This window comes from Paramormyrops kingsleyae, chromosome 19 (assembly GCF_048594095.1).
Source record: "Paramormyrops kingsleyae isolate MSU_618 chromosome 19, PKINGS_0.4, whole genome shotgun sequence".
In the NCBI taxonomy this organism is placed as follows: Eukaryota; Metazoa; Chordata; class Actinopteri; order Osteoglossiformes; family Mormyridae; genus Paramormyrops; species Paramormyrops kingsleyae.
Genome location: NC_132815.1, coordinates 22,974,140 through 23,096,035, shown reverse-complemented (window position 1 = coordinate 23,096,035; position 121,896 = coordinate 22,974,140). Strand labels below are relative to the sequence as shown.

Sequence of the window (121,896 nt, the reverse complement as noted above, 5' to 3'; positions counted from 1 at the left end):
TGTAACACTAGATTGAGCTAAGGGGAAATTAAGCTGACTGTAATTATTATTGATTTTAGCATTGCTGGCATTGTTCATCCTTGCAACCCTGAGCAGGATGAGTGGTTGGGTGATGGGTGATGGATGGTACAGGCAGTGTGTGCTTCATATTGTGAGTTTGAATCCCACTATGTGTATGGTCCAGGTATACCTTACCTTGTGGGGACCAAATGTCCCCACAACATGATGAATACCTGTTTTTTTTACCTTATGAGGACCAGTTTCCTGGTCCCCATATGGGAAAATTCTATTTTATAAAAATCTGTGACTGCAATGAAAAAACTAAAAATGCAAAAACTCTTGTATTTTGCTTGGTTACTTATGGTTAGGGCTGGGTAGGGGTTAAGGTTGTCATAGTTAGCATTAGCATTTTTCCCATAGAAATGAACGAGTGGTCCTCAAAAAGATATGATTACATGACTGTGTGTGTATAGTTTTCATGTTCTCCCGGTGGTCTGTGGGTTTTCTCTGGTTACTACAATATCTCTGACAGTTTGAAGACTATTGCTAAGGTTATTCTAATTGACACTATAGCAGTATAGGCTCACAACATAGTGTATGCCTTGCCATGGACTGGAAATCTGTCCAAGGTGTATCCTAGAATTGTGCCTTGTGTTGCCTGCGGTAGGCTCCAGACCCCGCCTCGATCCTGACCAGATTTAGCGGGTGGACCTTCGAACGCAAGGTGGCGGTATGGAACCGAGAAAGCGTGAATCTATACTTACCTTGAATTCCAGCTAGGTTGAAAGTAACAATTGTGGCGATTGGTGAATCACTAACGTATCATTGTTTGAGATCGATATTTTGTGGAATGTACAGAAAACTGTAGACGGAATTGGGGGTTTCAGTTATTTTGAAATATTATTTTTGGGGAGCTTTTTGTCTCAACGGGGACATCGTGGAGGTCCTAATAAAAAGTCGCCTGTTTTTGCTTTGTGTAGGCTACATAGTTCACTGAGGTAGCTGCAGGATAATCAGAGTTGTTCATTTTTGGTACAAATGAAATGAAATAGTTTTAAAACTACCTTTGGTACCAACGATTTGATTTTTATTGGCTAGATAGACATTGATACCAACCCATTATTCGGTTTAGATCGTTCCTCTATTGGCTGCAGGGGCAATCCACATACAATCAGATGGTGACATTTTCGGGTTTCTGGCGAAGGACTTGCACAGCCATCCTTCAAGTGGCGATGCTGAGAAGCTCCTCAGCTCCACCGGGTTCTCAGGACCGCCTATCTGACACCGTCTCATTCGCGCAGCCACAGACCGTGCTGCCAGGCGCATTATGGATTTTAAAAGTCAGCGGACGGATAGTGAAAACCTGGATATAATTTGGGGTTAAAAGTTGAACAAACGGAACCATTTCCCTCGGGGTTACGAATTGGATACTAATTTTACGTTGGTTTTCCGCCGTAAGCAATACACGGAGGATCGCAGGATCGATTAAAAGAGCCCTAATACTTAAGAAGCGACAAGAATATAATCTTTATTCCGCTCTCCTTACCAACCTCATCATGACTTCTTTCACAGGCAATAAAGATAGGTGTTCTGCGACGACAAGGAGCCGGAAACATGCGGTATGTTTCAATAATAATAATAATAATAATAATACAACTAATTATTATTGATTATTAAACATATTTTGAATAAAACTGTTTAGTTAGGCATGTTTTCACAATGTTAAACAATAGCATGCATTTATGCACAATATAACCCATCACATATATTCATGAGAAGTTTTATGTAGCCTACTGCCCATAAAATGGCCCATCAAACTGACAAATAATTACAATACAATTATCTTATATGGAAAGTGCTGTACTCTCGAATTTTCAACAGATTATCGATGCCTCTCCGACCAAATCAGCCTCTTACTCCCCAGAGACATGGTACAGAAAAACTTACGAGGAATCGCGCTCCGGTAATCGCCCTGCCCCGGAAGGCGCGGGATCTATACCCAGCTCGTCTGGAACCCCTTCTCCGGGATCAGGGATCTCCTCCCCAGGATCCTTTTCTGGATCTCCCGGCACCACATCTCCCGGTGTTTGCACAGGTTCGCCTGGATCTCTTGGCGGATCTCCGGGATTTGGCACTGGGTCCCCTGGTTCGGGCAGTGGGAGCTCGCCTGGATCTGACCGAGGAGTATGGTGCGAGAACTGTAATGCCCGGCTGATAGAGCTGAAAAGGCAGGCACTGAAACTGCTTATCCCCGGACCCCTGTCCAGCAAGGTAGGCGCCACTTGGCAAAACGAAGAGCTACTTACGAATAGACTATGTACAGTATCAAAGTCAGAACACAGTCAGCTTAAATCACCACACAGCAAACACCTTTTAGAGTTCAAAATTCATTAAGCCCAAAGAAAATGAGCCTGTCTGTATCACCTGAGCTTGAAATGTGTTTCTTTATTAACACTACAGTCACAGGACAGCAGTATTTCATTTTGTACATTTTATAGGCTACAATTCAGATTCAACATTAATCTTCATTCAAAGTGCCCCGTACAATTCACCATGAAATATACATAGGCTATCCCCATTTTAGTCTATCCGGACGATAAAAGGTTTTGATAAATTATGATTTATCACTAAAGTTAATTGTTTTATTGTCTATATGACTATCACATGGCTGTTTTTCAGACAATATTACATCATTGAACCACTTGTGTTGTTTGTGATTTTAAATGACATGATTTCAGAAAATGATTATAATACGGAATGTTGCCCTGATGCTTGTATATATAAAGGCTTCTAAATCGTTTGGGCTTCAATAAAAATGACTGTGGGCTACATCCGCGATTAATTAAATTCCAAGCGGGTACTCCCAGAGAGTTCTGTCCTAATCAAATTATTGTTAATTTATAAATCACTTCCTTCTGTGGTACATGGGTATCCAGTTGTAGATACACCGACAAGTCTCCTTATGTTGGCAAAAATTAGGTATACCTGTACGGTTAGACAAATGCATTCAAAATTACCAAACTAAATTATGTTTAGGTAAGCCTATTCATCGTTGATATTGTGGCTGAACCGTATATGCAACTCATCATGTAAATCTCGTAAAGTTTTGCATTCTTTGAATAATAGCTTTTATTTGGCAATGAATGTGTTGTCAGTTTTATCTATCTATCTATCTATCTATCTATCTATCTATCTATCTATCCATCCATCCATCCATCCATCCATCCATCCATCCATCCATCCATCTATCTATCTATCTATCTATCTATCTATCTATCTATCTATCTATCTATCTATCTATCTATCTATCCTTTTAGTTCATAATGTTAGAATCTCACTTAGATAACACTGTGCTTGGATGAGAAGGGGGTAATCTATTTCATCCTCCAGTAGATACAAGCCTTATGTAGTTTTAGGTTACAGATTCACAGATGGAAAATGACAGAAAGAACGGAATAATTTCCGAAGTTTTCTGGTGTGTTATACTGATAGGGGGCGCTGCTGCGCTGCAATTCTGTTCTTCCCCAGCTTCAACATTGACTAAGTCTATATCTCATTAAGAGATTGTAATATGTAGAGGTGTTTAGCTCATTAACTGTTAATATTGCTACATTAACCTTGGTGCCACAACGGAGTAGTAACCAGTTTTTCAGAAATGACTCCAAAATTTCAGAAATTCATGCTGACCTGCAGTTGTCCCTTTGTATAGCCCAGACATGTTATTGTGGTTCTGGAAAACATGTCATGGTCACCAAAGTTCTTTGCTTTTAGGCATTTCAAGGCATTTCATTTTGCAATTTCGGTGATTCCTGTGAAATTCAAAAATGTCATTTGTTGTTTTTGCCAAGCCTAATAATTTAATGTGTAGTCAGGGAGCTAAAGAAAAGAGTTATTGTAGCAAACAGAATAAGTGCAAAGTGTTTTAGCAGAGAAAGGAAACATAGAAAAGCATAGAAAAATCTTTAATTTGCTCATTTCCCAACGCAATACACATTTAATTCTGCAGTTAGCAATATGCTTTCCCATTATATCCAGTTACTAAAAATGAGATAGATTTGTTTATTATTAGCACTAACATGATTATTTTTCATAATAAATAAATGAGGAAGGGGGATTTCTAGATCATTCCATACACCAGGTGAACGTTTTCCATAGTTGCTAGCAACCATACCAACTTACACAGTTGGAACCATGCAACTGAACTATTCCAACTATGCTAGTTACTTAGAGGAGTTTTTGGGAAAGGTACCCCCATAGAGTTAGATAAGAAATATGCTCAGGGTTAAAATAGGGATTATTCACTTGAGATTTGAACATCTGACCTTTTGGTCTGTGACTCAGTCCAGTCGCCTACGGGCCTTCTGCCGCAGATGAACATGGTGACGTGAATATTTGCCCAACACTGATGAAAACATCATGATCCAAAGGCAGATAATCTTTTCTATATGGATTCTATATAAATGTGCACATTTTAAAATCTTGAAAGCATTGTAACATATGGAAGGTGTATAGGGAGCTGAACATTAAAATAATAAAATTCATATAAAACATACATTAGACCTTGGGTGTAAATTATGGGGCAATGGGGGGGGTTACAACCACACCCCACCTCAATAATCAAAATCAGCTAATACAATCCCCCCCCCCCCCCATAAATGGCTGGAGACCTCAACCCCCCAACGCTCAACCCAAAGTGATTATCCTGGCATTAGATTCACTTATACTTGTTTGGGAACATAGAAAATACCTAGATTAAAGATTTCTGGAATTCATTTTTTGATTATAGTATATATCCTCTACACAATGCAGATAGGAGCTTTAAAGCAAGTGATGCAGTATGTATTTGAATATGTGATGTTTTGCAGTTCTTGTGTTGTATGGCAGCGTGATGAGCACTAAAGGAACACAGCTGTGCTACAGAGCAGCATAACTCCTCCAGGGGTCTGCACCAGGTCCTGCTGTGCTAACAGTGCAACAATATTTGCATGACGTCAATGCTAGGGCTGCACCACAGCCTCGAGCACTCATACGCTGCTTTTGATCAAAGCCGGCAGAGATGCGGCACGATACTCTAATGCTCGTGGAGCCTCCTGGATCTCTGGCTGCTCCCTCTCTCTACTGGGTCGCGCCCTTGTCTCTGAAGCACCAGGAAATCCAGTCTTCAGAACTGCCGGTCCGGTAACATCTCTGCTATATCTAATGCTAATATGCTTTCACGCACTTGATTCTTTTATGCTGTACAAATGACGGCATTCAACTTATTACACACTGGAGTAAATTTACATTACACATAAAATAACCTATTTGAAAATAGTTGTAGGTATACTCTGAATTTTTTATTTAAAACTTTAGTCCTAAAACATTCAGGAAACCACTCAGAAGAAAGCACAGAAGACAGGGCTTTAAAACTCATACATCCATCCTGGAAGAAGCTGGTGTTGCAGCTGGTGTGTCTTGCCCGCCTTTGATGGGAAGTCTTGAGCCGGCCGGTTCACGTTACACATGTTACGTGTCCCTACACCTTTTACTGCAGGTCGCCGCGGAGACGGTGATAAAAATCAAAGAGGAAGGACAGAATCGCAAGTGGGAGAGAGGGGTCTCTGAGGGCACTGCGGCTTCCTGTGGGGGGGATTTATAGCTACAGGAAGGATGGAAAAACTGCCACCTGCAACCTCGGCTGCTAATTTCTTTTAGCCCCCACCTCCTTAAAGGAACACCACTGACCTGGATTCAGTGAGCATGCTGACCTGCTCAAGCGAAAATCCATTTTGGAGGCATGAAGACATTGAGAATGGACACAGTAGGACGCCGCTATGTGTCTGAACAAAAGTCAAGGTGGGGTAATTGTAGTCTGTGGCACCATGGCTCAGTGGGCAGCACTATTGCCTCTCACCTCTAAGGATCAGGGTTTGAGTCCCATCATCCTTTGCGTCTAGAATTTGCATGTCTTCCCCATGTCATTCAGGTTTGCTCTAGGTCAGGGGTGTGAAACTCCAGTCCTGGGGGGCCGGAGCCCTGTGTAGCTTAGTTCTTTCCCTGTTCCACCACAAACGATTCAGCACAAGAGCTGTGTGGTAATTAGCACAAGGAGTTGAGGCAGGCGTACTAAATGAGGGGAAACCCAGAAATGTGTCGGGCTCCAACCCACCAGGACTGCAGTTCGACACCCCTACTCTAGGTAGTGTGATTTCCTCCTGCAGTCCAAAGCTGTGCAGGTGCTGGAGTCTCTAAGCTGCCTGTAGTGTATGATTGTATGAGTGATTGACCGATGTTCCATCCAGCGCCCTGTGTCATCCTTGACCCCCCCCCCCCCCCAACCCAGACCAGGATGGGCAGTTAGGACACAGATGGACAGTAATTTTAGCTGAACGACTCTGGGTGACATCTGCCTGTAAAGTCTTATAATGGACATGATGATTCTGAAGCCAAATGTCCTCTGTTTAATCCTTAACCTTTTTCCCTTTCATAAAGTGTATTCTACACACTCAGAGCAAATACACTAACAGAACAAAGCCAGTCAAGGTAAGATTCATGAGCTGGACAACAGATTCTGTCTGAGAGGTCATGCAATATGTGTGATTTTATGTGGTTCAGCCTGTTACTAATTGCTTGAATACTGGCAGTAAAATGGAGGGAAAATGTAACCTGCCAACAGACATGTCACATGACACATGTAGCCTGCATACTGATGTCACATTTATGAGCCCTGTGTGTCTCTGAAGTGGAATGTAATAGGATGCATTGCAGGTAGTGGGTGGCCAATGGGCAGCTGATGGCTCACACACTTGAAAGCTCTTCTGGAGTGGGCCTTACTTACTGTTACTGTGGTACTCTTTCACTGGAAGTGATTGGGAGCCATTGCAGAAAAACGAATTACCATGATGAATATATCAGTTCTTTAGACATTCATTTGGGTTCTTAACACTGAGCATAATTCTATCTCCTTGCATGTAGCTGCCACCAATATTAGTACTACAGACAAACGCAATAATTTTTTCATAAGAAATGAATTCAGGAGGGTGATTTCTAGATCATTTCATACACCATTAAACCTGGCATTACCTCAGCTCATGTTCCAAACTTGACATCATATGCACATGCATCCGAGTTTGTAGCAACAGACTGTTCTAGATAGTATCTTATCCAAGCTAAGTCTCTAGCCACTGATGCAGAGTCTTTAGATATCACCTTGTGTTACTGCTTTTCCGTTAAGCTACTATTGCTTTCACTGCATGTCAATACAGTAGGGACTGACTCATACCTCAATCTTAGAATGTGCTTGAGACATCAGTCCTTTAAACTGAAACCATCAGTTACTTGATTTTTATTCACATTATAGATTAGACTGAACATGTGTTTGTTTACACTTGAAACTTGTATGGGGGATTTATGTTTTCCAGTTTCTAATTAGCCTTACTATCATACTATTGCAAAAAAGTGAAGAGCATGACCTCATTGCAAAACCAGGTACGTCTGGTCTTGTCGATCTGAAACGCAGACACGTGTGGTAATGGTCGGAGGACAAATGCTTGGCTCTGTTTCTGTCAGCCGCTTGACAGGCTGAATAGCCCGTATTACCATGGCCTCTCCAGTGGGGGTCTTAGCTCCGTCCTAATTCCTCTGACTTAAGACGGCCCTCAGATGGCCTTGCTGGATTCAAGGAGAGCTGAAGAAACACAGACTCCATTCTTTGTGGTGCTCATCTAACAGCAAGATCCTCTAACAAATGGGTGTCTGGGCTCCTGTGAAGGCAAGATAAATCCAGCCATAGCTGAAGCCACAAACATTTGATGCTCAAATTCTTTGCTAAAAGGAGTCTAATTAAAGTCAGTGAAAGACCCCGATAAGTAACGCTAAAGTAACCATGTAACCAAACCAACACCTCCCTACCCAGCATCCACTGAAGGTCCTGGCTGCAGGAACGTCGGGCCTCATGATGCTCTTTTCTTTGGTTACACTGCAGCTTCCCTGTGTCTCACATAGTGATTAGATCAAGCAGAACCAGAGGACTGTATGTGTGCTTAATGTAACAGTATTTCTGTCCTCATGGCCAGCCAATCATTGGTTTGGTATGAAATGTCTTTAGCTTAAATCATAGGCTTCAATGCTATCATTCACTGATATGTATGTTGACAACGATTATGTAGCTCTTCTCAGCAGCCACTGCTGAGCCTGACATTTGGTATCTCTCACCGGTACCGGAACCAGTGTTTCAGTACTGCATCGATCCCTCCTTTGTCTCTGTAGCTAGTATCCGGGTTGCCAAGCGCTCCTTCTCTGCGGGAAGCTCGGCTCAAAGCCCGTTTCCGCATGCTTAATAGATTTATTCACATGAAAATTCATAATCCCTTTTTAAGATGAACATCATTTTGGATTTGTGTGGTATGAATGTGCTTTCTGAGCGCTTGATTCCTTTTAGTACTGCATTCTTACTTGATATACACACTTCAGAAAAGATATTATACCTGAATGCTTTTCAGTAGCACTGTACTAAATTAATTTCTAATGTGACTGCAGATTCTTTTACATATACCATTTAGGGTGCTTGCACAAATACCCTTGTTTGGTGTTATATCCATCCATCCATCCATCCATCTATTTGTCATGGTTAGGGTCACAGAGGGACCTGGAGACTATCCCAAGCAGTATATGGCACAAGGTTGGGGACACCCTAGAGGAGATGCCAATGGTCTGGGTTCTTTATACAGTATATTGCAAAATGGAACTGCCTTGTCCTAATTAAACTCATCATTTTAAGGGTCTCCGATTCAGGACTGATGCTACAGCTTATTCATTTAGACCTTCCTCACTATCTAAGCTAACAGTCAGCATCTTGGCATTGTAACCAGGGGCCTGTATCACAAAGTTTAGCCAAATAACTTTGAGGCTAAGTACAGGTAACTCTAGCTATGCAATATCACAGTGCTGGTTTACCATTTTTCAGGTCCCCACAAAGATCTGTGAATGCAATCAAAAAACTAAAAAAAACAAAAGTCTGGCATTTTGTTTGTTCGTTGGGATTAGAGTTTTCTCCATAGAAATTAATGAAGAGTCCCCACAAAGATATAATTACAAACCTCTGTGTTTGTGTTTGTGTGTGCGGGCGTGTATGCATGCGTTCTTGTGGTCATGTTTATATTACATTGTGGGGCCCAAAATGTGGTAAAAACCTGTTATACTGACATTGTGGGGACAGTTCTTTTAGGTCTCTACTAGGGGAAACTCAAATTTACAAAAAATCTGTGACTACAATCAAAAACCTAAAAATGTCAATACTGTACTATTGTATTTTAAGGTTAAGGTTGTCATTGCTTGGATTAGGGTTTTTCCCATAAAAAAGAATGGACAATCCCCACAAAAATTGAAACAATGAATACAAACGTGTGTGTGTCTGTGATAAAGGAATATTGAATGGGTTTTGAAGGGTGACAAGTTTATTTAATACTGAATAATAAAAAAGGGATTATGCATATGAATAAAACGACTAAGAAGAATTATGAAAACCACAAAGCCCATTTGGAAATTAAAACAATTTACGACAATCACACTATGTAAGCATTTACGTTGTCAGCTATCTGCTGCAGCATGCCTTCTAAGGTTTCATGGCAGCTACAGTATTGCTCTTTGCTGTTACTGTACTTTAGAATTCTTCATAGTCTACCATACTAATTTTCTGTTCCACTGCATTGAAATACGTAGCCCTGTTGCGATCCATGCTTATGTGATTGTCTGATTGCTGCACATGACTCGCTTTTAAGTGTACGTACTCAGGAAGTAATCTTGGTTTCAGTAAGAAACCTGGCTCGACATAGATTGTTCATAGTGTTGAGATACTGTTTATTTCGGATTGTATTTGTTTTTTGTTAAGCTGAAACTTATTTTCTAACCTTGACTTTGTTAAACCAGTATTGTGACGCAGGCCCCTGGTTGAAATTCCAGGCCAGCTATAATACAGCTGCACAAAAAATAGTGTTTGTGTCACCTAGATAATCATCCTCACGCATAACAGATGTAGAATTTTTAACATTTGTTAAGTTATAAAGAGTGTTTAGCCCAGTAGACAGTATTCTGTGTGGGAGTTCCACTCACTCACATCATTTAATCTTGGTTTACCCATACAAACAGTGTTTGTTTTGAAAGTGATAGCCAGTGTACAAACAGCAAGTGGCAAGGATTGCAAAGTTAAGCTAACCAGATGCTGTGAACAGTATGGAGAAACCAGCAGAACTGAATGATCGGTGAAATGTTTCTGTTCTGTGCTGAGGCCCACGGGCCTTCATATAACAGCCAAATGTAGGGATGGACAATCAACATGTAGACAGGTGCATGGGAATAAGTTATGATTTACAGACATGAAAATAAACATTGGAAATTCTTTAGGTGAGATTTGTGCTCTTGGACAAGGATTAAACATCTGCTGGATGTCATTTAGTTTCACATTAAGTATGCCAGGGGAGGCTAACAAGGGCCTTCTGGTGAGTTTCAGCATTATTCTGCAAGTGAAAGGCAGAATTCCCAGCAGTCCTTAATCGTGTGAAAGCCATGATATCGGTGTACCTGCAGAGACAGAAGCAGCATTGAGAAACAGTCAACATGGCGGAGCTTCAAACATATTTGCTCTGCTCAGTTATTTTTTCTGCTTCTGCTGAACATTCTTTCTCTCTGATGCTTCCTGCACTTCCAGAACATTCTACAAGTTTTAGGTCATCACCACATTTCGCTTCTATTTCTTCCTGGCCATTTTTCTCTACAGCTAGAGTAGGCTGCACATGAGAACAATTGCACATCCTTGCTAGCCTAAGGGTAAATTAAATGAGAAAAACCATTTTAGTGTTGCTTTCCAGAGACAAAGAGCAGCAACACATTTTAAAAATTACACTTGCACAGGCTTAGTTATGCTTTTGATAGCTTCTTTGATGGCAGTATCTTCTGTGTTTGTATCCCTTGCATGTGTGACAGATTGTGTCCATTCCATAGTCATCTATGCTCATTTTTATTGACTTGTATCATTGCAAGTCATTACCATAGCATTTACCAGCTAACACTACATGACGAGACATGTGAAACATGGCATCACGTAGCACTGCGGTCCAAATGGCAGCATCCTGAATAGGATTTGAGGAATACCCCCCTGGATGCAGGACTGTGTGAACGATGATGGGAGAGACATGTTGGTTGTTACCCTGCTGAATGAGACAGAGAACATAACACCGTCAGAGAAATTTTGAAACATGACCACTGCCATTCACAACATTTGCACCCTGTTAATTTTTTCGATTATATATGGTCACATTACTTTTACAGTATAAAAAGCATGCTCACATTTAATATAAAAGGTGTCACTATGTTTATTTCTATGTCTGCTAAATCATTTGGACAGAGTTGTGGTCCTTGACATGCTCTTCTGTTCACATATGAATAGACTTGGCCTTGTCATGCACTTGTGTGAATTTTAACTTGGTCTTGACTCAAACTCAAATACATGCAGTTAACTCTCATCCAAGCAAGCAATTATACGTTTTGCATACATAAACCGTAAGCAGTTTCTGTACAAGACATCCAATAAAAACGTGCACACTGTGGAATGCAAATACTGCAAACCATTGATCATTGAGGCGGCTGGCACCACTTCTAGTTTCAACTGACATCTGGAAAGAAAACAAAGTCAAGTACGTAAGGCTGGCAAACTCGGTTTGTCGAGAGGCAATGACCAGCCAAGTGTCCAGCCAAAATGTGTGTTACATAGTAATCTAGAGATAGCTATTTAGCTAGATAGCCAATCTTGTAATTATTGTTGTATTTTATTAATCCCTGTTTGAAATTCTCTCACATAAACCTCCTTGGGCTCCAGAGATACACAGGTGACAGTGAAGTTTAATATCAGATCAGTACCTATGTGTAAAGGTCCTACTCCTTTAGTCCTAATGGTCTGGCGGGAGTGGGCATCAAAATAGTAATCTTTTAGACCCCTACTGAGCACATTTAAGCCATAAAATGCTCACAGAACTTAAAAGCAAAAGCAATATGTTATTGTTGTAGTGTGGAGACTCCCAGTTATCCCAGGTATTAAACAGTGTGTTTCATAGTAGATCTGCTACTGAACATTTTGTGTACACAAATTACAGTGTTTAATAAGATTTTTGTTAAATAAAGCATTTACAATAAACTTTATATTGTTTTATGCATAGTGTTTGGTTCCAGAACCAAATTTAAGTGCTCAGCAGGATAGAGCCATGTTACAATGACGTTAATAATTACTACAGGATGCAGTGAAGACCTGTTTATTACCTTTGTGTTTAACAAATCATTTATTTCTTAGTCGAAAGTAATTATTTCTTAGTTGGTGGTCATCTTAAATTAATTTAAATGTAAAAAACCTAAAATAGTTGTCTTCAGTTTATAGTTTTTGAATTCAGATTCAAGGTCTAGAATGGAAATTGTGCTACCCAGACTCTGGTACCCAGCTCTGGTAAAGAACTGGGCTTTGACTCAGACTCCAGTTGTCAAAGATATGCTTTTGACTCTGACTCGGCTAAGGTGGCCTAAACATTGCATTTATATCGGGGGGAAATGCTCTGAAAGTACAATAACCAGAGCCTTATCCCTGGGTAACTAACAGCACTTATTACCTTGAACTGTTTAAGCAACGGCATATTCTTGGCAATAACATTCAGAGGTTTTCTGGCGTGCCTTCAGAAAGGCTGTTATCTCATTATTAAATACTAAATAATTTGAAATGTTCGCTACACCCTCTGAGGGAGTATATTTTTAAGAGTACTGTTACGTTTACCCGATCAAGATAAATGATGGAAGATTGATGTTATTTTTATGAAGGATTATGATTTTCTACTGTAAGTTGATACTTTGACATCTCAGTTTTCTACATTAGAGATTTTAGACTGCGTGTCAGAACATGTCATAACCATCCACCATTTAACACTCCCCCAGCAGGTAAAAAGCAGCATTAACACCAATTCCAAAGACACAACATTTCATGCCATGACTCAGCAGCAACTGTGAGCAGCTAGATTTCAGGTGGGCCCACATGCTGACTGGCAAAGTGTCATGATTTATTTGCATTACCAGGTGTGTATAGTATCAGTTAAAGGAATGATTGACAGACGAACAAACACATTCACTGACCAATACACTGGCATCAAAAATCAAGTCAAAAAAATCCTTCACATCACCCAAAACAACAACAACAAGCTATTTGTTGGAAAGCACTTGTCCCATACCTGTAGGTGTTTTGTAAAAAATTGTGTTTGCTTTCTGTAGCAAGTTGACAAGTCCACCCGAATCCACGTGCTATAGTGTACTACCACTAATGAGGCATAGATTTTGGCTAGTAGGATTAATACAAAAGTTGAATTTAAAGCTTTCATAAAGTTCAGAAAGATTGAATGGAAGAAATGAAAACCCCTACAAGTGCAAGTTGCTATACATATAGGCGGGGGGGGGGGGGGGGGGGGTCTTCCTCAGATCCAGCTCCTGATTCACCCATGAGACCCTATAAAACTCCATAGAAGGCAATTAGTTGAACCATGGCCTCTTTTCATTAACCAGGTGAGCCAAAGGTATGCTGCTGGCAATGACAAGAACACAACCAAACCTAATCCTGTGCCATTGTTGTACTTCATCCTTCACCCTTAGCTCCAAGCTAACCTGAGCCACAAGCAAACACGAGCTAGAAGGGTGCATGAGAAGCCTCTAACTGCCTGCTAGCTTGTCTGAGGCCTATAGGAAGCACAGCTAGATCAAGTCAGCCTTGGGGCTGGTCTCAGGACCAGAAGAAAAGCAGCTGTTCTTGCTAGCAGTAAAATAATATTGTTTTAGGGCCAAGGGACCAGCAGCATTGACAAGAAGATACCTACTTCAGGCACTCACCAACGTCAGCCCTCAGGCACAGGGGACTTCCACATATAGGACGGGGGTGGGGCGGGGGGGTGCAGGAGTTAGCTTTATTCATTGCTATGCAGTAGCCATGGCAGCCACCCCTGCCATTACAGAAAGCTAGGTTTGTAGGACACCCCCCCGTGAATAAGAGTTAGACATGGCAGAGGGTCTTATGGGGAAGACTTCTTTCAGGCATCCAGCAGGAAACACCATCTGTAATATTTCTACCAAACAAGACAGCTGGATGAGATATCGATTACATTGCTCTGACCAGCAGAGAGTCCTTTAACAGAACTGCTTTTATTACACACCACCTCCTGCAAGGCCTTCTTCCAAGTGCCTTTAACTTCAAGTCCTCCCCAAAATTTGCCCAAGTGACCCTATAAAACCCCTAATAAGGCAATTAGTCCAAGCAGGGACATCTGGGTCCCATTAACTGGGTTACCTGTAGGCATGCAGCTGGTGATCCCTCACCACGGTAATGCTGACCAGCCTAACCCCACCCTGCGCCATTAGCTTACCCCCTGCCAGCTCGCAGAACGTACTTAAGATGTGTTATTTTAACTTTACTGACTGAGAAGAGGGGAAAAAAACACTAATTAAAACTAATTGTGAGAAAGAACAAAGGTGACATAGAGCGCGAGTTTGGATTAGGTTTCTTTAAAAAAAATCTTCTTTTTGTATGTAACAAAGACAGATTCAGATCTTTGGGTTGTTGTACTGTGAAGCAGCGCAATATAAAAGTACTCGTTAGCTGGGTGATTCATTAAGTCTTTCATAATTATTATTTTCAGTGAATGATCCATGGTACTTGAAAAGAAATTTGCTCATACATCCATGCTTCCATGCAGTCATACACACATAACAAATTGGCTCAGTCTCATCAATAATCTCTAATGCAGTTTTACACTTGGTGGAATTTAGGTTTAGGTGGGTGTGCTTTCTGTATAAGTTTGAAGAATTAATAACATGAATTTGCCCCCTGTTTAACCTGTTTAACATTTTGAAATCTTAGTCACCTAGTTCTCTTTTGGAGGTCATTCTTAATATTGTAATAATTTATGAGTGGAGCTGTACCTGTACCGGATTCAGAATTTTGTCAGTTGAATCGGATTTGGCTGTTGAATATGAATATTTGGGGTCCTCAAATAGTATTAGTCAAACACACACCTTCATTTAAATAAAAGGTAATGCTTTACATTAACTGCACCTTCATAATGCTTTTGTATTGCATTCATAAAACGTTCAGTGCACCTTTATAATGCATTCATGATGCATTCATAGAACATTCATAAGCAGCATGCAAGTACACCTTAACATCCTAACATCCCTTAACGATCTTTGCATGCTTGGCATTGAGAAACACCCCAGGTCTCTGAGCCAGTCATGTAACTGAAAACTGTGTATAACATCAGCTGGTTGCACACAATGTTTCTGTAAGTAATTAAAACTTAGTTGGAACGCTGCTTTGTCACTGACCTGAGCTGCTCACACCTGTGATATTTTCTGGTAAGCTGATCCGAACTAGCCTGACCAGTGGGTCGACCCTCTCATCACTACTGCCCAGATCATTGGTTAATGTGGATTTTTTTTAGCAAATGATCTGCTAGAACAAAATATTTTTATGATTCCGCTTATTTATAATTCCTCATTGAAATTTCATCCCTCTTGTAAACTTTTGTCTGTTTTATCTTGTAATGCACACTTCTGGACCAAAACTAAAACACACTCTTGGACTTTAAGAATCACAGTTGACTTACAGGTCTCCGACTGAATATTTGAAACATTAACTTTCAGGCGGCAGCCCTAGTGGAGAACCATATGTAGCTTAACATTCATTCATCCAATTTCCTTATTAGTTCATCCTGTGCAGGGTACGGGCGAGTCTGGAGCCTATAGCAGGAAGCATGGGGTTTGACACAAGCTGTCTGGGTTGCCAGTCCCTCACATGGCATCCACATACACCAAATGCTATTTATAAATACCAGGGCCTCATTTATCAAACTTTGCCTTAATTTCAGTCCATCCATCCATCCATTTTCTGTACCTACTTGTCCTGCATAGGCATGAAAAGAAAACAAAATGCATACACAGACATAAGAATAGGATTTATCAAACCTTGTGTACGCACATTTCCCCTTGTAAATAAAAGCACGTGCACAACTTCGAAATCCTGTGCAGTGGACGCCCCCAGAAAATCATAAATGGTCAATACAAATGAACTGCATGCTCATAAAATATGCAAATCAAGCCTTTCTGGTTGCAAAGTCCGACGGTAGGGACTGTAAACAAAAACCAAGATGAGGAATGTTGAACAGTGTAAGGTAGAGGCATGACAAAATGTTCTATTATATAACATTATATGTTATATAATGTTATATTTGGGGGCCTAAGCACATTTATCACGAACAAGAAAATGTATTGATGTACATTTTCTAACAATATATTTATCATAGATATGTATATTGTCTGCTGTTTCTAGCAAGTTGTATAGAAGGGCTGTAGTATGGTGGGTGTTTAGTGTCAATAAAGTAGAAATTCTTGAAACACGTTAATCAAATGAAATGAACAAACCATTTACAAACACACAGCGAAGTAACAGACACGTTGCAAATTCAGAAAACACATGTAAAACAAAAAACCAACACAATGAAAGTGAGCCGCAAAACAATGGTTTCCGGGAGGACAATGAAATACAATGGACCATTAGGGCTGGCTGGCGTATTTTAAAAAGAAGATAAAGGATAACACAGAACCATTTATATTGATATACTGAAATTAGGGCTCTGTTAAAGATCTTGGATATAGACCAATAATATTCCTTCTTGGTTGTAAGCAATGCAAGACCTCCAGGTGTGATGTTGTACAGAATTCACAGTTAAAATCAAACCATTCAGTTAGCAGCTCAGGAAATTTCATGGAGGGGTAAGCAAGGAATCATTGTTATATCCCATGAGGTGTTGATTTAAAACTGAATATTTAGCACACTTCATATAATTTTGTGTATTGCTAATCTACCTAAAATACCGATATGTTGTTTTTGGTCCATGTCACTTAGCCCTATGGACCATAGAGAGGAAATGAGGGACATGCGGTTTGCCAAGTTACGAAGTAAGTGAGATGTGTTGTCATTGTTAGCTGACTATGAATATGTTTGCATTTCATAACTTTCAGAACTTTCCGTGTGTTTCTAATGATCTGATTACAGAGCTAGTCATGTATTCAGGTTATTATGTAATTGGGATGATTACAAATTCTGAGTCCTGTTTATGATACATATACTCAATGTCCAATCAGTGGCCCCTAAAAAAGGTGGTCAGATCGGAAGATAGAGGGAAAGAAACGACTTGCTGCACCCAGGGCCAGTGTGACTACAACTACTGGGTACAAACCACATTGGTGCCCTCAAATTTTGACATGTATGTGGCATCTATAATAACGGATGCGCTATTATGTGCGAGTTGTGCAAGAACATTCGGGAGATACTGATGTGAGACTCAGAATGAACAAATGATAATGTCAATGTCGACATCACAGATGACTTGCACATCAGTAGAATCAAATGGCGATTGACAAAAGTAGCTTAATTTGCACTCATTTTATTGTCTGTACTTGCTGCCGTATGCTTTACTGTTGTGCATTTGATAAGTAAACTTTGATTTGAGGTGCCCTTATTGCAATGTGAGTGCAGCCGATTGCTTGATTACATTACAGGAAAACTGGACGTCACTGCAAATGTTTTTTTTTCCTTCTCCTGTTTGCACACAGCGTAGGGAAACATACAGTTAATGTGAAACAAAATGCAAAGACAGTACATGTGCATCAATCAGCTGTAACGTTAAAACCACTGACAGGTGAAGTGATTAACATTGATTACCTCATTACAATGGTATCTGTCAAGTTGTCAAATGTACCATTATACATTAGGCAAGTGAACAGTCAGTTCTTGAAGGTGAACCTGTTACCTACATGGGATGCCCCAAATTCGAATGAATAATTTATTAGATTCTTCCAGATACCGAATCCAAAGTTCATGATTCTGCCAAATCCAGTTACTGTGTGTAATGTATTATGAATTATGATCATAGACAGTGTTCATTGTGGTTATTACTTTTATTAGCCTATAGGCCTAATAAGATAAAAGCCAACATAGCTTATAACTTGTTCATTCAAACTCCATATTTTAGCTAAGCAATTGACAGTTACGTAGCCTTCAAAATGGGCAAATACACTGCCCGGCCGAAAAAAAAAAGCCGCCATTTGAATTTATATCAGCAAATACTTAAGAGCCAATGACTGGATCATTATTACAGCTCAGCAACATTATGCAGCAATAATGTGAAGTCAGCTGAGTACCTGAATCTACTGAATGGCCAGGTTACACCTCCATCCGTCATCAATAGATTTTTTTCTTCCCTGTTGGCATGGGCATATTCCAGGACAAGAATGCCAAGATTCATTGGGTTCGAATTGTCAAAGAGTGGTTCAGGGAGCATGAGGAATCATTTTCACGCATGACTTGGTCACCGCAGAGTTGTGACCTCATTGAAGGTCTTTGGGATGTGCTGAAGGAGGCTTTATGGAGTGGTTCAACTCACTTGTCAATACAGGATCTCGGTGAGAAATTAATGCAAATATGGATTAAAATAAAGGGTGAGATGTTGCTCAAGCCTGTGGAACCAATGCCATGACAAATGTGCGCCATAATCAAAGCTAAAGGCGGTCCAATGAAAAATTCAAATGGCGACTTTTTTTTTGGCCGGGCAGTGTATTAACAGAACATATTGGTACAAAAAAGCAAAAATGTAACAAAACAATACAGGCACATCCCTTCTGATCATTAGCAAGAACACCATTATGCAGTGGGCTGGTTTACGGCTGAGTGTGAAGCGGCCGGGATACAGATCAGCACCTCCAAGTTTGGGGTCATGGTTCTTGACTGGAAAAGGGTGGATTGCCCTCTCCTGGTGGTGGATGAGTTAATGCATCAAGCGGAGGAGTTTTAAGTATCTTGTGGTCTTGTTTATTTGTGAGGATAGAAGGGAGCAGGAGATCGACAGGTGGATCGGTTCAGCGCTGGGAGTAATGTGGATGCTGTAGACCAGACGGTCTATGTTCCTACCCTCACCTATGGTCACAAGCTTTGGGTGACCAAAAGAGTAAGATTGCTGATGCAAGTAGCACAAATGAGTTTTCGCATAGTGTCTGGGCTCAGCCTTAGAGATTGGGGCCGGAGCTCAGACATTCAGGAGGCCAGTTGAGGTGGTACAGGCATCTGTCATGTCCAACCAGGAGGAAACTCCAGGGCAGACCCAGGACACGCTGGAGAGATGATATCTTCCAGCCGGCCTGGGAACGCCTTGGTATTGGAGGTGGTGGAGGTGGCTGGTAAGAGGGAGGTCTGGGCATCTCACACTGCTGCCCCTGCGACCCAGTAGCTAGATAAGCGGCAGACAATGGATGGAAAAACTCTTAACTCTAGGCTGTTTTTATATGCCGATTCATGCATGTAGTCTGACGCCTAATTGTCATTTAATGCATCTAGTGACGATCACAGATATTTTAAATTATTGGGAAGCAAATTGAACTATCAAAGGGAAATGCATAGTGTTTGGCTTACACAAATACAGAGTCCCAGTAGAATAAAGCAAATGAAATGAATACAGGAATAATTATTAATAGTTAAAATACATTTTTACAGGGACATTTTTGCATTTACTGTTTGTCAGGTGAAAGTGGGGGTTGCTGGTATGAATTGTTGGCTTGTACGCAGTGAGGCACCAGTTCTAGATTTCTAAAGTCTTTGAGATGTTCGAAAGCCTTCAGGCTGTAATAAATCTATGCAAACACAAGGGAGAAAGTGCAATTTCTACATACACAGGAGTGAAAGAAGAATCAAATCCACAGTCCTAGATGATGGTGAAGAAGTGCCTGATCACAGAGATCAGCTGAATTACTATCTTATAGACATGATATAATAAAGCAGTAGTCAAGGTGACATCTTAAATAATGATGTGTGTCAAAGATTTTATGTTTGCTGTTTGATTTTATATATGAATGTGGTAAGATAACACTTTGTAAAATTAACAAGGAGGCTATTAATCTATAGCAGAACCTCTCAGTCAGCCAATAATAAAGCAGTGATTCTCAACTCCAGTCTGGGGGACCCACTGTTAATGTCCAAATTTCCATCAAACACTGTACCTCTGCTGTAGACCAAAGTGATCCTTTGCTGCCATGTTTGTCAAACGTTTGTTGCTACTCGATTACGTGTAATTTTTTTCACGGCACAGTTTTGCAAAAAAAAAAAAAAAAAAAAAAATCTGTACAGCCGATCCAGTTCATTTCTTCCAAGTTTGGTTCATGTGTAGTGTACATGTGCACATGCGTGTGTCACTTGCACCATTAACGTCATGTCTGTGTTCTATACCCAGGCGTGGTTAGCGATCACGCTAGATGTGCACCGTGCCCGAGTCTGACTAACCATGCTCTGACCTGCCTCTTCAAACAGCCGCGGTATGGAGCAACAACAAGCTGGACTTTGGGGTTCATATGTGCTTGGGCACAATACGGATCGTCTAGTGTGAACACGCCCTAAGATCCAGGAGTAGGATTGGGCAGTCCTGATCTATAGCTTGTGCAGCTGAAATAGTTTATTTTAGTATGACTTAGTTGTGGGTATATTACTTACCCACCAGTGGGTTGTCTCTTCAAATTCTGTATAATTTGCATCAGTAAACCAATGCATTTACCAAAATACTAATCCATCTTCCAACTGCTGATCCAGTGCAGGGTCTGTCTCCTGTAGCTTATCCCACACCATACAAGGCATTGGGCAGATGAGCACTTTGGGTGAGGTGCCCTGGTAATTTAATAGAAAGTTTAAACAACCAGTTCATGCAACTGCAAGTCTTTGGACTGTGGGGGGAAACTGGAGTATCCAGAGGTACCGGCATGACAGGGGGAGGGCATGCAAACTCCACGCACAGAGGGTGGTGGTGGGATTAGAGCCCCCCGTCTAGCAGGTGAGGCAACATTGCTATCCGCTAAATACGAAACTTTAAGAAAATGGTAAATCTACATGTAGGCCACTACAGTCGCTGTTTTAAAAACAATAAAGACATTTTAAATCCTTAATTATACCTCTGTGGGAATAAAAAAATAAAAAATTAACTGAATAACAGCGTGATTAAAATATTGGCGAGCTATGTATCTTTTTATGTTTAAAGGGCACACATATTTAGCTAGATAAGGAAATGCCAAGCTGAGTACAATATCAGATTAGGAGGCCATGACATTTGTGAAAAAAGGAAATGGATCAAAGACAAGGAAAGATTTCATAAAATGGGGAATATTTTCTTTGAGCAGATATTAATCTCCTTGGGTCTCTGACTGTGGTAATGCATACAGAGATTGTTGAATAGATGTGAGGTAGACCTTAATTTATTGAAAAGTGTATTTGTGCTGTGATCGAACAGATATGCCGCAGAAATGATATAAATATCAGTATCTATGTCTAAAAAGGGCAGGTGACATTCATGCTCATGGTTGTATCTGTGATAAAGGGCAAAAGGGTATGACTCATGATTCAGAGGATGAGTAATAACTTACCTTCCCAGGCATAGAGCAGAATTAGAAAGTTTTTTTCAGTAAAACAGCTCAAAGCTCGACCTTGGTAAATGGACACATTCTGAGATATACACACAGAATGACAGGTCTTCTTCCTGTCAGACTTTCTCTTCCTTGACTGGTTGATCTCTCAGTACTCAGTGCTGTCAGGATTCGGCAGCTGATTGCAGTGTATGCAGATGAGCAGCCTGGGTTGGACCCAAATTGAAATGAAACCGGCCAGGATGAGACTGTCGATCGATTCAGGGTCGGACATGCAGGAGAGTGAATCCAGGACACTAAGTGAGACAATAAGTCAGAGAATAATCCACAAGTCAAAACCAATTCAAGTTCCAAAGCCAAATAGAATTAGGAAATGAGAAACCAGAAATGGATCAAAAACCTGATATGAATGCCAAGATGGAGTAGCTGATCCTGACTAAACCCAAGCAAGCATTGAGATTAAGTTTGCTAGTAGATGACTTGATTAACCGCATGTATGAATGATTACTGAGTGAAACCATCTGAAGCTTAATGTCATGAAGGATGATGCCTGAAGCAGGTAAACTGAAAGTAGGATTTAAACCAGATATTACAATTACACAGTGAATGTCTTGATTGAAACACTAAGGGATTCAAGGGTTTTATTTGTCACATGAAAGGTATACCATCAGACTATAGACCTGTAATGAAGTGCAAGGTGGTCCACTGTGCCATAAATCAGTGACTGCAGAAAGACACTTAAAGTAATATGATAATAGACATAAAATAATGAATGTTATACTGAAGAATTAATAGTTACATTGAAAGCAAAAAAAAAAGTCATAGAATCAATAAATAAATAGTCCTGAGAAGGGTGGGGTGCATAGATAGAGGTGGAGATATGAATTAAACTATCTGTCAAATATTAAGCAGCCTGATGGCTTGAGGGTCATCCTTACCCATGTAAGCACCTTTATGAATCATCCTGAATATATTTATATCTTTATAGTATCTTGTTTTTCCAAGCTTGACATGTTCCTGTGATCTGCACCTATTTTATGTATATATTCTGGCAGGGCCGGCTGTACCTTTTCAGAGGCCCTAGGCAAAGCTTTAATTGGGGGGCCCCCTACCCAGAAAACTGATGATCATTTCACTTTTCCACAACACACCTTGAGATACTTAAACTCCTTCTCTTGTGGCAGCAACTTATTCCTGTCAGGAGAGGGGCAATCCACCCTTTTCTGGTCGAGAACCATGGCCTCTGAACTGGAGGTGCTGATTCTCATCTCCGCTGCTTCACACTCAGCTGCAAACTGCCTAAGTACATGCTGCAGGTCATAGCCTAATGATGTCAACAGGACCACAACATCTACAAAAGGCAAAGATGTGATCCTGACCCCTCTGCACCTTGGCTACACTTAGAACATCTGTCCATAAAAGTTCTGAACAGAATTGGTGACAAAGGTCAGGCCTGGCAGAGTCCAACACCCACCGGGAATGAGTCTGAGTTATTGCTGGCGGTGTGAACCAAACTTTCACTCCATTTATGCAGGGATCTGATGGCCTACAGCAATGAAATTGGAACACATCCTTCAGTCCCCTTTCTTAAACATTGGGAACACCACCCCAGTCTGCCAATCCAAAGGCAGTGTCCCCAACATCAATACAAGAGGCATGTGAGTCCAACATCCCATCAACATCAAGAACTCTGGGCAAACTCCATCCACCCCCAGAGCCTTACCACTGAAGAATTTTTTTACTACTCCAGTGACCTCAGCCCTAGAGATAAGTCCCCCTCTGAGTCTTCCAGCTCAATTTCCTCCAAGGAACAAATGTCAGTGGGATACAGGAGGTCCTTGAAATACTCCTTGCACCACCTGACTATATCTCAATCTAAGGTCTACAGTTCTCCATCCCTGCTGTAAACAGCATAGGTATAGCCCTGCTTCCCCCTCCTGAGTCACTTTACAGCTCAGCTCCTCTCTTCATCCAAGTGTCCAAAACGTATGGATGCAGATCTGATGATATGATTACAAAATCGATCATGGAACTGCGGCTTCTGGTGCCAGGTGCACTTATGAGCATCCTTACGTTTGATCATGATGATGATTATGGAGAAACTGCAGTTAGCCCAGCAGCACTGTTTCCAAAGTCTCCAAGAAGGCCGGATACTCTGAGCTGGTGTTCAGCGCATACACACAGACAACAGTCAGAGCCTTTCCCCTGACTCAAAGTCAACAAAGTCATACTGGCACTGAACCGGGGGGCTATAAGTAGACCCACACCTGCCCGGGGCCTCTCACCAAGGGCAACTCCAGAGTGGAATAGAGTCTAGCCCCTCTCCAGGAGTTTGGTTCCAGAGCCCAAGCCATGCGTTGAAGTGAACCTGACTATATCTAGTCGATATTTCTCTACCTTCTGCACCAGCTTAGGCTTTTTTTCCACCTGAGGTGTTACATTCCATGTGTCAAGAACCAGATTTAGTCCGATTGGTCCGTTGAGGCCCCTGTCTTCGAATGCCACCTGACCTCCACAGCCCCTCCTGCAGTTGGTTGGCCCACAGGAGGGCGGACCCATGTTACTCGTTTGGGGTATGCCCAGCTGGGCCCCATGGGTAGAGGCCTGGCCACCAGGCACTAGACTTCAAATTTACACCCAGGCCTGGCTCCAGCGTGAGGCCCCAGTCTCCCCAGTCCGGGCAGGGTAACATGGTCCTTTACATTATTCTTCATGGGTTTTTTTTTTAAATTCCACTTTGTCTGTCCACTCACCTACAATCAATTTACTTCATGAGACCTTACCAGGGGCAATTGCCCCTAACAACATAGCACCTAGGATCACAGAGGCACACAAACCCCTCCACCATGATAAGGTGGCGATTCTCGGAGAAGATCTACACACCCTCACAATGAAAACTATTTAAAAAACTATCGATAGTATTCCCTGGCTCATTTGATAAGTATGCCTACAGATTCTCCAACAGTGCACATAGTGTTAACTCTGTTAGGTGAAAGTGTGCTGTACCTCCTTGGATCTGTCAGAATGTCATTATCACATTCTGTGTTTGTTCCCACGTTGTGGTGTCGCTGTCTGGACCGCAGCTGGAGCCCACGTAAGCTCTCTGCAGCACAGGGGCAGCACGTGGTCAGTCTTTATGGTTTAGAAGTGATGCAGAGGCACATGGCCTCACCTTCCAGGGCCAGTCTGCTGGAACTTATTACGGGGTGATAAAGCGGCTCCCTCAGCATTCTGGGAGGCCAGCTCCATTTCCTGTACTACATCTTTCTTTTGCTCCAAGCTATAATTTCCTATTCACATCCCCTTTGTTGGGGGGGGGGGAGGGACAATGCTGTAGGCCAAGCATGGATTTATGGCATTTCTCTGGCAAGGAGATTCGAGCAGGCTGGAGGAAGGAGCCACTGGAGGTACTGGTATCTGGTTTTGAACATGTTTATTGTAAAGTGACTCAGGCGTGGTGCCCTATGAAATTAATGTGGACTTCAAAATTATTATAATACCTTGTTTCACAGAAAACGATTGTCAGGTCATCTGGTCGAAAGGGATTACATACCAAATGCATAATGCGATAGTTTTCATACATTTCATACATATATACTGTACCATTATAATTTATTTTTAAAAGGCTTGCTAGCACAAAAAAACAAAGTAACAAGCCCATTGGAATGCTTACTGTGACAACTTGAATTAATGCATGTAATTGAATTGTTACATTACATTACATTACATTGTACATCTTCCACTATATTGACGTTATCCTGTTTTGGGCACATTATGAGATGATCCAATACAATGGAAAAGATAATAATGCTTGGAGAAGTTGAAGGTGAGTTCAGCATGCCAGTGGGAAATCTAAGGACCCAAACAGAAACTGGGACATTCTGGGAAAATGCCATCTATATTATATCCAGGTGTCAACACTGACTTGACAATACCTAAACGTAATAATAAATTTCACAGAACAATGACTTGCTGTGGAAACATCCCTTATAGGATGTTTTTATTATTTGTGTGGGTTTTCATTGCTTTTGCTTTCATGAAGTCCAAAAAAGTAGGGCAATGGATCTGAAAAGCTACATGTATTTTGATGGATAGTTGGATGGATAGAATGAATGAAAGAAAGAAAGAAAGAAAGAAAGAAAGAGAGAAAAAAATAATGAGTGAATGAATGAATGAGTGCAATAGAAAGATGTTGACCTAGTGGTTCAAAGCATTGATGTGTGTTTCTTTTCTACCAGTTATGTTTAGCTGGAAGCCATTCTCCATTTGCTATTCTCAGTTTGCTATTCTCAGTCCATCTCCACTCTTTGCTTTCTGAACAAAATCCTGTCTCCTAAATCCATGGGAGTCTGGGAGTGATAATCGATAAGCTGGAATGAGGTGTAGCTTTGCCTGCCATTAAACCAAAGGATGCCAGGCCTGGCCTGTCTTTGGGCGTGTAACGGTGTGAGGGAGCTCCCTAGGCTGGGGCGCAGGGCCAGGAGGAGCTGGGGGGGGGGGGGGCCCTGCCTCAACAATCTCCAGTAGTGGAAAGACTGTATGTGTGTGGTTAGTGTGGAGGTGGAGGGTGAGTTTTATAGAAGCAAAGGCCTATGATGAAGAATGTAATTAAAAGTAATTACTGTTCAATACAGATGGTAATGATACAGTAATACAGGGACAGAGGAGGCATGGTGGTTAAGGTTGTGGTCTCATTTCCTGAAAGTTAATGTATTATGGTACATCGAGGGAGCAGTGGTTGTATACATAATATTAATTACAGTTGTTCATCCATCCATCCACCTATTTGTGATAGTGATATTTTTATGTGTTAAAATGTCGAAAGTGTTATGTCATATATTAGTAGTTATCATACATATCTGATAAAAGTGTTATATAAAGACAAAACAAGTAAAGCTTTATTTTCATTCCAGCCAATTACACAGTGAAACATAGTAACGTACCTCCGGGACCCAGGGTACAGCATTACAGTGCTAATGACAGACTTATGGAATAATATATATATATATATATAGTGCAAAAAACAGTATTAACTGTATCACAGTATTAAACTGCCTAATGGGTGTGTTAATATGAGTCCCATTAAACAACAGTCTGATAGACTTTCTCCCAAATTTACCCTTTTCTTTGAAATATATGATCTAAACGAAACCGGATTAATGTAATTACACGGTGAATCGGTCCTTTGGGGATGTAAACAGAACCATATGATATGGGAGAGGGCGGCGAATTCTGCCTTCACTGCGGATGCCTGCATGATGTCATAAAGGAGTCACTTTGGTTAGATGCACTGTAGCAGGAGGAGATGAGAGGGTTAAATTTTGATTAACTAAGAATGAACCATAACGAGGGTAAAGATTGCTTTAGATTTATACTGCTGACAAGATTCTTTTAGGGTTTAAAATACTGCATCAAATAATGTCATTGTAACTGTGCTTTATTAGAGATTTTTGGGTGCAAATTAATATTAATCAAAGACTTTCACTGACTTACAGTCATTTCACTGATGCCTTTAGCAACACATTTGATAAATACTGTATTTCTCACTGGATTCAGACGTTTTGCCTGTATCTTCAGTTCATTTACATGCAGCATGGGTTTCTGTGCTGGTTATTGCTCATTGTGTGGCTGTACTTAGTGGTATTGTAATTATGCACTGTTGATAAAGTCTTATTTCTATCTGCCAACATAACTTTTTGAATTCCACAAACTTACACATACATTCTGAACTCATGTCATATGATTTTACTACTTTAAAATTAATGCAGTAGGAGGTAAAGAGGTCGTTTTTCAAGAAGTTATTCTAAGAAATATGCTAAGCGTGTATGGAGAAGTATGGAAATGCAAATTTTTCACTGAATAAGTAATATTTCATTCAATATTTGGTAGAAGCCCAATGTACAATCATGCGTGAACTGTAGCCAGATTTAGAACGGTGCTAGCAACATTACACTATTTGCAAAAATAGTTGCCATAAAAAAATCAAATATTTTATTTAAAGGGCTTCTTTTTGTATCAATACTTTTTTCCTTGAGATATGCAGTAGGTGGATAGGGAACAGGAGGGCTGCAGATAATGTAACGTCACACTTGTGTGTCGGAATCCTGTTGAATTCGGAATGGCTTTAAACAAGCAGCGCTTTATAAATGAATTAATCTGATGAGGGCCAGAGTTCCTTTTGTAAATTGCCTCTGCAGCACTGGCAGGATTTCTGAATTAAATGCACCTACAGCTATCAATATGTTTTGACTAAATTTGGATCCACACTGGACGCACTTCACAGCGTGTAATTATTACATGTCTGTGTCTGATGGCTTAAAGCTTACTTCAATCATCCATCCAAGTGGTTATTCCGGACAGAGTCATTTAGCCTAACTGCATGTGTTTGGGCTGGAGGAGGAAACCTTTACAGCACAGAGAGAACATGCTCCCCCGCCCCCCTCCCCATCCCGGAGGTGTGAGTCAACAGTGCCACCCACTGAGCCAGGGAAGAATAAATGAATGCCACATTGTTCCCCCCCCCAAAAAATCTTACAATTGCAATTATTAACAATTCTTCAATGGAGTGTAATGTTTATGACATTTTAAAAACCAGTATCTATCAAATGAAGTTTTTGTCTTTAGTTTATTCTTCTCTCAGTTCTGATTGGATGCTTCATCCATGTAAGCTGAATGTAAACAAGAGCTTGTGCAATTTCCCCTGTTTTACTTTTTCTTTCTACGAGTGGATTCATGTTAGTTTAAATGATGGGTGTTAATCTTCTTAAGAGCCTTGAATGGGACTGTCTCCATGTGGTCTGAATCAGAATATATTTTGTTTTACCCAGATTTATGTTACCACAAAAGAGTGAAATTGTTGTTTTTATCAAATATTCCTATATAATCGTCCAATTGTTTTATGAAATTTGAGAGTGGTAGTCATGGGGAGGACAATAAACCCTTTGTGCAGTTAAGGGCCATAGTTCTTTTCTGGAGAAGGCTGCACGGTACTGGCAGAGGGTGAGGCCCGAGGCTTTGGGTGGCCTGAAGCGGACAGTGGGTCCCTTTCTGTTCTGATGTAGCTGGGCAGAAGGGAAATGACCAGTGCAGGTGTGTAGCTTGATAGGAAAAAGATCAATTGTTAAATGATTTTGAGGCAAGAATAAAGGTTATTGAGGGGACAGGTTTTACAGTATACAGATATCAGGGTGACTAAATATTTCTTCATAGTGCAGTGGTCACCATGACTGGTTTGCATGCAGATCTGAGCCCCAGTGGAGCCACTTGGTTTGGGGAGCAGTGGTGTGCGGCTCAGCAGGTTAAGCTGTAGAAGGTTGTTGGTATGAGCCCACACACACTGGTTGGTGTTTGTGGATAATCTCAATGTTACACTGTGGGAAGCAAATGTCCGCCACAATGTATGAAAAATCTGTTATTTTGACATAGTGGAGGCCATTTTTCAGGTGCCCACAAAGTCTGTGAATGCAATCCAAAAACTAAAACTGCCAAAAGTCTTTTATTTTGTTTGGTTACTTATGGTTAAGGTTAGGGCTGGGTAGGGAATAAGGTTGTCATGTTTAGGATTAGGGTTATGCCCATAGAAATAAATGACGAGTCTCCTCAAAGATATGAGTACATGGATTGTGTGTGTGTGTGTGTGTATGTGTGTCTAAGAGCTAGGTGGGGTATCGGAAAAGAAGCATTCCAATGTATCTGCACTTGTGCAAATGGCAAATAATGGATCATTAAGGTATCCTTATAAAGTTGAAGCAGTTAACACAGTGGAAATTTTGAGAATGCAAATAAGATTATCTCAGATATGAAGTAAAGTAGTGTGCATGTTAGGTTGGTGTAAGCCAGAGTAGCAAAGTGCTGGGATTCTCTTGCATTTCCATGGTAATCATTCACATGCCCCCTGTCCACTGCAATTAATCAAACTTCAATTAATGAAACCCTATTAGGCCTGATTAGCTTCAGTGGAGTTTGTTAGTTGAATTGTTGATTAGATAAGCATTCTGTCTGTATTTCATGATGTTCTTCATATTGTTTTACAGAAAATTACTGTCAAGTCATGTGTTTGGTTCTGTCTAACATATTGTCAAATGTCTCTGGCCTGGTCCTGAGGCAGATTTTTGACCCACAACCTCCCATAGTTTGGTCACGTATGAGCCTGTCGGAGTGGCTAATTACCTTGGAAAGTTAATTAACACTTAACTCCATGGTAGTACTGGAAGTCTGAAGGACATTTGCAGTGTAATATACTGTAAAACTGAAGTGACTACTTCAAAAATCTGTTAGAAATACTCAAAGTATAATCTACTCTAATGACAAAAAGTTTGATTTGGTAGGATGCTGTGTAATCCTTCATCAAGTTTTGACAGCATGCAGGAGGCAGCAGGACGTTCAGGAGATATGGCAGCTGCTCAACTAACTTATGCAGACCTACAGTACACAGTGAGTCAGTTCCCTGAACGCATTCTATTCTTCGTAGTGTATAAACCACCTTCGTCTCCAGCAGGCATAAGACTCTCCTTTCGTGAAATGATCGTGAATTAATCAGGAGGACTGCAAATACTTCAGTCATCCTGTTCCATAAACATGTACAGGCTTCTTTTAAACATTTAGGTGACTTTCTTTTTTAAATTAAATCAAATTCATCTTGAAGAAATGCCAGATGTGAAATTGCTGTCACCTGTGCTGTGAGTTATCCTGCAGGACGGCATGCTGACGTCTTCTTGTACGATAAACCCATATCAGATGTTTGGGTTTGGTACCGTTCTGGGAGCCAGGATGTTTGACTGGCTGCAGGACTGCAGACAGGCTGTTCTTCTGCAGCAGATGAAAAGGCTGCATTTACGGTGGACTGTCCTTTATAAATGTATCATTTAGGGCTTTGCTCAGCGGCCTAACGGTGAAATCACTCGCCTGACCCAGGGATTTTGAACCGATCTTCCAATAACAGGAATGTTCTGTGCACTGTGTACTTCCCAAATCCACTTGCACCATGTTTGGTTGTTTGCACTAGGTTTGTCTTTGCACTTTGTCCGTTTTACTCTTTATGTATGTTCATCTGTGCACTACATTCTTGCTGCTGTATTCGCTACAATTTCCTCCTGGGTCAATAAAATCCATTTTAATTTTAATCTTAACCTACTGAGTTACAGGCTGCCCCGCTGCCATTTCCTTTACCACCTCATATGCTTTTTTATATTAATAGGGTGTTTACAGAGCACGAGGATGGCAGGTATAATAATCGAGATTCTAGTCCTGTATCAGACAAACATTTTATCATATGGATCAGTTATTTTTTTGTTATGTGTTTTGTGAAAACTGTACCCTATGTGACTATTGCATGCATGCCCATTGTGATGTCACTATATACATCGCATCAAAGAAAAATATTATACAATGCCACAGTTACAATAGTATCATTCAGGAAGTATAAAAGGTGATCCAAGATGTTTTGGTTTTAAAAGTACTCATTCCTGTGGCCTGTACTACGAAGCGGGGTTACTGGCTTATCGGGGTAACTTGTTGGATTTAAGGTAGTCTGGGCAAAATGTAAGTGAGCGAATATGAAGTCCATTTTAACTGTGGTACCTTAAATCCGACAAGTTACCCCGATAAGCCAGTAACCCCGCTTCGTAGTACAGGCCACTGTTTGATTAAGGAAACCATTCATATCAGAGCAAATCAAACCATTCCAATCATCTCCTACTCCAAGACCCTGTAATGAAGGTCCAAATGATCTTCGTCTACTTTGATTACTCTATAAACCACTGGCAGAAGTGTCTGTAATGTGTGGTTGTTGAGGTTTTATAAACGCATTGTATGTTAAATACCTCCTGCCAAAGGGTACATCAGAAATTCCTATGCCAGAAAGAGTCTGCAATGGACCCAGGCCTAAGCAAGTTGTGTCTAATATCAGTGTCTATGGCTGTTCCATTGTCCCGTTGGTGCAGTGATGTCACCCATGTGTCCATGCAGACTGGAGAGAGCCGCTTGCTTCTTTTTGCTGCAGTTTGAATGGACTTACTGGGTCACACTGTGAGTTCAGGGAGGATCTAAGAGGAGGATCTCTAACTTGAGCAGTGGGTTTCGTGGAGCATCTTCTCTTGTCAGGAGAAGTGATTGGATGCTGAAATGCCACATGGTTTTATGGGATCTTTCGTGAAGCAGGGGCTGTAGACCAAACTAATGCCCTCCAGGAGGCAGGATCCGCTCATCAGAAAATCGAAAAGCAATACAGCTCCTCTCCCTTTTATCTAGAAGGTTTTCATACCTGATAGGCCATTATTAAAAGTCAGTGAACTCTGTTTGTTGCAGGGAGATTGAAAGAATATTGTAGGAGTTGTGGTCTCTCTGCGTCTATACTTTAATCAAAGAAGTGTTATTTTTCTACAATACAACCAATGTAATGTTTCATTCTCATTATTCTTTTAATTTGCATGTAAATTATAAGGTGTATTTGTTGGGACTGGACCTTGAGTACAAAACATTTCAGAACAAGGTAGACTGGTATTAGTTTTCAACCAAATTTGGTTTTTTGTCCGTGTACATAACAGCACAACAAGATTGACTTAGTGAATCCCCAAGCAGTGGAATCAAAACACAAGGCAGGACAAGACATGTAATATGTAACAATATGTAGGAAATCGTCAATAACTATGTGCAAAATAAAAATGGATAAATAGTATAATGTATATTTTTATTAATTTAATGAATGGAAATGGAAAGTGGTTCTAAAATATATAAGCTAATGCTGTGGTTGTGTTTGGGGTTTGGAAGGTTTTTTTATTATTATTAAAATTACCAAATGCATTGCACTGTGTTTTTTTTTTTCTTGAAATGGCTGAAGTACCCTTTTATCTGGAATTGAATAGCCATATGTATAAATACATCAAAAGGCATCGGAGTGCTTCTCAGATAGGAAGCACTTCTGAGGATGAAGATTCATCACAGGAGCAAACCTTATCCTTAAAAGAAAGCCTTCGCCCAGTGCAGTGTGTGGGCTCCCTGTCTGACACTTAGCCCTACAGCAATATTACAGCAAAGTGAGTCTGATCCTCATGCTTTTATCCGGCTGACGAGCTGGTCAGATTATCATCACGGTAACCTTCAGTACATCCTCAGTCCGTGGCTCCTTTCCAGGCATCTGGAGAATCTCACAGGCAGGGAGGTTAATGTCTGCTGAGTTTATACATAAATCTGCATTTGCGTTTTGGGAAATTCCTGATAAAGATGCTGGTGTTTCTCTTGAAATTATTTCAGTTGCTCAATTTCCTAATGCTGGTTTATTTAAAAACAGAATATCACAGTTTGCACAAGGCTTCTAATCTGATCATTATGAAAAAAACACATTCATGCCTATAATTCATGAGGAGAATCGGGAGTTGCAACTATTGTAGAATTCTATTATTCTTCGGAACACAAGAGGATAGTATGTAAATAAATGCAGCCTACACTGTTTTTGGACACTTCAAAATAGTTAATAAATAGTTAACATAAGTAATGCTGAGAATTTAATGTAATATATTGTCAATTAATACATTACATATTAATAAACTACTGAAGCATAACTAACATTTTAATATGTAATATATTCTAAAACTTTGTCTTTTATTACATTCTTACACTTACATCTATGAATTATAATGCAACCATTATATGTTTTAGATTTCAGTAAAATCCCGTTATAACGGACTTTAAGGAACCTGGCAAAACTGTCCATTATAACCAAAGTCCGTTATATGCAGAGTTGCTGTATGCCCAGAACACAACTACAGGACACCATTTACTCATGCCACACCTCAGCAGACACTATAATGGGATTTTACTGTATTGCATTATTAGTTTGTTTAGCACACAATCAAATCCAAAGTGTCTTTGACTGTAGTTTGAAAAAAATATTTTTTTGTAGTTAGATGCTTTTCTAGAGAAATTAAAGTTAATTATCTCGCTCAAGGACATGAAATAAGTGTAAATTAGTTACTGCTACATGCATATTTTACATAATCAGTAAAAAAAATCTGCAAGAAAGTAGAATGAAAACATTAGTTAGAAGAAGTAGTGGTGCAAACATGATCTAAGCATCCAGGCTTTGTTGTCTCTCCCTTTATGAAGACATCTGCTACTTTTTTTTATTAGCCTGGACTGGATCAACCAATGACTATTGTGCACTTTTTCCCCCTTGAACAAAGACTGAGAGTTGCATGTAGACCGATTGCAAGACATATTCAGAAAGATGCATAAATGACATGAGATTGTAGATTATGCCTAAAATTCTCTGGGACTACTAAGGGTCTGCTCATTATAGGCATCAAATTAAAAAAAGGCCACTGAAAATGAAAGGCCCACTCATTCTGATTTGCAGTAGCCATGGGAACTGGTTTCCCAAAAGTAATGCTCCATTCCTCTTTATGACCAAACCCGTAGGACTCAGCCACTTTGGGTGTTGAGCACTTTATTATTATTATAAGTCCAGCTGATGACTGAGTTATGACTGTGTAGTTTGATACATATTTATAGTGATGTTTCACAGGCATCCCTAAATACATCAAACTCAAATCAGATATATCTCTTTTTCTATGGGTGCCGACCATCTGTGTGCTGTTTAAGCACATCTGTCTCATAAAAGAACATGCTGTTCTTTGTTGTGACTTGACTAGTGCTCGTTGTCTATTGTGGAATTTTGTTTCTGAAAGCACTTGCCACCCATTTAGAAGGACATGTGGTTTGTGCTCTTTAGCCCCCTCGCACTGTAGGGTGAGACAACTGGCACGACTCCTGTAGGAAGAGTGACTTCAGCATGTGAAACCCAACATGTAGCTTTGGCGGGGCATCGCCATACCCGCAACAGTGTCATATTTAGTTAATAAAAATGTTTCAGGAGGAAGGTCTCCTGAAAAAGAAGCATCCAAATGCGCACAAGAAACTCTTTTGTCTTCAAGATGCAAAGCTTGAATAGGAACTTGATCACAGAGAGGAAGGTATTTGTCTGTTGGTGTGTTGAATCTGCTGCTAGGCTGGTCAGGTTGCTGGGACTGGTTGCAGGGTAAAGATATGAGAGCTTGCCGAGGCTGGCCAAGCCACCGGCTGTCACCGAGACGGGAATGTGCGACACCTATAAGACCTGGCTCTCTCTCTCCACCTGAGGTTGGAACCCTGCTTACCTGGATTTGTGCCCCGTGTTACACTCATCCAAAGTAGGTTTGGAATACAGGTTCCAAGTGAGACTGGCATTTACTCCATGCACATGCATTTTCTATGCCAGCTGGGTGCCTCTGTGCCAATCCCAGCTCTGACAGGGCACAGCAGACACTGTAGGCCTCTTGCTGCCTGAACATGAGGAATGCAAATCCAGGCCAGCAGCTTCATGTTTATCTTTTGTCCATATCAGCTTGAGTGGAAGCTTTTGGAAATGGAGATGATCTGATGTTCTGCACTTATTTTATGATTGCACTGGCACAGAATACTTTGTCCTCTCCTGATTATTTAAGGCAGTGTTTTCCAGCCCAGTCCACAGGGGCCCTCAGACAGTCCAGGTTTTTGCTTCCTCCTAGTTTCCAAAACGTTAACTGTCTGGGGTGCCCAGAGGACCGGGCTGGAAAATACTGATTTAAGACACACATGACTATATGTGTGTGTGTGTGTGCTGCTCGTATTGATGTTTCTGCTTTGCTCTCTCACTGGGTCACACAGGCGCTAAGATCTAGACACTGATTCTGATTCTGCCAGGACTTACATCTGCACATATTTTTACAGAAATTCTGTGCCCCAAAGCATTTGCTTCTTCTCCTCAAAACTAAAAACAAACAGATCTTTTTTTGGATTAACTATCCAAAATATCTAGACTGTTTTCTGAAAATTCAAAACCTTCATAGGAAATGGCAATACGGTATTATAAATTTGTCACAAAGGGACAACGGGAAGAAGTGACAATTCCAATGCAGCTTACAGACCACAAGGGATTGTATTTATAAATGAAACTCAACTGGTAACCAGAATCAAAAGGGACAACAACGGGGTCTAAGCATAACAGGTAGACAACCAGACCCTAACTAAATGGGAAGAGAATTATGGCCAGGTGCCTATATGGAAACCGCAAGGGGACAAGCAGGAACCATAGGCAACATCTACATCCACAATCACCTACAAGGAACAGGGCAAGGGCAGACACATATATATACCTGGCTAACAAGGACTAAATAAGGAACAGGCGTAAATCACTAGTAACAAGCCAAACTCTAGTGATCACATGTAACAAGCCACTAATTGGAAACAGGTGTGGGAAATCAAGACAATAGGCAAGGAAACATTTGGAAGAGGTCAGATGGCCAGTGACCTCTGCTGGCCAAATGGGAACATGATGGGACTGGTAAAGACAGATTCTGACAAAATTTATGTTCCTTTATAATATATTAGCTTTTATTTCCATAATATTTGTTATTATTTAGTGTCAATTAAATAAACACAAGAAAAACAATTATGCAAATAACATTCACCATTCTAATGTCTTTATAGGAAACATGATATTAGACACTGAACCATAAAACTGGGACAGCAGCCACAGTAAACTCTTACTGTCCTTTAAGCTGTTGTGTTTACTCCACTAGGGGTGGCACCCAAAAATGAATGTATTATTCATTAAAAACTATTACTGCAAAACATTTCATTGTAGTAGCTACCCCAGGCACATTAGCTAATCCTCAGGAGAATGTTTAGTGATTCTCTATATCTGGGTTAATTGTGCAACAAATTGCTTTAATTGTCTCCCTAAAATTGCTAGGGTAGCTAGGACAGATCCTCTCGCACATCCACTTCAAACGACAAGTGGCCTAGCTGATAAGAGGCAGGGAGCGAAATGCTGCATGCAATATTTTGATAAGGCAACGTTGTTGCAAATCAAGATGTATGCATTGTGGGAAAGTGCCACATAGGTGATTCCTTTGATAAAAGCATCTGTTTGGCAAGTGAAGTAGTACTTAGGCTTGTATTGTATGCTGCTTCAGTAGCCTGGGGACTTTGCGGGATGGATACCACTGGGGAGATTCTGACTGCCCTCAGAAAATGAGATATTAGTGAAAGAAGGTAAAAAAGCAGGCAAATTTCCCGTTTTCTTCAAGTATTCTTTCATGAATTGCTAGCTTTGTTTTTTAAGGGCACGGCAAGATTCAATATGTTGCATAAAAAAGGAGCTTGAAATTCTAAAACTTGATATGAATGAAATATCCAGAGTTTGCTCTTCACACACGCATCCCAGTAGGGAGCTGGGAGAGAGCAAACACAAGGACCGTCTGTGGGTCCCTGAGGACGGGGTTAGGAAAGACTGTTTAGGGTTTAGCTGTGGCATGACGCTCTCCCTTATCCTCTGTCTTGTTCTCTCTTCCTCAGGACCCTTCACTCCCTGCACTGCTCAACGACAAGCTGCAGGTGGCCAACAGCACGCGCAAAGCCTGGAACGAGCGCGACGCCCGCTGCGACGTGTGCTCCACCCACTTGAATCAGCTGAAGCAGGAGGCCGTGTACATGGTGCTCACGCTGGAGCGGGCCGCCTCGCTGGAGCCCCCAGACTGCTCCCCTGGCACCCCCTCACCCCTCGCTAACCTGCCCTCACTGGTTGGCCCACGCAGCATCCTGCAGGGGGCGTCGACCTGCTCAGGAACGTCCGTCTCGCACCCGGCAGTGACTGGCCCCCGTGTGGGTTTCTCCAGACACGGCCTCAAGCCTAGCAGCCTCGGGGTGACCGATGGGGCAGAGCGCAGGGACAGCCCTCCCAGCCATGTGGGGAAGCCAGTGGCCCAGCTGGGAGTCAAACCAGGGGCCAAATCAGGGGCCCAGCCTGGGTCCAAGCCAGGAGCCCAGTCAGGGGCCAAGTCGCGAGATAAGCCTGGAGTCCAGCCAGGGGCTGAGTTGGGGGCCCAGATTGGGGCTCAACAAGGAGTCCAGTCAGGGGCCAAACTAGGAGTCCAGCCAGCGGCCAAGTCGGGGGCCCAGATTGGGGCCCAACAAGGAGTCCAGCCAGGGGCCAAACTAGGAGTCCAGCCAGGGGTCAAGTCGGGGGCCCAGATTGGGGCCCAACAAGGAGTCCACCCAGGGGCCAAACTAGGAGTCCAGCCAGGGGCCAAGCCAGGGTCCCAGACAGGGCCCAAGCCAGTACTGCAGCCAGGGACCAAGCTAGGAATCCAGCCAGGGGCCAAGCTGGGAGCCCAGCCCGGGGTCCAGGCTCCGACCCGCCCATCTGGCAGTCCCTCCAATGGCAGCAACAATGGCAGCAGCAATGGCAGCAGCAATGGCAGTGCCCTCAGCAACGTGGCCCTGCAGGCACACCAGTACCCAGAAAGCACATGGCCTGCATCAAGCGCCAACGGAGTCACCCTCTACCCCTGCCAGGTACACGCTGAGCTTTGCTCAACATCCTTTTTAGAAATGGTTATGCTTCCTCTGGGGCAGCAGGTGGCGCAGTAGTGAAAGACAGGGATTTGTAACCAGATGGCTGTAAGTGAAATTGTCTTTCAAATGCTGCAGATTAGCATTGTTGTGGTACATCTTGACAGCAGCTGTGTTCAGTTTCCTGTCCTTCGTCCCAAGTGCACAGCAAGCTGGGAGGTGCTTAGTCAGCATTAATAAAGTGCAGACAGTGTTTTGCTCTTTCACTGTGGGTTTATTCTATATCATCATCTTTTATCATACAGCAATCATACAGCATGTATAGCTCACAGTCTGTATAGCATGTGTAACTCACAGCCAGTCCGTATTAATTCAGCCAACTGCATGTATGCAAACATTTTGCATAGACAGCTACAGGCATTGACTTGAATTGATTCCTATGAAGTCTTATTTGTGTTTATTAAAGATTTCTCTCTAGAGGAGAAGGAGGGGCAACAGAAAAATACAATTAATGGACTGAACAGTAGACAAAAATGCCAACTCTTTAGAACAGAATTTGCACTTAGCCTGCTAAGTCCCCAAAAAAGGATTTATTTATTAATTTGTTTGTTTATTTGTTTATTTTTTTTATCTTGTGTGCACAATAAATGAATCTTGCGCGCACAAGATTATCTTGTGCATGACCTTTGTTTTAATGCATCTCGTCTCAGGCTTAGGTGGGTGAGTGGGTCTACATTGGTTTAGCTGAACAGCAGATTGTACAGCAGATGTTTTCCACGGAACGTGAGACTGCCGCTGCTTATCGAGATCGCTGTCTGACCACCGCCCTTTCTTGTGTTTGCACTTCTTCGTAATTTAGTTTGATCTACGGCGTTACGATGTTTGATAACGTGATAACGTGACGATCATCATGCGGATGAAAGTCATTCATAACACGTTTACTGCAGTTGTTGCTCCCACAAAAATTCACCGCTGGGGCAGTTATGACAAACAACGCTGCAGCATTGCTCCTCTATCAGTACGGCGGCGTCCTGTTTGAGAGCACTTGCAGTGGATGCCCAGAGAGAGAAAGACATCTGTGTCACATTGTGATGAGCTTCATGGTCTAATGGTCAGATGGGCTCAATTTTCAAGGTATTTCCAGGACCCATAAACTAATGCTATAACAACCAGCAGTCATCAAAAGCACAAGGGAACACTACTTGCTTTTTGGCTTCTCTCTCTTTTTTTAAGTTAATTAAGGGGTTACATTGTGGAAAAATAAACGTTTGTTTATATTATGACGATCTTGCAGCTTCAGTAGGTCAAAAAAGAGGATTTCTGGTGGTGCCACTGTAAAAACTAAGTAAGAAATGTCACAGAATGGGGAACCAGACCTGAAGAATGACAGAGACTTGTTTTCCATTTCAGTTACATTATCATATAAATAAGAATATCATAATGCAGCGGAATAATTAAGAGAGGAATACTTCAGAATGAACTGAGCTGAGCTGTCTAACTTAACTGTCGGCAATGTATTTCATACCATACATTTTTATCCCTCTAACATATAGCATTTCTCTTCAGAAATAAGTAGGAAGACAATAGTAGGTGGTTAATGTGCCCTTTCTTAAAATGAAGCTGGTTCATCAGTCTGAGGAGCAGCAGATGTTGGGCTGGATCGCAGTGGACCAAAGTATGGCCTGGACTCGACGTGATTGCGGATCGTGGGGGAGGCCTGCAGACCTCTGTGGTTATATAACGGACAGAGCCAACTTTGCAACAAAATAAGATTGCTCATCGTTGTTGTTCTCTTGAGACCCGATCTTTCTGCTTCCCTCTCCCTCCCTCCCTCCCTCCCTCTCTCTCTCTCTCTCTCTCTCTCTCTCTCTCTCTTTCTCTGCCTGCAGTACCCTCTTAGCTCATTTGTCTCAATGAGTCTGCCATGCTCTCTGTTACTGTTTACTTTCGACCGGTCCGTTCTCTCTCTTTCTGAACACAAAGGAATGCAGGAAGTTCTAGAAAGTGAAGTGCTGACAGTGGTAATGAACCCCGTCACCAAAGCGGCTTACATAAGCAGCATAACAAACGGCCTGTTCTCTCTGACGAGCCCCCCGGCGCCCCATGGGGGGTTGGCAGTGGGCTGACGAGGCGATGGTCTGAGCTTTACTGCCTTCATATATGTGCACACACACACACACACACACACACCATATAACCATACACACATGCACACACACACACACACACACACACACGCACGCACACACACGCACATCACACACACACATGCACATCACACACACACCACATCACACACACACACAAAATAACCACACACACACACATCACATAACCATACACACACACACCACATAACCATACATACACACACACACACACACACACACACGCACGCACATCACACACACACACGAACAACACATAACCACACACACACACACACCACATAACCATACACACACACACACACACACACTACTCAAAACTTTATTGGGACCATCTATGGAACCATAACTCCTAACCTTAACCATAACTAACCAAGCGAAATACAAGACTTTTTAGGGGTTTTTTTTTGTTTGTTTATTGCAGTCACAGATTTTTATAAAATTGAGCGTGTCCTTGTGGGGACCAAAAAAATGTTCCAACAAGCAGGGCTGAAGCCAGGATTTCTTAAATACCGAGGGCAAAAGTGTCAGCCCTTCCTAGCTGTGCCCTGTAATGGATCGTGGTTATTGGACTTGCAGAAAAAATACTGAGGACTTGACGTTGGTGTCCTCAATGGTAGGTACGAGCATGCCCAAAAGGTAAAAAGTAAAGGAAATCTGGTCCCCACAATGTAATAATTACATAAATGTGTGGCTCACACTGCATTATCACTTAACCATAAAACTCCACGCAGTCTTTGAACCTTCTGTTTTATGAAGTGAACGTGATGCCAAGAAACTTTTGTATTCCTCTGCCCCACTATCAGTAAAATGTCTTTTCTGTCTGTATTTTGTAGAAAATTCATAGTCCACTGAAAGATCAACCAGAATCTTTCATTTATTGCCAAGTACTTTTACATGCAAGGAATTTCCTGTGGGGTGTTGAGCAAAACAATTAAGGACAGACCAGACAATCAATGTAATAAAATTATGTACATTAATAAAATAATGTGCCTAGTGCAATGTAGCGGCAAGTTAGAATTAAGGGAGTAACCTTTGCTGTTTTTGAAGGGGACTACCACTAAACTTCGAAGATTTTCAAAGCAGAGTGCAGCACAAATTCTTTCACCATACTCTGATCGTGTTTACGATGCTGAGATCCTACATTTAAGCGAGTTGATGCCGCTCTCTTTCTCTCTCTCTCGCGCTCTCTCTCTTCTGGGCCTAAAGCACTGCTTCTTCAACCAGAATGTCCAGTCTCTTAAATAAGCGGGACTCTGGAGCAGGAGTTAAAGCGACCAAATGGTATGAAAATGGGTTCATGCTAAATAAACCGGACCTATTTCTGCAGTGCGTGTCTAACGGCATTATGGGGAAATACGGCCCATTTTGCAGCGTAGTGCCACTGTATCGAAGCCAATGTCACGCAGCAGAAAAAAATTAACCCCAAAGACGCCTTGCAGGCTGTTTGAAGGATGGCATTGAAGGAGAGGCCGACACCTCCTGTAGACGCCATAAGCAGCGTTTTTATCTGAAACGTGCCGATGGCCTGTGGCCTCACCTTCAAATCGCTCTTTTCAGCACTGAACCTGCAAGAACAGCACCATGGAGTTTTGTGTGGGGAACCCTAAGAGATGGCTAAAAAGACAGGGCTTGGAGACTAATGTTGTCTGGAGACAGCCTTAATTGTGATGAATGTGAGCCCCCATCTCACCTAGCAGGAGGCAGGAGGGGCTGGGGGAGGCAGGATCAGGGCGGTGCTCTGATTGGACTGGGACAGGGGCCCTTGCTCAGCATTTGTGCTCAACTCTCATTGGCTCTACTGGCTAATTGAGCACCGACTCATCACCCTGTTTCATTTTATCCAATTAAGCAAAAGCTCATTATTCCTTCATGCAAGCCCACTGTGTTTTTAATTGTACTGTACTGTTAAGTTACTTACAATTCTGTTAAGTGATTTATGGATAATTTTAATAAAAAAAAAATTTAAAATTGTAGCTGAGAATGGTGGGAAGACGTGAGAACCAAACTGAAAACATTGCAGTGCTGTGTTCAGTACAAGCAGAACCAAGGCTTGTGCTTGTAAGCTGGGCCTTAGTGCTGAGCCTGGCTTTATCCTTCCCACGCCTTTAATATGGTGTCTGGGCATCAGCCCCGGAGCCTCCCTGGGCCCCAGCAATAGACACCACACTTCTTTCTTCTTTAATGGAATACAAGAGAAATGATTTATCTCTCTGTTAGAGCAAAGAGTGCAAAATGCAGAGTGATCAATAATCTATAAATATTTCATGGTTGGTGCAATATTCATAAACCGCACTGCCAAGCAGTAAATAAAAAAGACAGAAATGCACATGGTTCGAATCTCCTTCAGGGCTGTCACTAGTTCTCTGCCAGGGTGATGGAAATGTTTATAATTCTCCCCTGCGGCTTGGATCGCTGGAGATTCCTGGCAGTATGAGTTAACCTACTGGGAAAATATCACAAAAAAAAATCGTTACGCTCCTTTTCGCTACAAAACCAACATATTATCACCTTAAGCTCAGCACATTGACATAATGGTTTGCAGGTATTTGCGCTTGCTTACAACAATGGCTTCAGGATAAGCCCAAATCATAACCCTAATGTGTTTAATCCAAAGGCATATGTTTAACTGTGGTTATGTTTTCCTTCAAAATGACTCAAGTCAGTGACCTCACTGATTCAGAATCAACTCAGTCAGCAAAAGCAGCACTTCCCCTCAGGATGTAGCACAGAAATGTATAAACAAGCACCCTTGAAAATGATAAAATCACCCAGGCTGGACTGGAGGAATTTTGTGTGATAAGACCAGACAACCAGGGAAAGGCCAAGTTATATAGCTAGGAGCTGCGTATTATTGTATAATTTATCTCATGATCTTTGAGCTAACCGTGATTGCATCCTATTATTGATGATATTAAAGGAATTCAATTAAAGACTTTTTCAGTCTCCTGTCCTAGGGGCATCTGATGATGCTGGGCTGCTTTGAAGGACATAGATAAGATGAATCCATGGTGCCCAAATTGACCACAGCCAGTCGGTCTAATGATAAGAAACAAACTTCTGTCACTGTTGGAGCGTGGATATTTAAGAACACGGGGCAGGGCGGGGGACACAAAGCTGTATCTGAGTCATTATTTAATGATTCTGCCTGTTATCAACATCCTTATACACCATTGAACTTAACAAAAGTAGATCTTTCCATTCTATTCTATGTCAGCATAATTAATCCCACCTCTTGTTTTTGTGTTCCATGCCTCACTCACTAATACCCCTAGAAGCAACCTCTGAATTATTACTAAGTTTGTATAAAATAGTCAAAAAGTCAGAAAAATGAGTACCAATTTGAACCTTTGATTGTCACTGGGGCTGAGCCTTCAGGAGTCTGCCAACTGCACCTTACAGCTGTACAGTTGAGGACAAAATTATTAGCCCCCCTATGAAAGTTGAAGTTTCTTCAAGATTTTCCAAAGTGCATTTTTAACAGAGCAAGGAATTTTCAACATAGCATTTCTGAACATATTAGTTTTCTTTAGAAGGAATAAATTATTTATATTTGCACACAATAGCAGAATTATTTCAGAAAAAAAAACAAAAATGACCAGGGACAATATTATTAGCCCCCTTTAAGAAATGACAATTTATTGAGCCATTGTACAAGCCACTTATGAATAACGATGTGCTTTAACTTCACAGCTGATTTAACTTAACAATTAAGTTAAAACTGAAGGTATAAAATCCTCAGTAAGGGTCATTCAGCTGTCATTTGAGAAAGCACCATGCCAAAAACAAAAGAAATCAGCTAGGACTTGAGAAAAAGAAGTGTTGATGAACACAAAGCAGGAGAAGGATATACAAAGTTATCACAGCGTTTCCAAGTGTCAAGAACTGGAGTGAGAAATATAATGCAGAAATTCAAAGAGAGCCACACAGTACAGAACAAGCCTGGCAGAGGTAGGAAGCGAAAGATTTCAAAGATCCTGCAAAGGAAAAGAGTGAGAGATGCATCTAAAGACCCCAGAACAACTGCCAAGACACTAAAGAATGACTTGGCCAAGTCGGGAATTGTGGTCCCAAAGAAGACAATCACTAGAGCTCTGCCCAGGAATGGACTTTGAGGTTGCAGACCAAGAAGGACTCCACTTTTGCAGAAGAGACACCTTCAAGCCAGACTAAAGTATTCTCAGGACATCCTGGAGAAAGATGATGCATACTGGAAGCACGTCCTATGGTCAGATGGGACTAAACTAGAGCTCTTTGGCCATAGAGACACTGCTTATGTTTGGAGATGGAAGGGAGAGGCGTATAACCCAAAGAACACCGTCCCCACAGTGAAACACGGTAGTGGGAGCATCATGCTGTGGGGATGCTTCAGTGCATCAGGAACTGGAAATCTTGTCAAGGTGGAAGGAATTATGAACAAAGAAATATATGTGGAGATCTTAATATTAAACCTTAAGCAGTCAGCAGCAAAACTGGGTTTCGTGTCTTGCAACACGACAACGATCCCAAACATACGTCTCTCCTGGTGAAGAACTATCTCCAGAAGACCAAAGTGAACGTAATGGAGTGGCCTGCACAAAGCCCTGACTTAAATCCAATTGAAAATCTGTGGGGTGAACTAAAGAAGAAGGTACATGTCAGAAGGCCATTAAATCTGGAGGAGCATGAGAGATTTGCCAAAGAAGAATGGGCTGGGATTCCTCAGATGAGCTGTCAGACTTGTTGAAAACTACAACAAACGACTGCAGGCTGTTATCCAACAAAAAGGATACACAATTGACTATTAATATCCGGAGGGCTAATAATTTTGACCATGGTAGTTTTTGGTTTCTGTGGAATATTTCTGTGTGAAAAGTAAAATAACGTAAGCATCCAAAATAAGTGTCTAAAAAAAGCCATGATAAATATTATTTACTCTATTTAACAGCACTTGGGAAATACTTTTAAAACAATGAGATTTTCATAAGGGGGCTAAAAATTTTGTCCTCAACTGTAGGTAATTGTACTACTTAAGATACAGAAATGGCTGCCATTATGGGCGGAGTGGTGGCTCTGAGGCTAGGGAGCTGTACTGGAAATCGGAAGGTTGCTGGCTCCAATCCCCTGAATGCCAGGAGTGATTCTACTCTGCTGGGCCCTTGACCTGTAGTTGCTTTGTCCTGGGTATGACATTAACCTACATGCAGCCCTACAAGCAGGTCCTCCAATTTCCAGGGAATTTGATGGTTGGTTGTAGGATTGGAACTATAGCCACTGGAAGAAACTTTGCACCATTCCATTTGAACTAGTGTGGTGCTGAGGTACTGCCTGAACATGGGTGTACTTGGGTTCTCATCCCTGAGGTGATTCATTGTGTGATGGCTGTGACAATGCACTGTATCAGTGCATGCTCCTTACCCCTCTCTCAGGGGAATATTAATGTTGTTTGTACTTTGGGGATGTTGCTCAGATTCTATTTCTGTACCTTAAATTAGACTAAAAGGTACATTTACCTACAGCATGGTGTACAACTGGCAAACAGTTCAGGGTACAGCCCCAGTGACAAGCAAAGGTACAAACTTGTATTCTTTTTCTCTCACGGTGTAGATTCCAGCTGTCAATAATTATTTTTGGACTCCACAAATATTCATGATTGTTGCCACTATCATTAGTGTTGGTCTCAAAACCGGTCTTGGGACCACTTTTTTGCGGTCTTGGTCTCATCTGGGAATCTACTTTATTTTGACTTGGTCTTGTCTCAGTCTTGGACATAGAGGACTCGAGATTTTATTTCAAGACCAGTCAAGACCACTCATCAAAACAATATTTATCACAATGGCTTAATAGTCACCTGTTTGTTAACCCTTAGAACCCAAGAAACGCAAAATGTGTTGATTTTCACACTCAATCTCAGGCTCGTAACTTTGGATAGGTATAATGCACAGACATGACTCACATATCTTTGCAAGAGAGATTTACTCAATCTGTCCGTCCAAGTTGCAAAATTCAAGAGTAATTCTGTGTGCAATTAGGCATATATTTTAAAGATTTTCCATGAAAAAGTACCCCTAATAATCCATAGAACATCGATATGTTTCACATTAGACAGGTTAACAAAGTGCATATTCACTTCTGCAATGATCCACACACTATCCTTCCGGGGGAAAAAAAAACATTATAATTTGTTTATAATAAGCCTATAAATAAAGGGATAGAAAAAGACTCAGAAATGGGCTGCAGTTCTGCTACAAATAACAACTAAACGCAGCATTCTATTTATTAGGAAGACAATTATTTTATATTTTCACAATTTCCATCCATCCATTTTCTGAAACTGCTTATCCTATTCGGGGTCATGGGGGTCCGGAGGCTGCAGGCGCAAGGCAGATAGACGCACATACATATACATGTACATATATACATACTTATATATATACATATACACTTGTGCACCCATATGTACATACACATTCATATCCATACACTCACATACATACAAACATTATTACACAATATGTACATGAGTCAGCCACATATACCTATACACAAATATACATACACACACACACACACACACACATATATATATATGGATACGATACAAAGGGTTAACACAGTACTGTGATGTACTGTGATGGGTGTAAAATGTCCTGCTTCAAAGTTCAGATGTTACATTTGTACAGAAGCATTTATATTGAAATTTTAAGAAAAAATGTCCATTGGTTCAAATTATACTGTGGCACAAATTTTAGGCCATACGGCCTAGCCCCAAGATAGTTCCTATGCTCCAGATTTTATAGTGTGTTGTGTTATGTAGACTCAGACATAGTCTGTTTCTGATCTTGACTTGGTCTAGTCCTGCCTTGGTCTTGGTCTTGTTTTGGTCTCGCCTTGGCTTTGTACTTGGTGTTGTCACGGTCTCAATACACTCTGGTCTTGGTAATGACTTGGTCTTGGTTTAGGTGGTCCTAACTACATTACTAGTTATTGTAACCGCAATATAGTGGATGCAATTTATGTCATCAAGAGAGTAACACACAAAACTTTGATGTTATTCAAATAGACAAAAAATATATTTTTTGAAATTTCGCCTATCAGTAGTTACCTTGTTTTTTAAAGCTGCAGCTTACAGTGTGTATTTTGGATTAATTTTTCAATGTGATTGAACAAAAAAGCATTATCTCTGTGAATAATACTGCAAATAATACTTTCATGCTGTGTCAGAAGATGTAAAACTACATTGAAAAGAACCTGATCTACAATGAATATTCCTGATGCCCATGTATTCATGTGTGCATTTCTGCAGTTATTCCCTAGCTTTGATGTGATTTGTATAGCCTTTTATGCATTTATGTAGTGTAATGAGAAGTTACTGCAAACTAAAAGTTGGTTTAGGTGTTTGTTGAGCAGGGCTGTGAGGAGAAAATTGGAGTAGTTCATTCTCAAATGATATCTTGTTTCTTTAAGATTATTATTTGAATATATTACATAATGACATGGGGAAAAAGCAAATTCCAAAACATTCAGAGACACCCTGATTGGCTGCTGGTGGGTTGACCAGGAGTAGGACTGACAAACTGTCCTCGGTTCAAGGCTTACTGGGGATGAAGAGGAAACACACATTTATATCTATAAGCCAGGAAACAAGTAACCAATGGAAGGAAAATGAACCCCTGAACTAACCTTATAGAGCGACCCTCCCCACCCATCCTTGCTGTATTTTTCCTGCTGTTATTTTAAAATGCATTCTCTGAATGATTTTTCTAGATAATTCATTAATTGGTCTGGGCATGTAATAAATGTTTCAGTGGCTAAAGGTCAACTACCATGGCAGCAAAACATCAAACTTCTCTGTAATAATGAGGGCAATAGAAATGGCAGAAGCCTGCAAGAGCAAAGTAATTACAGGAAGGGCCGTCCAGCGGTCTGCTCTTCTCCGTTTTCACTCTGACAAACCTTTCGCAGTCAGGTGCAGAGCTGCGGGGGGGAGCCATGCCTGCCCCAGCCCCCCCACCCACATTACCCTCCTTTCTACCCTGGACCTGTAAGCTGAATGTGGATAATGCAGTCTTTCCCAACCCGGTCCTCGGGAACCCCAAACGGTTCACATTCTTGGTCCCTCACAGCTTCCTGCCAGACAGTCCACACTTTTGTTGGGAGGATGCAAAAACATGGACCGTTTGGGGGTCCCCAAGGACTGGCTTGAGAAACACTGGGATAGATGGTTGTGACTCCGATCACGGGCTGCTGGATTAAGCAAACAGGGGATTTTTTAGATGCCCCCCTTGGCTTGGTTTTGGCCACCTGCTGGCCCTGATCTTGACTCAGCAGCAGGAATCTGACCTCCATCACGACATCTCAGAGCAGCAACATGGAATACAAACACGCTTTTCACAGATCTGTCGTAATGATGGAAAAAAGTAAAGAAAGCTCTGGGAGGCAGATCAAAGTCAGGCCAGAGAAAGTGATTTTCAAATGAAAAAAAAAACTGCCTGTCTGAACCTCAGCCTGAACCTCAAGACTGATTTACACATAACCCAAGAACGACTGAAAGATAAATAAAAGCTCTCTCTCAGTTCTTATGTCATGTTCTTTGTTTAATTTGTTCAGAAAGACCATAGCTTACCCAGACAAACAGGGAGGTTTTTCTGAGCCTGTCTTCCCGACGTTACCGCTGCTGTCACTGACTTCCAGGACGTCCCCCAGGAGACCTGGCAGCTGCAAGTGTCTCCTGGGCTGATCCCTTATTCAGTCTCTGTAAAAAAGACTTACGTAGGGCACTGGGATTCTGACACTTCCCAAAATAGCTACGCCAACAAAACTTAAAAAATTAAACCCAATGAAGTATTTACGTATGTTATATATTTTAGGGTCATGGGGAGGACAAACCAACTGCAGTCAGAGCTTACCAACCCATTAATACACTATGAGTTTTATTCATTTTTCATAACTGTTTTCCCTAAGGCTGTTAGGATGGTTTACACCTAGGTACCCGCTCTGCTCCCCCCCTTCGCTGAGAGTGTGTGCCCACACCACCTCCCTACTGGCACTGCTCACTTTCATTTATTATTATTTATCTATTTATTTATTGTCAGTCATCTGATACTATATTTGTACCAGCCTTCCTGCTGCTGTGTTATTTATGGTTGGTTGCCTTCACATTGAATATATATATATGAACCCTGGTGTCCAGCCCCCTGTGTCGCACCTTCCTGTGTTTTGCACTTTAAGTCCTGTGGAAACCACCCCCCTGCCCCCCCACTGTCACTTGCTGTTTGCATGTCACACTGTGGTTTTGGGTGAGCGTTAACTCATGTCGCTGTATCCATGTATATGGATGATATGACAATAGAGCCTTGACTTGACTTGACTTTTAGCAGTATGGTGATCTGGACTCCCCGTAGACCCTGTGCATTACACAAATTACTTGCTAACTCATTCTTGTAATGGTTAAAGCAGGGGTCTCCAACTCCGGTCCTGGAGAGCTACTATCCAGTAGGTTTTCTATCCTACCTGGCTTCTGATGAGCCACACCTGTTCTCAGGTAAATACCAGGAGCAGGTGTGGCTCATCAGAAGCCAAGTAGGATAGAAAACCTACTGGATAGTAGCTCTCCAGGACCGGAGCTGGAGACCCCTGGGTTAAAGGAATCATCCCTAACCATGGCTGACATGACTGCGGTGCCTCACCTGCAGGTCTCCCAGCTGCTTCCTGATGGTGGCCGCGAGGGGGTGACAGAAGCGATGAACTGCTGCAACGCAGACCGACCATCAGCCTACAGCTACCCGGCCCCACATACCCCCCAGGTCACCACAGCGCCCTCTAGTGGCACCTCTGCAGCTGCCTCCTTTTTTGCCAGGTCAGACAAAGAAATTTCTGTTCAGTTATTGAATAAATGTCCTCTAATTTCTGTTTTAAAGTAAGAATCTGAATTATTCCATCTGGGAGCATTAACTGCCTATGTCAGTTATTGACATGAATAGTTGAATAGCTGTCCTACTTAGAGTAAAACGATCACTTGATGGACGTGTAATTGCCCTGACAAGTCTGCTGAATACCGATAAACCTTGATGTGCCAATATAGTGATTCTATGCAACTGCACAGTATTTACACCACTTTCCTGGGGTAGCATGTGTCAGACATGTCTTAGGTCATACACCGTGATTCCCCCTCTCTAGAAACACTGGCAGTTTACAGAATAGCGTCATTTTCTCATAGGGACTAGTAGGAAAAACAAACCTCACCTTTCCACATCGCACTCATTAGATTATGCATCCAGCTGTTTCATGTTTTAGTGGGGAGTCTAGTCATCTGGTACCTATCACTCCAGAAGCGTCCAGTGTGGTCCAGGGTGTACTGTGAGACAGGCAGCACTAGCACTGCATGCCCCATACCGTGTCACTGCCGAGGCAGTGAGGCAGCCGGCATAAAGGTGGTCGAGGTGCTGAGTTTCCTTCACTTATGAGCACAGTACTGACTTATGAAACAGTGGATACGTCATCACTTTGGACGTACATGCTCCTCAATTAACTAATTAAATATTAATGAAATAAATATTACAGCTTATTGTGAAATTCAGAATAATCAGTAATAATATGGCGTTACCTTTAAGCGATGTTCAAGTTTTCATTATTGAACAGATGTTCATTTTGTTGTCTATAAGATACTTTAAGGTCTTCGTTGTCTTAAAGAAGTTTTATAGTCTTGTTTACAGCTTTAATGGTTTTTGTTTATGGCGGTGTTCCTCTTTGTATGGGGCGCTAGGGTTCTAAGGTCACAGTGTGTCTGGAGCAGGTGTCTGGGCCACACTGAAGGGCCCCTAACGACCTGTCACAGGTCAGAGCTGTTTATTACCCCCTATCCTCACCGTGACCTCGGAAGCTCTCACACTGATCCGGTTACTGCGCCGTAGTGCTATACACAGCCAAAAGGTGAAAAATCAGACAGCCATGAATCACAAGGTTTTACCTGTTATTCATGGAGAAGGAAACGACTGACAAAGCAGCAGATAAAGAAAGACAGCTGACCTAAGAAAGATCTAATGGAAAACTCCAATGCAGCTGGTCAGCAAAAACACTCATAAACACACAGAAAATAACTGATGTCAGCTTATGTACAATTTACCAGAATGATTTCTAGTGTTTAGAGCTCTATATGCATGGTGATATTAATGCATCCTCTATACAGTGGAAAATCGGTGATTATCCCGAGATGAACAACGAAGTTCAAGGATTAACTTAGTTCTGGGTTAGTTTCACATGTATAGCTGGGAACATTAAATTGGAATCGAAGCTGCAGAATGTGCTCTGTTCTTGGGTTTTATTCTGTTCAATTTAAGGCATTCTGGCTTTTGATAAGACATTGAAGAACTCTGTGTATCGCCGATTCAGCACTGATTCACTTTAATCATTTTTAAAATAGTCACTTTCTTTGCTTGTCCCTCAGCAAAATGGAAGATTTCTGAGCAGATTCCTTATGTGATGAAAAAAGCTGCCTTACTTTAAAAAGAGAGAGGATAAATTCTCCTATGACTGTATTTTATTCCCCTGTAAAAAAGAGACAAGAACCGCCTTGACAAAGATGAATGCAGTTGTGGTCCCTTGTGGAAAGGCTGATGTACCTGGATGTTGATGACAGAGTAAGGTTGTTTCCTCTCATTTGTCACGTGAGAATATGACAATTCCGCTTGAAATCACTGGTTTTTAGTTTGAGGATGTCCTTAATAGTATACCAGCAGGGCTATTTCAGTTTATAGGTCATGATCATGCATTTGTCTCTATCAAATGATTAAAGAATGTGCAGCAAAAGACAGATTCTCCCATTTTATAAATAAATGACTGAGCAGATGAGTTATATATGGGCGCATATGTAACTGTGCCTGTTTAAAAATAAGACAGATATATGGGACTATTTTTTAATGCTTATTATTGCAAAAGAAAAATACTGATTATGTTGTGGTATACGCTCGGGCACGGAGTGGGGAAGCAGCACATGAGCCGGGAAATCAGGTGAACGAGGACTTTAATTAGGAAACAACGAGGAACACGATAAACCACCAAAGGACAGACGTTACAACATTAATGACCGGACTGGGGAAACATAATTAAACGCAGACTTAAATACACTGGACTAATGACAGCAACAAGAAACAGCTGATCACACGGGGATTCCACACGAGGTAACGAGGGGGCGTGGCACATAGGAGGATCGGACGAGCAGGGCATGACAGATTAGCAAGCATGGTCACAAAGATTTAAAAATATATAAGGACACAGTAGCAATCCATTTCACCAATAAAGAACTCCAGACATACAAAAATTGTTTATTTCAAATTCTAAATTATTAAAAACATGACTAGAGATGCATTAGAAATAGTCAAATATTTATATGTAAGTTTCACACCCCTTTTACTGTATTAAATTTGCATATTCTTGTCGCCATGATATTACGTTATTATGTTACACAGACTAAACCGGCTTGTTTTTAAACCATGGGATATTTTGGATGGGGGGGGGGGGGTGTATATATAGTACTGATGCTAGCTCGGTAGTTCCCAATCCAGTTCCTGGGGCCCCCTAGAATCACTCTTCATTAAGTTTTCAACCTGCCACATTCATTAGCAGCCCATTAAGGACCATAATAGCCTGATTAAGGTAGAGATGGAATTAAATCATTCCGGGGTGGGGGGGGGGGCTGTCAGGAACAGGATTGAGAACCACTAGCTAGTGTGGCACTCTAGGCAAGCGTCAGCCCCATCCGAGTCAAAGTGAAACTGGCTGGCAAGACGGCGCCCCCTCAGACGATGGTGCCCTAGGGGGCTGTTTATGTCACCTATAGTAATGACCGGCCATGTATGTATGTATGTAGCACAGCAGCCGAAGCTTTAACATACTGTGAACTAATCACTTTGGTCATTTACTATGGTTATTTATGCTGAGTGAATGCATATATGATTAATTTACAGAAATGTGTATCCAAACCCCTTATTCAGCATATGAGATGTGCGCAGAATTTCCCCCCAAGTCGATGTAGACATGTATTCTTGAGGGCTATTCAACAAGCGTCCATCAGCTGGAGTTGAAGCCAAGGACAGCACAGTGTATAGATGTACGGCCACCATCTTTCCCTGCACTGCGTTTGCCTCACTCTGAGGGGTGTGGAGACAGGGACGCGTCCCGTGAGCCCAAAGGTGAGGCGCCTGCTTCCTGTGCCCTCCCGCTCACACACCTGGTCCGCATTCCTGCCTTGCCCGCGGGTGCCTGCGTCCTCGGACACTCACTTGCTCAGACATCTCCTGGGGAGATTTATGAGGACAGCAATTTGCTTTCTGAAACCCACCCCCTCCATTTATGAGGCTGCTGTCCAGATTTTATCATCTGCTCAGCTTAAGGTGAAGCAAATCTCCCATGTTCTCTCACAGCTCCATTCCTCGACTGAGCTGCTCTTTCTCTAGTGTTCCCTCTTTATTGCAGAGTGTTCCCTCCTTATTCCCTAGAGTGTTCTCTAATGTTCCCTCCTTATTCCCTATAGCGTTCCCTAGTATTCCCGCCTTATTCCCTACAGTGTTTCCTAATGTTCCTTCCTTATTCCCTATAGTGTTCCCTCCTTATTCCCTATAGTATTCCCTCCTTATTCCCTATAGTGTTCCTTCCTTATTCCCTATAGTGTTCCTTCCTTATTCCCTATCGTGTTCATTAGTGTTCCCTCCTTATTCCCTATAGTGTTCCTTCCTTATTCCCTATCGTGTTCATTAGTGTTCCCTCCTTATTCCCTATAGCATTCCCGCCTTATTCCCTATAGCGTTCCCTAATGTTCCCTCCTTATTCCCTCCTTATTCCCTATAGTGTTCCCTCCTTATTCCCTATAGTGTTCCTTCCTTATTCCCTATCATGTTCATTAGTGTTCCCTCCTTATTCCCTATAGCATTCCCGCCTTATTCCCTATAGCGTTCCCTAATGTTCCCTCCTTATTCCCTATAGTGTTCCCTCCTTATTCCCTATAGCGTTCCCTAATGTTCCTTCCTTATTCCCTATAGTGTTCCTTCCTTATTCCGTATCGTGTTCACTAGTGTTCCCTCCTTATTCGCTAGAGTGTTCCCTAGTGTCCCCTCCTTATTCCGCGTCGGGGGCCCCATGAAAGGCTTTGCCGTCACCCCGGCTTCTCCCTGCTCTGCAGCGCGTATGCACCCTGGCCTTTTCTCTCACTCCGCCCAGGGAACTGTCATTCTGAACCTCCTTTTCTGTCATTACTCACAACAAAAGGCACTTTCTCTTTAGTAGTCAGATGAAACGGGCCTTTGAGTAGCACTTGGTCAAACAGCAGTCATGACCGGGCAGGTTCAACGCGACCGGGAAGGAAGGCTTTTGATTTCATGCTTTCTCTGGATTAATTAAGCAGACCCTTGTAAGGTGGGTGCTGTACTTAACCGCCACATGTAATCAAGCATGCTGGTTTAATAAACACGGGATTCATTAAAAATAGAAACTATAAAACACTAACATTTTATTCAAGTACGTATGTGTGTATATCTGCTGATCTATGGCTGTTGCCTCCTGCCCATAACTTGGCTTCCAACTTGTTAGCAAGATGGATGCCTGAGTCCAGCCTACTGCTGTGGAACCAAGTGGTCAACATAAGAACAGCTTTGTCTCTAAACCTGTTGCCAATTAGGCCGTAGAAATATTGCCTGACACTTGTTCTCTCTTTTTTTTTAAATATGCCTGTCAAGCTTTAATTATAAAAATTCCTGTTGCTGTTGGATTCACATCAGTCATTTAGATAACTATTATGAACATTAATACTTATTAAATTTTGAAATTTACTTTAGCACAACATGTCAGTTTAACTAAAATTACTTTATAAGATAGTGTAAACAATTAGCTTTCTGCTTCCTGTCACTTCTAAAACACATTCTAATATTCATGGCTGTCACTCCGTGAGACAGAGATATCACACGCCTTTGGAGATTTGCTGTTTTTTTCAGCCTGGCTTTCTCTGTATCATATATTTCCTGCTCACTTCCTCCCTAATTGCACGGATTTGACTTACTGTAAACCCATATTTTCAGGCGACATCGATTCTACAAACACTGAGCTTTCTAGCTTCATCTCGGGCAACAGGCAGCCTATGCAAATGATGTTATTTGTTACGCTTATGTGAATGAAAGAATGAAATACTGCAGAAATATTACCCGTGAGCTACTATACATTATTTATATGATAATTATAGAGAAATTATTGATGTGTAATGTTTTTCATATTGGTACGTATTGGTTAATAAGTAAGTGTTGGACAAAATTCATGAAATGTTAATGTTTAGTGCCCTAGAAAATGATATAATTGTGGTTCAGTCAGCCTGAAGCTGCTGGAGGTGTCAGTTCCTGGGCACTGCTCAGCAATGTGTGGCCTGTAATGAGCTGATCCCCCCCGGTCACTCGTACTGATATCAGCCAGGAGCCTGCAGGGCCTCTAAAGGATCACAGACACATCTCTGCACGACCCTCTCCAGTCACCACCCCATCAGCGCCCCCCACTCCTCCCTGACAGCTCGCCCTGGATCGTATGCCCTGTTACGGCCCCCCCCCCCCACTCACTGCCACTCAGCGGCTGAATGGGCACAAACAGGAGCATGTGTGAGAATCTGGTGGGGAGTGGGGGGGGTATTTTCACCACCGATGTGCGAAAAGCGTAGGAGCAGAAGGGACCCAGGGCACTAAGAGGGGCAGGACCCCGCGGGTGGAGAGGAACGCTCCCTGTTTTCCGTGTTTTTATCACATGTCTGGGGGTCCGCAGCCTCCCCCGCCAGCGTAAGGTACTGTCTGTATAGTTCATACACTGGGCTGGCTCATCTTATATCTGCCACAGGGACTGTTCTCCCCCTTTTTCAGGCGTGGGGAGGATGGAGGGAGTGCCCCTGTGTGTATGTGTGTGTGTGTGTGTGTGTGTGTGTGGGGGGGGGGGGGGGGGCTTATGACTATAATGACATGGATGGATTTGGGCACCCAGGCAGGAACTGCAGTCATGTAGCTTATTAGCTGAGCCTCAGTAGCTGCTCCCTGCATGTTATATCAGCTATTATAAGCCTGTCTGGATTTCCTTTATCACTAACGCGAAATCCAATCTGCGAAACCCCCCCCCACCGAACTACATCCGTGCTCCCACAATACTTCCCTTTTCTTCCACTCCCCAAAAATGGCACTGCAACTATACCAACCTCCCTCCCGACTGCAGGCACGCATGAAACACCCCGCTGTGGGATCAGCGGTGTGACCCAGGGTGCATGTTTGGGGGGGGGGGGCTTCGTTAGCTGTGTCTATGCTTGGAATATTGCATTGCAAAAAAAGAGTGAGGCTGATTTATTCCACAAATATTTCCCCCAGGGTGCGGATGGGGTGGATGGAAGGGGGGGGGCACAGGAGGGGGGGGGGGGCAGCTGCCAGCTGCACCACTGGAATTTCACCGGGCCCAGGAGAAGAGTGCGGGCAACAGCTGGGGCAGCCTTTGAGGACGCGATTCTACCCTGTAATCTATCACTGGCTCCCGGAGACAGTCTAACGTGATGCTGCAGTGTGCTTTACTCACACCGGCGGCAAGGGGCGGAGCCTGAGACAGAGCTCTGCGGCCGCGGTGAGCTTAATCACGCACGCAGCGGGAGGTGCCATCGCCCAGGCTCGCTCGCATCACTGCAGAGAGCAAATGACTTCAAAAGCACCCATATGAACCGCGTGTGACACTATACCCGTTGGCTCCCGTGCCGTTGGGTATAACGGGGTGGTTTCTCACAGGTTTGAGGGCGGGGCTTGTGTAGGTGGGCTCCGGATAGTGCATTTGCACTGCATCCAGCACATGTGAGATATGCAGTGACACTAAATGGCTCTGGAGCAAGACGTCTAACTATCATCAGCCCCCTTAGAGTTCAGCTGCCATCCACTGTCATGAAAAACTGGGCTGGAATCGACTGCACTGACGTGGTGTGGGTGGCACTGTTCCCCTTAGGTCCTGGCGTGGGAGCTCTAATCTTGCCCCAGCTTCTGCTGATGAAGCGTTCATCTCCTCCCTCTGTTGTAATCTTCCTGCTCTCCAAAAACATGCAGTGAGGTGAAATGGTAGCCCTACCTTGCCCATGGTGTGACACTGGCATCCAGTCCAGGTCCTTCCCTGGCCTCTTGCCCTACACTTCAGGCTTGCTATGACCCTCTGCTGGATGAGAAGTCAGGCAAAATGAAAAGACTTAACTGGCGAAAAAAAATGTTAATCAAAAACACGCAATATCCTTGCTTTAGACCTGAGTACCAGATATAAACTGCATACACTCATCCATCTAATTGCTTGTCCAGATAGGGTCATGGAAATTCAGAGCCAGTCCTACTTAGGATATAAAATTGGCTGTATTCCAGACATACAGCAATACATCTTAGAATAATAATTAAAATTATGTGAGACTTAGAGATCATGTGACCACTTTTTCTCGGTGGCGATTCCAAGCAAATAGCATAGGGAAAATCTTTTTGATTTGTACAATTAATTACCGCCAGGTTTCTAAATGTTGGGCCGGAGAAATTAATCAATGCACCCTACCATCCAGTTGCCCCTAGATAGTCATTTGCTGAATAGGAATTGAGACAAAAGTGTGTTTTGGGGTGGGTTAAACAGTAATGGAGATTGGCTTACTCTCTAATACTAAGGGGTGGCACTCTAAATTAAAAGCAATTAGCTTATGAGCTTATTTGGCATGTGCACAGAAAGCATGATTCAGGCAATGAGAGCAGCAATCAATGATTCCCTAAATATAACTTCAGTCCCTTCATGGCCTGTCGCTCAAACGCATTACAAAGAACAAATGCTGCAGTGTGATTTCCTTGCATGAAGTTTATGCGATGCTGTCAGAGTTAATGCACATAGTTTCCCTACAAAAGTGAAAAAGGAGCTGAAGCACTTCTAAGCTTCAGTCAACATTAACGGTAATGCAATGAGACGGATCTAGGTATACCTACATCCTAAAAAGGAGTTCGGTAATGTCGATTCTGGCAGGGTGACAGAATGTGTACAGTGGTGCATTTATGAATGTTCAGTGCAAGTGCGGAAGGTCAGTCTTGTCATAAGTCTCGGTGTGGGAAAGGCGTGAGCCTTGTCATTAGTGCATTCCTGCTGTTTGGCACCACTTAACAGTGTTCCAGTACAAGAGCTGCACTGTAAAACATCACAGAGTGTGCATGGAAAGAAACAGACTATGCCTTGACGAATCACGCCTGGCTTTTCCTGTGAGACAATCGACACGCTCCACTTCCAAGCGGCAGAACCGCTGATCTTTTGCTGTCCCCTGGCAAATGTGCCACAGCACAGATTTCGTCTCTGCAGATCATGAAAGCGCTGCTGTTGTGACTTTCCCTTTCCTTCAAACGAGTTCCTTCATACACTCAATACAGGTTTCTGTAGAAAATTAAATGAGCATTTTGTGTTTCATTTCTTGGCAGGTAGGAGCACGATCTAAACTTAACAGTCTCGCAGAAACCCTGGTGATTATTTTACTTTTATTTTCATAGCACTCAAGGTCATAAATATTCAGAGTACAGAACAAGATTTAGATTGGATGTGATGTTGTGGTAATGTCAGAGAGAGATATTGTTTAGAAAGTCATTGGTTATGCAACAGAATAGTGAAATGGTGGGTGGCACCGGGACCTGGGTTTGAGTTACTGTCATGTGTCGCATTCATACTCTCCTTGTGTTGTTGTGGGGTTTCTTCAGTTTCCGCCCACAGTCCAAAACACATATTAAGGCGAGCCGGAGTTACCAAATTATCCTTGTGATGGGTTGGTGCCCCATCCTGGGTTGTTCCTTGCCTTGTACCAGTAGGCTCTGGACACCTGCATATGACAAGTAGGTATAGAAAATGGATGACCGATAAATTGGCAAGAATATCACTTTTTTCTTGCTTTAATCACCAGCTGTATTCTTTTAGTAATTTTACATCATTTCAAATTGGTATGTTTACAAATGAAATGTCTATTGTCCTTTACACATTGACCTGAAAAACAATGAGAGAGACTTTAATATAAATCGGCAGTATTTTTGCGATGGCTAATTATTTTGCCCGATCCCCAACATGTTGGCTTTAAATGCCATTACAGAGGTCCCCTTATCCCGGGTTAAGGTGAAGGGGAAATGAGTTTCCCCGCTGCCTGGTGCATTGTGGGAATGACAGAAGGTGTCTTTCCGCCACCAGGATCACGATGCCCCACATACGCTCTCAGATTTCCCCAGTTACTCCTGGTCTGCTGCTGTGGCCTTATCTTGATTATGCTATTGCAGTGCAGTCGGCAGGTTTTACCAGTAATGAATTAATCAGAAGCTCTCATTTACATGCAGCCCTCACTAATACATTTTATTGGATGTTGAGTCACATACTCCGGCTGTAACTCTCTCACTTTTCCGTCATTTCACTGATCTCATACCGGACACGGAAGCTCAGAAAGTACCAGACAATGTAAATTTCTTATAAGCTGTAGAGGGGTGGCATGGTGATGCATTGGTTAGCCCTACTGCCTCCAGCCTCTGGGACCAGGGTTTGAGTATCTGCCATGGCTCCATGTGTGTGGAGTTTGCATGTTCTCCCCGTGTTCTTCTGGGGTTTCCCCCCACAGTCCTGAAACATGCCGAGCTTCATTGGAGTTACCAGACAGGCAGTAGATGTGCCTGTGTGAGTAACTGGTGTGTGATTGTGCCCCGTGATGGGTTGGTGCCCCATCCTGGCTTGTTTCTGGCCTTGTGCCCATAAGCTCTGGATCCCCTGCGACCCTAAATAGGATAAGTGCCTGTGGAAGATGGATGTAAGCTGAAGTGCACTAGTTTATTCAATGCTCACTACAGAGGGAGCTCGACATGCTCTACATACAGCATGTTATGTCCTTCACACTCCCAGCCTAATGTGTCTATGTCCCTGATGTCAGGCTCGCCTCCTTATAGACTGTAGTGTTAATGGGACAGGCCTGAGTTTCAGCAGCCACAGGTCTGTAGCAATTAATCATCATCCCCTGACAGGCAAAAGGCGCAGCTCATGAAATGCCGCTGAGTCTCATCGGGCTGTTCGCCCATTTATGGCTAAAACAGGGTCAGCTGGGTGCTCTGCTACAGAGAGAGGGAATGTGTATTTATATGTGTGTCAGGATGTGCAAGGTTTTAATGGCTACGTCTTTTTATGATCGTAGTCATGTTCTTAGTTTTTCCTACAACATTTTATGTATAAACTTGAATCAGCCCCATGTTGTCATGCGTGGTGGTCATTTATATTAGGCGTTATATTAGTCTTAGTTCTAAAAGACTGAACGTTTTTGTAAGAGCCAAACTGACAGATACGTCTTTTATGTGAGGGCAGCTTAGGACGCTCTTTGACATGCGCCTGCCAAGCTCATGGCCTCCATCAACTGCTAATGACTGAGAATACAGCTGATCCACAGCTGATCTGAGGTGGCAGGATGAGCAGCGGAGGGTCTGTAGGCCTCCAGCGGCGATGAGGCTCAGTCAGCCAGCCTGCTGAACATCTCCATGGGAGTCACGGCTTGTGTTCCTGGGGGCAGAGAGGCAGGGACAGGACAGGCAAGGCAGGCAATGGCCCGGGGTCCCCGAGCTGGTGCATGCAGCAGCAAATCTGCTCTATTTGTATATTCTGTTTTTTATAGTAAAGTGAAAATTAAGGAATTGTGTTTATTAAATTGTCTTTGTTGATATTACTAATTTAGGCTTCACGCTAAAATAATTCCTTGTCAGGAGGGGCGTGATGGAAGGGCCCCATGGTTTTTTTGCCTGGGGCCCCCAGAGTCCCTAGAAACGCCTCTGCCTGGGGGGTGTGTCTTGTGTTTCTGGGAGTTCGGCTCTGTCACAGTGTGACCTGGGGAGCTCCGGCAGGTGGCCACTTGTGTCTAGCTAACAAGGTGCCGGGTGTCAGGCCCCCCCACCGCGACTGTGTGATATGCTTCAGTGTCAGTCAGTCTCTACCTGTTTCTCCGTGACGTCCGGCTGTCTTCCTGTGATTTGAGAATGCATTCAACTTGGCAAAACTTTGGCAAAAGTTTGCTAACTGCTAAGTTAGGAAAACTGTCAAAACTCATAGCAAAACTCTGAAGAAATAAATACATTCCTATATAATAATATTTTTCAATCTAAGCCTTTAAAATTATCATAACTCTGAATTCATTAACAAAGTTCATAATGATAATGCTTTTTGACTGTTTAAAAGAAGCGGTTGTGCGTTATATGTAATATAACATTAGTGAGTGATTTTCACCATGCCGTGCAAGCTGGAGTTGAGTAAATAACATGCCTGTCATTAGGGCCGTACGTTTGGTTTTTAATAAATGTGCAGCAGTTCTGACCATAGTCAGTCTGGCCAAGCCACTGCAAACACACTAGCATGAATGTACTACATGACTTATGAGGTAACTGTCAGAGTGCCTCCGGCGTTTCGAGTGACGATTGGCAGCAGTGATGGATAATGCTATTATGATGCTGCGGAGCCATAATAAAGAGTCATGTTGCTGAGACAGTTTCAGATGGACACACTGACTGATATGGCGGTTGGGATCCGAAGGGAAGCGAGAACAGTAAGAACGTGGTGAAAGTCTTTATACTGTAGGTGTTGACAATGAAAAGAAAAATCCAAACCAGCCACTCTTGTTATACAGTACCAGTCAAAAGACTGGAGAGATCTGCTTTTAATGCATTTGTCTCTATTTTGGCTATGTTATCCATCCTGTAGTAAAAGGTAATGAAGTAATACATAAGAATTGCAATGGCCAAGAGAAGTGTTCAACATCTCAAAATGTTCTCAAATTTTAGACTCTCCAAATAGCCCCTTTTGCTTCAGTGACGGCACTGCAGACTCCTGACATATTTTTTAATCATTTTCCAGATGTAGCCACCTGGAATGCTTCTCCAACAGCCCTGAAGGAGTTTCCAAAAGTTCTAGGCATAAGTTGGACACCTTACTCTTACTCTTCGATCCAACTCATCCCAAAGCAGCTCTATAGGGTTTTGGTTGGGGGGTTGTGGGGGCCAGGTCAGGTCGTCTGTCAAGGTATTCCATCTCTTTCACAAGATAATACAGTATTTACATAATCTCGAGGTGTGCTTTGGGTCATTATCCTTCTGAAAAATTATTTTTAGTAGATGTGTCCAGACACAATTTTTTTGTCCACTGCTATTTTTAACACGAGTAAGATATTTTTTCTTCATTTATCTATTAAAAATAGCTTCAAAGCTGTGGAATTATGAACCATTCTGATACGGATGTTATCAGGACAGAAGATTAATCTCAAAATATTTTCAATTTGTTCTCTTTGGGCAAAATAAATTTGCCAGAACTGTTTTTTTTTTTTTTCCTGTGGAGAGAAATTAATTACATCACACTCTGGCCTCTTCTATGAGCTGATGTTTCTGGGCGGCATCCCAGCTGAAGGACCACCTTCGGTTAAGGTGGCACTGGACTCTTGCAGAATTTAGCTACATGTCCTTGAGACGTTCAAGGTCCACAAGAGCGTTTGACAGGGTCTGCCTCCTGGGCCAAACAAAGGGACAATGACATGACTTTTCCTACAGTCACATCTTAACATTTACGTCCCAGTGGCGGCTCTCAGTACCTGTTCTTTTTTTTGTCTGTTGTCTCCCGCACCTGAAAGAATCCATGGTGACTTGTCACAGAGTGGCGTGTTTTTCTCCCTCACAGAAGGGTCACCTTAAAGAGAAGGTTAATAAAGACCAGAAACTGGAAAGAGAGATGGAAAAAAAACGAAAGAAGTGGAGTGGAAAGGGAGGGCAAGAACTGTGAGCTCTGCATTCCATCAGTGTCCCGGCCTTCGCTTCCTCCGCCCATTGGTGTCCGTCCCTCGCCCGTTCTTTGATCTCCGCACGTGGCCCTGTCACCGCTGCGCCCACTCTTCTACCCGCAGTGCAGTAATCCGGCCCCTGGGTGGGGGCTGGCAGGCAGGCGCTGGCAGACCAGTTGCCCAGGTACGGCTGACGCAATCCTGCATAACAGCTACCTGTTGAGGGCCGTCGCCATCTATTCAGAAGCGGGAAGGAGGGAACGTAGCAGCTCACGGAAGGATGAAAAAATGTCTGGAGTCTTTGGATTCATGGTTCAGCTCAAGAGCATCTCCAGATTCAGCCTTTGGAGATCGGATGTTTGTGACATCAGGGTAAACTCCATGTCACTACTAGGAGTAGGCGACACATAGGAGAGCTGCTGTCTGTTCCTTGGAAAGCACTTGGTCTGCTTTTGACAATCATGGCATTCATACATTTTATGTGTTTCCTGGGTATAGAAGCCTGGCTGTTTTGCTTTTTTGAAATGGAGAAACAGGCTGAGAGTATTTTTACTGTATTGCAGTCTTATTAATATCTATATAAGAAGATAAAGATGTGAAATGTAACCATAATGTAATGATAACGATGCTTAACGTTTAATATAGTTTACCTTTTGTTGACTTCACCGTAATGCCAATGGTGAGGTGCAGTGGTATTGCTTTGCAGGAACAGACGTTTTTACATACTGAGGGCGATATTAATAAAAATTAGCAGCTCGTGGGTGGAGCTTATGTGAGCATTAAGGGAAACATGAGATGTCCTCAGAAAAATCACTAAAAGTGAGAACTCTTTGGTTAGGGTGAAACCCAGGAGGCCTCCTTTTAAATGAGTGAATGACACCCTAGTTTTGCAGAAATGAATGAGTGCTGCCATAATTACCGTGTTTTATATTTCACAGCTTCCTGGGGCTCTGGAAGCTTCTTTAGGTGGTTTCCTGCAAACCCTGCTACCTCTACAGGGATGGATGCTTCAAATCTTTTCTTCTGCGGAAATCAGAGAATCTTGATTCTTCTTTGAAAAGTCTAAATATCTTGCTTTGATTTAGAAGTTATTTGAATATCAAAAAATCTTTATAACTAGATTTATTAAACAACATTCATAATTCTGTGAGTTGGACTTTGATCATTTATACCATTATCTAGTGTTCTGCTGGGTCATAATGGTGGCACTTGTGAATTGAACACAGGTGCAAGTGCACAGGTGCTTGGGATATAACAATAAACTTATAATAGCATATAAAACTTTTTCAATTTGGATTGGAAAATCAAATGACAAGCCTTCACCAAAAACGTCAGAATTAGCGAATAATGCAATTTCAGTCTGACTGCATTTTCTGTAAGTAGATTTTTATTCCCAGCAGTTGCTCGCTGGGTATTTGATCAGTCTAGATATGGTCTTAAAAATGCAGGCAGGAGAAAACACCCCCTTCCCTGTAAGTAATGTACTCCCTGGGGAGAGAGTCATAGATGTTTAGAGGATTTTGAAGTGCTGTTAAAATCTGACTTGCTCCTCTTGCAAGCCAAGACAAAATGCAAAGTACTGTGTTTTATTTAATTGTGTGGCATTTTTCTTCAGTCCATGATGGTGTTTATTTTAATTTTACACCATGGTTTTCTGCTCAGTGTTATACTAATTTGTTGTGACAGAAGGTGGTTTTTAGTGTACTTGATTATTAAGGACTCTGCTCACTGGCTGTTTGTTTTTACTTTGGCTCCTCCTGGTGTCCTGGAGGCCTCATAATCCCTGATTATTGCATCCCTGGGGTAGTTGAGGTGAGATGGCATTCTTGAATTGTGTTTTATGGGGCATTTAAATCTACTGGACCCCAGACATTACAGTGGCTTGTAAAATTAATCTCATTGTGAGGAACTCAAACAGTTAGGCTTTTTTGCTTTATGTGTTGAAGCCGTTAGAGGTCAAGTGCAACAAATACCTGAATAGTTATGTCTGTTGGCCCTTAAGTGAGAACTTTAACCTCCAGCTCCCTGGGTGCCGCTGCAGGTGGCTGCTCTGTGCTGCCAAGCTTGTTCTCACCTATATAGGTACCTTTATAATGCAGTACAAAGCATCCTTAATGCTTATACTTACTATTATAATGCATTATAAAGGTATCTATAGTGCATTATAGATGAGACCTTCATAATGCATAATAAACATGGCTATAATGTGTTATGCCTTTTGATAAATGTAGCCATGTTTATAATGCTTTATGAATGCATTACTATTTGTTATGAATGTGTTTATAAATTACTAAAACATGGCTTTGAGTAAAGTATTGCTCGAAGAATTATTGTACTGTACTAAATGTTTTCATATTGTGCTTTAATAATACACAATGTTTAAAATACAGCATTATCTGCAAAGTATGTACACTGCTTCATACAGTAATTAAAGGCATCTTACTCTACGGCAGGGCAGAGTAGCCTAAACTATCTAAGTGACTGTGGCAATATTCAATCAAGGCCCACATTGTTTAACGTCCTGTTTTACAGAACGTCATGTGGACGTTACATAGGGGATACCTGTATATGAGTTCAGGTGCATACTGTAGAGCAGCAGAACAGGAACCTTAGGGGGGTGTGCGATACACCTCTGGGGGGCCACAGACACTGAATTCTGCATGAACACCAACACAGACCCAACACTTCATTGAAATTTTAAACCCTGGACATGTTATCCTGCTCTGAAGGGACTTTGTGGCTTTCAGTGTAACTTGTGGTGAAACAAATAGCTATTAATTATCAAGGGTGTGAGATGCTTCTTGGCATGAGGTTATGTGGAAGAGTTTTCAGTATTTAAGACATTTATAATGTTTCGGTGAGGATGAGCCACAAATATGTGATTATATGAGTTAATCTTTGATTAATGTTACAGGTTCCCTGAAGAGGAAATGCTTTTTTAAGCAAACAGCTTTAAAAGCTGACTGGTTCATAAAGAAAACGCTGCTATTTGTCTCGATTGGAAAGCTGTCTCTTCTTCTTGGACAGAGCGGCCCAGAAACTGAACCTCTCCTCCAAGAAGAAGAAGCCACACCCAGCACCACCGCCGATGTGTGACCCGCCTCCTTTCCCCACCAACTTCAGTGGAGTGCTGCAAACATCACCACCGCCCGCTCCACCCTGCCTGCTCCGCGCCGTCAACAAGGTTAAAGACACCCCCGGACTGGGCAAGGTGTGTCACCGTGTCCCTCAGGCTGTCTGTCCCCTCACCCAGCAAGTGTGGCTGTGCTCAGTTAGCGTCATACACTGTCATTACAGTCTATTGGGGGCCACTTTCCTTACCCAGAAGTAACCAGGCACACTTTCCTTACCCAAAAGAAACCAGGCACACTTTCCTTACCCAAAAGTAACCAGGCCCACTTTCCTTATCCAAAAGTAACCAGGCACACTTTCCTTACCCAAAAGTAACCAGGCCCACTTTCCTTACCCCAAAGTAACCAGGCCCACTTTCCTTACCCCAAAGTAACCAGGCCCACTTTCCTTACCCCAAAGTAACCAGGCCCACTTTCCTTACCCAAAAGTAACCAGGCCCACTTTCCTTACCCAAAAGTAACCAGGCCCACTTTCCTTACCCAAAAGTAACCAGGCCCACTTTCCTTACCCAGAAGTAACCAGACCCAATTTCCTTACCCAAAAGTAACCAGGCCCACTTTCCTTACCCAAAAGTAACCAGGCCCACTTTCTTTACCCAAAAGTAACCAGGCCCACTTTCTTTACTCAAAAGTAGTCAGGCCCACTTTCCTTACCCAAAAGTAACCAGGCCCACTTTCCTTACCCAGAAGTAACCAGGCCCACTTTCCTTTTTGTGCAGTTTGGTGTTTTCTTTCTGCTTACGGATCACTGTGACAGTACAATGGCTCAGTGGGTCGCACTGTTGCATTGCAGTTCCTGGGTTCCTGCCTATGCATATGAGTTCCATCCAGTAACGTGCAGTTAGGCTAATCACTGCCTCTACATTGCCCATAGTGTGACTGTGCCTTGGCGCCCTGTTCTTGGTGCTTCCCAGCCTTGTGCCCTGTGCTGCCTGGGATGGGACTGGGATAAGTAGCTGATGGATGGATGGGGGGGGGAAGTTAGTAATTGGTTGTTCAGTTTATTTCCATCTCATTCGAGGCCTCCTAGGAATCACAATGCCTGCTTTTCTTTCTATTCCATTCTCAGTAATCTGAAATCTCCTTCAAATAATTCCTGTTTATTTACCTTTTACAGTAAGGGTATGTAACGGTTTTCACAGCGTGGGAGTGACCACAGGGACCGGAGAAACAGGTGGTCACCTTGTCCACCAGTGTATCTGCAGCAGCGCTGGTCGTGTACCCTGGGTCAGACGGCGGTGCAGATCAGAATTCAAAATGCCATTTGCCATTCTGCAATATGTGCATTATTACCAGCAGTATGGACTGTGTGTATGTGTGTGCGCCCGTGTGTGTGTGCGTGCGTGCAGCTTATGTTTATATTACATTGTGGGGACCAAATGTCCCCCACAATGTAATAAAAACCTTTTAACTTTACATTGTTGGGACCATTTTTCAAGTCCCCAAAAAGATCTGTAAATGCAATCAAAAAAACTAAAAACTCCAAAAGCCTTGTATTTTGTTTTGTTACTTATGGTTAAGGTTAGGGCTGGGTAGGGGTTAAGGTCATCATTTTGGGAGTAGAGTTTTCCCCATAGAAATGAATGGATAGTCCCCACAAAGATATAATTACAAACCTGTGCATGTTTGTGTGTGTGTGTGTGTGTGTGCGCAACAGAAGAATGGAAAAAAGTGACAAAAAAGTTTATGTATGGCCCTGGATTTTGTTTTGCAACTGTAGTTTTCCATTTACTGTTTTTTAAAAACGTTTAGTAAGTTAAAGGTTTATGAAGACAGTAAATCACAAAAGAAGCATGGTGTTTATGTTCCCACTCGTGACAAATAGGCTATGGAGCAACTAAGGAAATGGTTGCGTCCTTCTGAGTAGTTTCAGTAAATGTCAAGCTGTACTTCAGGCTACTTAAGCATGTTTAACGGTGAGCCCTAATTCAGCTGCCCGTTCTAATCCCCTGTCCTATGTGCCTCTTCGGTCAATCTCTGGATGGGTAGCTGGATGGACACCAGCATACATGAGGAAGGAATTAGAGGTAATGCCCAAACGGTTAGGTGAACCCAGGAGGAGGTAATGCTGATGGGAAGGGGTGAGAGAGGGGGGGGGGCAGCTAAACCCTGGCAATCCGCCATTGCGGCAGGCTTAAACCCCCACGCGAGCTGCGACATCCGTGCCCCCCCCCCCGGTGATTCATGGGGGGGGTTGGCTGCGAAATCTGCAGTATGTTCTCTGGCTGTTTCTTCTCTTTGACAAATGACCCTGCCTCGCTACATCGCCCCGCTGGCTCGCCCGTCCCCGGCTGCCGCCTTTCATGGGCGTCCATTTTTCCGCTCTCTTTCAAACATTCGGTATTCGGTGACTGAGGAAACAAACAATGATTCTCCCTGGCAGTATATCGGGCCTCATTAGGTGAGATGTGGTAGAGACATCCATATGCCCACCAGTTAATGAATGTATATCTACCAGTTGGCACAATCGCTTCCAAATACTTGCATGAACAATGGCCCTTTCATTTTTTCCACCTTTAGGGGATCAGAAATGATTAGATTCAAAGCCTTACTCAGTCACTGGGAATCAGGCACTGTTTGAGGATCCTGGTGCATTGCAGGTCAGAGATACCTGAACCACTATGGGATGTCTTGCCCCACACTGCTCTTTGCGTGGTTTCTCCCCTTTGGTTTTTGCAAGGCATCATGTATTTATGGTTTGTGGCCCTTGATTGAGCTGGGTATTTGGAATGAATTATGGACTATGGACTAAACCATTTTTCTTTTTAAATCAAATTGTTCTGATGACTAGCTAGTGGCTGTTTCTCAATTTGTTTGATTTGCCAATTTAATTTCTATATAAAAATTATATCCTGTGCAGTACCTTTATGTAGTACCAAGCAGGACCCTATTTTTCTTGAACTTCTTTCAAGGAAAGATGACTTCTGCATTCAGAGGAATCTCTCTGCACACCACTGCTGTACTCATCTGTTCTTTTTGCACTGGTGACCTTTCGTTTGGGTTGACCAAACTGTCCATTCTCTTCTGACCTCTCTAATTAGCAAGTTGTTTTTGGCAAGAGGACTTTGCCCCATTCTCCGTAAACTCTAGACACTACAGTGTGTGAAAATCCCAGGAGGGAGGCTGAGATGCTGGAACCACCATGTCTGGCACCAACAGTCACACTTAGATCACACATTTTAGCTGTTGTAATGCTCATCTGCGCAGTAACAGAACCTCTTGTCCCCATTGTAGATGTATTACATTCAAAGGTGCTCACATGTCCTCGGGGACTCACATACAGTCCACGTTTTTGCTCCCTCCCAGCTCCCTACTGGCCTCTCTACCAGGAGATGGGGAGGAAGCAAAAATGTGGACAGTCTGGCAGGGAGCTCAGAGGGAGCAAAAATGTGGACCAACTTTGGGTCCCAGGGGACCCGAATTGGGAAACACTGATCTAAAGAATTAATCCTGATCTTAATTAATCTAAACAAAACTAATTTGGTAAAGATATCCTGTTTTAAAGTTAATGGCAGGATTTATTCTTAGGTGTTCCATTAGACCATTTCATTACCGTTCGCTGACTGATATGATTAATGAATAATTGTTTCAGTTCAGTTGCACTGGGACCTTAGTAAAGTCTCCTTTGCTTCCGTCATATTCCTACTGGCTCAGTCCAAAATCATCCCTAACCTCCCCTCCTCTCCCTTGAAGCCTGACTCACACGCCGCTAAGAGTTAGCAAATCTCCAGCAGCCAAACTGCACTGGGAAAAATTGCCCTCCAAACCAAATCAATTTTTAATACCTCTTATTTCTAATAAGTCAAAGCTATAAGAGCTCTGCGGCACCACACAATCTTGCGATACAGGAATTCAATATTTCATTCCTCTTTTGTTAGAAATGTCAGATGTATTTTGAGTAGGAAAGTCTTAATTATCTAAGAATTATTAATTGTATAATATGAAAACCACAGGAACTGTAATCTGATTTGTTTTAAAGTGCAATTTCTGAAAATTTATATTTTATGATAATAATTGTCATATCATTTTATTGATTGACATATTTTGACATTATATACATAGGCGGAAGTTTCAGGTCCAGAAAGTAAAACTCCAGACCAGGATTTTGTTTCTACCAACCAGTTGAGTACAAAGAGTGGCAGTCACAGAATACTCAACTGGTTGGTTGAAACAAAATTTTGGTCTGGATTTTTACTTTCTGCATCTGAAATTTCCACCTCTGATTATATATAGCCCTGCTATTCAAATCACGGTCCTCGAGCTCCAAGCACTGCTGGTTTTCCAGTCTTCCTTTACCTGTGAGCCAGGTGTGAAGCCTCTGACCAATCAGAGTCAGTAATTATTAAACTAACTACCTGGGAGAACTGAAAACAAGGCCTGGATTTGGAATCGAGGTCCAGATTTGAAGAGCCCTGATATATAGCATATTAAAGCATTCCAAGTAAAATGCTTAATTAAAAAAGAGATAACAAAATCATTAAAAGGATGTAGGTACTTGTAGGGCAGTGAATTGTGTCTGAGGACAGCTGAGACCACCCCGAGCAGACCTGGTCTGTTTTGCGCTACCCTGTGGTCATGGAGCAGACTGAGTTCAGCAGGTCTTTACCAAGATGTGACTCTTCAGTTTCTGCCCTCTGACTCCAGCTTCTTCCAGCTGCCAGTCCCCCGTGACCCATTTCCTGAGACCTGGAACGTTTACAGTTCATCTCAGGGTAACCTTTGAGTAATGGGCTTCTCTGAGTCCCAGGAGTGTCCTGTGTAATTAGGTTTTGCCATAATTAGGCAGACGGCTCTTGGAAAGCCACAGAGTGATGCGCTTTTCTTTTTTGGCTGGTAAAACCTTACGTAGGTCAGGATATCACTGAGAGCAGCTGGCAGATTAAAGGTGATCACATCAGGTGCCCTAATCTGAAAGTGGGGCTCAGTCTGGGATGATTTGGGAAAAATGGCTCTTAGGAAGAGGAACATTTATTTAGCTGCAGGTAAAGTATAATCTGAAAACATTGCTTATTGCTTATTTTTACTGTCTGGATGCACCTACTGACAATCATTTATTTTTCAACATGATAATGAGCCTAAGCACGCCTTGAGGTTATGTAAGCAATGTATTATCTTGTGAACAAGGAAAGAGATGGAGTGCTGTGACAGATGACCAGGCCCCCACAATCCCCCGACCTAAACCCTACAGATCTGTAGAGTTTGGAATGAGTTGGATCAAAGAGTAATAGCAAGGTAGATAACTTGTGCCCAAAAACTTGTGGAAACTCCTTCAGAGTTGTTTGAGAAACATTCCAGGTGGCTACATCTGGAAGCTGGGTGAAAGAATGCTAAGAGTCTGTAGTACTGTCATCAAAGCAAAAGGGGGCTATTTTGAAGAGTCTAAAATTTGAGGAAATTTTGAGATGCTGAACAATTCTATTGGTCATAGCAATATTTGATATGTATTACTTCATTGCCTTGAATAACATTGCTAAAATACAGACAAATGCATTAAAAGCAAGTGTGTCCAGACTTTTGATTGGCACTGTGTGTGTGTATATATACACGTCCTGCCTGTCATGTCCGCCTGGCCCTCCTGTTTCCTCCCTCATGTTTCCTCCCTCATGTGACCCTGATGAGCTACGCCGGTTGCTTGCTTCCCCTTTATAGCCTTTGTATTTAAGTACCTGTTTGTCCCGTCAGCCCCAGTCCGGTCATTGACGTCGCTCGTCCTGTCCGCCCGTGTCCTTCTCTGTGCTCGCCTTCTCGTTTTGACCCTTTGCAGTCTTGTTTGTTTCCCTGCTCCCATTCAGTTCAATAAACTCCTTTTGTTCGCCAAACACTGGGCCTTCGAGTCCTTCATCTCGCACACTGACATATGGAGGCTCTGAATATCTCATCTCATGGAAAAGTATCCATAGAGATGAAGTTCGCATCAAGTTCACAGAGTTGAAGACAATCTTTGAATGCAGTGCCACACTCTCTACCAATGGCAATCTTTATGTTTTTGGAATGTCATCCACTCCATAACTTCATCCAAACTACAGTGTTTGGGGATTTCAAAATGTTCCCAGTCATCATGACTGCATTTAATTATTCCCCTTAGTTAATCTGGATACTTGAGCCTGAGGTTTGGCTGGACATGCAGATAAAGAACCATTATGCACAGGTTATTATTTTGAATGAAGTGTAAACACACTTTTTCTATCAACTACACGTCCATTTGTGCTTTCCTGCTCGTATCCAATAAAAATAAACAAGGACCCAAGCATATCACAAGAATGTTTGCAATATATCTGGTCTTGACAGTTGGGGAAATTTAAATTCCAGGATGTGAGCATATTGTAGGAAGACCTCCACTCTCAAACAATTCATACAAATTTAGAAGTACCAGGACAAAGGCATTTTCCTTATCACTTTAGCTTAGGAGAGAAGTTACAAAAGTTATTAGCTAATGCCTTTGAACACTGCCTTTTTTACTGACATTGTAAAACTTTCCTCTCGAATAAATTCCAGTCCAATTATATTTTCAATTGTGCCCATAACTTCAGAGTTACTGTGAGCTAAAAATCAGGCTATATACTTCGAACTTAGAACACCTATCTTCCTACATGATGCTGGAATTAAAGTCTTCATTCATTTCTTCTTCTTTATGTCACTTTTTCAGGGATGCTTTCTGTGTGGCCCACAGGACCTCCATTTTCAATAGTTTTTACCCCCCCCCCCCCAGCCCTGAATTCCCTACCTGGGTAGAAATACCTGCCACAGGGTAAAACATTCCCCGTGAAAACAGGAAACCTAAATTTGAGGACTTAATAGTCCCCATATCAATGTGTCATGCATCTTTGTATTTTTATGCAAATAAACAACAGTGACAAGCAGTGAAAGTAACCTGCAGACTAACACTGATTTGTCCAGAGTGTTTTTCTAAATCATCTTGCATGACTAATAAATAATGACATTGTGCAGTGTGGGACAACTGAGCCAAGCCCTGGGAAAGGTTTGCTGAGTGATATCAGCCCCCAGGTCAGTAAAACCCAGGGATAGATAATGTTCTGCTGATAGCAGCTGTAGATGGAGATGATGAATTGGGAAAGTGAAGCTATGGAACTGAAGCAGGGAGAGAGCACAGGGACATGTTGTTGAAAGGTATGTGATAATATTTGTTATATGATATTGAATAATTAAGTGCTCATAAAAATAACTGGAGGGTGGTGTGCTGGTTAGCACTGGTCCTGGGGTCGGTCCCAGTTTGCACGCTCTCCCTGTGTTTGCGTGGGTTTTCGCCGGGGGCTCCGGTTTCCTCCCACGGTCCAAAAGCGTGCAGGTTAGGTTGATTGGTGTGTCTGAATCGGCCCTGTAGTTGTGTGAGTGTGTGTACCCTGCAGTGCGTTGGTGACTGCCCAGGGTTAGTTCCTGCCTGTAAATGGATGGATGGATGGAAATTTCACTGGAAAGGTAGTCAAATGAACCTTTCAAATAACGGTGATTGTTTTCATGTTAGACTGTATGACACAATGTTAATATTTTACGATGCAAGCAACTTAATCTGTGCCTCGTCAGGAATCCAGATTGACTTGACGGCGCCAAAGTATAATAACCAAATCTTAATCTGTTTAATGCGTAGCTAGTGGATGTTCCTGAAAGCCTAACATTGAATATGGACAATAAATAATAAAAAGGTTTCCAGTCAGACACCTTTACTCTGAAATCCATAAATCTTTTGTTTGCACTTTACACGATAGGGCACAGATACTTAGTAATAACTCAGTTACTACTAAAGTACAAATTCTGAACATATTCTGAACGAACTTGAGTTGCTACTTCAGACAAAAGGTGTGTCACAGTTCATTAATGGTGGGCAAACGTTAGCTTGTGTTATTGATTATTTGTTCCTTCAGTAGTTCACAAAGGTTTACAGGATTAACAGATATAGTAACAAATATAGTTACTGCTTGTAATGAAAGATGCATTATGATTAATTAATGATGAACGAATATGAGATCAGTATTTCACTTGTGTTATTCATGACTTGTTGCTTCAGCAGTTCACAAATTTTTACAGAATTCGATATAGTAACAAACATAGTAACTGCCTGAGATAAAACATGCATTAATGATGAATTAACATGAGATCAGTATGTAACTAAGATTTAGTTTGTGGTTAATTAATACATAAGTAATGGTATAATGCTATGTTATTTGTGTGGCTTCTCGTAAAGTGTTACCGATCTCTCTTTATGCTTTTGTCTTTCCTCTACATTCCCAGCTAACATGGTCATCTGAATCTTAAAACATGCATTGTGCCCTAGTCTAAAACCATATTTATTACTTAAAATATTAAATAAGTGTTCTATTCAGTATTCACTTATAAACTCAGGAATGGTTTACCTTGTTTTTTTCTCATCTGTGTCTTGTGTAAAAAAAAAAAAACATACTTGATGGAAACCTAATGGACAAATGAACAGTTCTGAATGATGTGGCCATTCATCTGGGGAAGCTGCAGTTCTTCATTGTGAACAGATGGCGAGAGTGACACAGACACAGGCAAATTTACTTTTAAAAGGGAGCACTGCTACACAAATATATCAGTGGGCAGCACTGTCAGAAGCAATATCTGTGGGGACCGATTTAGTGTAGCTTCAGGTCAGAGTAAGCTTGGGCTGCTTAGCCCTTCAGGAAGATGCCATCTGTATCCTGTCTAGTGAGGGGCATCTTTCAGCGCGGCTATTACCCAGAATTCCACACCAAGAATCGTTCTGTCATATGGAGAGACGCCACGCTAGTACATTTCCTATAGTCCTGGAACTGCAACAGCAGGTAAATGTACTATAACAAACAGAGGACTTTAAATTCTACCTTTTCTCTTCGAGGCTGTTGTAAAGGGTTCAAATTAATTGTTTTTTTCATCAAAACACAGGCAGCATTTTCCAGATGTACCCCTGCCATGGAGTACGTAATATCGCAGATCTGCTGCTTTAAAGTAATGCGGCAGATTTGAACAGAGAAAATATAAAAATAGTTATAAATCTTGTCTGCCAGGTATATGGATGAATGTGTCAAAGCTGCCCATCTGTAGGTGAGGCTAGAGAAGCAGGTGCGATAAAGAGACAGATCAATGCATGGTGCGAATGACGGCTGGTGGTCGGGGCCTGGAAGATACAGATCTGTGCTGTGGATGAGAGTGATAGAGACAGACTTTAATGTCCAGACAGTGTGTACATCTAAACACAGGTCTGTGGTGGCTGCCTTTTCACTGCATTCATCACAGGATGCCATGATTCCCCACTGTATCAGGTTTGGATGCACTGGGAGTCTGGACTTTCATCTTCACCGTTTGTCCCTGTGCTGGCTGACCTTCTGAAGGACCTGTCATATGAAGGTGGACCTCAGCTGGAGTTTAGAGCCGTGCCATTCTTGCTCTGCACTCCTGTGTCAGGTGCAGCAGGCTGTGTAGAGGCTGCTTCTAGCACCCTTTTGAGCATCTCACCAGTTTTCCTTTTGCTGAACATCTGCCATCTCATTTTTAAGTGAAGAAGAACAAGACAATGACTGCAAGCACCAGGGGGTTTATCGGATCTTTCACACCCCATTGAAGATTAAAAAATGTCTGACATCCAGAAGACCAGAAAAGCTTTGTTCTTTAGAAGGTTTTTGTGCCGATGATGAAAAGACTTGCTTTAATGTCCAAATCCTCTGATAAAATTAAGATGATGGAGTATCTGACTAAGCTAAAGCTTTTTTTTTAAAAAAAAAAATCTGTCTAGGTCAAAGTGATGCTGAGGGTTTGCCCGCTGTTGCCATCGGAGACGTCCGAGTCGCGGTCCTTCCTGAAAGTGGACCCACGCAAGAAGCAGGTGACGATAATGGAACCGGTGGCCAGCGCGGCCCATGGCTCCCATGGCTCCCATGGCTCCCCGCAGAAGCGCACTGTCGGCAACCAGGTGCCCCCCAGGATGTTTGCCTTTGATGCCACCTTCCCCCACGAGGCGTCCCAGGTTTGCTTATTTCTAGGGCTGTCTAAAGCCCCCCCTTCCCTGGCTTTTGTTCTCGCTCCAAGCTGTTCCATTTGTGGCCTGGAGTTCCTGAACCAGTACTAACAGGAAAGCAGGGTTAGGGTACTGATGCTGATACCTATCTGGAAGTGTGTGCCATGCTGTAAGGTCTAATCTGCCATACTTAGCCCTCTCCCCCTGCTGCCCCCTGCCCAGGCTGAGGTGTGTGCGGGCACCGTGGCAGAGGTCATCCAGTCTGTGGTCAACGGAGCAGACGGCTGCGTTTTCTGTTTTGGACACACAAAGCTGGGTGAGTGTGTGTGCAGTGTTTACACTGTGGCTTCTCTGGTTTTGCACAATTTCTATGCTATGGTCAGAATCTGCTTCCAGCTCTTTGTGAATTTTCCTTACCATGAGAATCTAATTTCATTTTCAAACTTGATTGGTTGATGGCACTATAATGACATACTTTACGTTCAACACCGTACATTTATATACATGTTATTTTTTAATGCATACCAAAGTATATTTTATCGTTCTCCAATCTAAACATTAATATTTGAAATTTCTGTCTTTCTATATGCAAATTTAATTGTAATTATTTTAGCTGTCACTTGCCAGATTTCTATGCCAAATAGTTAAGCTTGTAAAGCACATAATCACGGTACAAAATGGGCATATAAATGAAAAATTGAGAAAACAAAAAATGTAAAAAAAATTAATTATCTATACCTATTTATACTGCCAGCATAGTGTTTATGGATGATGGATGGACTGATGGATGTATTTATGTTTAAAACAATCAAACCTTCTACTGCTGATCTTGAAGCTGTCAGTGCGTCCCACTTACGGATTTCAGCGATCATCCCTGTCTCCCTGGGGAATGTTGTTTTTGTAATTTTTCACGATCCTTTAAAAAAGGCATTCGGCCCCCTCACTGTTGGAATGTCTGATTCATCCGGATGCTCTAAGCGCTCTTCTGCTGACATGTGTATCTTCGCTGCTCTGGGGGCCACAGCCTCTCATCACCGGCCCAGGGGGCGCTTTGAAGTCCCCGTGGCTGTGAGTGTGTTACAGACTGAAGCCAGCTGTTGGAGGGTGACTGAATGTTTACTTTTTTCAGAAATAAGTGCTGCTAAGGGCTTTTATCTTGCTTAAGTGCTTCCCATTCCCCTCGTGACGATGAATTTGCTTTTTCTTTGTCTCCATATCCACTAATGATGCCAAAGGAATGACCCTCGTCCACTCATACTTTGAAGGAATTAACTGTTACAGTACTTAAAGTAACAGCGGATCTTGTTTCACTCAGCCTTGATGGTTAAGCTGAATAAATCAGTGTTGCACTCTGCCTTGCCATCTTTGTCTGATAAGACAAGGGCAGGAGAAGTCCATCAGCACGAGAAAAACATAATGGATTGGCAATAAATCTGTACCTGTGATTTATGAAGGTTTTAAAAACATACAGTTGATTACTGAAGACAATGGCAAAATGTCAACGTGCAATAAAGTGTTTTTATTCTTTAATGGAGGTTCTCAGCATAATAAAAACGAGTTGAGGGTGTAATTGTATCTGCAGGCTTCTCCCACATTACATTACATTACACTGATGGAATCGCTGAGCATCTTTAAGAGGTTTTTACCATGTAGAAAAGGACATTAATCTTTTTAAGGAGCCTGGGTCTTACAAGTAATGGGCCTTTGGTGTAAAAGATGGGAAGGAGACGTTGTGGTGTTTTCGTTGAAGGATCTGGGTCAGAGTGACATGTGGGGGCTGGTGGTTTAGGGCATGTATGACATGCGAGAGGGCGTCTGTGGAGGTGCCAAAGATGGATTTGTCGCAGAAGCTGGCTATGTGAAAGCAAAATAAAATAACAATGTTACCCACTTGTGTTTTCTGTTAGCAATATGCTGTATGTACAAGCAAATATGTATATGTGTATGTTTTTATGTAGAAACAAATCATGAGTGTGCACTGGATAAAAGTGTATGATTAAGTTTTGTGTGTGAGAATGAATGTAAGTGCAGACGCTCCTCTACTTATGAACTTTTAACTTACAAACTTTCAGACATACGAACGAAGGAGGACTGTAAGTGCAAATTGTGTTCATTGGGCTCCCGTTTCCTGTCCGCAACATCAATTTTTTTTTTCTGCACGCCAATTCCTCCTAGTACGACTTCTGCCCTCTACTCCCACCGTGCAGCAGCGTAGCGTGTGTACTCCCAGCATCCTAGTTCTTTATTCTTGCGTACACCCTTAACATGATGTTGAATAACAACTTACGAACATTTCAAGTTACAAACTTGCCTTGGGGAACCCTGGACAGTCCATGTTTTTACTCCCTCCCAGCTCCCAGTCAATCAGGAACACCGAATACCTGGTATGGGTGCGCTGGGAACTGAGAGGAAGCAAAAACGTGGACTGTCCGGGATTCCCCGAGGACTGGGTTGGGAAACACTGCCTTAGATCAACCTTGTCTGCAGACATGTGCACAGCTGCATGTGGCCCATATCAGTGGAACTAGGCCAGTCCACGGGGGCTGGGGCCCAACCTACATCACGCAGCTCATAGTGACAGGTCCCCTACTTGAATATTTGGGGAGTTCCTTGTATTTTGTCCTGAACTTGAGTGCAATGTTTGCCTCACTTTCAATGTAATGTTTACATGCATGGCTGTCAGGCTTGATTTCAGCTGAAGATGCCGAAGAACTCACTGAAGAATTGCAGTGTATCTTCATCACATTTTTATTGTGTTCGATAAGAGCTGAATTTTATAATAGTGTGTGGAAGATCAAGTGAAAATGTATATGTGTATCTGAGTGTGTGTACCTGCTTATCTATGTGAAAAAGCATAGCGTCACTTATCTACTGTAAGTATATACAGGCAAATGAGTTCAATCATAGTACAAAAGAGAAACTTAATTTTAATTGAGCATCATGAGGAATGATAAGTGAAACATTGTTAGATCACAGGAGAGGATGAAGAGACTAAGCAAAGAATAAAATTGTCATTAATAATAAATGTATAGTGCCTGCTCACAAAATGTCTAATGACTATGTATTTTTTGACTTTCACAGTTGTAATGCCTTAGAATCTTTGCTGGATCTTGATAGCAAAGCACAAGTGACGCAAGACATTCTTTTATTTTATGTTTGATTGACATATACAGTCTTCAGCCGAAGGAAGTGAGTGGCCCACTGCCACTGAACATTATATTTCACCAGATCTTCTTTAATGAAATATGCATGAAAATGTAGATCGGTAAGATATGAGGTACGGTAATGAGGAAGCCTTCAGTCCGATAATTCATGCACCAAAAATGCTTCTGACTTGAAATGCGGCCCCTGAAATGGTGGCTGTTCTTTTGATTTGTGTTGAGCTTTAGTGCTGTTAGTAGAGTAAATAAAATGGATTCAGCTATAGCACCATCTAGATGATGTCAAAAGACTGCAAGATCTAATTGCAGGAGAATTTAATTAACACAGAGAGCAGTATCTGCAATATAACGGAGTTCTAAAAAATGGCCAATCGCTTGGGTTGACAAATTATTGATTGCATTTACTATACCTTTGAGCAATTTAATTGCAGCATGTAATTATCTCTTCCTGCATTTGAAGATTGGGCAAAATTGGGTAAATGCTCAGCCAAACTGAAAATTGCTGTGAAAAGTGTGGTTATTTCATCTAAGATAAGCGTAGCTGTTTTCACGGTAAATTAATGTACTCAAAGTTGTGCAGTTCCACATATTCTTAACCACAAAATTAATCAGAATACAAACCAAATATTAATTCTAAGCCTGGACAGCATAAGGGAAATGGACATATATATACTGTATAGATAGATAAACATTATTCAGGGCCTTGTATGTTGTTTATAATGTCCTAGATTTCTTAAGTCGATCATGGAGATATTTTGGCAGGACAGGCAATTCAAAGAAGTCAACATGGCTTGGCCTATGGTTCAGTGAAGGTCTTAAAGCTGCTGTTTTTCTCATGTGATTAACTGAAGAGCAAATTTGAAACATTTACTAGGTGTATGCGATACGTTTATAAGTAACAACCATTTCTGTGGACTGAATGAGTTTTGGTTCCCAAGGCTGTAACATATACTGAGCATAGGTGTGAAATCTCATGGTTTATCATGAGTGAGATTCACGTTTTTTAGGCATTTTTTAGGACTGACAGCCTATCACCATGCCTTACAGGAAAGTCATACACCATTATCGGGAGAGACGACTCCACGCAGAATCTCGGAATCATACCCTGTGCCATCTCCTGGCTCTTCAAGCTCATCAACGAGAGGAAGGAGAAGACGGGGTCACGCTTTTCCGTACGCGTGTCTGCTGTGGAGGTCTGGGGGCGGGACGAGGTCCTGAGGGATCTCCTGTCTGAAGTAGCAACAGGCAGCCTGCAGGACGACCAGAGTCCTGGTATCTACCTTTGTGAGGACCCCATCTGCGGAATGCAGGTTAGACAATGCTACTCACTGTAATGAGAAGTACTTTCTGTGCCTCTGTCATCTTCAGAAAGTCCTTAATGTTAAATGAAATGCTAATGTAAACTGGCTACATGAGTTTTTGCGTAGATACCGTATCTGTCATTCTATCCTGAGAATAAGAAATAAACATGTAATTTCTCCATTTCTCATCCATTTAATCTTCCTTAACAGCTAATGTACATTAACTCGTTCCTACCAGTTCCTCCAAGCTTCTAACATACTGCACATGGTTGTGGTATACTGCTATGGATCTGTCACGTTCACCCTAAGATTAATGATATGTTGATAAACTTCGTTTAAACTACTTTATGAAAAAGCACATTCTGTTATGGTAATTGAGAATAAATTTGGAAAGAAAGGATGAAACTTTATTTAACTGTCTAATATTAATGAATTATTCAGGAGCATAACTGCAGCATTGAAAGTAAAAGAAATAAACTTTCAATTTATTCCTCTAAGTAATTAAGACGTGTTATTGGAATGTACAAGAAGTGTGTTATTTTCGTACTAATGACCCCCCCACTCACCCAACCCCTCCAACCCACCCCAGCTCCAGAACCAGAGCGAGCTGAGAGCCCCCTCCCCAGAGAAAGCTGCCTTCTTCCTGGACGCTGCCATCGCTGCGCGGCGCAGCAGCAGGCCCGGCTGCAGCGAGGAGGATCACCGAATGTCACACATGCTCTTCACCCTGCACATATACCAGTACCGCATGGAGAAGGCCGGGAAGGGCGGCAGTGAGTGTCCTGGGTGATCTGATATTAAGTGGACAGCACTAAATACGTCCATTCACACCTGGCCTTAAGATGCATCTCCGCTTGCGTCTCGACTGATCACTTGTAATCGGATCTCACCTCATAATTGGTATTATGTTTCTTGCTAACGTTTATCTTCTGCGTATAATCTTTAAATTGCATTTCGTAATATCGCTGTGACTTTCAATCGACAGTGATTATTATAAAATATTATTTCACATAATGCACATGTGATTTCTCAAATAATTCCAAATATTTTTTCACAATAACATTCAACTTTTCACGTTGCAGGCATGCATTCTTATGCCACATCAACACAACACAAATTTACGTATTAAAAAACTCTTTCAGTGCTTAGGCTAATACTTTTCTATTCCAGGGCAAAGGGTTCAGTCTGTAATGCATTGTGTTGGTTGGCATATGATAATATTTCAGCTTTTATTCATAACCAATGAAGATGAAAATCGAAGAGGTTCTGATACGCTGAATCATGTCTGACTGAAAAAGTTAAGTAAAAGAAGCGAGTTAGTCAGGGCTGGGATCGGACTGAATTTCTGACCGGGAGTTCAAGCACCCGAACAACTCGATATAAAACTATATAAATTATCACGCTGTTATTATATGTTTTTATTAATATATCCATTATCTAGGCTATTGAACACATTCTTACCGCTAACGCTTTAATTTTGCATCCATGTAATTTTTGCCGGCACGGTTCACTAATATTAAGAAAGTATGGAGTAGCTTTGACATAAATAAGATAGCTTCATCAAAGTACGCATTAAATATGATCTCTGCAAATTTCAAAACATCTTTAATAAATCACTTCTTACACTATTTATTTTTCACGAATTTGCATGGAACATTAATGATGCACACTTCTGACAACGTTTCCATTTGAATGGGTCGCGACTGTGCGATATTAAACCAACTACCCAGAAAAATCACACGTATTTTTTAGTGTTGTAGAGGAAAAGATGCGTTGTTGCAATTTAGTACACAATTGCCCACTCTGCACTGGCTTGCATTCTGACATAAATCATATGTTCGATACCATTTGCGTGTCTAAAGAATACGTATGTACTCGCGGACATCAGCTGAGTAGGCGGTCCCTCAATGCGACCCAGGACACATTTGCGTTGATACTGCTATAAGAATGTTTCCATATGCATCCCAAACCACCCTCGAATGTGGTTTGAGCGATTGGATCTTGATTCGTTTTCCATGCGGTTTGGGTGTGTTCACACCTGTATTTAGTGCTGATCCGATCACCCAGGGTGCATGTCAATACCAGGTGTGAACAGGACTTTAGAGTGTAAGGTTGAGTTTGGATATGCTGATGGCCTCAAGAGGGCCCAGGGATGCTTGAAAATAACTACTGTATAACTAATTGGAATCTTATTTAATTCTGTTTCTTCTTCTGTTATTTCCAGCAAGAATCATCCTTGTTAATAAGTCTGTCCTAGCAGAGGTTATATTTCGGAATCCTCCAGAGGGGAGAAAGGTCTCAGTCAGCATTTCTTTATGGACTGAGCACTCACAGAAAAATATTCCCCTTAAGATGGCTTGCGTTCTAAGACTTCCTCTTCCATACTACAAAAGGTTAAATTATGTTTGTGGTACTGTAGCAGTTTCTTCAAATTTGCATCCTCCTGGATATCTCATTAGCCTATGTCAGCAGCTCAAGCTGATTTTGATAATGCATTTCAGATCTGAGTAGTGACTATAAACATACATATTAAAAAAAGTCTCAAAAAAAAACACCTAAACATCTTATTTCAACCCTCTGAACACCAATCACCTACAGCCGGAATCTGCAGATTGCCTCCAGAGGATGTGACTAATTCTTGTTATCGTAAAAAGACCACCAGGCTGTGGTCTGGTTGCCCACTTGCACCAGGCTGTGGTCTGGTTGCCCACTTGCACCAGGCTGTGGTCTGGTTGCCCACTTGCACCAGGCTGTGGTCTGGTTGCCCACTTGCACCAGGCCTGCACAACTAGGAGGCCTCATGTAGCTTCATGTTCTTTTAATTAAAGGGAAAAAAAGTAGCATTGTGTGTATGTGGAACAGCGTGTTTCAGCGCAGGGCATGTGACACCCTGACCTGAGAATAGCTGACACCAAACCACTCTGCTTCTATATCTCTCAGTTAATGTCAAATATAAGGCAGGGGTGGGCAATCTTACCCAGAAAAGGCCGCTGTATATGCAGGTTTTCACTGCAACTCCCTAGTTCAGGGGTGTCAAACTCCATTCCTGGGGGGGCGGAGCCCTGTGTAGCTTAGCTCTTTCCCTGTTCCCACACAAATGATTCAGCTTAAGAGCTGTGTGAAAATTAGCACAAGTTGTTGAATCAGGTGTGTTAAATGAAGAGAAACCCAAAAATGTGCAGGACTCTGGCTCCCCAGGACAGGAGTCTGACACCCCTGCCCTAGTTTACTAATTAGAGGACTGATTGGCTGTAGAGTCCTCACACCTGGGTTTGAACAGCTGACCTAAAGGTCACCCCAAAAACCTGCATACACACCGGCCCTTTGCAGATAAGGTTGCCCACCGCTGATGTAAGGAATGTTTTGTATTTCATGGTTTTATTTATTTATTTTTTTACTTTCTCACTGAAAAGCCTTTATTTTCCATGTAGGGAAAGGACTTTATGTGCCATACTGAGGGTCTATTTCTGTTCTGTCAGGGGTCTTTCATCTTAAAGCCTTTTTACCATTGCCAGCTTCATCTCAAGCTGTTATTCTGTGCTATTCTGGCGTCTGTTAGTGCTTGCCAGTTAGCACGGACTTGATGGATAGTTAATAGAAAATACCCAAGTCAGTCTTCCAGCTGACACCAGTCTCCTGTTCACATACACCGTGCCAGGGGACTAGTTTACACACAGTACATGTTTACAGGTGCTTTGGTGATAAAGTTATAACTGACAGGTCAGACATTCCCTTGCTGTCTGAGACATGCTTCCAAGGAAAGTGTCACAGATGGCAGTGATGCTGTCTGCAGCCTTTGCTGGTGCAGTGAGGCTGGTCACCATGTCAAAGTCAGGAGGGAAATTGACTTAATTCTGCTTGTGAGTGTGTGATTCAGGAAGCAGAGAGCATGCTGGGAATTAACTACCAGAATGAGCGTGGTTCTGCCGCTCGCATAACTGATTGGTTTCACTCTTGGCCGGCTGATTCAAGTACCTTTCCTACTGCCTTGCATACAATGCATTTTGTGCCACGTTTATATGAACTGCTTTAACTCAATATTAATTCAGGAGCCCATTTCCAAATTGCTTCTCTATTACTCTAATCAGCTCTCTTTATTCTATCCTGTTTATCCTCTAATTTTCCTCCCTTTCCACCCCCCCTTTAGTGTCGGGGGGCCGGAGTAGGCTGCACTTGATTGACCTGGGCAGCTGTGCTAAGGTGCCCAGCAAGACCCGTGACGGCCCTGCCGGACCCTGCCTCTCCCTCACAGCCCTGGGCAATGTCATCCTGGCCCTGGTCAACGGCAGCAAACACATCCCTTACAAGTGCGTAGGCCATTCTGCATGTCTGTGAGTGTGTGCATTCACGCATAGCCTGCCAGTGAGGATCAATACACACTGTCAACACTCCCAGGGTGCTTAATATAAAATAAAATCACACATGGAATTTGAGGTTTAAGGGTTAGCAGTTTCATAATTAGAGCCAATATTTATGAAGTCGATTTCAAGAAGCAATTTTGCAATTTAGGGAGTTCCAGAGTTGAGTGATTTTCACATCTTCAGATAGAGATATAATTAGGTATCACTGATGTACCTAAAACAATATTTATTCCTAAGACGCAGAAAATGCTTGATTTATTTAAGAAAATATGTCAGGGTTGGTGCTGTCCCCTCCCCGCTTGGCCAGCAGGGGTCGCTGGCCGTCCTGTCCTCCTCCTTGTCTCTTGCCCTTTAGCCCCAGTATGCCTAAGTCCCTAGTGTGTTTCCCTGTTCCACAGACCGCTGCATAGCTCTGTGGGTTGAGTGTGCAGCTCAGAGACTGTTACCCCTCTGATCATATGTTTCAGGCTCACTATCTGTTATTTTGTTTATTGCTTTTTTTGTTTCCATTGTGTTTACTTTTCACTTTTTTTTCCCTATCTCAGGTTTGTCATGCTCGTGTCCTGTTCTCTTCTAGTCCTGTTTGTATTTTTGTGTGTCTTAAGTGTAGTCTTCCCAGTTTATATTTTCGAGGTTCAGTGTTTGCTAATTGTTCCATCCGTCGCTTGCTGTCCTGCGTCTGTGATTGGTTGATTGCCTGATGTTCCACACCTTGCCCCCCTCGTTAGCCTGGATGCGTATCGTATTTAAGTGCCTGCCCCTGCTCAGTTCTTTAGTCTATCATTGTGTGCTATGTGTCTGCATGGCAGCTGTGTTCATGGTACTGTGTGTTAGGAGATATGTTTGGTGCTTAGTCCTACTCCTTGTGTTTCTGTTCCCTGGTGTTTATTTTATGGTTTCTTTAGTTGGTTCTTATTTTTTCCCTGCTTTTGGCCTCTTGTGGTCCTGTTATTCTTGTGACTTTTTTTTTTGTTCTGTGTAATTCAATAAATCCTTGTTTGTCTCGGAGCCACATACAGTATGGATCGTTACCTTTTTCCCGCCTGTGCTGTGACAAAATAGCAATTTATTCAAGGTGCTTCCCGAATTCCAGCAGGTGCACATATGATCGGAATCGCTGTAGAAAAGGTGTGAATCTGACCTGAATTTAGCTTCTGTGTTCTTCACAGTCAGGTCATTGTAATGATACTGTGGCTCCGCGGGCTGACAGACGAGCCGAGTGAATGAGAGCACAGGGGCGGCTGCTCTTTCATATCCGTGGCTTCACTCTGGACTGTAGGCGTGGTGGAGATGGGGCAACTCTGCTTCTCCTGGCACCATGCGAGCCTCCACTCTGGGGACATCGCAGCAGGAAGGGCTTTATGACATGCCGGATCTCCCGCCCCACTTCTGGCACCCAGAGCTCGCGCCGCAGAGCTGCAATTTAAATTCGGCACACTTGTATTGCCAAGTAGAGCCCGGTTTTAGGGGGAACAGCAAGCATGGCGACATTATGCAGGTATGCAGCTATGACTGATGTGACTTCATGGTGAATGTCATTGACCTCATATTTAATCCACTTTAAGCGAATCACCCCAAAACACAGGTAACACACATAAAAGTAATAAAAGGAATAAGTCAAAAAAGTAATTTTACACAATGACAATCAAGTGCTTGAGTCTTGAATTAAAACAATTTACCTTTTAATTATCCCATCATTGCAAAATCAAATTACTGCCACTACACCTTTATGTCCCTGAAGTAGCTTCATTTATCTTAAGTCCCCATGTCTTAATTATCATTAACTGTAATCAGTCACCAGAAGTTGTTAATATAGGAAGTGGTTTGAAAGTACACAAGGCTGGTGTAACTAATGCCATGTTGCTATGGCAGTTATTTGTTCCTATTAGTACGTGCCCACTCATTGCTTAATTAAGATGTCAAGACCAATTAACACTTAACAATTAGCACATGTCATTTACCTCATGGATACGTGAATATCAGGCACAATGCATCAAACTGGCCTGTCTGTGTACAACAATCAATTCACCCACGTGTGTATATTTATAATATTTATAATCTATCACATATGTATTTCTTGTACAGTGTAATTTATTGTTTGTATGGTGTCGCTTATTGTCTGTGTACGAGAGAGTATCAAGCTGCCAGAAACAAATTCCTTGTGTGCCCCAGCACACTTGGCGAATAAAAGCTGATTCTGATTCTGATTCTGATTATGAGGATTTTAAATTACATATCCAGTCGGACTAATTGCATTTATGAAATATCCAGGTATTAGGTAGTTTTAAAGAATTATACACAGTAATGATCATTATCATAACCTTTTAAAAATAGAGGTTTCATAAATGACATACGACTTGTGAATTATTGCCATCTTTCATTATAATGAAATTTTAATTACATCTATTTAAATACTGGAGGATTTTTGGTAGCAACAATTAAGGTTAAGTACCTTGTTCTATGGTATGCCTTTCCTCAGATATTAGCTGATAATCAGGATGTAATTACTATGGTAGCTGCAGTCCTACAGATCTTCTGTCAGGAAACTAATTCTGTTAAGCACAGTGACAGTGTATGCTATGTTGAAACAGCATTATATCCCCATCTCATTAGTGGCCATGGGGATTGCTGAATGGTCTCTCTCAGAAGGTAAATACATTAATTATGGCTGACAGCATGTTTTAGAGTAGGGAAGCATTAGCCAACTCACCACCTCTTACATCTACAAACATTTTCCAAAGTTATCATCTGTAATAGCTGTTGTCAGAGGATTAACACATCATCAAGGAATTCTGAGAACGCATCATGCCAATTCCATTCAGTTCGGATCTGCTTGAAGTAGATCTTAAGACTTACAATAGAAAACATTGTAAACCTAGGACATACCAAAGTAAATAAGAAATAAAAAATGAAGGAAACACCATTAAAGAGACATACACTCACCCACCCCACACACAAATATACAGACACACATACAAATCAGCCTATAGTGCATCTCTGGGTCTGCGTGCTGAAACTGCTTTGCATTTATCAGGAGCTAGGAGCGTGAAGCAGTGTAAATATATCAGAGTACAATTGGATTGCATGACCAATGTAGGAGGACTGAGTTCTGCCCACTAAAGTAGTTCCTGTATGTGTGTCGCAGGGATAGTAAGCTGACCATGCTGCTAAGGGAATCCCTGGGCAACATTAATTGCCGCACCACCATGATCGCCCACATCTCCAGCTCGCCCAGCAACTTCTCCGAGACGCTCTCCACAATCCAGATAGCTTCAAGAGTGCTCAGAATGAAGAAGAAGAAGACTAAAGTATGTGCCTGATATAGTCTGGTTCAGATATGTCCTTTGTGCACTTACCACAACTCTTTCATCGTAACTAAATCTATATATACTCAAAGGTAATTTTTCATGTTACAGGACAGATCTTTGACTTAGCTTGTCTTTCCATATTCACATCAGCAATACACTTCTAGCTCATCTGGTGGGGAGAGCTCCTGTGAGGAGGGGAGGATGCGTCGGCCGACCCAACTGAGAACCCTACATTCTCGCAATGTGGTGGACTCCGACCTGCCTCTGCTACAGCTCTCCAGTGACCCAGATGACTACTCCAGCAGTGAGCAGTCATGTGACACAGTCATCTATGTGGGGCCTAATGGTTCTGCTCTGTCAGACAAAGAGCTGACGGACAATGAGGGCCCTCCAGAATTTGTACCCATCATACCCTCGCTACACAAGAACAAGGCAGAGAGAGTGAGACCATCACCTCAGCTGACACTGGATCCACAGTTAATTCAACAGCCTCAGCAGCAGCCTCTGGGCGATGATTCGCAACTGGGCAAGCGTGAGCAGGACTGTCTCAAGTGCAACACATTTGCTGAGCTGCAGGAAAGACTAGAGTGCATCGATGGCAGTGAAGAGGTCAGCAGATTCCCATTTGAGGAGGTTCCACCTACCAATGTGGCCAAAGTTGAATTCTCTAATAGCATGGTTAAAAACAACCTGGAGACACGCCTAGGCAAGATGGCATCATATGACCAGCAGTTGGAGGAGACTGGAGAGGTGATGGTAGAGGCAGTGATCACACAGTCTACAATCTGCAGACTCTCTCAGGCAGCAGCTGACAGCTGCGAACTGTCACCTAGTAGATGTGTGACAGGAAGTAGCAGCGACGAGTTTGAAAAAAAAGGTTCCACTCTCCATGACGGTGTGGAGTCCATGAGTGCCACCAGCCATAGTGAGAGCAAACCGCGGTCTGGAGGCTCCCCAAGGCTAGGCATTGCTAGCTTGACTAAAACTTCTGAGCACAGGCCAGCATCTTCACCGTCTCAGCGCTGCAAGGTATACACCCAAAAAGGGATCTTTCCTTGTACTCCGTTGTCATCATCGCAGAGTTTGAGTAGGGAAACTGAAAGGTCTTCTACTGAGTCTTTGCTTCAGCTTGAGACTAGAACTTCCCCTGTTGGTATGAGTTCTCAAATCCTAAAAAGAAACTCCTCTTCAATTAGTTTGGACTCAAGTGAAATTTTGACTGAAGTTCTGGTTCAGCCTTCATTGGAGAACAAGAGAGAACTAAGAAGCAGCACTACCTTGACTGTACAGCAGCCACTGGAGCTAAATGGGGAGGATGAGCTGGTATTCAGCCTGGTGAAAGAGCTTAACATCAACGCCATGACAGAGGATGGCAGGCCCACCAGCATCATAAGCTTCAACAGTGACTGTTCAGTTCAGGCACTGGCTTCTGGATCCAGGCCCGTCAGCATCATCAGCAGTATCAGTGAAGATCTGGATCACTTCACTGTCACTTCCTCCATGACCACAACTTCAGCAATAACCAAACTCATTCCTTTCTCCGCGGAAGAAGACTTCTCCAGTGAGTACTCCATCAGCTCATGGCTCCAGAATGTGAGCACCAGCAGTCATGAAGATCAGGCTTTTAGTAGAGTCATTGTTCAGTCATGTTGTAGCCAAAGAGAAGCTTTGGCCGAACCCCTTAAACCTGAACTTTCAGAGGTTGCCCTCAGTGATGGCCACATTCTAATAAGGGAAGGGGTCACCTTGGCAACTGATGGTTGCACTACAGCTTCAAAAGTGAATGAAAAGTGTCCAGTAAGTGAAGACATTCCTCCCATAGGAAAAGACGTGGTTGGCATTTCTAATTCACAAAATCCGGGGAACACAAAAAACATAGTACCCATCAAAATGAATATCTCTGATAATCCTTGTGACACGGCTGAACCAGCAGTAATACAGGACTCTGCTGAACCGTTACCATCCGTTAAAATGTCACAAATAAAAGATGTGAAAATGCCTCCTGTTCCGATTTCCAGTGGAATGAAATTTGAGGACCCCTGGATGAAAAGAGACACGGATAACATAAAGCTTAAAGAAAATACTTGTGCTGTTAAACCAGAGAAGAAGGGTTTTTGTTCTGGAATAAATCAGAGCCAAAATGGCAGGCTTGGGTCAATCCCTGGGGAAGTGGCTTCCTCTGCTTCTCTGAAAAGAGTGGTGGACGGCAGTAATATAGTCATGAATGCAGCAGAAATCCTGCCACCTGTCCATACAGCTCATATGTTTAGGGCATCCAGCCTTCCAAGAGGCTGGTGTCGTGCCAACAGACAGGATAATAATGAGGACCCTTCTAATTCTTACTTGTATGGCGAATATAACAATTTGGGTATAACAACCTCTACACCATGTAGACCAAAGGCTACTCTGGAAAAAAGGGGACCATCAGCAAAGCCAGGAGTCTTTGCTCAGGTAAAGGGAATCCCACCACTACCACCAATAAGGAAGTCCAGCCTGGATCAGAAAAACCGAGCCAGCGTCCAGTGTGTCACTAGCAACACTTCAACATCAAACTTGACACAGTCTTTCCTACGTTGCACAACTGATGATTCTGGAAACTGTGTGAAAAACAAAGGTTGCAGTGGTGAGAGCAGCAGACTTTTTAGTGCAAAGCTTGAGCAGTTGGCTAACAGGACTAACTCTCTGGGAAGGTCTAATGCAGGGCAGTGTGACTGCCTGTCCTTGGAGAGAGCAGATAGCTTGACTTCAGTTGGCTCGAGAAGCAGTACGGGGAAGGAATGCAGTATGCCAAGACTGAGCCGAAGCCTTCGGCGGAGTTCTGTGTCCTCAACAATTAATGGACACAGTAATGGGAATAGTAATACGCTGCTGTCACCCAAGGCTAGCCCATCCAAGATCTCTGCAGTCAGCAAACTCCTAATGGTCAGCCCCAAGGCCCGAAGCTTGTCCGCATCCAGCACTCGGACCCTCAGTTTCTCAACTAAATCTCTCCCACAATCTGTCAACAGGAGCTCCAGTTTACCACCAAATGGAAAGAACCAGAATCAGGGCTCCTGGTCAACTCAGTCTTTGAGTCGAAGTCGGGGATCAGGATTGGCCTCTAAGCTCCCCCTGAGGGCAGTGAATGGGCGGATCTCTGAACTCCTCCAGGGCAGCATAGGCTCCAGAGCTCGGGGACCGCTAGATGTTGAGGCGCGGGCTGGGCTCCCGGGGGAGGAGAAGCAGGTAGCCAGTGCTCTGCCGTCCCCATACAGCAAGATCACAGCTCCGCGCAAGCCCCATCGCTGCAGCAGTGGCCATGCCAGCGACAACAGCAGCATCCTAAGCGGAGAGTTACCTCCAGCCATGGGGAAGACCGCCCTGTTCTATCACAGCGGAGGCAGCAGTGGCTATGAGAGCATGATGCGTGACAGCGAGGCCACAGGCAGTACATCCTCGGCCCAAGATTCAATGAGCGACAACAGTAGCTCTGTGAGTGGACGTAGGAGTGCCAAAAACCAGAAGAAAAGGAACAATACAGGTAAATTTAATTTACAATATCATTCTTTGGCTTTAAAAAGGCATTATATTTGAATCAAAAAATTAATTGACCAAAATTATATATATATATAATAAAATTATAGATCTACAGTGTACAGTAAATGACATGAGGGAAATTATGTGTATATATATATATGATTGAATATAAATATATATCTGGTCTGTGATGATCTGGCTCCTCACTGCTTAGGTTCACAGCGGCGCCGCCTGATCCCTACACTCTCCTTTGACATGACTTCACCGGTAAGGAAGCAAGTTCTGAGTCCTGGAGGCCGCTGGGTGGACGGCCCCCTGCGAGCCGGCCAGAGAGGCCTGACCGATACTTTTGAGATCAAGGTCTACGAGATCGATGACGTGGAACGTCTGCAGAGGAGGAGGGCTGCTGGCTCCAAGGTACAGTGGGGAAATCATTACTTGGTAGAATACATTTTTGTATTTTACAGTCAATCTTATATAAAAATGTCAATGGCAGGATTGGAGAGGGCCGGAACAGAAGCAGCAATATATTTATATGGTTCTATTTGCAGGAAGTGATCTTCTTCAGTGCCAAGCTAAAGATCCTGGAGCACCGACAGCAGCGCATCTTGGAGGTGCGGGCACGGTACGACTGGCTGAAGAAGGAGCTGGAACAGACGAAGCAGCATTTGATGCTGGCGCCGGAGAAGTGGACCAGTGAATGTGAGTTACTGCAGCCCCATTCACACTGCCATGTTTCAAGGCGTACAGAGACACTTTGTAAATGTTATGAGATGCGAGTTAACTTTCCTTTATGGAAATAGATTCCATTCTGATGCATTGAGTTCCCTGAACTTCTCATTTGTAAAACACGTGGAAGACTCCTCAGGTCTCGTATTTCAACATCAATATTCCTGGGTATAAACACTAGAAATTGACCCTAGCAGGATTTACTCAAATAGGTGCAACATGGCTATGGACAAGAGCTACAGAAATACCCTGGGACTTATATAGAATATCTGGATCTAAATAATAATATACATTGTTTCGCCAGAGGTTAGGAGCTGAACCAACTGTCAATGAGAATATCTGAATGGATTTTTAGGAGTCAGACTGAAGACAGGTATATACAGAGCCCTTAAGGGACCTGTGCAAATAAATAAAATGCTCTTACTCATAATCTCGTGCTCATGCGAAAGTAAGTCATGCACACAAAAGTATCTTGTTTGCGCGCACAAGCATGTCGTGTCTACGCCAAAGTCATGTGCGTGAGAAAGTTATTTTTTTGCACAGGTCCCTTAAGGAGCACAGTAGTTATAAATAGAAAAAGTAATTTATGTTTTCATGCAAATATTATTTTAGCATCCCAGTGTCACACAGTTTCCTTCCACAGTCCAAAGACATGCAATTAGGCTGATTTGCATCTTTAAATTTCCCACAGAGTAGTATTGTGTGTATGTGTTCTGTGATCGGCTGACAATCCTGATAGGGGTACACCCCAGCTTTGTGTCCTATAATGCCTGTGATAGACCCCCCCACAACACTGACCTGGAAGAGCATCTGGGTTATTTTAATGTTTCGAGGTAGACGTGACAGTGGTAGAAACACTTCTCCTTGTCTGGCGTACTTTGCAGTTGATTTGCAGCAGACGTTTGAGGTGGACTCGGTGGAGTACCTGGAGGCTCTGGAGTGTGTCACCGGGCGTCTGGAGAGCCGCGTTAACTTCTGCAAGGCGCACCTGATGATGATCACGTGCTTCGATGTTACCTCCAGGCGGCGATGAAGGAGATGGCCCAAAAAAGAATGTGCCCATAGGAAGTGAAGTGATTGGAATGTGATGAACAGTATGGAATTCAGTGTACAGCAGTGCTTCCCAATCCGGTCAATCGTAGACAGCCGGTCCACGATTTTGCTCCCTCCCCGAGAAAAAACGTGGACTGGCTGTGGATCCCCGAGGAGTGGATTGGGAAACACTGGTGTACAGGAATCAGCTGCATGCTTATCCGATGCCTGCTGAATCTCTGAAAAGCCAAACGTTATGTTCCCAGATGATTAGGAGATACCTGTGTGAATAGATAATCACCTTTATCAAGGAACTGCTTCATGCTTCTTTATGTTGGTTATTATTTCCTTACAATGAATAGACTGAAGAAATAAGGAGGAACTGAAAGGGAAGGAAGGAAATGAGTAAAGAGTACGGTAGAAAAATCAGCAAGTGCCTTGCAAAGACTTGCATATCCAAACATCCCTGTATATATGTAAAGATGGTGCTAACGTATATTACATAAAAACAAAATATATACATACATTCGACCTTTTCATGTACAAGTATGCATTTTCTCTTCTTATATTCTTATATATTCTTGCCAAGAAGGATAGACTGTGGTAAGTGTAGATCCCTTCAATTTGTTTTTTACTTCACAAAATTAGCCTGAAGAGTCTGAGAGTGCTGAAGAATGCTGGGAAAAAAGAAATATTCAAAATGAATTTGGCCTTATATGAAAAATACTATTCTCCGTGACTCAGCGAATTTTAGATTTGCTAATGCAACACTGTGCCGCCTGAGGTCAAGCGACCAAGAGGCTGTGAGTTTTACATGCCACACGTGTAACCACGGTAAAAATGGTGCTGAGGAAAATGGTGCTGCAGTGTTGTTCCTTGTCACATGATCCTCATCATCAGCATCAAATATTAAACAAGTTTTCAGACATTTGGAAATGAATGATCGATTGTCTCCTGAAAGCGTCACATTAAATTGCGCCAAGTTTTCAAAACTGTAAGAAAATCACCATCAGCTCCCTAAGTTTATCTGACTGTTATAAATTACCACCCACATGGCGATTTATTCCTCTCCTTCTCCCTGGTGCCCCCAGGCTATACGACAGAGACACAGTTGTCATACTTAAATAAGGCGTGCATTTCTGTGTCAGTATGTCAAATAGACAAGGATGCAGAAAACTGCTACACAAGTTCACATTCACATCGTAAAGCAATGCCTGTGGCAGTTTCTTGTCCTAACAGCATGTACTTATTTTATGTACATGCTTATGTACATTCCTCTGACATGAAATTACCATGCATTTTAACCTTTATACTGCAAATGAAGTACAAATTAGCCACATAAAGGTTACAACGCACAGTAATTTCTTGTCATAGCAGTGCAAATGCACATAAAATAAGTACACATCTGCACTGCTATGGCATGAAATTGCCACCCGTATCGCCAGTTATGCGCATCCTTGCCAAAGGGCACGTGGAATCTTCATTTGTGCCAGGAAATGAATCCCCATTCATTCTCTGCGGTCCCATTGCAGCCTAGTATGCACACCGGTACCTGTTGTCACTTTTTTTTGAAGATCTTTAGCCTCTTTTTAACCCCGTCTGCCTTATCGGTCTCATTCGTCTACACCCACTCCTTCGTCTCTGCAGATAGGCAGATTTCACTCCCATCCTTTCACCTTCATCATGTTAATTTTTGAAGGATGTAATTAATTTCTGAACTCAGGATGATTAGTTTCACAGAGTTGCTTATATTAAACAAAGTAGTTATACTGATTTGCAATGTGCTATGCATTAAAGATTGTACAATAGCAGATACCATTTCATTGATACTGTATATATAAGATACATAAAATGTCATTAGGTGTTGTGGAAATATTACCATTTTTTCCCCTTTTTTAACAAATGCACTTGACGGTGGATTATTTGGGTGTAGTCTACCATAGTTGGCCAGGCTCCATCACTCTGTTAATGGTGTACCACAAAATCATGGTGTATTTGGTATATTTCCCATAGCCCTGCATTGGATGGCCTTTCCACAATGTAATATAATCTGATTCATAGTGCACTTTGATAAGAGCGTATACAGTATGCTTTGTGTCTGACTAGTCACGGCGATGATCTTTGTTGTCAACATGAAGCCTCGATCATAAGAATTCAGCTTGAGTCTCCTTGATGTGCAAGAGATGATCATGAGTTATGATAAAGATGCTGAAATTGTGCCTGTATTGTGTTATGTACACATAGATGGACAAGCAATGTACCCGCCACCATCAAATAAATGCAAAAATAATAATTATAATAATAAAAATTCAAGTGCAATCATTTGTCTACAATCAAATGGAGATTCTTGTTCATTGTATTGTTTATGGGAAGCACAATACAGAATAGATGTATTATTCATATCCTTTGTCAGTTCATTAATCAGTGATCAATTACATTTACCACTTAAACAATGAACTTATCTAGGTTTATTTAGATTGATTTCAGTAAGAATCAGATAATGGGTAGATATTTCATAAGGACAGTTCTTAAAGGAATTCCTCAGTCTTAGCATAATAAGATGGAATAAGGATATTGAGTGCTTTGATTATACCCATGTTGTACAAAATGTTTATTATTGATCGTGTTAAATGCTTTAAAAGGCGTTCAATTTCATGTTTTTTTCTAGCTAATAACCTAATTTTCAGCCAACTTCCTGGCTCTCCCACTCGTTTGCTGTGAGCTGCTTGGATCTCGCTGTTTTCCTCGGATATGGCGGCACACCTGAATGACTGGAATCTCAGTCTTTCTTACTGTTTTAAATCACACCCACGATCATCGTAAACAATTAAATAACTTAAAATATAACAGTGGGGTGTTCTGATGGGATATTGGCCCCAAAACACTCCATTCCTATTGGTAAAGTCAATGTGAGATATGATATAAAATACATAATCAGAATATTATTTTTATATTTAGATTCAATTATATTTTGTATCAGTGAGAACTTTGTGTATTGTGGGAGAAATATTTGACCTTTGGACAAACAACATGGAAAGTAGTAAGGAATTAATTCTCATTATAGGAATTTTCACCAAGCAAGAAGCTTGGAACAAAGGATTTCCAAACTGAATTCTTTGAGGTAGATATTTAATCTATAAGGATTAATTGCTTTAGGCAGTCAAATACTGAATAAGAATTTCCCCATGACCATGGATATTGGATAATTAATGTTAAAAATTATACATTTTGGAGATGTGTTTCATTGGATAAACACTTTGAATTAGTGAGGATTCCTGATGACTCATTGACTTGCAGAGGTGCATTTTTGTTAGTGAAGGATTGTAAGACTCCTACCTGCCACTGCGAAGGTCAATCAACAAGAAAATCAAAGCCGACAAGTACAGGCAGCTAGAACATTCCCCCGGTGGGAGAGTGTGGCCGTGCTGTGGCTGGCTGCGTGTCTCGTCTCATTCGGTGAGAGGACTGCTCGTCTGCTCTACCTGAATCCAGACCCACAATGAGGAGAGGCTCATTTACATAACATCCTGATCGGGCTCCTTGTTCTCAAGCACAACATTGCAGTACCTGCTGCCCATCTTTACTGGATCCGTGTTTTCAAGATAAATGCTGCAGAATATTTTTGTTCTGTTACAATGGAGTAATTTTACTCTCATATCTCACCGCACAGCACCCCATTCAATGGCGAAATACAAGACATATTATTTATACTGTATTTATATAAAACCTACAGATGAGTTTTCAGAAAGGTTAATGGACATCGTAACCCAAACATATGTATTAGGTACATTTGGTACGTACTTTATATTTAATACATTTTGCTAATGATATTGCATACCTAGCTCTAAGATGAAGCAATTCAAAATGTATTAGAAGATAAGTTATTGTAGGCCCATACAATAAATTGTCAGGATCAGTCCTTACTTTGTCCATTTCTGTCCTTCACTTCTCTGTTTGGCCACTGGGTGTCACTGGTCATCCCGTTCGATTCCCTGTGTTCCCCTAGGTTTAACCCCAATCATAGTGCACATAGAGTAGATCTCCTTGTTTCTTGGGTCATCGTGTGGCTGAATGCATGGCAAAGAACCATATAACCTGGAACATCGCGAGTTCCAGGCTATTTGTGCCCCAGGACTCTTTTTTGGTTGACTTTGTGCGTATATCGTGTTTCTTGTGTTTCTGCACTCTAGTTAGGTGGTTGTCCATAATGTCTATACTGTTCTTGGTTTTCCCTGCCTGAACTGTGTGCCCAGTTTGTATCCAAGTCCTGTATTCATGGTATCTCTTAGTCCCTAATATTTGGGAACTTTTTAATGACTCACACCTGTCCCTCGTCTAGCCTTTGTTACATTTGTATATAAGTTCTTGTCTCTCCTTAGTTCCCCGCTCAGCTAATGAAGTGTGTTTGAATGTGTTAGCAGTTTGAAGGTCCCCACAGTAAACCCTGTCCTAAATCTGTGTTCTCAGTCTGCGGTTTCTCCTGTTTAGCTTCAGCCTTCATTAGTACTTGTATTGCTTTCATGCCTTTGTTTAGACCCCTTGTGTGTCTTTTGTTTTGAGTAGTGTTTGTAATAAAGTTCCCTTTGTCTTGAAAGCCGCTTAGTAGAAGATCGTCAATACCCTGCCATAACATAAATATTTTTTAAAAAGCTTTCAAGATTCTTTCAAATTAGTGCAATTCAATTTACAGGTGAAATTTCCAAATAAAATATCCATTTTCCACCTGCTCACAAGATTACAATATAAACAAGACTGGAAGCAGATCATCCAGGCATTAAGATCCCTGTCAAGCTGCAGCAGCATGTACAGACAGAAGACAAGCGCTATAGCTTAAGGCTAACGGCACAGCCCTGCATTACACGCCTTCCTGCAGAGACGAGAGAAGCAAACAGAATCAGCAGGAGAGACCTGGAGGGACACATGCTGCCATCAGCACTCCGACAGTATGAAGCTCAGAGGCTGTGTTCCTGCCTGGTTGCCGCCACCATTTCCCCCAGCTGCTTGAAGTGATCTGCTCCATTTCTGCCTCCAGGGAAAAGACATGAGGGTACACCATGATGAGACAGCAAGGCTGATTTATTTGTTAAATTACTCATATGTGTTATGTTCATGAAGTCGTTTGCATGTATTGTATCAAATATATAGGCCTCTGAATAACTGATCCCAGTGATTCCGATTAAACCTGTAATGAACCACTAACTGAGGTTCACTGGCATATACAAATGAGTGTTCGGCTATAAACGCAAAACATTTGCACTGAATCAGTGCTTTATGATGTAGTTGTCAGCTGCAGCCACAGTCCACAAACGCAATGTGTAAGGAAGAGTCAGCTGTGTGTAATGAGGCATACAGAGAGGCCAAATCATACTCCCAAATGACAGTATACGAATCATACTCCCAAATGACAGTATACGAATCACACTCCCAAATGACAGTATACGAATCATACTCCCAAATGACAGTATAGCCTACGAATTACACTCCCAAATGACAGTATACGAATCATACTCCCAAATGACAGTATACGAATCATACTCCCAAATGACAGTATACGAATCATACTCCCAAATGACAGTATACGAATCATACTCCCAAATGACAGTATATGAATTACACTCCCAAATGACAGTATACTGTACGAAGTACACTCCCAAATGACACTATATGAATTACAGGCAGTCCCCAGGTTACCAAAAGATAAGACAACACATAATTATAATGATAACAACAATAATAATAATAATAATAATAATAATAAACTACATACAGTACTGTACTGTAAATTGAGCCAACAAACTGCTTTTTATTCCAATTTTTAATATAGCAGGCTTTATGATGCTTTTATGATGTTTTCCGTTAGTTGGATGTTCTTATCCCGGGATACTGCTTATACATCTATTCCAGGATCCGGAGAGAACCCCCCCCCCCCCACCCCCATTTCTGTCACATTACAAACATGAAAACTGCAGCGGTTCTTCCTACCAATAATCTGCATATAGGAATCAGTATTGAGAAACATTCAAACTACAGTTCTGTTCCTTGTTTTCACCTAGACAATCATGGAACACTATGAAAAATCCAACAGGAGACCATTAAATGCAGAGAAGTCACTGGCTCCCACTGAGATACGTTGATATTTTTCGCTAATGAGTGGTATTCAAGGCTGTCATCTACAAAACGGTCTGAGGTGTGTGTGCGTCTGTGTAAGTGACAAGGAAAAAGAGACGTACATCATCAGTAGCCTCCTGTTAATCTTGAGGAGGAGGTTTTCTTCAGCCCAGATGAGAGTATTCCACAGAGAAGAAAGACTCTGTAAAAACCTTAGAAACAGGATCACTGACTTGATTTACAGCTACTGGGATTTAGGATAGACAGCCTCTGTGGGCCTCCAGAACTCCAGATTCTCCACAAATCTACATATTTCCATTAACTAATCACGGTAATATTGATTATAGCTAGTTAGGTAGCTCTGCCTCTGTCTTCCCCACAAACACAAAAAAGTCTGTAGTGCTGACTTTCTCAGTTGTTTCTTCCTCCAAATGCAACAATAACTTTACTTTGATCTGATCCCATCAGAATCGATCAGTCAGAATGATAAGGTTACACATACAGAATGCCCAGAACAATTTCTATAGCTAAACTTGTTGAAGTCATCTGGGGGTAGTGCTGTTTAAGGCCTTGATTTTTGTTAAATTGATTTTATGCTGTTTCATGCTTTTTAATGACCTGTGGTTGCAGTGGGACAGGAGAGAAAAGAATCCCAAAGATTTGCTCTTGGGACATTTTTCTTCAGCCTGTGTGTAATTAGGCTTTCACCTGCATTTTACCACATAGACCTGGGGTGGCATGGTGGTGCAGTGGTTAGCACTGTTGCCTCACATGTTTGGGATCAGCGTTAGAGTTTCCGCTTGGGTTACATGTGTGTGGAGTTTGTATGTTCTTCCCATGTTGTCGTGGGGTTTCCTTTGGGTGCTCTGGTTTCCCTTCACAGTGCAAAGACATGCTGAGGCAAACTGGAGTTACTAAACTGCCCATAGGTGTGAATAGTGTGTGAGTGTGCCCTGTCCTGGGTTGTTCCCTGCCTTGTGCCCGTAGCTTCTGGCATAGGCTCTGAACCCCCCACAGCCCTGAGTAGGATAAGTGGTTTGTAAAATGGATGGACTCTGACTTGAGATAAACAGGAATCAACTGAGAGCCAAAATAAAATGACCACTTTATAAATGTAGCTAAATAAAAATCTATATATGGTTTCCTTTACCATTTCATATACCTGTAAGGACACAGACTTGCTTTTGTCACAAACAGGGCCATGTTATGGTCTTATGAGGGCCCTGGGCACCTGCCCTTTTGAGGCCCCTTATAATCAACACTCACTGAATACACCGATGGGCCCTGGGTCCCTTATAATCAACACTCACTGTATACGCCGATGGGCCCTGGGTCCCTTATGATCAACACTCACTGTATACGCCGATGGGCCCTGGGTCCCTTATGATCAACACTCACTGTATACGCCGATGGGCCCTGGGTCCCTTATAATCAACACTCACTGTATACTAGTGTTGTAGTCAAGACCGCCTAAACCGAGACCAAGACATTGCCGAGACCGGAGGGTATCAAGACCAAGACACTGCCGAGACTTGAGGGTGCCAAGACCAAGACCAAGTCCAAGACCAAGACCAAGACACACTAAGGCGAGACCAAGAACAAGACTGGTCGAGACCAAGACCAAGACCGAAAACAGACTAGGGCTAGAATCGACATCACATTACCCAGATCAACTGTAGAGAAAAAAGGCATTGCTGTAAAGTGTCATTACTCGTTAAATCAAATTCATGTTATCTTTTCAATTATATAGTCCGTATGTCCATATGTCTCTCATTTAAAATCTCCCAGATTTGTCATAGTTACGAGACCTGATGGAAAATAATATTCTCAGCAATCCTCTCCTATAACCATTTTATCAGACCTCGTCAAGGGAAAGAGATGGGATGTACCAGAAAGATGTTCATATTAAGTCTCTTATACCAGGGACAGAGGCCTCGGGTAAGCGATGAATACAGCTATGTAATGATCCTTTGCTTTGAATTGAAGAGAATGAGCCTCCAGATTGACTTGCACCTCCAAGACCGTGCTTTCTAATCAATGTAAAATACCTAATTTATTTGAATTATAACTATGCTATAGACTTCGCGGACATTTTCGGACATTTTTTTGCCGATGTATGATACGATGTGTATGATGTTTGTGGACTGTGAAGCACTGGCAGTGTCCGTGGAGAAAATGTCTAAAATGTAACGTTTTTGAAATGGATGCATCTGACTGGTTGCATTTGAATTGAGGCACGTAATAAATAATGATACTGTTCTGTGAGGATGTGCAGTTTTCTCTTTTTTTCCCCATCCCATCGAGACCGCTATGTCCGAGACCAAGACAAGACCGAGACCAAATAGAGTCGAGACCAAGACAAGACCGTACCACAAAAAATTGGTCTCGAGACCGGTCTCGAGACCAAGACCGGTCTCGAGAACTACAACACTACTGTATACGCCGATGGGCCCTGGGTCCCTTATGATCAACACTCACTGTATACGCCGATGGGCCCTGGGTCCCTCATGATCAACACTCACTGTATACGCCGATGGGCCCTGGGTCCCTCATGATCAACACTCACTGTATACGCCGATGGGCCCTGGGTCCCTTATGATCAACACTCACTGTATACGCCGATGGGCCCTGGGTCCCTTATGATCAACACTCACTGTATATGCCGATGGGCCCTGGGTCCCTTATAATCAACACTCACTGAATACGCCGATGGGCCCTGGGTCCCTTATGATCAACACTCACTGAATACGCCGATGGGCCCTGGGTCCCTTATGATCAACACTCACTGAATACGCCGATGGGCCCTGGGTCCCTTATGATCAACACTCACTGAATACGCCGATGGGCCCTGGGTCCCTTATGATCAACACTCACTGAATACGCCGATGAGCCCTGGGTCCCTCATAAAAAATATATATATTTTAGAATATTCAGAAAATCATCTCGCGCCTACAGTTTGTGAACCACTGACCTACACAATGTTCCTGGGGAGTTTGAAGAAGAGCCGCCCTTTCAGATTCACAAGATGGTGTCTGCAGCCTCCCTTTGCATCCTCTGCTGCCAACTAGTGCTGCTGTTTCAGTTTTGGGGGCAGTTTGTCTCAGATGGATTTTCAGATGTAGATTTTCATGCATACAATGTTTTTGTGGTCATAAGACCCATCGAAGACCATGTGTAAGACCATGTAGAGTAACCAGAGTATTAGGATCAGATAGAGTTATCCTGTTCACAAGTTCAAGTGTCTTCTGCCTTCACCCTTCCATCTGCTGCCACTAAGTGTCAAAATTTGAAGTCGGCCAGATCTTTTCCTGTGCAATGTGTCTGCAAAGCTTGAGCCATCAAATACTTTTTGATGTATCACATTCACAAGGTCAAATGTCATCTGCTTTCACCATTCCCTTTGCTGCCACTAAGGGGTGTTGCTTCAGTTGTGGGGTGTTTTATTTCAAAATTTAATCAGCTACGGTTGTTCACCATACAGTGTGTCTGCAAAATTTGGGAAAAAAAAAAATCCTTATCGCACTAATGGGATGAAGTGTCTGAAATGGCCCGTTCCTATGCTTTTACTACATGATGCCGGCTCAGTTTTGTGTGATCTGTGTCAAAGTTTGATCAGTTCTAGTTTGCAACAGACTATGTGTCTGCAAAGTTTGAAAAAGACCCATTGAATACTTTTTGAGTTAAGGTGCCAATGAGAAAGTGCCTCTGGGGGCAGCAGAATGGTCGCAATACCAGGGGCATTTCCCATTCTAGTATCATGCTGCAGCGTAGTATAAAACTGACACTGTACTTCACAATGGATTGCATCCTTGCGTATGCATCTTTCTTGAACCAAATTCATCCATCATACCTGTTTAGAATGCCTGTCTACTTGGAAATTATATTAAATATTGTGCATCCTATCATACATATACTGTAGAAAATTTGAAAAGGTGCTAACATTTTCTGTTTGTTTATCTATATGTCTTTATCTTTTTCATTTTATATGGTGCTAAAAATGACCAAGACATCAACAAGCTGACCAGGACCTCAACCCTAATGATGATATGATTTTGAACATCTGTATGCCGTCTCTCATCCGTATTTTGAACATTTCCTGCACGCGGCAGGTGATGGATTTGAAAGTGGGTGTCCCTGTTGCTCAGGCAACCGCAGTCTGAGAAGAAGCTGGCCTGAGGTTTCATTAACAAATCCTGTCTTTCTATTAATCTCCAAGAACAAGATCATTACAAGTAACAAAGAGCCGAGCTTGTTGTTCTCCGCCGGGAGCGCTCCCTTTGTAGGAACATCAGGCTGCGCCTCCATCTCCGCAAACACGGCCGAGTCCAATGCTGGCATGAGGCCGGTAGCTGAACGCAGCCTGTCGCCGTCATTAATCTTTCGAGCTGACGGTGGCAGAACATTTATCAAAGCTCATTGTTGTAGCCCTGGCTTTAAGCTTCTACACCCATCAGCTTACGTGTTAAATCTCCTTCCTTCCCCCTTTATTTGGGTCCTTGGAGGACATTTCTGCAGGGTGTGTTGCATTAACTAAAACAAACTTTGATGTCTAGAAAACAGGTCCCAAAGTAGCAGCGCTTGAATAGCCGCGAAATTGGTATTCCGATGTGTCTGCGCAGTGCCTCTGGAATGACATCTCATTGACACACAATGAGAGCGGACTGATAAACATTGTTAATAGGCATTTTCAAAGATAACCTTCTGTCCTACATAACCCATAGGCATGCCCAGTCTGGTGCCTATTACAGGAAACTCAGGGCACATGGCAGGGTGTATCATGATGCCAGTTTAATGCAATAATATTAACATTATCATTTCAGATGCTCTGCATGTTAAAACTTCTCTACAACAATTTTACAGATTTGGACTCTCATAGCTAAAGAAGCGAAGTTAAATTTAACTGAATCAGCTATATTCACAAATCTGATTTAGTCAAAATTGAATGAAAAAGGTAAATGCAAATCATCAGTGAGTTATTACATCATATTTTACAGCATGCTTACAATATCTGCCACTTCCAATAACATGGCCTTGTACCAACTGTGCAGTTATTCAGAGAGCAGAGGATTATTACCATGAACCAAAAATGTCTGTTTCTGTGTCGCAACAACAGCTGTGGATAGACAATAGATGAGTGTGGTAAAAAGAAAGTACATTTCCTTAGATTCTACAGTTTTACATATTAGGACCTACAGTATCTGACCTTCATCATGTCCTCACCAAGTCGTATCAGCAGATCAGTTCAACATAGCGTACCAACTAACAACCAGGTGTTTCACTTTACAATCCTCAATGAAACAAAAACAAAAAAATCAGTATTGCATCATTGCTTTAATATTTTAATTAGTCACAACCTAATGTTGACATGTGAGTATCCTCTGCATACATTAAACATCAGGATATTGGCTGTTTATAATTTTTTACAGGTGTACAATATATAGGATATATAGCTGTGGGAAAAAATTAGACCACTCTATGTTTTTAAACAAATCTGCATTTTTAAATCCTGGTTTAATCATGGTTCTGCTGGCAGAAGGCTACACTGAACAGCAGGTTTCTTCCAAGTTCAAAATTTTTAGCATAGCAGTACACATGACCAAGGTGAAACAGGAGACACTGGGAACAACCAGAAACCAGCCAGGTAAATGGTGGAAGCGACTAATGCCAGAGATGATCGTTAAGTTGTCCAACACTTTCTCATGAATCGTGGGATGACCTTCAAGTGATCTTCAAAAGGAATGCAGAACATTAAGCGCAGGTGTGAGGTGCACTGCTAGGACAGTTCATAACAGGCTTCTAGAAGCAGGACTGAAGTCCCATAAAGCAAGGAAGAAGCCATTCATCAATGAGAAACAGAGAAAAACCAGGCTGCAGTTTGAAATATATATGCTATATATTCACAGACATACACTCATACACTCAGAAATGAGTGAAACTAAAATTTGTGCTGTGGTCCCCTAATTTTTTCCACAGCTGTATGTAGAGTGAAAGAGGAATAGGGAGGGAAGGAGAGAGAGGGAGGGAGAGAGAGAGAGAGAGAGAGAGAGAGAGATTGTAATTAAGTAATCCATCTTTACAAACTTATTTCCAAAATAAAAAAAATACCATGAAATAAGTAATGAATTATACTGTGACCCTACTGGTATGACAGTATATCAGTATATTTCCATAAAATTATGTGTATATAAATATGTTCAATTTGTTATACCCTGATTGGCCAGAGATTAGTGATATGCCAGTTTGGCATAATATGGAGCGAGAATCAGCAAACCTGTATGACGCACATCACAGATGTCACTCTCCCATTACAATTCAGGTCCTGTCTCCACCTGTCTGTGCTTCAAAGTCACCTGCCTGCTACACTTTGGCGTGATGTTGTAATAATTAGCAGGATCATGTGTGAGTATAAGCCACAGCAGATATGAGTGCCATTTTAATTTGGGTTTATACAATAAAATGATTTTCAAGGGCAAAATGATACACCTGGCCATTATGGATTCCCCTACTCCACCCTGAATAGCCCACTGCAGCGTCTGGTGAATGCGTCTAATCCGCAAAAACAATTTGGATAAAAATAATTCATTAAGCGAGTGCACATTTATTCAGGCTGATTTCCCTAAAAAAAAAATAATCCAGTTAGACATGCATTGTTGATTTGGCTGGCAGGATCTCAGAGGACGACACAGTAATCAGAAGCAGGGATGATTCTAATGGCACAATGACTCTGCTCCCAAAGACGGATGTGTAGAGATGGAGTATGTGTTACACAGCTGACAGATAACACTGGGCTTCCTCCAAGTGCTGCAGATAAGTGGACCGGGCTGAGTGAGACTTACCACTGCTGTTCTTTCTTTATTTCAATCTTTTTTCAACAGACTGATTTAGGACTGCCTTTGGGATGTCATTGTACATTTCCCATCACATTGTATAAGTTATTACAACTATTATTTACTGTATATGAAAATCTGTATACAAATTTTATTTTCTAAAATATGACTTACAGGATATGTCAAACTATGACATATTGCAAAATGCTTAGTATCACATTAAATCAGGATTACTCTTATTTGGTGTGGCAGGTTGAAGGCATTGAGTTAAGGGATAACCAATCAGATTGTAGATGGTGGGTCCAAGCAACTAGAGGAGGGAGGACCAACCAATCAGATATCTTAGTCCCATCTCCTCTAGTTGTTTGGACCTACTTTCTCTACAATCTGATTGGCTATCTCTCTAAACCAATCATTTGCCCTCAGAACATTTTTGTGTAAGCAAAACTCCCACAAGTCACTTCCAGATCCATCTAGGAAACCACTTAGCAAGATAATAAGTCTGATCAATGCCAATTGGGATTCATTAATGACAGTGAGCACAAAGCAACTCACAGTCACCCAGCCCCATACCATTAGTCTGCCTCTCAGAGGTTCACAACAGACAGTATGTGCTTTATAGCCTGATACTAAGATGATGCAAGATGTTCACTCTTCCTACTGTTCTGCAGCCTGTTATTACCATGATACTGAAGTTATTGCTATAGTTGTGTTTCTTTCCATTAAATATTTACTATGAAATACAAATTAAATAATGCAAACCTGCAGAGTGTATGGTGAACGTTTGCTTTATCTACATGAAAAACCACATCATCCAATTTTTAAATATGTTTATATGAATTTATATGTAGTTTCCTTTGCAAGGGCCCTACAAGCCATATGTTCTGATAAACACATAAGAAGAAGGATGTCATTACCGCTGTACTGTAAGAAGGAAAACAATATTAAATAATGGAATCAATCTAAAACACTAACTGACCAGCTCCATAGCATAAATTATAACAATTACAGCTGATATTTCAACTGCTGGTGAATCTCAAAATAGCAGCATCTATTCAGGAATATTCCACACGTAGCCTTCCCACCTCAGCATCAGTATGATATTTAAATTTTTTCTTTTTACTTTTTCCTTAAAGCTTTTGTGCCAGCCTTGCACCATTCACTCACAGTGAGAGAGAGTAAAACACGCACACTGTCTCCATAACTGAATGTCATTACTGTTTATCTACATGCATTTTCTCTTAAAATGTCTGATACAAGAAAAGAGGTAAAGGTCATTGGTCAGATCAATTAGCTTTGAACAGCCTCAGCATAGTGCTGCCTGCTAATTTATGTGGAAAGTGAGGAAAAACTTCTGATTAAAAATAGGGAAAAAATGTACACTTTGTATTGCAGCTTCTTCTGTGATCTATTTTCTGACTGAAATGAATACAAAAATGATAACTTTGAAATCTGAACAATTTCAGGTTCAGAAATCAGAATTTAGCTCCCAGGATGCTTTTTTTTGGGTGAATGTGATGCCACATTCATTTATTAGGGAATGTTATTAATTTCCAGCATTGCCTGCTTATATATTTCAGATGAGCTGTTCCTCATTCCTGGTTCTGTCATGCTACGATGCTGTGCAATATCATGGATAACAAATTTATAATACAAAGATGGCGACTCACCATGTTCTGTTTATATTCATGTTTTATAATGAAATTGATTTAATTAGTTTCAGTCTTTTTATTTTTGAAATCAAATGCTTTATGTTTCCAGGTAGTTTTCTTGCCTCTGTATCATCATCCTCTCTCTTGTTCCCCATTCAGCAAGAACACAGGGAGCCCATAATTACTGTACACCATCAAGCCAGTGTAGCATTTCAAAGATATCATGGGGAAGGAGCGACAAGACAAATCAAGACGAGTCACGTTAGATGCCAGGGCTCATCAAATGCCGGGAATTGCAGCTCGCTGAAGTGTGTTTTAATGAGACTCTCAGCCGCTTGAGCTTTTTGATAAGGAGATGTGGATCGTTTGGGACAAAACCGATGCCTCATATCACTGTCAATCAGTGGCTCCTTCATGAAGAGCTGAGGGACGGCCAGGCTTCTGCGGAGGGAGGCCCAGCTAGGTGTCCTCTTTGGGAGCGTGCGCTGGAGGCTGCATCTCCTACAGGAGCGGAACCAGCTGGGTTATTACTTCGCTAGGAGACAAAACAAATTAACCTGAAGGGGGGCGGGGGGGGGGGATTAGGTTTGCCTGTATGATGTCTGGCAGCTGTTTGTGGGGAAGCCACGCCCCCTCCATCTCAACCCTAAAAGAGCAGAAGCAAAACATCTGGTGGCAGGTGTGTCACAGGCGCTCGCGGCCCGGCTCCAGGGACCTGTGCTCACGAGGACCCATCTGTTATCACCTGTTTCTCCGTGCCGCACCTGGAGGTAATCTGCTTTCTGCAAGTCCGTGGGGGACGCGCGGGGAGGGCCATTAATCCCACGCAGTGATGCTGTGAGAAAGACCTGTATTTACATTTCCTTTAGGTGCCGTCTGTGCCTGGTGACATCGGGAGGAATGCAGTCTGGGGGGAGGGGGGTCAGGGATGGAAACCCTTCATTTTGTGACCGGTTCACCAGGTATCCTTGGGCAGTCTTTCACACCTGGCCTCCTAATTACACATCCTTGTAGGGACGGATCTACAGGCCCGTCACTCAGAAGAATGACTTAATGAAGGTTATACCTATTGTGCTGCTAACTTCAAACACCACAAGTCAGCACACATCCCGAGTCAGGAGGGCCATTTTCTTGGGGGGGGGGGGGTTCTTATGTATGACACCTAACTGGGATGATTCACTGGCCTGTAAGTGAAGCAGATGTCTAGCTGGGAAATGCATATTGTGATCAGTGCGTTCACACACAGTGATTTGACATCGCAGTTTGTATCAACCGTTCCAAAATACAAGGGCAAGGCTGTATATGATCACATTATTCTTAAAATTCAGTGTTTGCAAACTATTTCATTTCTTGGGAATCAGTCAATAGCATGTACTGTAATGACTGATGAAAAAAACAATTAAATAACGATGTAAACTCTTCATAGAAATACGTCACAGGGAACATCAGGGACACAAAATGAGAAGACCTGAAATGGAAGGCAGTCAGGAAACGATATAAAATGAATCGCGTGCAGGATCCAGTGCCTCATCAGTCACACTGGAAACTGAGGTTCTGCGTGATTATCAGTGATGCAGGAAGCCTCTGGTCCCTGATATCCGAGAGACAGCAGCGATGGCGCCGGGGAGCCGCCCAGCTCTGAAAGGTCACCATCCAAAGCCGTTTCCACTCAGCCGATTGCAACGGGGAGCTGGTGTGCTGGCTGGGGCATGAGGTGGAGAAACCGCTCGTCTGTCTGCGCCTGTTTATAACGGGAGGATCCGTTAGGAAGCGGGTCAGGTTCGCTCACGCGGTATGGGGTGAAAAGGACAGCGCAGCACAGCCGTCACTGAAACCTCCCCACAGACGCCTGGGTGCATTTAATATCCACTTGAATCAGGCCATTTTTGCTTCTGCTCAAGTCACTCATTCTTTAGTTCATTAAAAGTCCTTCCGAGGAGCAATGAGGCATTTTACACGCAAACATGATGCCTGATTCTATCCTTGCTTGTCCTATGCAGGATCGAGGGCGGGGGGGGGGGACTATCCAGGAAGCCGATGTTTGAATAGTAATTAAGTGTAAATTATTATGATGCTATATGTTAACATTGAAAGTAATTGTTTCCTAATCCCCCCCCCCCCAACCCAGCAGCTCTCCTTATTTGACTCTGACACAGGATGTCTGCCACCTCCCTCAGATCACAGACAGTGTGAGCCACTGAGCTCCAGTATTGCTTGTTCACCCTCTCGAGGATGGTTAACTGGGGGCTTCTCTTGTTCACACGTAGCACCAGGGCAGAAACTCAAACCCCAGTCCCTAGTGGCATGAGGTGATCTTGCTTCTGTGCCACCACAAAGCGCCACCATTGTATGTCAATCGGAACTTTTAATATTGGTCTGTATGAATGCAAAATCTAAATATCAAAACCAGTCACTGAGAACTGGGAGCAAGACTGACATAGGAACCATTATGTCAATATGTTTTTTTCTTTCCCAAATTATTGTGCTCTTGGTATAAATCAGAAAACCAGTACTGTTACTATATGTGATACTGGTGCATTTCTTTGAGCTCCAAAGATCTCACTTTTTTGTTTTTTTACTATTTACATTTTTGTCTTTAACTTCGATATATTTTCTTTCCTTATCCTTCTTTTTTAAAAAGGTCTAGCACTGATTAGGACAGATGTGTGTGAAATACTGACTAAACTATATGCGTCACGGACCGGGGGCATGGCGCGGGTGGGAAAAGGTGACGATCCACTTGCAACTCAGAGACAAACAAGGGTTTATTGATTGAAACAAAGAACACTGGGGAAAAGGTCAGAATAACAGGACCACGAGGGGTCAAAACAAAAACAGGGAAAAAAACCACCGATTAACAAACCATAGAAACACAGCTAAACACAAGTCGGGAGCGGGAGCGGGAGCGGGAGCGGGAGCAGGAAATCCACACAGAGCACCATTAACACAGAAACCTAATACAATGACTCACTAGAGAACAGTGCAGGACAGGCACCTTAATACAGAGAAAACTGGGGAAAACAAGGAACAGGTGTAAGACAATCAATTAACCAATCAGCAAACACTGGCAGAAGGAAACGAGCAACAGGTGGAACTAATAACTAATGGGCACAGAAACTAGGGAACTTAACAAATACCAAGAACTAGGAAACATTAACTGGGAATAAAACACTAGTAATAAAACGCAAGGATAATAAAACTGAACCAGAAAGGACAAGAAAACTAATATGGAAAAGAAACAATGAAAAACAAAATCCAAGAAATGAAAATACACGGATGAAGCTGGTCCATAGCCAGCCTCAAACTCCCAACCAGCAGGACTCAGTCTGAGCCATACACTCAGCCCCCTGAGCTATATAGCAGCTGGGGAAACAGGAGAAAACACACAAGGGTGTGACGAGGAGTGACAGGACAGGATGGCCAGCAAAACCTGCTGGCCAAATGGGCAAGAGACACGAAGGGAAGGGTCGGACAGGTGCTGGCCCTGACAGTATGACACTCGTTTTGCTTACCCATTGCAGTTTATTAATGCCGTTTCAGTGACAAAATGTTTGAACAAAACAATCATAACGAGGCAATTATTAGCTTTTCGGAATTCTCTCTCCATAAAAATATATGTAAGCTGTGCTTATAAAATGACCCAAGAAAAAACTAAGCCAGTTAGATTAGCCATGGCGAAGATTATTAGACCCTAGAGCACAGCGAGTTTGTTACAATGTCAGCATCAATAGCTGCTCAATGCACAGGTTGCGTTCAGTAAACTCGGAGTGGTGGCAGCAAGGCACTGGGAGCTAGTTTGAGAAGCTAACTGGAGTGCATTTTGCATAGACATTGTGTGACGGGCAAGGAGGCACTGGAGATGGAGTTGGAGATGAGATCCCAGCAGGGTTGGTGTTTACGCAAGGAAAATGGTGGGCGGACCGAGAAAATGCAGGAGATGTGAAGGTTGAAGGAGATACTCTACAACCGGCCCCCTGGCATTCCTCACAGGCAGCTCCATAGCCACCCACGGACATATTTTCTTTGGTGTCAAGTTACGTGGCTCTGATTGTCATTCGCTGGGCTGTAGCTGACCCTAGCATACCAGAGTGCATCTCTCTAATATGGGAAAGAGCAGCTGAAGTGCAGAACATAGTATTTAATATCTTATAAAATATTAATGCCACATTGATTAGTTTACTCTGTTGCTGTGACATAATTTAGTTTAGAAGCAAATCTGTTTGTGTGGCTTCTTTTGGTGCGAATACCAAACAACAGTGTAAAAATGTTAAATAGGACTCAAGGACTCACCTTTGTGAAAGTTATAAAGGGTCATTTTAGGGTCATGTTGTATGAAGATCATACTAATAAATAAAAGCCCAGTTTCTTTTTTTTTCTCTCCTTCTGCCAATGTCTGGAATTAACTGGAATTAATTGGTGAATTTATTCTAGAAGTGAAAAAAGAACACTCATTTAATAGTGCCAGAAACAGGATGAGAGGTGCGGGGCTCACGCAGCCGGACGCCACTCCACATGATGTGATAGCTAACCTCCAGCTCTGGTCTCTCTATCCTGTTAGCGGGAAAGAGAAAAGCGCGTTCATGCCGCGGTCAGTCTGAGCTGATCTCAGTGGTCGGTCTGGAGTCGGTCTGAGCTGATCTCAGTGGTCGTTCTGAGCTGATCTCAGTGGTCGGTCTGGGGTTGGTCTGAGCTGATCTCAGTGGTCGTTCTGAGCTGATCTCAGTGGTCGGTCTGGGGTCGGTCTGAGCTGATTTCAGTGGTCGGTCTGGGGTCGGTCTGAGCTGATCTCAGTGGTCGATCTGAGGCCGATCTCTGGGGTTGGTCTGAGCTGATCTCTGTGGTCAGTCTGAGCTGATCTCAGTGGTCGATCTGAGGCCGATCTCTGGGGTCGGTCTGAGCTGATCTCAGTGGTCGGTCTGAGCTGATCTCAGTGGTCGATCTGAGGCCGATCTCTGGGGTCGGTCTGAGCTGATCTCAGTGGTCGGTCTGAGCTTATCTCAGTGGTCGGTCTGAGCTGATCTCTGTGGTCGGTCTGAGCTGATCTCTGGGGTCGGTCTGAGCTGATCTCTGTGGTCAGTCTGAGCTGATCTCTGTGGTCAGTCTGAGCTGATCTCTGGGGTGACGCGCGAAGCTCCGCTAGGTGCAGTATTAGCACTGCCCGCTAGCACATCACTCTGCCACCTCGTCACAAGCTTGACATTTGATTCCTATTCATTGTTCAATTGACAGCTAATTAACGCTGGTGACTTCTTAAAGCCTGTCACTCAGCTCTGTAACATCCAGAGCCGCGTGGATAAAATGTATTTGGGTCGATGCAGAAAAGTCATGATCAAATCATTAATCAAGTCATCACCATGAAACTTGAAATACCATTTACGGTAAATGGTTCATCTAGTGTCTCTTTAATGCTAATATCTTATTTATAAACACACACTTATTATTAGATATAACTCAAATTCATCATATAAGTTTAGAAATATTCGGCAAGCAAATCAAGGCAAACTCTTGATAACTTTGATATAATTAACATGTTATTAACGTACATTGGGATGATGTGACCAAATGTATGAAAATAATTCACACTCTCTCCTTAAAAATGATATGTTATGCATAAAATAACAGCTTTTAAGTTTGCCATTGCAAGTAATTAACATGTGTATGGATTTGAAAATACGATGGAATTAATACAGTAAAAGTAAATGAATCTGGGTGTGATGTCTGACAGAACTCCTGCAGGAAATGAATGGCGACATTCATTAATTTGAAATGAATATCTTTATAAGATTAGCATGTGCACAACGAAGCACTGGCACTCCATAATAAATATCCATATCATTCATAGCTGCAAAGTCACTGCAAAGTTACTGCAAAGTCACCAGGCGTGATGCTTTGATGGTGGTCATTGTGAGCCATGCCTACAGCTAGCGGGCATGTGGCTAAAGCTAATAACACAAAGGGATATTAACATCCCATCAACATGCAGGTTCCACGGCTATGGGCTCTAATGACTATTCAGGCTGCCTACTCAATGTCTGTGATCTCACAGCATCCTCAGCACTGCAGTATGACGAATGGTGATGAGGGGGTGGCAGACATATTAAGATAGGTATTACATCACAATGCAAAAGAAGAAAGTAAAGTCAAACAGCCACATATTGGTTGATGTCACTTCCTTAAATAAATTGTTAAAAATCAATGGAAAAGAGTCACAAAATATATAAATGGTAGTCAGATTTTACTGCAGCGGCTTTATTTAGGTGTAATACAACTAACCATAAATCACTGCCTTATTATACAAGTGCTTAGACATAATTGCTGTCATTGTGCCTGCAGATGATTAATTCTACAAAGCTGGGCTGGAAATACCCTCCTCAGAAACAATGTTTTATTACCAACATCACTCCATATTCATACAGTATGAAGCTCACTGGTGCACCTTGGCCAGCTCTACCTATGACAAAATACATATTTAGGGTAATAAGATCAGCACAATAACTTCATTTTTTATTGTACAGTATGCTTAGATGATGCTGTAATTGACACATTCTTGAGTCACAAATCTCTGGGGTCAAATTCTTAAGGCTGATTTTCGCTTCTGCGGTGAGTCTGTGTAGAGCTTACACCTTGGCCTATCTCATTGTGAGCATTTATACTTGTGTGCTAGTTTGCAGGTCATTCTGCAATTTCACTGCCACAAGATTAGTTGGCAGAGTGGGGATGGATAGGTTTCCTAAAACATTTTTACTACTGTATGTCATAGGAAACAGAACATAGGAAGCTTTGCAATTTCTATGATTGTTCCTTTTCAACACTAGTATATGTTTAAAAATCAGTTTAAAGTTTATCGCTGCTGCTTTTATTGTATGGGCTCTGCATGCACTCCGAGCCAATCATAATCATTTTTGTCCTTGCTGTCTAAATCACTCATAAATGGGTTTTTGAGAAATGTATTTATCTCCTTTATTGCTTCATAAATATTGCAGTATGTATCTCAAAAAAAATGACATCACCATATCTGAAATTTTCCAGTATTATGCAGCCCTAGCGTGAAAGGCCACAACCATGCTATTTATAACAATGCGAATGGCAAATCGTGGCAAAAGTATCAGGCATGCAACTTGCCCCAGGGTACATGACTACGCCATACTTACAGCGTAGGGTACATGACTACACCATACTTACAGAGTAGGTTACAGTGTAGTGTACAAGACTACACCATACTTACAGCGTAGGGTACATGACTACACCATACTTACAGAGTAGGTTACAGTGTAGTGTACAAGACTACACCATACTTACAGCGTAGGGTACATGACTACACCATACTTACAGAGTAGGTTACAGTGTAGTGTACAAGACTACACCATACTTACAGCGTAGGGTACATGACTACACCATACTTACAGAGTAGGTTACAGTGTAGTGTACAAGACTACACCATACTTACAGCGTAGGGTACATGACTACACCATACTTACAGAGTAGGTTACAGTGTAGTGTACAAGACTACACCATACTTACAGCGTAGGGTTCATGACTACACCATACTTACAGCGTAGGTTACAGCGTAGGGTACATGACTACACCATACTAACAGCGTAGGTTTCAGCGTAGGGTACATGACTATGCCATACTTACAGCGTAGGGTACATGACTACGCCATACTTACAGCATAGGGTACATGACTACACCATACTTACAGCGTAGGTTTCAGCGTAGGGTACATGACTACGCCATACTTACAGCATAGGTTCTACGAAGAAGTATAAATCGGCCTTTAGACATTACAAATACAGAAAACAGTACAGCATGGAAATCATACGCTGTGAGGTGGGCTGAGACTATCTTGATTGTATAGAAATACGCCATAAAAATGAAATGTTCTGGTAAAAGTCAGTCATATTGTTTGCTCCTAATGAGGAGATTTGTTACTGGATAGGCTGGCTACCATTTATTTTCAGCTGTCACTGGATGACAGATTTCAGGTGTCCAAGCAGAAAAGAAAATGCTGAGGGAAGATAAGCAGACCTCTGAAGACCCTGGAAGGGAGACAGTAAAACATCAGATGGGGATGCAAAAAGGATGGATGAATGCGACTTATAAAAGCACTTTTTTTAACATCTTTATTCCAGAAATGGGTCACTGTACCGCCCATCATGCTTCATCGGTTTCTGTTTTTTTCCATTATATTTTTGTATTTTACCTCATTGGTTGCCTTTAGATTGTAATACTTTCGTGCTAAAACACTATCAGTACAACCAACCTGTTAGCCCATCCATCCATCCATCCATCCATCCATTTTCTGCCGCTTACCCAGGGTCGGGTCGTGGGGGCAGTAGTCAAAGGAGTGATGCCCAGACCTCCCTCTCCCAAGCCACCTCCTCCAGCTCCTCTGGGGAAATACCAAGGCGTTCCCAGACCAGTTGAGAGATATAATCTCTCCAGCGAGTCCAGGGTCTGACTCGGGGTCTCCTCCCGGTTGACATGCCCGAAACCCCTCCTCAGGGGGCTGCCCAGGAGACACCTCCACTGGCTCCTTTCAATGCGGAGGAGCAGCGACTCTACGTTGAGCACCTCCTAAATGTCCTATCTCTAAGGGGGAGCCCAGACACCCTGAGGAGGAAAGTCATTTCTGCCACTTGTATCCGCAATCTCATTCTTTTGGTCACTACCCAGAGCTCATGACCATAGGTGCATTACTGCCGACGCTGTACTGATCTGTCTGTCGATCTTCTCCCTCACTCATTAACCCCCAAGATACTTAAACTCCTCCGCTTGAGGCAGTAACTCATCTCTCACCCGGAGAGGGCAATCCACCGTTAGCCTTTTTGCACAAATGCTTTAGTTTCCACAGTCATTTTTGGGTGACTCTTCATCTAATCCCCTATTAAAATAACGAGCTGCCCCCACAAGAAAAGCTGCTTTGCATAACAGAGAATGGAGTCTGTGCTATAGATCACTGGCTGCTACCTTCCTTCAGTGGCCAATCTGAGTGATGTAACAGCCAGCAGGAGTGGATGCTTCACCTGCTGCTTGCTGTTGCCTTAAACTGGGCATCATAAGCCTGAGGTGCCAAAACTACAGGGATGGTGTAAACAGAGCTCCCTTAACTGTGTTCTTAGCTTTTGTAAGTGGATCCCATCGCTTCACTTTAACTGACAGCTCTAGCTCCGAGTGTCTGCAGCAATCTATTACTGCCCCTAACCCCACACAGTGCACATTTTAAAAAGCAGAAACCTGAAAAACAATGAAGGAAAAAAGGCCTAAGCCGTTCATACAAAGATTATGTCCAGAGGGGAGAAATGAAATTTCATTCCTGTTCTGTCAGTGTGATGCAGTCCTGAACTCTAGCTGAACCTCTTACCCTCTGTGGGAAATGCGACCTGGTCCTGAACGATGGTTCTTAGGAACCGAACAGGAAATAAGAGCTAATGACTGTTCCCATCTCCCAGTCGGCAGCCTGCTGTGCTGGGGCCACGTGACAGTTGTGACTGGGGATGCTTTGCAAAAAGTTCTGGGTGATTGAATGTCATGGAGGAGGCGTTACTGCGGAAATGCTCCCCAACCTATCAAAATGACCAGAGGCGATTCTTACAACTGTTTTCACTATTTCCTCTAGTATTAACACATACATTAAAAAATGCCTTCCCATCAAATTAAATGATAAAAAATGTTGTTTCTGGTTAATAATAAGTTTATAGGCCAAACAGGTACCTAAGTTTGTTCATGGAATAGTGCTTTCTGTCCTCGCTGTTGACATCATACCTGGCCCTTCAATTTCACCTTCCATCTTATGGGTCCACACTCTGATTCCAACTTTCAGGAGTTTGGGCAGCCTAGAATCAGGGGTTCCTTAGGATCTGTATAATGGCAACGTTTCATGCAATCCCTAGTTACTGTAGGTGATTCTGTATTCTTTTCATCTGTTATCTTTGGAGTGCTGAATCACTTTGCTTCTGTGACTGAACTGCTTGCCTATGATTATGACCATTGTTAATAACTAAAAGAAAGAGACTGTGGACAAAAATGGCTGAAATGAGGCTGCTTCGGAAGGATGCTTGGCTGAATCTCCAGGAGTTTGACGGGTTTTGGAAATGTAGGAGAACCAATCAAGGCCCATCTGCATTTCCAGACTGATGCTGGGATAGGAGAACTGGGATGTTTCCTGAATGTTCCACTTGAAGGTTTTTCCCAGCACATGGTCTGTTTTGTTAACATATCAGAGTCTAGGAATCTATTGAGAGTAGCTGAAATCCATTGTGGTCTAAAATGCCATCCTTGGCATGGATTAATTGATGAGTGGCACTAAATTCAAATTAATTTATTTATTGAAAAGATTAATATTAGGTTTTTATCTATCACAATTTTTCCAAAGCAATCAAATTTTTAAATGTTATTTGTCTGTGACAGATGAACATATGGGGTATAAAACACTTCTGACAGGATAAAAATAATAAATTTAGATTGCTGGTTTAAAAAATAATGATACCACATATACCAATATCTTTTTATTTGAGGAACATTTGGGTATAGTTCCTTAAAAACGAAACCAGTCTGGGTATTTCAGAACACAAAAAAAATGACTTCTGACTGAAAAGGGTAGCTGAAAATAAAAACATGCAACTCTAAAACTCACGTGCCATGTTTAAGAAGGACTTTAACTTAATGATATGTGTCAAAACATATATATATATATATATATATATATATATATTATTTATTTTTTTAATTTGAGGGCTGGGAATCAGCCCTCGATTCACAAAGGCCCATTAGATTCCATTTTGATTCTATTAAATCTACGTTTAAGACACTAACAATAATGTGCAATCTATCCAGATCTGTTGTAAAAACAACAACAATATACAAGTAAAATTCAATTAAAATATTATATAAATCATGGGGAAAAGGCATAAATGAACTAGATCGATCTTAAGATCTTCAGATTTTGTGAATTGATATAGAATCGTGAAAACCTGGATTGATCATAAAACCTACTGTATAATTTTCCCCACTGCTCTAATATATGTATTACGCTTGTTTAAATGTTTTTTTCTATGCTGAGTTTCATTGGACTTCATAATCACTCAAGTGATCATTTTCAATACTTAGAAGATGTACTGTAAGATCTTTTAATTAGCTGCAACAGTTTCATTCAACAAGCCATAGCTTTAGAAGGCATTTTTAATATTTCACTACGCAGAGGGCTAGACGTGATTTAGACATTAGACGTGAGTTATTTTGCCTTTAGACATGTATTGGTACATTTTCTATTGCCAGAAGACTCACTAAAAGCACAACAAATAGGCTTAACTGAAAGTGCAAAACTGTGCAATATTAGTAAAAGAACACATTGCATTAACACCATTTAAAGTCAAGCTGTTAGATGGTTTCTGCCCAGTGCACCTTTAATACAAATGGTTGCTATTGGTTCCCTGCCAGCAGGCATCACTATTTTATATAAGATTAAAAACATTTTATCAAGCCTAAAGAGACAGCTTTCCATGAATATTCTTTCATAGTGGACCTAAACCAGATGTTACCCCCCCATCCACACACACACACACACACACACACACACACACATTTGTAATTATATGTTTGTGGGGACTTTCATTTCTATGGGGAAGACTCTAATCCCAACATGATGGCCTTAACCCTAACCCTAACCATAAGTAACCAAACAAAATATGAGACTTTTGGCATTTTTAATTTTTTGGTTGCATTCACTGATCTTTGTGGGGACCTGAAAAACTTTTTTTTTTGGTCCCCATAATGTAATACAAACCTAATCCACACACACACACACATACAGTACATACCTGTACTCATATTTTTATGGGGACCGTCCATTCATTTCTATGGGCAAAACCCTAATCCTTACAATGACAACCTTGACCCCTATCCAGGCCTAACCTTAACCATAAGTAAACACACAAAATATGGTAACCACAACGTCAAAGTAACAGGTTTTTATCACATTGTGGGGACATTATAAAATCATGTGCAATTACAGTCAACACAAAACTAAGATATTACTTCTGATTGGATCTGTTTCAAATTAATTTCTTCCTGATTTTTTTTCTCTTGGTTTTATTCATTGATAAAACTATACATTTCAATAGTTTTTGGCATCATATATTAATTTGCATCTTATTATTGTCTAGTTTTTGTCATTGAAAAAAATGAGAAAAACAGTTAACTTACACAGACAATAAGTAAATGCTGAGTAAATGAAACTGTGAGAGTCTGTAGTCAGTTGTGAGCATTTTATGAGCTTTTTACAGTAAAATCAGATCCCTAAATGCCTCCCTGTGCCATTTTGAGCTTAAGAGATTATAGTCATACGTCAGGCACTAAAAAAGTATGGTATTTATGAGTCTAACAAAAAGGCCACACACACATGTACAGTTTGCTCCTTTTATGTTTCAAGTAAAATTGGATTGTAAAATGTAGGGCAAAAAATACAAGTCTCTTTGTTTTACACAACATATTGCATCTTTATTTATATACATCCATATTACATATAACTAGTGCTGAGTGTGTCCTGCAGTATTTTAGCCCTTTTTTGCCTACATGCTGCTATTTCATTTCTAATCTTGCACTGCCAGCTGACACAGGACACATTTTGTGATATACTGTTGAAAATCAGCAAGTTAGCCTTACTCACTTTGAGTCCACCATATAATTATGTGCAGCATTATAGGTTATACATCAACAATGGCTCTTTCTTCCAAGACATTTACAATAATCCCAATGTGTTTATGACTGTCTGTACCTCTGGTGACCTAAAAACTGATTTTTTTTTCTGTTAGGATCCAGCAAGTTCAGATCAAATAAACAGCAGACCTTAGATACCCCATCAAGATTACACAGTGAACCTTACTGACATCTAAGGTCCTTTGAATGGCAGGGATTCTTCAAAATTCTATAATGGCAAAACTGCTGCTGTTTAGAACAAGACTTGTTGGCTGTATCACTTATCGTTCTGGCTAGTACTTCATGTGCATATTTAAAAATTTCAAAGCGTGCGTTAGACTGGATTACCTAATGAAATATTTACACACCTTTTTTATGTGATATAAATGATCTGAAACTAGGATGAGGACGATACCTTGGAGACAGTGACCCAGTGGTCACAATGTCGTAGCCCCATTTCTCCAGGGTTGGGGGGTTTGAATCCTGCCTCTGCTCTGTGGACACGCAGCTTTCATCTTCTCTCTGTGTTTATATTTGCTCCAGGTGCTCCATAGTCCAAAAGCACGGAGTCAGCTGAACTGGGGACCCCAGAGTGTGTCCTTATGTTTGTGTGTGTGTCCTGTGATGGACTGGCATCCTGTTTAATATGTGTTTCTTGATCTGCAAAATGAATGGGTGAGAAATACAATTTTACAAATGCTGGATTTAATATAATTCAAAATATAACAAATATAAAATATATTTTTAAATGATTTATATTGTATTTGATCAATACATTTAAAATACAGTACTGTTTCTGGTTGTAATTATTATTATTATTTTGCTTTCCATGCTGGCATATATACAGTAGGTTGTGGTCCAAACATCACCTAGACCAAACCAAACCAGTTTTGCTAATGTGGTCCCATTTCAGTTTTTTTTCCCCAGATACACCAGTGTGCAGTGTGCTCGGTTACTAGCCCTCCCCCTTCTAGTGGTGTTGATGGAGTGACACCCCGGTATCTTCAGACTTCATTCCGCCCATCCAGCTAGCAGGTTATCCCCACCTGATGCTGTCAAAGCATCTGTGAGCGGGAAATACAGCTGGAATGTGACACAGCAGGCAATATTTTTAAAGGGAGGTAATGTCATGCATAATTCATGCATCTCAGTTGGAGCGTAATCTACAATGCAAAACTCGATTTTCCTTTTGCCTGTCTAACGTGTGAAACAAACCATGTACCCTTATAATGTATCATTCCTTCGCGGCCGAAAGTGGCTTTGATC

General features: G+C 42.1%; 1 protein-coding gene and 2 long non-coding RNA genes across 5 annotated transcripts; 1 reads left to right on the top strand and 2 right to left on the bottom strand.

Moving 5' to 3' along the window:
* Window positions 1-809: 809 nt before the first annotated feature.
* Window positions 810-97,877, top strand: kif26bb (kinesin family member 26Bb). Its single transcript, XM_023806725.2, has 15 exons — window positions 810-1,619; window positions 1,882-2,271; window positions 36,880-37,878; window positions 49,718-49,881; window positions 65,869-66,052; window positions 75,718-75,948; window positions 76,162-76,255; window positions 80,148-80,410; window positions 80,991-81,174; window positions 84,549-84,708; window positions 87,908-88,070; window positions 88,221-91,590; window positions 91,801-92,003; window positions 92,138-92,288; window positions 93,200-97,877. The coding sequence occupies exons 1-15, from the start codon at window positions 1,557-1,559 to the stop codon at window positions 93,346-93,348; spliced, it is 6,768 nt and encodes a 2,255-aa protein (XP_023662493.2). The 5' UTR covers window positions 810-1,556; the 3' UTR covers window positions 93,349-97,877.
* Window positions 10,235-14,249, bottom strand: LOC111841176 (uncharacterized). 3 transcript variants are annotated; one of them, XR_002837613.2, is made up of 4 exons: window positions 14,208-14,249; window positions 13,875-14,120; window positions 11,024-11,186; window positions 10,235-10,557 (listed from the first exon to the last, which is right to left on the bottom strand). It is a non-coding gene; the product is annotated as an uncharacterized lncRNA (long non-coding RNA). The 3 variants fall into 3 exon arrangements; XR_011984199.1 differs by having other exon boundaries at window positions 13,888-14,120; XR_011984200.1 differs by having other exon boundaries at window positions 11,036-11,186; window positions 13,888-14,120.
* LOC140580951 (uncharacterized) lies at window positions 79,040-83,472 on the bottom strand. The gene is made up of 3 exons (XR_011984088.1): window positions 83,379-83,472; window positions 80,205-80,397; window positions 79,040-79,330 (listed from the first exon to the last, which is right to left on the bottom strand). It is a non-coding gene; the product is annotated as an uncharacterized lncRNA (long non-coding RNA).
* Window positions 97,878-121,896: the final 24,019 nt, after the last annotated feature.

Coding starts and splice junctions, on each gene's coding strand:
- kif26bb (XM_023806725.2), top strand. CDS start 1,557: ATGACTTCTTTCACAGGCAATAAAGATAGGTGTTCTGCGACGACAAGG. Junction 91,591..91,800: donor GAAGAAAAGGAACAATACAG/GTAAATTTAATT, acceptor CTCACTGCTTAG/GTTCACAGCGGCGCCGCCTG. Junction 92,289..93,199: donor GGAGAAGTGGACCAGTGAAT/GTGAGTTACTGC, acceptor CGTACTTTGCAG/TTGATTTGCAGCAGACGTTT.